This window comes from Notolepis coatsorum, assembly GCF_963971535.1.
Source record: "Notolepis coatsorum genome assembly, chromosome: 8".
Taxonomy (NCBI): Eukaryota; Metazoa; Chordata; class Actinopteri; order Aulopiformes; family Paralepididae; genus Notolepis; species Notolepis coatsorum.
In genome coordinates this window covers 60,095,507-60,236,669 of record NC_140172.1, presented here as the reverse complement: position 1 = coordinate 60,236,669, position 141,163 = coordinate 60,095,507, and the positions used below count along the sequence as shown (strand labels likewise).

At 42.8% G+C, this 141,163-nt stretch overlaps 2 protein-coding genes across 3 annotated transcripts; one reads left to right on the top strand and one right to left on the bottom strand.

The window, feature by feature from the left end:
• Nucleotides 1-24,900: 24,900 nt before the first annotated feature.
• Nucleotides 24,901-124,718, top strand: srrt (serrate RNA effector molecule homolog (Arabidopsis)). Of its 2 annotated transcripts, none has more exons than XM_084320654.1 (20): nucleotides 24,901-25,033; nucleotides 34,066-34,184; nucleotides 34,560-34,688; nucleotides 43,742-43,897; nucleotides 44,916-45,104; nucleotides 47,447-47,616; nucleotides 49,094-49,269; nucleotides 50,275-50,391; nucleotides 53,969-54,125; nucleotides 66,189-66,364; nucleotides 66,661-66,722; nucleotides 73,586-73,664; nucleotides 75,684-75,875; nucleotides 78,460-78,630; nucleotides 104,461-104,614; nucleotides 104,953-105,146; nucleotides 106,857-107,013; nucleotides 107,553-107,636; nucleotides 123,671-123,770; nucleotides 123,913-124,718. In XM_084320654.1, the coding sequence occupies exons 1-20, from the start codon at nucleotides 24,941-24,943 to the stop codon at nucleotides 123,986-123,988; spliced, it is 2,751 nt and encodes a 916-aa protein (XP_084176780.1). In that variant the 5' UTR covers nucleotides 24,901-24,940; the 3' UTR covers nucleotides 123,989-124,718. The 2 variants fall into 2 exon arrangements, with proteins under 2 accessions (XP_084176780.1, XP_084176781.1); XM_084320655.1 differs by having other exon boundaries at nucleotides 123,671-123,781.
• Nucleotides 124,719-124,856: 138 nt separating this feature from the next.
• Nucleotides 124,857-135,519, bottom strand: mogat3b (monoacylglycerol O-acyltransferase 3b; the record flags this gene model as incomplete). Its single annotated transcript, XM_084320656.1, has 7 exons — nucleotides 124,857-125,377; nucleotides 126,865-127,049; nucleotides 129,585-129,759; nucleotides 131,388-131,592; nucleotides 132,168-132,238; nucleotides 132,327-132,434; nucleotides 135,438-135,519. 7 exons carry the CDS (start codon nucleotides 135,517-135,519, stop codon nucleotides 125,223-125,225), a joined length of 981 nt encoding a protein of 326 aa, XP_084176782.1. The 3' UTR covers nucleotides 124,857-125,222.
• Between the last annotated feature and the right edge of the window lie 5,644 nt (nucleotides 135,520-141,163).

Here is a 141,163-nt window from a genome sequence, read left to right as displayed (position 1 = left end):
GAGGAATTTAAAATCATATCCTGATTTTAGATCAGTTGTGAAAATGTAGCTTGAAACTCATATTTATAGCAGAAACGGTGGTCGTTATTGATGCATAACTCATCAACCAAATAAGAAAGAAAATGGATTTATTCATCAAACTCTTTTCTCTTGAATTTGTTTAATCAACATGCCATTTATGCAAATTAGATAGTCCTTAATATGCGTACAGTAGCTTAGGTACAGTAATTTATTGTCAGTCATCAATCGTATTCAGGAAGGTGTCGCAGGTGTCTTGCAGTTGCATGATTCTTCCAATGCCACTTTTCCTGAATAGAATAGAATAGATTATATAATAAAATAAAAAGATTATTTTACCATATCAATATAAGTGAATGTACGTTTGAATACTTGTTACAGTAATCCTTACAGTGACAGCTTATTCGCACTCTTCCTCAGTGTTCTGGCGGATGTTGACTTTCTTACAGTTGCATGCTTCGATACATGCCATGTGACTCTTCCTGAATAGAATAGAGTAGAAGAGAATTGAAAGATTATAGCCAGCTCTCGTACAAGTATATTCGAACACATGATAAAATTTTCCTTACAGTGATTTATTCTGTTCCTTCATTCCTTTTTTTCTCTCTGTTATAGGCACATGTTCACAATTCTGTTAACAACAAACAGTCTAGAGCAGTGGTCACCAACCCGTCGATCTTGATCGACTGGTCGATCTTTGAGACTGTCCCTGTAGATTTTTCCATGATTTTTTTTTTTTTTTTTTTTTTTTTTTTTAGATCTTACCCTGAGAGTCCACATTACAGTTCTACCTTTGTTTTGATGTGAAAAGTGATGCTGCACTTAGCACTGACTGAAAAAGTACACATACAGTTCTACTTTTGTTTTGATGTGAAAATGATGCTGCACTTAGCACTGACTGCACTTAGCACTGACTGAGAAAGTACACATTACAGTTCTACTTTTGTTTTGATGTGAAAAGTAATGCTGCACTTACTGTAGCACTGACTGAGAAAGTACACATTACAGTTCTACTTTATAAAATGCTAATTGTAAATATGTTTGTCAATGTTAATAATATGAGAAAGTCCACATTACAGTTCCACTTTTGTTTTGATGTGAAAAGTGATGCTGCATAAGATGACTGCACTTAGCACTGACTGAGAAAGTACATAATAGTTCTACTTTGACGTTTTAATGTTGGACCAAAGCATTGCATGTAATTAGAACAGGCAAATAAAAGTCATTTAGTTTAAAGTACAATCTTGGCTGTCTTTTTCTCTCAACGCTTCAATAGATAGATCTTGCCTTCACCAAAAAAGAAAAATGATCTTGGGCTTAAAAAGGTTGGTGACCACTGGTCTAGAGTATACAGTCTTGCAGGTGGATATGCTCTACCACATCATAGTTTTACAATCTAATAACATTGATCACTATCAGCTAATCCTTCATACATACCTGCAGCTGCAGTGTTGGCTGGGGCACTCCTTGGTATGGTTTGGTACACCCACATGAAGTGAACTCCCTGCAGGCTTAAGGCATGGGTGGCAGAGAGAGTAGCCGTGGCACTAGCTGTCCTTCCTTGTGTATCCACCCCATTTCATCAACAGGAGGAAGATCAGGGTGTGGCAGGTGAGCTTGGTTCCAGATGCTTGCTTGATAGTGAGAGCGCATGATGTGGAACTTCACTACATCCGAGGTTGGTGGCAGAGTCTCTTGTGGCCTTTGCAGAATAACTTGACTCTTGCTTTGTTGCACGTATCCACCTAAGGCACACCATATGTCACAAGATCTTCTGTGAAAGGGCCAGCAAGATCAGTGTGATGGTGTTTGAACACCTGCCAGGCTGTTTTCTTTCCGTGACCACTGAACTGGGACACACTGTCACATCCAGTGAGGGCATGGAAGGCAAGGATTGTGTCCAGTTGATCATCAGATAGTAGCTTTCTAATGTCATGTACTGGAAAATATTTTGGATCCTTCTATGTCCCAGCTTCCATGTAGAGATGCGTACATCGGATTCTGTCATAGTGAGCCAAGAGTAGAAGCAGCACATCTGTGTCACGCGCTGACACAACGATTGTTTCCATTGGAGCCTGGATGCAGTGTAAAATCAGTCGTGTATCAGCTTCCTCATGGTCAGCACTCAGAGAGGAAACTTCAAGATCTGGATCTGTTAACTTGACAGTTGTCGCTTCAGAAAACCCCCCTGATACTACAACTACAGTTTCATCATCCGGGCTGTGTTCTATCAGGTGGTTTGAGAGTAGTTGAGCGAGATCTGATTTGTTGTCTTCAAGGGCCATGAAGCTCGACCAATCGGCAGGAAGTGGAACAGACTTAGTTAGTTGTTAGCTAATGTAATGTAGCAGGGTGGATTATCCCTGCTTTATGGGAGTGGTTGTACACGGCCACCTGGTAGCGGGATGCAGCAGAGCTGAGTCTAGCTGGACCCCCGACTGTAGGCCAGGAATGTCGAACTGGAGGTCGAGCAGCAGGAGCGGATGGGGCCTAGGATTCACTGACCTAGGGATAGTACTCTGGTCCTTCTTGCCTTCCAGGGCGATCAGCAGTAGATCCCCACTTCCCCCAATATTTCCTGAGCCCTCCCACACCTGATGGCAGTAAGATGAATAATGTTTTTGCTCCCCAAAGCAGTACCCTTCCTTAACACTTTCAGTGCCACCAGGGGGCGCACGACTTAGTGCTTGAATGCACCATCGGCGCCAATGTTAACGTTAATATCGCCTAATCTATGTTTTAAATTATGGCTATGTGTCTAATCTGCCCGTCGCTTATCAAATAATCATTTTCCAGTCAGTGCTGTCAAGGCAGATTGGTTTTTTATCGCTTCATTTCCATTTGAGAGCATTTTGAAAAGCACCCGTTTTGAGGTAAAAAACAGCCCATTCTGTGATAATCGCCTTTTACTGGAATATTCCAGAACGTTGATATTTGTCGGCCTATTTATGAATCGTTTTCAAATAAACGCTAGATGATCAATAGTATTTGCACACATTCGCACATTCGAGGCGCGTGCTGATAATAGCCGTTTTCATTTCCTCATGGATTTTACAGTAAAACCGCTGGAGCACATATCAGAAAAAAGAGTATTCATCAAAACGAGTCTGATTATTGTTGTGGCTGATGGTTGTTTAACACAGCAGGAGACGATATTTCCAATTGTAACAAGTAGGTAATTTATTTAGGAAAAGAAGTTCTTAACAGCAAAAGCTATGGATCGAGCAGAGGATCACCACAGCTTGAACAAAAAACACTCTCCCTCTCAATCCCTCTGCTTGTCCCCTAAATCCCCTCTCAGTCCTGCCCCCACATGACAGATATGATGACGCAACCGTTCCGGGGTGCGCGCCAACATGTCCTGTTCCAGCAAAGCATCCGCCTCTGGAATAACGCAAGGGTCTCCTGGTAATCTGATTACTTGCGGTTTTGCCAAAACTGAAAAGGAAATCATTATTTTTATGAAACTCCCATCTGCGCTGTTCCAAATTAGCGGAGATTCCGTGGAGACCCACCTTTGAGTCTCGGATTCCTGTATCATTGAACCTAGATGTTCGGATTCGTAACCAGGATTTATTCTCAGAGTGATGTGTGGGGCGGCGTCTCTTAGTCTATGTTGTTCCCGTAGATACTTACCCGTGTTAACCCTCAACGCCGCGCCCTGTCTCCCTACAATTATCGTAGATGAGTTAATCTGCACCTGCTCGGGCTGTCCCTGCAACCATGCCTTGTTCCTAACTAGGTCACTATTCGTCAAATATTGTAGTGTGCAATGTGCCTCCATGTTTGTTTGTCTAGACTGAGGCAGTTGGGTTTTCAGAAATGGCTCCCAGGGGTCACAGACCCTTTGCAGCTCTGCATCTATGTTGCCCAGCCAGAACACAGTGGCCTCTTTCACCCCCGTCCCTTGTAGCATCATTTGGTACACGTCTTGTTCAATTTGAATCCCCTCAGGCGTACATAGGATTTGACAGCCTAGTTTACACATTGCATCTCGTCCCGAGAGATTGCGCGGGGTGCTGTCCGAAATTAATACAGGTATTGTTATGGTCTTGTTGTTATACGTCATAGAGATTGGATCTGATGTGGGTATTAATTGTGTTTTTCCCGAGAATCCGACCGTCCGAACATACTGTCCAGACTGGGGTAAGTGAGCGGCGTATTTTTGCTTTATGCAGGAAAAACCTGCTCCAGTGTCTGCCATCATCTCTGTTAATTTGCCCTCCACTAGGACCTGCAGAATAGGTTCTTGCTCAGCTCCCTTGGAAACCACAATCATTTGATTTCCCCCCGTCGCATTCTCTGGGCACCCCTAGTGATTACCCCCCTGGTTTCGGGGCCCTCCTGTCTCCCCCTGGTCGTGGGGCCCTTGTGACTCCCCCTGGCGCACGGGTCTTCCATACTCCGAGCCGGGACGGTATGGTTGCCTACATCTCATTTCCCTGTGTCCCTGCATGCCGCAGTTCCAACAGTGGAAACGGGGAAACTGTTGTTCGTTCCCCGGTCCCTGTGTAAACCGTGGGCCTGATTGCCCATTCCCTGCCTGCCGCCTGGACGCCTGGTTCTGTGAACTATAGCCATAGCTTCTCACTACCTGAGGTGCAGGCGGGGGTCCCTGGTCCTGCATGGGTGGAGAGGTAGCAGATGACACCATTACTGCCTGCAACCTCCTTTGGGGCTGCAGTTGTTGCTGAGTTAACTTCCTTGAGTCATTTCTATCCTGATCCCTGACTTTCTGCTCCTGAGCCCTTTGCTTCTCCACACTATGTGTTACATGTGCACAGAACAAAGGATAAGTCATGTCCATTAACCCCACCACGTCTTCCAGTCTATTCTTAACCACCTCTGGAAGCCCTCTCATCACACTTTCTCTAAACATCGCCCTCTGCAACGGGTCAATTTCTGGGTTGTGTCCTAGCTCACCTCTCCACTCCTTCAGTATTTTGTTCACATAGGTGCCAGGCCCTTCCGTCTCCATTATGGGGTTGCCCGCCAGTTTTGCCGGATTAATACGTGATGGATATTGATTCCTGAGTTTGTACCACAACGCCGCTCTATGCGCGTTGAATATGTCTCCATCATGGGCCTGCGTGTCGCATGCCACTCGCATCGATGTATCACCCATGATGTCCCGGCAGGCACCAATTCCTAGCAAGCGCGTCAACAGGGATTTGACGTCACCCACTGCTAGCAGAAAAGATGACGTATTTTCCTCAAACTGCGTGATCCACCTGGAGGCTCCTTCTGAAAGGTCCGGTAGTCTTGCTATTATACCATCGATGTCTAGAGGTGACCATGGCATGTGAAAGATATCGTTCCCCTTTATTAGCAGGGGAAACTGGCCTGTACTTGTCACACTTCCCAGGAATGTAGGGGCGAAAGTCAGGGTTCCTGTAATGTTTCCTTTCTCCTGTGCTGGTTTCGTGTCGTTCTCATCTTCCTCATCAGTCAACAGTTTGGTGTGGCCACACGCCCCGTGTTTCCCTGATGTCTGCTGTGCCATATTTTGACGGGCCTCTTCCTCTATCTTCCTCCCGACTCCCTCCCTCTGCCTGCCCAGGTTCTCTACCTCCTCTTCCTCTGCATCATACAACTTCCGACGTACTGTCTCGCCATATGCCGCCAGGACTTTCGGATAGAGATCCTGCGGGGTCAGTTTGGGGGGGTATCTCGCCTAAGGGAGGTCTCTGATCTAGCGGAGGTTTCTGACCTAGCGGGGGTTTCTGACCTAGCGGGGGTCCCTAATTCCGTCTCCTCATATTCTCCTCTTATTGTCACAGTGCCCACCGGCAATTGCGTGACATAAGGTGGGGATGTTGCTTTCCCTATATCCGTCTCTCTCTGATTTAGCGCTAAAGCTTCCTGCCTGTATGCTCTCCCCTTCTGGGCGTAGAGCTTCATTACCCCCAACTCTTCTGTCCTCTTTTTCAACCTCTTTTTGCTGCTGTCGCCTGGCTTGTGGTTACGAATCATTACATTCATCTCTTCGCATACGTCGAGATCAAAAGTACCTCCGGAAGGCCATTTTGTGTCCCCAGCCTTTGTACGCCTCTGCCACCGGACACCAACCTTGAGAATTAGGTTCTTTATGAGCGGGTTCCGGTCTAACAGTATGTCCTCTGCTGTATGCATCGTTGTTTAGTGTGTATGTGTGTTTATTGTGTTGTGTGTGTGTGTGTGTGTGGTTGTACTTCAGCTACTACTACTCTACAACTACCACTCCAGGACACAGTTAACCTAGATCTACTACTACTCTACTCCAGGACACAGTTAACCTAGATCTACAACTACTACTACTCTACTCCAGGACACAGTTAACCTAGATCTACTCTACAACTACCACTCCAGGACACAGTTAACCTAGATCTACAACTACTACTACTCTACTCCAGGACACAGTTAACCTAGATCTACTCTACAACTACCACTCCAGGACACAGTTAACCTAGAACTACTACTACTCTACTCCAGGACACAGTTAACCTAGATCTACTCTACAACGCTACTACAACCTGGTGTGTGTGTGTCTGTGTGTGACTGTGTGTGTGTGTGTGTGTGTATGTCGGTGTGTGTGTCTGTGTGTGTGTGTGTGTGTATGTGTGTATGTCGGTGTGTGTGTGTGTTTGTGTGTGTTTGTGTGTGATTGTGTGTGTGTGTGTGTGTGACTGTGTGTGTGTGACTGTGTGTGTGTGCGTCACAACCCGCTGTCTACCGGGACACAGGAATGTGTGTGTGTGTGTGACTGTGTGTGTGTGCGTCACAACCCGCTGTCTACCGGGACACAGGAATGTGTGTGTGTGTGTGTGTGTGTCGGTGTGTGTGTGCGTCACAACCCGCTGTCTACCGGGACACAGGAATGTGTGTGTGTGTGTGTGTGTGTCTGTGTGTGTGTGTGTGTCTGTGTGTAGTGACTGTGTGTGTGTGTGTTTCTGTGTGTGTGTCGGTGTGTGTGTGTGTTTGTGTGTGATTGTGTGTGTGTGTGTGTGTGTGACCGTGTGTGTGTGACTGTGTGTGTGTGCGTCACAACCCGCTGTCTACCGGGACACAGGAATGTGTGTGTGTGTGTGTGTGTGTCTGTGTGTGTGTGTGTGTGTGCTGTGTGTGTGTGTGTGTGTGACTGTGTTGTGTGTGTGTGTGTGTGTGTGTGTGTGTCTGTGTGTGTGTGTGTGTGTGTGTGTGTGTGTGTGTGACTGTGTGTGTGTGTGTGTAGTGACTGTGTGTGTGTGTGTTTCTGTGTGTGTGTCGGTGTGTGTGTGTGTTTGTGTGTGATTGTGTGTGTGTGACCGTGTGTGTGTGACTGTGTGTGTGTGCGTCACAACCCGCTGTCTACCGGGACACAGGAATGTGTGTGTGTGTGTGTGTGTCTGTGTGTGTGTGTGTGTGTGCTGTGTGTGTGACTGTGTTGTGTGTGTCTGTGTGTGTGTGTGTGTGTGTGTGTGTGTGTGTGTGACTGTGTGTGTGGTGTGTGTGACTGTGTGTGTGTGTGTGTGTGTGTGTGTGTGTATGTGTGTATGTCGGTGTGGGTGTGTTTTCTACCACCAGGGGTCAGCAAACCCAAGAGAGAAAGAGATGTGATGAGTCTGTATGCTACACTTGGCCCACCAACAGGAGAGAGAGAGAGAGAGAGAGAGAGAGAGAGAGAGAGAGAGAGAGAGAGAGAGAGAGAGAGAGAGAGAGAGAGAGAGAGAGAGAGAGAGAGAGAGAGAGAGAGAGAGAGAGAGAGAGAGAGAGAGAGAGAGAGAGAGAGAGAGAGAGAGAGAGAGAGAGAGAGAGAGAGAGAGAGAGAGAGAGAGAGAGAGAGAGAGAGAGAAGAGAGAGAGAGAGGAGAGAGAGAGAGAGAGAGAGAGAGAGAGAGAGAGAGAGAGAGAGAGGAGAGAGAGAGAGAGAGAGAGAGAGAGAGAGAGATCTATCTATCTATCTATCTATCTATCTATCTATCTATCTATCTATCTATCTATCTATCTATCTATCTATCTATCTATCTATCTATCTATCTATCTATCTATCTATCTATCTTGGCACAACGCCCAGACCTGCTAGCTGGCTCTACGCCCAGAATGAGTTATCTTCTATACATGTACGAAAGAGAGAGAGAGAGAGATCAGGGGCCTGACCTCTGATCCAAACCCTACTTTTTTCCCAACCTGGTGCGTCCTATTGGGGAGCTAACTTTTTAAGCAATGGGGGGGTGTGTGTGTATTGTGTGTGTATTGTATGTGTGACTGTGTGTGTGTGTGTGTATTGTATGTGTGACTGTGTGTGTGTGTCGGACAGCTAGCCTCTCTGTAGCAACAACCTCACAAGCCAATAAGAAAACGAACAATAGTGTAAACGTAATTAGTTTGACACAGAGAATGCCAGCTGTGTTAGTGTGTTTTGAATAACAGCAGAGCGGCTTTGAAAATTGAGAGTCTTATCTACAGAGGACAGAAGGCACAGTTATGTGTGTATGTGGAGAGTGTCGTAAAGAAATCAGGGAAAGGGGTCAGGGAGAAGTTTTGAGCAGATGGAGAAAAATTTGACCAGAGGTCGAAAACATGCAATTAAAATTGATTAGTGGCGCACTTATAGCTTGTTAAAAGAGGAATCGCCCTAGTGTAAACACCTCACCACTCGTGTTCGTCTTAGCCGTCCATCCAGACCTCGTCACACAGTCAGCTCAACTTATTCCTCCCTCAGAATCTCTTACGGATATTCTAATCAAAAGCAAAAATGCTCACCTGTGTTTGTTTGTCGACACCGCCAGAATTTCTACGGGAGAGGTCCGGAGCTGGCCGTGTGAGGGGGCCCGGCAGGGCGGTCTATCACGTCGGGGTCACCAAATGTTGTGGCTGATGGTTGTTTAACACAGCAGGAGACGATATTTCCAATTGTAACAAGTAGGTAATTTATTTAGGAAAAGAAGTTCTTAACAGCAAAAGCTATGGATCGAGCAGAGGATCACCACAGCTTGAACAAAAAACACTCTCCCTCTCAATCCCTCTGCTTGTCCCCTAAATCCCCTCTCAGTCCTGCCCCCACATGACAGATATGATGACGTATCATATCATGTCAGATCTGACATGACGTACATTAAGATGATACGTAGATTTAACATCGGAGAGAGATAAAAACATTAAGAACATCGAAGAGAGATAAAGACATTTAAGAAGAACATAGATTTAGATAAAAACATTAAGAACATCGAAGAGAGATAAACAAGATATGATGTACACACACGATATGATGTAAAACATTAAGAACATCGAAGAGAGAGTGAGATGTGTGTGTGTGTGTGTGTGTGTTTGTGTGTGTGTGTGTGTGTGTATGTGTGTGTGTGTCTGTGTGTGTGTGCGTCTGTGTACAGACGTGTGTGTATTGTATGTGTGTATTGTGTGTGTGTGTCTGTGTGTGTGTGCGTCTGTGTACAGACGTGTGTGTATTATATGTGTGTATTGTGACACAGGGAATGTGTGTGTGTGTCGGTGTGTATGTCTGTGCGACTGTGTGTGTCTGTGTGTGTGTGCTGTGTCTGTGTGTGTGTGACTGTGTGTGTCTGTGTGTGTATGTGTGTGTGTCTGTGTGTGTGTTCTGTGTGTGTGTGCTGTCTCTGTGTGTGTGTGCTGTGTATGTGTGTGTCTGTGTGTGTGTGCTGTGTATGTATGAAAGAGAGAAAAGACACAAGATTAGAGCACACGATATGATGTACTGAAATGTCCATCTGCCTATCTTGAGATTGCTTTAAGAACATCAGCCAGACTGTCGCCCTAGTGTCTTTGAGCCCTGCTAGTTGACCTATATTAAACTAGTCAAGACTAACCCCTTTCCTACCTCCACCCCCGTAAACACATTTTCCACAACATTATCCTAACACTGATAACATAGATTCCTTACCTGACATCAGATGGTATCCAACTGGTATATTCCAATTCCTGATCACCATTCGAAAAAATCGATAAGTGTATAGATCTAACGTGTATACAGTAGAACTCATGCTTGCCGCGGCTCAGAGTCTCCAGAATGAACTCTGGTAACCCCGGCTGCATCAGTGGACTGGAAAATGTGGACTGGAATATTTTTTCCCCCCCATCCATTTTCATTGAGTCCATTCCAAAATCCCTGATGTCATCTGGGAGACGATAGGGGGCGCTTTTTTCACATCTGATCACCGGCGGCCCTTGGGTAGGCTAGAGTAGGCTTGCGTGATGCAATATGATTTCAGATCGCTAAAAAAAAGAAAAAAAAATCAGAGAAATCTCGTGAGTGGCTTTCAACGTAACTATCGTAACCACGAGATTAGCCGTGAGTGGCAATCAAAGTGTTAATGACCTGTAGAGACCTTTAACAATAAACTGTAGGCAGGGGTGGGGAAAGGGTTAAATAATACTGAGCATTACCCGGGCAGAAAAGGGTTAAGACACAGACTAACTTATAACAGACACACAGTGCTCCCATTCAGTGATTGTTTAGTGAAGTTCTGATGCAAGTTACACTTAATCACAGTCTGATTCAAGTTACAATTACGCCCTGGCCACCTAGTGCTCTCGTTCTGTAACACAGACTAAAGTGCTTCCCACACTGGGCTAGACACAGTAACAACACCTTCCCTTTAAGGGTTTATATATACTGTCCCACTACTCCATAAGGGGGGAAGAGAGGGGAGGACTAAAGAGGTTACTGAATGGGAATTTTATAAAGGAACACACATAATTATTACACTCAAAAGAAATTAACAGTGGGCCCACAGTTAGCAAATAAAGTCCTATCTAAAGCCGGCTTGAAATGTTTGAGGCGCCCCTATACACTGCTCTCCAGTACGGAGATCTCGCGATAACAGCCAGCGGGGCGGAGTAGACGCTGGGACAGGTGATGCGGGGCAACGGCTGGGAGAGGCTGGAGAAGCGTGCAGTGTAGTGGCGTCCTCTGCTGGGCTGCTGAGGTGGGCCGGCGTGCATGCTAAACTGTGGTGCTCCCCTACACACAGCTAAACTGTGGGTCGTGTTGGACCCTCCTACTAAGAATAATAGCCAAACATATTCAGGTGGCTACAGTTAGTAAGGCTTCTTTTTGTGATAAGAAATGATAAGATATACAGACAAAACACATTTAAACAGCATAAAACATTATTACAATTTACACTGGGCATGACTTTACTTGTTAGCTGTTTCATGTTTTGGACCAGCCAGCCTCAGCCTCTTCTGTGAGAAGTGTAAGGCTAGGCTTCTTTCTGAGATCTAAATATGATAAAAAGCTACAATTATTTACACATCAGACACTACAATCACTTAACAACATAAAATGTTAAATTATCACATCAAAACAATAGCCATGACTTTACCTAGGTAACAGCTGTTCTGTCCCATAGCAGAGCAGCCATTCTTTGAGAGGTGAAGGTGAAGTGCACGCTCGTGCAGGTTGGGAGGGACGTGTGGATGGATAAGGGGGCAGGGGTTGATAGTGGGGATGGCAAAGGTTCCATCACAGCAAATCTGAAAAATAATTTGAAAATAATAACAATAGCTGAGAAATTATTCATAGTTACAATTCTTTTTTCACTATCTATATCACTAGTCTATATGAGATATAAATCTGAATATGGCATCGGATCTCCCATGTAAGACAACTTACAAAAGCACATTTAATTCAGGTTTGTACCTTGTGTAGTCACACTTAACTCATTAAGCCCCACCATTTATTTTTAGAAAATTCGCCTAAAACAGCATGCTTACATTAAAATGCTTATATATCCATATTTATAAGAGCTACTTGCATGAACTTGGTACCTGAAGAAAGCTAAGACTTGGGGGATTCCAATGTTGGTGTCCAACACTGTACAGTTATTACCAAATTGCTGTAGTATTCCTGCGAACACTGACGAAATGTCATATTTTGTATCCTCACCTATACAAAGATTACAGTTAGACAGTCAAAAAAAACCTGTAACTCTCATGGTTGCATCCCAGCTATATTCCTACTTTCTTCCTCCATAGGTGCAGATGATAGGTGCAAAGTTTCATGTCAGTAGAATAAAAAATGTGGGTTTAGCACCTGTTTTTGTGGAGAGAGGGCCTGGTTCTGGCGGCCATGTTGAATTTCTCAATTTTGAGGCCTTATTTGAAATGTTTTTGCTTGGTATACAGCAGATTTGGATTCAGCACCCCTTAATACCCCTAGAAATGTTGTGTACCAAAAATAAACACGAAATGCCTTCAGCTAGGGTGACCAAACGTCCTCTTTTGCCCGGACATGTCCTCTTTTCACGCCCTGTCCGGGGCGCGTGTTGCTTTTTAACAGCGGAGGAGTGCAAGAATGTGACAATTTGACCATGTGACCGCGGCAGCGCGAGAGAGCGGCAATGCGGAAATAGGCTGTCTATTGCCATTCTCTAAGACAAACGCTAACCTTAACCAGCTCCTTAACTGCGCCTAAACTTAACCGTTCTAACCTTAACCAACTCCGAAACAATGCCTAACCTTAACCTTAACCTTAACCATGCCTAACCTTAACCTTAACCATAGAAAGAATATTGCCATTCTCTAAGACAAACTCTAACCTTAACCAGCTCCTTAACAGCGCCTAAACTTAACCGCTCTAACCTTAACCAACTCCGAAACAATGCCTAACCTTAACCTTAACCTTAACCATGCCTAACCTTAACCTTAACCATAGAAAGAATATTGCCATTCTCTAAGACAAACTCTAACCTTAACCAGCTCCTTAACAGCGCCTAAACTTAACCGTTCTAACCTTAACCAACTCCGAAACAATGCCTAACCTTAACCTTAACCTTAACCATGCCTAACCTTAACCGGCGAAAGAATACACGTTAAAAAAAAAATTATGGGATTCGAACTTGTCAACAACGGACCGCAGGACCGCAGGACCGCTGCGCTGCCAGGTGAGCTGAGCTTCGAATGAAAATCATGGCGGATTAGGGCGGTTACATAATGCCGCAAGCTCTGCCGCTCCGCTCTGCGGTTGCCGCGCCTGCCGCGGGGAGTGTCGCAGCCAATCAGGGAAAACGCGGAAGCAACGGCAGCACTGCTCCGCTGTTAATAAGCAATAGGCGTCCGGGGCGTCCGGGGGGGGGGGGGGGGGGGTTAGAAATTCATGGCAATGTCCGGGTTTCATTGTTTTTCAGTTTCAGTTTCACGGCCCTTTGCGAGCATCTGAAGGCTCGGGACTGCATTTTTCGCCGAACAATTACTGAATTAAAGCGCTATTTGTTGCCATTCGAATGCCATCTGAATTGCCAAAATCCGTGCCTCGGTTCTCGAGTTACATGCCGATATGTCGTCAGGCGTGCGACTTTTTGCGCCAGATTATCACCCCGGACTCCCGAGGCTCCAGAAGTCAATCATCCGCCGATTGCAAAAATGATTGGTCAGCGTTGTAACTTGTAGCCAACAATGAGTGTATAGCAGTGATATCCCACGTGGGGGTGTGCGCATCAGGGATCTAGCTGAAAATTGACAAGCGAAGACAGGATCAAGTGATAAAAATTCAGAATTAATTTAGTTGGATGAGGAAATAGAGAGATGGAGACCTTTTTTCTTGACACACGGTTTACTCGGATGTCTCTAAGACTCATTTCTGAATGGATTTTTATAACATTTGGATAAGACTTCAGGCTATGGATTTGCTGTGTTTTCCAGTTTATACAAAACATATATATATATATTCTTTTGGAATATTGCAACTACTACACAAAAACGTGAGTACACAAGTTCAAGTTCAACTCATGGTTAGCCCTATGTTACTCATTAGCACTAAAGGTGATTTTTCTTTATTGTGTACGAAACTTCAGAATGTTATCTTTCAAAAGAGACCAGGCTTATGCATGTGCTATAAGCATAAAGTATAAAGATAAACTTTGCAAAAAAAGTATGCAGTGCTCAAGTTCAAGTAAAAAAATTGCCACTTTTCTGGGCGCATGTTATGTGGTTACATTTGGGATATTGCAACCACTGCAGAAAAATGTGAGTACACAAGTTCACGTTCAACTCAAGTTCAGACCTATATGCTACTCTATTTCATTAGCACTAAAAGTGATTTTCCTTTTTTGCATTAGTAACTTCAGAATGTTATCTTTCAAAAGAGACCAGGCGTATGCATGTGCTATAAGCATAACGTATAAAGATAAGCTTTGCAAAAAAAGTATGCAGTCCTCAAGTTCAAGTAAAAAAAATTGCCGCTTTTCTGGGTGCATGTTAAGAGATTAAAACAATAAAGGCATCTTTGAGTAAACTTTGAGTAGATTCAAGATTCAAGAGGTTTGTAGGAGCCAAAGCACTCATGATAGTGCGGTGGCTTAGCACCAGATTTGAGAAGGATGTGGACACGCCGGACAAAAGCACCAAATTTTTCCCACGTGTTCCTCATCATCATAGATTTCATTTTGGGGTAGGGGCCACCAGGGGCGTTTTTAGGGTTAGAAAACATTGGGGGCTTTTTTTTTTTAAACACAGAAATACGCAATTTTAGAGTAATTAGAGATGAATACTGATTAACTAGAATCATTAGAGGTTCTCAAAGTGAGGTCCAGGTCCATGAGAGGGATTTAACCTTTATTTAGCCAGATAAAACATTGATCTGGTCCAAGAAGCCCCAACAGGAGTACAAATATATATATATATATATATATATATATATATATATATATATATACTGTACATACATACACACATATACACCAATAACAAAATAAAAACAGTTAAGAATCATACACATAAGCAAATAAACAAACAAACAAACATATGCACAGCCTATGTACAAAAGAAATAAACAGTTCATCTCTAGTCTTTACAGTTTTCTTCAATTGCATAAACACTTAAATCAAAAGTATTACACAATTATCAAAACCTTACACTCAAGGAGCAAAATATAGGCCCAGATTTGCACCCCTACAATGTCAGCCTCACACTTTTTGCAAAACAATACACACAGTGATTTGCAAAACACTAAACACACTTGCATTACATTATGACACAGAATGTCAAATTACCACACATATGAGCCAATTGGTTAAACACAGCCATCAGATGCACAAACACACCATTGCTTAATTGTAGATATCACAATCAGGTTTAAGCACTATAAAAATGCAGCAGGTGAGTTCACCTGTCTTCAACCAAAATGGAAGGAGAGTGAAGTACTGTACACAGAGAACGTGAAAATATACAATACATCCACCAAACACTACACAAGACAACCAATGATGCAGACTGATGAAAATATACATTTTCTCCCATTTTCCCAAATCAGTCAACATGGAGAATCACAACAAAAAATGATCTTGCCAGATCCAGCTAGGCAAAGAGATAATGTCTAGTATTTTCTGTTTAAATTTTTTCAATTTTTGTTTTGTTTTACTGTAATTTTAACCTGTACTGGATACAGTATTTTATGTTTGTCTGATATTTGCTGAGCTTACAGTGTTATGCACATAGTAGCATGAAAACTGGGACATGTATTGTTGTGATTCTCCATGTTGAAATGTTGACTGATTTGGTTATATGGAGAGACCATTTATATTTTCATCAGTCTGCATCATTGATTTGGGTATATGTAGATAAATAAATTATATTTTCATCACAGCATTGGTCTTGTGTAGTGTTTGGTGAATTTATTGTATATTTGCACATTCTCTGCATACTTCACTTACAGTACTCTAATCACTGAGAAGTAGAATTGCTAAATGTGTTTTAGGTTAGCAGTGTGTGTAACTGGTTCAAACAGAATTAAGTCATATGAAACATGTGTTTCATATGGTAACAAAATGTAGTTTTTATAAATTAGTGTATGGTTTTGACAAGTGTTTAATTTAGCAAAGGATCTGATGTGTTCTGCTAATTGTGTGTTTTGAAACACCGGGCCCCGTTTTCAAAATCATGTTTAGGCAATTGAAAAAAAACTGTATTGTGTGTTTCATTATATACATATGTTTCAGTCTTCTCATAAAAAAAATATTCGATTTTTGGGTCTTTTCCTGCCTTTGGTCCGCTTTGCATTCACATCTCAAATGAACCGCAGCAGGGTTCACTTGCAAGAGTGAATGAGCTTTCACACCACCCCAAACCAACCGGACTATCCGAGGAAATGAACCAGGGTTCGATTAAAGCTTATTATAGGACACTGGACATGGGTATGGATGGCTCCAGGTGCTGCTGCGTTAAAGTGCACATCTTCAATATCTGTACTATTTAAAAGCACAATGCAGGACACACTCAAAGGTTATCGCACCTCAGAGATGGCAGTGGACATGTATGACAGGACAAAGGCCATATGTAATGGCCTTTGGATTGAGGAACATACTACCAGCCAAAGGAGGAAGCAGAAAAGGATGGACGAGTATGTAGTTGAGTCATCTTGTGGCACAAGCTCAGACCTCAGCTCAGAGACTGTTCTATCCAGTCGTTGACAGAATGCTGCAAGAGCTTGAGAGCAGGTTCTCATGAGTTGGATAACAACTTATGAGAGGCATACAGGCATGTTATCCAGCCTCAGACCAGTTTCTCTCAGTGGAATTGCTGCAACCCCTCGCCACACATTACAATATCCAACTATTGCCAGAGGAGATCACAGTTGCAAAGTGTTTCCTGGTCAGGACAGGCAGAGATGCAGTCCCTACTATCCAAAGTGTCTTTTCCCTCCTGGATGATAATAATAATAATAATAATAATAATAATAATAATAATAATAATAATAATAATAATAATAATAATAATAATAATAATAATAATAATAATAATAATAATAATAATAATAATAATAATAATGCATTTGATTTATAAGGCGCCTTTCAGGACACTAAAAAAAAGTCCACAAATCGGTGAATGAAAAAATTATAGGATCAAATGAAAACTACTTACTAAAAATGGATGTTTAAAAGTACTAAAAACCAACAAAAAATACCAAACACTAACAAACATTCAGCACAGACAATGGGAATGCTGACATAAAAAAAAAAAAAAAAAAAAAGTAAAGTAAAGTAAAAATAAAAATAAAAATGTAAACTTTTTTTTTTTTTTTTAGATCCGGGGCTAGGAGAAAAACATCCGGGGCTAAAGCCCCGGAAGCCCAGGGCTAACGACGCCACTGGGGGGCACGTCATCATGATGGATTTCAAGATGGCCGCCATGTAAAATCAAGGTTCTGCCCATTAATAAATATCTTGGTCCATAGCGCGCTCAATATTTGAGCGAACACAAAGGTATTGGTATCCCTGAATGAAAGAATGAATTGGGCTGTTCATATAGAGAAAACCCTGGCAAAGTGTGAAAGAATAGTGAATGTGCTGAGAAGCTTGGCTGGGAGTGGGTGGGGAGCGGATAGAGAGACCATGTGCATGATATATCAGGCGATGATCAGGTCAGCAATTGACTATGGCTGTTTTGTGTACGGCTCTGCGGCCAAGTCTAATTTACGAAAGCTGGATGTGCTTCAGTGCATTGATTGATTGATTTAAAACTTTATTAACAGATTGCAGAATGGGTACAGTACAGTACAGCTCAATACATACAATTGTTAAGGGGATGCAGACCAGAGAAAGACTTTCGTCTTGTTTACATCAGGGTCCCCCATTTTCAATTCATCGTAACATATGTGACATACATGACATACCGATAGACAGTACTGCTACATCTATACATTTATGACATACCAGATTTGCAATTACAGTACTGTTTGTGATACAAAAAGAGTCCAGAAAGAAAAGAGTATATACATTAGACGTAGAAACTGTACATTGGATTGGGTAGGTGGGGGTGGGGGGGGACTGTACATTGGAGGTGGATGGGTGGGTGGGGGGGGGGGGGGGGGTTGGGTGAGAGTGGGGGGGGGGGGTGGGGGTTGGGTAGGAGGGGTGGGTGGGGGACACTGTACAACTGTACAAACAACACTGTACATTGGATTATTGACAAGACCATACTTGGTAATTTCCTGTACATTGGAGGGGGTTGTGTTCGGACATTTACAGGGGCCAGTTTCGAGTTGCAGTCTCCCTTAGGTGTTTTTTGAGAGTGTTTTTGAAAGTGGGTAGTGATTCACATTCCTTTACAGCTTTGGGTAGGGCGTTCCACATTGATGTGGCATAATTGCTAAACATGTTTAGTCCCTTGTTTGAGCCGAATCTGGGTTTAACATGATTTGTGGAGCTCCCTCTGGTGTTGTGATCGTGGTATTCACTGACCTTTGGGAAGTATTTTGTCATGTACATGGGTACCTTGGTCGTGTAGTGTATCTTGTAGACCAGGCCCATTGCAAGTTGCTGTACTCTGTCGTCTACTCTAAGCCATCCTAGGTTGTCAAAGTGGGCAGGGGTGAGGTGGGTTCTAGGAGTAAGGTCAAGCAGTAGTCTGACCAGTTTGTTTTGAGATGTTTGTAATTTTGTTTTTAGCGCCTTTGAGGTGCTTTGGTACCATGAGGTGCAAGCATAGTCGTAGTACCCTTGAATGAGTGCTCCTGCTAGAGTCTTCAGGGTATTCTTGTTTACCAGTGAGGAGATCCGGTACAAGAATCGAGTTCGTTGGTTGACTTTTTTTATTACATTGGATGCCATTTTGTCACAGGAAAGATTTGCCTCTAGGATGGAACCCAGGTAGGTAATATCTTCTTTCCTTGTGACAATATTGTCACCCACTGTAACTGAGAAGCCGTCGGTCTTGCTGAGTTTGTTATTTGAACCGAAGAGAATGGACTCTGTTTTGCCCATGTGTAATGATAGTTTGTTATCAGCGAGCCATATGCAGATTTTGCCTAGTTCTGAGCTGAGGGTTTTTTCAACCTGTAACTTGTTCTTGTCAGAGACCAGCAGGGCTGAGTCGTCCGCAAACAGGAACAAGTTGCAGTCACAAGCTGACGACATGTCATTTGCATAAATTAGGAACAGTAGCGGACCTAGTATGCTTCCTTGTGGAACACCACAGCTTACTGTGAGGGGGGGGATAGGGTACCGTTTACCTCCACCATCTGCTCTCTCCCCTCCAGGTAGGATTGCATCCAGCTCACTGATAGACTATCAAAACCAATTGCTTTTAGCTTGTCAATCAGAATGGTGTGATTGACAGTGTCGAAGGCCTTTTGTAGGTCCAGCATGACCATGCCGCAGTATTTGCCCGCGTCCACCTCTTGTTTGATGTGGTCGTTTAAATAGAGAAGGCATGTGTCAGTGGAGTGGGATGTTCTGAAGCCAGATTGGAATTCGTAGATTAGATTTTTTTCCGCAAGATTTTTCGACCTGTTCGTATACAATTTTTTCCATGACTTTCGAGATGGAGGTAAGGATAGAAACAGGGCGGTAGTTGCCTGGGTCTAATTTACTGCCTTTTTTGTGCAGAGGGGTCACTCTCGCAATTTTGAAGTCCTTGGGGACGTGTCCCTGTTTTATGGAGAGGTTTATTATGTGTGTGATGACTGGGGTGATGGCGGCTGCTGAGTCTCTGAGGAATTTGGAGGGGATGTTGTCATGGCCAGTGGCCTTGTTGGGTTGGAGGGCGCTCAGTTTTTTGAGTACCTCATCTGTTGTTACCATTTCCAGTTTGAAGTCGTCTTTGTGGACCCCTAGGTTCTTGTAGTATGCTACTATGTGTTCTACCCCATAATGCCCTGAGTGGGAGGGTAGTTTGTTTACCAGTGTTGTGGCTATGTTTGTGAAGAAACTATTTAAGTAATTGGCTACATCCAGCTTTTCTGTGATGAGCGTGTTGTCTGTCTTTATGTTTATGTTTGAGAATCTGGTTTTAAGTTTTTTACTGCAGCCTAGTTGGTTATTGAGTAATTTCCAAAGTTCACGTGGTTTGTTTTTGTTTTCCTCGGTTTTGTCATTGATGAATTTTTTTTTTGCTGTTTTGATCATGGAGTTTACATCATTTCTTAGTCTGTTTCTTTCCAGTTTGAGTTCAGTCACGTGGGCTTGGAGTTCACTGCTCGTGCTTATGGTAAGCTTTGACTGACTTTTACGAAACTCTGAGCATTTTTTGTCTCTGGTTTTCATAGCGGTCAGTATTTCAGCGTGCATCCACGGCTCAGCACGATTTTTTACCCTGGTGGTTCTTAGGGGGGCCATGTTGTTTAGTATCGTTGAAAATTTGGTTTTGAAGCCAAGCCATGTTTCTTCAACCAGTGTACCATTGAGCTCATCTGACCAGTCCAGACTCTCCAGTTCAAGGTTAAAGGCCTCGCTAGAGTAGGTTTTGAGGTCTCTAGATGTGACTGTTTTGTGACAGCCAGCCTTTTGTTTTAGCTTTTGCGCGTACAGAATATCATATAATGATCACTTAACCCGCATGCTATAACCCCTTTATTGGCGATCTTGGACTTGTCAGAGGTCAGGATGAGGTCAATGGTAGTCTGAGTTGACTCACACACACGTGTGGGTTGTGTGATTAGTTGGCTGAGGCCGTGCAGATCACAAAACCTATTGTAGGATTTGAAGACGGTGCATCTTTTTGTTGCATATCCGTGTCCCAATCCCCAATAAGAATCATTTCTGTATCCTCAACTCCAGCTAAGCACGCATCCAACACATCATAAAAGCCATTTTGGTCTGGCGGTCTGTAAATTGTGCCGACTAGAACAGATTTAGCCCTTTCAAATAGAATTTCTACAAAAACAGTTTCAATAGCCTCATGATCTAGGGTCTGTACGGTTAATAAATTTAGTGTCTTTATGAATGTACATACAGACACCTCCTCCATGCCTGTTCCTGTCATTGCGGACTAAAGAATAGTTCTCTAATTCAATTTCCGGGTCTGTTACTGATAAGTCCAGTTTAGTTTCTGAGAAACATAGTATGTTTACCTTTCCGCTACTGAAATGTTGTCTTATTTCTGCAGTTTGTGCCTGAGGCTATTTACATTAAGATGAAAGATATGTAGTCCGTTTTTATCTGCTGTGATGTCAATATCCTTGAGATAAAGGTAGGATTCTTCTTCTGTGGGAAGGGGGGGGGCTCTGTGATGTCCGGAGGGGGGGGTGGGGGATCCTTTGATCAAGGTGGGTGTCCCGTGACGGGAGGGGGGTGGGGCTGTGTTGTTATTATTTGGTCCGTGTGTGGGAGGGGGGGGGTGGGTGAGATTCTTTGTCATGTTCATCTGCTGGCGTCGCCTGGTGGTGGAATTCCGTGGGGAGGGGGCATGGGCCAGGGGCTGTGTTTATTCCATCCCGCCGGCTCCCTGCTGTGGAGACGTCTCATCCTCCCGTGTGTTCCTCTGCGGCGGCGCCGGGTGTGTTGATTGCTCCGGCATCAGGTGGAAAGTAGGCACCCGAAGCCATCGTTTCATCCTGTAGAGCCAGACCCAGTCGTCGCGTCTGTGTTTGCGTCCTGACGGGGGTCCTGACGTGGCTGGGTCCGGGGTTGACACTGTTGTTGTTGTTGTTGAGAAGGATGTTGTTGTCATTGTTGATCGCGACGGCAGTCATCACTGCTCCGGTGACGGGTGGAATGTATGCACCCGACGAAGGTGTTAGGATGTTGGTGTCGTTGAAAAGGATGTTGTTGTCATTATTGTTGATCGCGACGGTAGCCGTCACTATTTGTGGGAGCCTCTGATTCATCACTTTCTGTTGTAGTCGTGTAGTCGGGCCCGGGTTTAATTTAATATCTCCCGCAAGGAGTAGATAAAGGATGATTATTGTCCTTCGATCTAGTTTACCTGCTGGGGGCATTTTCTTCCGCTCCGGATTTGCCGTTAGGAACCCGTGGATAGCTGCGGTTCCAATGGCCAGATGTTTCTGCTCCGAGCCGTCGAGGAGGTTCTGCAAGGCTCTGAGAATCTGTTGTGGAGCTTTTAAGACCACCCCAGTTCCAGCACTATTGGTGGAAATGGGGGAGTTGCCCTTAAACCTGAGGAGAGTAAAGTTAGGGCTACAGTACTGGGCAAAATTGAGTGGGACTAGTCTGTCCTTCCCAGCTAGGTGTTTACGTTCAGGAGATGGGGATAAGTATAAGCCTTTTTTGTCCAGTATTGATCAGTGGTCCAGGAAGTTGAGATTGCATCAGGTGGGGGTTGCGGAGCACACTCGTTGGCTGTCAGTGCCATTTTGGCTAGTTCCTGATCGAGTCATTGAATTTAGGTTCTTGATGGAGGATGATAAGGGCGAGATTGTGGGAGAAATAGAGAGGTTCCTTTTGGCCTCAGGGTCTCTGGAGGTTTTCACTGATGGCTCCGTGGATCCTGAAAGTGGGAGGGCAGGCTTTGGGTGGTGTGTGCCTCGGTTAGGGATCGGTAAGGGACAGAGAATATCTGATGGCAGCTCTGTATTTGTGACAGAGTTGCTTGCCATTCTCTGGGCATTGTGGTGGGTGGAGGAAGTGGGACCAAGCCAGGTGATTATATGTTCTGACTCGGCTGCTGCACTGATCAAGTCAAGAGTTTTAATTGTCACGGCATACAGGTATACAATGAAATGCGGGTGGTCTTGCCCGCAACGATGTGCAATACAGTGGTACAACATATAATAGAATCAAAAAATGAAAAAACAACATTGTGCAGTAACAGGTAACAGGTAACATGGAGTGACATCTCGGTATCTGTACATAGTTATTTACAGAGCATATGGGACATGCTAGTTAGCTTTGGTAGTGCAATACACTGTTCCTGTTATTCTAATTTAAAGTGTCCTTTCCTTTGGCCATAAGTGTGCGTGTGTGCGACATGAGTGTGTGCCCGCTCATGTTAAAGTGTTAAGTGGCTGCTCGTGTGTGAGCGTGCACAGCGTGCGTGTCGTGTGTGTGTTCATGTGTGCTTGTGTGTGGATAGTTCAATGTTCTGAGCACTCAATGTTCATTGTTCATGGCTCTGATGGCCTGGGGGAAGAAGCTGAGCCTAAGCCGCTCTGTCCTAGTAGCTGGGGTTCGCAGGCGTCTGCCTGACCTCAGCAGCTGAAACAGGCTGTTATTGGGGTGGTGAGGGTCTTTCATTATTCTGCAGGCTCTGGATTTGCACCTCTTGTTGTATAGAACCTGCAGGGGGGGTAGTGCAATGCCCGTGGTACGCTCGGCTGAGCGCACCACTCTCTGTAGGGCCTTCTTGTCCTGTGCCGTGCTGTTTCCATACCAGGCAGTGATGTTTCCGGTCAGGATGCTCTCTACAGCTCCTGAGTAGAAGGACTGGAGTATCTTCCCCGATACTCTGAACTTCCTTAACTGTCTCAGGTGGTAGAGGCGCTGTTTCGCCTTCTTTACTACTGTGTCTATGTGTGTTGACCATGTCAGGTCCTCTGAGATGTGGACCCCCAGGTACTTAAAGCTGCTCACCCTGTCCACGGTAGCCCCGTTAATCATCAGTGGTGTGTGCGTCTCCTGCTGTCCTCTCCTATAATCCACGATCAGCTCCTTGGTTTTACCAATGTTCAGGAGCAGGCTGTTGTCCTGGCACCAGCGTTCCAGTACCTCAACCTCCTCCCGGTAGGCCTTCTCGTCGTTGTCCGAGATCAGCCCCACCACCACCGTGTCGTCTGCGAACTTCACTATGGAGTTGGAGCTGAACTTGGCCACACAGTCGTGTGTGTAGAGTGAGTACAGCAGGGGGCTTAGAACACAGCCCTGGGGGGACCCGATGCTCAGGGTGATGGTGTTGGAGGTCTGACCCCCCACCCTGACCGCCTGGGGTCTTTCACTCAGAAAGTCCAGTACCCAGGCGCTCAGGGCGGAGCTCAGACCCAGCTCGATCAGCTTGTCCACCAGTCTGGTGGGGACTATGGTGTTGAACGCTGAGCTGTAGTCAATGAACAACAGTCTCACATAGCCCCCCTTCTGACGGTCAAGGTGGGAGAGGGTGCTGTGCAGTACCTGGGAGACCGCGTCGTCAGTGGACCTGTTTGTCCTGTATGCAAATTGCATAGGGTCCATATCACTGGGGAGGGAGGCACAAATGTGGTCCTTGACCAGCCTCTCAAAACATTTCATGACCACAGAGGTGAGTGCCACCGGTCTGTAGTCATTTGGACATGTTGGGGAGGGTTTCTTCGGTACAGGGATGATGGTAGACATCTTGAAGCAGGCAGGGATTGAAATCATATTTCTAAATGACAGGAAGTTGATGAAAACTGGCCGGAATAGCTTTGAGCTAACGATCTTTGCCGATGCATTCCATTCTAAACGTAACGTTAGTTGTTCAAAACATTACCTGTCTATATCATTTGTTCCTCAACATTAGCTTCTAACTGTAGCAGGCTGCAGCTTGCTGGCTAACGTTAGCTTCTAACTGTAGCAGGCTGCAGCTTGCTGGCTAACGTTAGCTTCTAACTGTAGCAGGCTGCAGCTTGCTGGCTAACATTAGCTTCTAACTGTAGCAGGCTGCAGTTAGTTTACAAAACATTACCTGTCTATATAACGTTGAGGAACAAATTATATAGACAGGTAATGTTTTGAACAACTAACGTTACGTTTAGAATGGAATGCATCGGCAAAGATTGTTAGCTCAAAGCTATTCCGGCCAGTTTATCAACTTCCTGTCATTTAGAAATATGATTTTATAGTGAAAATCATTACCAAAATGTCCGGAAAAACCTCACGGGAGCATTATAGACTGTCATACAAATGTACAAATGCTATAAGGTGGCAAGAAATGCACTATAAACAATACTTTGCGGCGTCGTTTCTTGCGCTAGCTTCTGTTAGCCAGCATTAGCCTAATTAGCGTGAGCAAGTAAACTAACAGTAAACGTTTTTACATGAAATACAGCCCAAAAACCCTGCTGACAAACGTTTGCTTATTAAATACATTCTATACTATAATAATACAAACGTTTCATTGCCTCTCTGTGACGACAACGACAAAGTTGTTTAAATAACGGGAGAAAAGTAGCTAAAAACAATGTATTTGGATGGGACAGGAAGTACCATTCGCAACCGGAAGTTAGCCGGAAGTGCCTACTTTCAGGTTGTGCGAGATGGTGCGAGAGGCTGGCGGAAGTTGCCCGTGAGCGGATATCTCCGGGGATGCAGCTGGACCCTGTCCCTATTGGAGTAATACTCTTTCCAATGCAGAGGTCAGAGGGCAACCAAAAGGAGGACGAAATCGTGAGCGAAAAGGTATTTGAGCAGCTACACATAATAACAAATTATGTAGTATTAACGGTGTGTCTACGATATATTAATCTACCAGCTAAGTAAGTGTACAATGTTAGTTTGGACTAACGATTAACGATAGGTAGCTAACGTTAGATAACATCGAATGGCATACAGGCGTCCAAATAGCAGCCCTCGCCTTGCTTGGCTAACTACTGAGCTAACAGTCGGGTATCTGCTTAACGTTAGCTAACAGTTGGCTAACTACTCAGCTAACGTTAGCAGTTGGCTAACTATTCAGCTAGAAGTTGGCTGACTATTCAGCTAGCAGTTGGCTAACTACTTAGCTAACAGTTGGCTAACACTCCAAATTAGAATTAGATTAGATTCAAATGTATTATCATTATACAGCACAAGTACAGTACAACGAAAATAAGTTTGACATGCTCCAACCAAAGTAATGTTCAGTAAAGTGCAATAGTAATATACAATGTGCATGTGATTAAACTGGATATAAAATATACAACTTCGCAATTATGCCACATCAATGTGGAACGCACTACCCACAGCCGTAAAAAAAACGTGAATCGAATCCCTATACCCACCTTCAAACCCGCTCTCAAAGAGCACATACGGGAGGCTGCAATTCGAAACTGGCCACCGTAAATTTCCGAACCCCCCCCCCTAATGTACAGTTTCCTCCCCCTCGTATGTATATATTTGTTATGATCGCTGTTTAACAGTACTGTATATTTGCATATCTAGTTGTATGTCACAAATGTTACAGTGCTGTATATCTGTATGTCAAAAATGTCATGATATATCTGTATATCCGTATGTTGTGAATGTCATTATGAATTGAAAATGGGGGACCCTTGTGTAAACGAGACGAAAGTCTTTCTCTGGTTTGCATCCCCTTAGCAATTGTGTGTATTGAGCTGTAGCCTACTGTATTGTACCCATTCTGCAATCTGTTAATAAAGTTTTCAATCAATCAGTACTACAGAGTTGTAGTATTATGTACAGCGATACAGGTATAAAGACACTATGGTAATAAGTCATACTGGCCAGCTGCGTAACTAGTAAGAGTAGCTACTAGTGATATGTACATATTACATAATAGATTAGCCCCTTTCTCGGTGCATTACAGTCCCAGAAGGGGCTAATAATAGATAATTAGATAGATAGTATATACAGGTATGTAAAAAGTATTATAGGCACGTATGTTCAGACCCATGTGGATACATAATGGTAAATATATATATTGGGGGCGCCGCGACAGTGGCTCAGGAGGTAGAGCAGTCTGGTGGTAATCCAGTGGTTCCCGGTTCGATTCCTGCGCAGCGTGTCGAAGTGTCCTTGAGCAAGACACTTAACCCCTAATTGCTCCAGATGAGCAGGTTGGCACCTTGCATGGTTGCCTCTGCCATCGCTGTGTGAATGTGAGTTAATGGGTAAAATGTGACAAACAAATTGTACAGCGCTTTGGATAAAAGCGCTATATAAATGCAGCCATTTATATACAGCATATTGTACAGGTTATCATAGTTAGAGCGAGGCTGGCCATTGGGTCACTTCTAGACAGTCCTACCCTAGCCCTAGAATCTCCATTAATTACAAATATGGTGAGGGGCAATTTGGCAACGCATCTGGTAAATGCACCCGGCTCCTCTTAGTGCGGTGGCTTGGCACCAGATTTGAGAAGGATGTGGACACGCCGGACAAAAGCACCAAATTTTCCCCACGTGTTCCTCATTATCATAGCTTTCATTTTGGGGTAGGGGCCACGCAGTGGTGCAGTCGTAATATGGGAACTGGTAACACGCCTCGCACGCGCACAACGAATGGATATAGCGCATCTTTGTGCGCGCGTACTTCTGCCTCAGTGATCATCTAGTAACACGGCGTGTAACCGCGTGTGACCACGACTGCACCACTGGGGCCACGTCATCATGATGGATTTCAAGATGGCCGCCATGTAAAATCAAGGTTCTGCCCATTAATAAATATCTTGGTCCATAGCGGGCTCAATATTTGAGCGAACACAAAGGTATTGGTATCCCTGTAAACTAGAGAAGCTAAGCTTTCTATTGGTATCATTTTCATTAAGCCCAACTGTTGGGAAGGGGGTTTTAATAGGCAATGATTAAAAATTGTGTACAATTTTCGCCTAGAAAAAACTGCCATGCTCATCTTCCAAAAGGTCCCTTGGATATTCACATGAATATATCAGAGTGCACATTGGTTTTATAGGTACCCACAAGCCTCTTCTTTCCAGACATACCCACTTTGTCCAACTTGCATGCTATTTGGGGCAATAATCAAGCAGGTTTGTGCATGTGGTACAAATGTGTCGAACATTCTAACAACTGCCAAAAATGTGAATGTTGGGTTAGGGTTTGTTGTTAGAATGTTGAACATAGAAGATCAATTTTGGTGTCAAACTATAAATCTTCTGGGTCAATAAATGTGTTAATGCTATGAAGAATGTCACCAGATGAATATTTGTACCATTCTAACAACATATTTACATAATTTTTTACTTGTTTAACAGTCAGACATGCATGAATCGAATAGACAATAGACATTTTATTAGGATCACTCCTAAATTACATTTATTATTATTATCATAACTCTTTAGCCTGTATATAGGCGTATTTAACTGTTATGGAGATATTTTCGTGGGTCTTGTGCAGTAGTCTCGTGCCCGTGAAAATATCAGAATGTTTCATAAAAGGTCCCGCGGTATACTGGCCAGCTCTCAGTGCGCGTCTCGTGACAGCTGTCGTGGACAGCGTGATAAGGGACTAGGGATGGGTACCTTTCACATTTGAACCGGTACCGGTACCTGTGAATCGATACCGGTACCCAACGGTACCTTTTTTCGGTACTTTAAAAAAATTTAAAAAAAAAAGTTTTATAATTTCTTTTTTTTACTTTTTTTTTTTTTACTTTTTTTTTTCATGTCAACGTTCACACGCACAATATATGCTTACCTAGGATTTGACTTGATTCAACAACAAAGCAGTCGGAGCAATGACAAGCCGAAAACTGTCGAAATTTAATTTACCTACCTCAGTCGTAAAAAAAAATCCAAACTTCAAATAACTACAATTTCGACAGTTTTCGGCTTGTCATTGCTCCGACTGCTTTGTTGTTGAATCAAGTCAAATCCTAGGTAAGCATATATTGTGCGTGTGAACGTTGACATGAAAAGAAAAAAGTAAAAAAAAAAAAATGAATAAAAAATATTTATTTTTATTTTTTTTTTATTTTTTTTTCGGTTTCTCACTTGATTCGATACTCGGTAGTACCGACGTGTTTCGGTTCGGTACCTCAAAAGTACCGAATTCGGTACCCATCCCTATAAGGGACATGTTTAAAAAGGCAAAACATAATATAACAGGTAAGTCAAGTGTCATTACTTTAGTTATCAAAGCTGGAATCTCTGGACATAAGCAATAGGGATGGGTACATTTGAACCGACACGGTACCGGTACCTGTGAATCGATACCGGTACCCTTTTTCTGTACTTTAGTCTCTAAAAATGTAATCTACCTACCTCAGTCGGAAAAAAAACATCCAAACTTCAAATAACTACACTTTCGACCGTTTTCGGCTTGCCATTGCCCCGACTGCTTTGTTGTTGAATCAAGTCAAATCCTAGGTAAGTGTATTGTAGAGGAGCCAAAGCTATATATTTAGGTTATTGTATTATATGAATGTTTATGTTTATTTTTATAACCTTACATTGAAACGGCATTAGGAATATTGATTGGATTTAGATAGTCATTGAACCGTATTATTTGTCATAATAGAACCTTCTAGAACATTCGTGATGTCACAGTACAGGGCTGTACGCTAAGCTTTTTCACTAGGGGCACACTTGCCCCTAAATGAGAAATTTAGGGGCAAAGAATATTTTTTAGGGGCAAATTTTTAAATAACTATTTTACCATTATAGTAGGGCTGGGCGATATGGCCTCTAAATGATATTGCGATATTTTTTGGCCATATCACGATACACAATATATATCGCAATATTTTGACATTTCCTAAAGCACTTAAAAATGCTTGATTTAACCCTTTGATGCATACAGTCACGCCAATATGATGATTATAATAAGTCCCTGCAACATATGTTTGCATTATTAAACCATGAAGATGCTTTAAAAAATTATTTAATGAAAATGTACTAAGAGTAGTCTACTGACACACTAATAAAAAAAATTATTTACATCTAAGACTATTTATATAAAAACTCTTGGGTGCCCTTTTTTGCACAGTACTGTGTTTTCTATCCACTTTAGCCAAACATATATATATATATATACTACTGTGAGAAAATAATAATTACACACAAAGGGATAATGGCTTATAGCAGACTTAATGATTTTAGAATATTTCAGATAATGAAATTAAATGTTTATCATCAACTATCCAGTTAGTATTTATACTGTCTGTAACGTTTGGCTACTTTAAATCATTGAATGTAGAGAGAGAGCGAGAGAGAGAGAGGGGGCGAGAACGCACAAGAGAGCCAGCCCCCCCCCCCCCCCCCCCGGGTTTTGTTCTAGGTTCGCGTTTTGATCGTCTAAGCTGCCGTAGGTGATGACGTCACACTCGAATGTAAACAGGAAGAGTCTAACACGGAGATGGAAAGTCACAGTGGATGATATACAGAAACGAATAACTAATAAATATGAAGTTATGTTTAAACTTCTGTTGTCAAGCGTTGTCACTTGTCAATATAACCCACCCCCTTTCCTCACTTTTCCACCGTCCCTGCTTCACTCGGGACCACCAGCTAACGTTAGCCTATAGCTCCGCCGTCCCTGCTTCACTCGGGACCACCAGCTAACGTTAGCCCATTGCTCGTGTCAATTAAATTGCATGTTATTAAATGTCCGCGCTGGTCTGTCTAATGAAATTACAACCGCAACATTATGTCGCCTGTACAGCCCTGGTTGTAGGCTAATGTTAGTGTAGTGAAATGCGAATGAAGGGGTGAAATCACTATTCGCAAGCTTGCGAGTAGATATAATTTTTCATTCGCACCGGCCAAATTAGGGGGCAATTTGCGACGATCTCGTCGCAGCGTACAGGCCTGCAGTATGATGTCATAGTCAATCATTCTAGAACATTTATGATGTCACAGTATGCTGTCATAATGGAACATTCTAGAGCATTCGTGATGTCACAGTATGATGTCATAATCAAACATTCTAGAACATTTGTGTTATCTATATATATTCAACAATTCTCTCTGAAGAGCTCATTGTGCATCTTGAAACAGTGCTGAGCAGTACTGAACAGATAGACTAAACAACATAGATTGAAGCCTGCATCTCTCAACTAAGGTGCCTTGCCGTCCGTTTTGCTGTGGAAAGAGCCGGCAAGTTGATTTACGGCTTTCAGGTGAGGGGGAATTTTCATGTGTCGAGTCGGCGGTGATTTTGGAGACTGGGAAAATACAGTTTTCTTACCTTGTAGTGACGTGAATATTTAGGAAAATAGCTTTAGGATCACTTCTGTAAAGAAAGACTTCGCTGTGGAAGAGAAATAAACCATTTGGATATCTTTGTTTTACACTGGAGCGGCTGTGGACCTTATTTTTCTTTATCAACGAACGTACTACTCACGAGTACGCAACTTTAACCAATAGAGTGGAACGTCGGCCCTGATACGTATATTGTGCGTGTGAACGTTGACATGAAAAGAAAAAAGGTAAAAAAAAATATAAAGTGCAAAAAAAATAAAAAATCGTTCTTTTACGGTATCACGTGAATCGATACTCGGTAGTACCGATGTGTTTCGGTAAGTACCTTTAAAAGTACCGAATTCGGTACCCATCCCTAATAAGCAATGACGTTATAGTTTAAAGCTAAACTATACATTTTTCTCTCTTGTTAGAAGAGGGATAACTTCTTCAGTTTGATTTGATCTTTATTTATCGTTCACATTTGAACCGATACGGTACCGGTACCTGTGAATCGATACCGGTACCCAACGGTACCCTTTTTCGGTACTTTAGTTTTAGTCTCTAAAAATTTAATCTACCTACCTCAGTCGAAAAAAAAATATCCAAACTTCAAATAACTACACTTTCGACCGTTTTCGGCTTGCCATTGCCCCGACTGCTTTGTTGTTGAATCAAGTCAAATCCTAGGTAAGTGTATTGTAGAGGAGCCAAAGCTATATATTTAGGTTATTGTATTATATGAATGTTTATATGTTTATTTTTATAACCTTACATTGAAACGGCATTAGGAATATTGATTGGATTTAGATAAAGTCATTGAACTGTATTATTTAATAGAAACTTCTAGAACATTCGTGATGTCACAGTATGATGTCATAGTCAACCATTCTAGAACATTTGTGATGTCACAGTATGCTGTCATAATGGAACATTCTAGAGCATTTGTGATGTCACAGTATTCTGTCATAATCAAACATTCTAGAACATTTGTGTATCTATATATATTCAACAAGTCTCAGGGCAAAGGGAAGGAGTCGGGTTGTGACAGAATGGAGTATAGTGGGGAGGAGAGTGAGAAAGAAGGGTGGGGAAGAAGAGGAGGGTAAGTGAGGGAAAGGGGAGGAACGACAGCGATGGGGGCGAGAATAGCCAGGGCAAGGGTAAGGGGTCGGGTGGTGACGATATGGAGAAGGAGGAGAAGAAGAGGGAGGTAAGTGAGGGGAAGGAGAGCAAGAGGAAGAAAGTGAGGGACGATAGCTCAAGTGGGTCAGAAGGCGAGGGTGGAGGAAATGATGTTGCAGAAGTGATTCATATAGTGGTTAGGCTTGAGGGGGAGATGGGAGTGAGGAAAGTAGGTAGGCTCGAGTTGCCCAAACTCATTGTCGAGCAATTAGGTGAGGTAAAGTACGCGAGAGTTTTGTGTGATGGTAATCTGGCCGTAGGGTGTGGTAGTGAGGAGCAGGTGGAGAGGGCTAGGAAGATGAGGAGCATTGGTGGGGTGGGTATAAGTAAGGTAGCGAGAGTAGGGGAGAAGACGGAGGGGGGATGTAAGGGGGTGATAGCTGTGTAGTTTGACATAGGGGTGGATGGTATAAACGGTATGAATTTGCGCTATGGTATGGATTTTGACTATACCTTGTAACCGGTAGAGCAGCTCTAAAATAGCAATTACGTCATGTAACCACAGCCAGGGCGTGACTATTTCACTCGTATTTGCCCCTAAAAATAGATAGAATTAGTCATAATAGATGTGCGAACTGGAAAAAGTTATTTAGGAGCACAGAGGCTTCACGCAGTGGGCGTGTCAACGCGCAATTGTCATTTCATAATACACAGACGCAAACTAGCTCCTCCACCCTGCGTATGAAGGCTGTGTGACAACTTCTCTCGCAAGTCGCGCAATTTCTATGTGTAATGTAAACTCTGCGACGAGTCCAATGGTCTAACATGCTTTGCATCCTCGCCATTCTGGAATGCCCACGTTGCGCTAAAACCTTATGTAATGTTAACTGTCGATGTACTAGCCTCAGCAAGCTAACGTTAGCTGGCTCCACTATAGCAGCCTGTCGATGTACTAGCCTCAGCAAGCTAACGTTAGCTGGCTCCACTATAGCAGCCTGTCGATGTACTAGCCTCAGCAAGCTAACGTTAGCTGGCTCCACTAGCAGCCTGTCGATGTACTAGCCTCAGCAAGCTAACGTTAGCTGGCTCCACTATAGCAGCCTGTCGATGTACTAGCCTCAGCAAGCTAACGTTAGCTGGCTCCACTAGCAGCCTGTTGATGTACTAGCCTCAGCAAGCTAACGTTAGCTGGCTCCACTAGCAGCCTGTCGATGTACTAGCCTCAGCAAGCTAATGTTAGCTCCACTCTAGCAGCCTCCTCCCTCCCTCGCTCTCTCTCTGCTAACAATCCTGATTCGATTCTTGAACCTATTTAATTAAAAAGGAAGATATTGATGGACATTAGCTATAGTATAGAGCTCAGCAGCTGTAACAGAATAAGTGTTTTACCCCTTCAGAAGCATTTATATAGACATTTTAAGATAAGTTAATATACCGTGATATATACCGTTACCGTCTATGCTTCAAATTATACCGTGATATAAATTTTAGACTATACCGTGCAGCCCTAGTTTGACACCAAAATTGATCTTCTATGTTCAACATTCTAACAACAAACCCTAACCCAATGTTCGACACATTTGTACCACATGCACAAACCTGCTTGATTATTGCCCCAAATAGCATGCAAGTTGGACAAAGTGGGTATGAAGAGGCTTGTGGGTACCTATAAAACCAATGTTCACTCTGATATATTCATGTGAACAGCCAAGGGACCTTTTGGAAGATGAGCATGGCCGTTTTTTCTAGGCGCAAATTTTACATCATTTTGAATCATTGCCTATTAAAACCCCCTTCCCAACAGTTGGGCTTAATGAAAATGGTACCAATGGAAAGCTTAGCTTCTCTAGTTTACAGGGATACCAATACCTTTGTGTTCGCTCAAATATTGAGCGCGCTATGGACCAAGATATTTATTAATGGGCAGAACCTTGATTTTACATGGCAGCCATCTTGAAATCCATCATGATGATGTGGCCCCTACCCCAAAATGAAAGCTATGGTGATGGGGAACACGTGGAAAAAATTTGGTGCTTTTGTCCGGCGCGTCCACATTCTTTTGCTAAGCCACCGCACTATCTATGGAAATTTGTGTGATTGGTGCTGCTGTGTTTGCCATCCTGTCGCGTACACAGAATGTGGTCCGTGTGAATCTCGTGGAGATATTTGACTAAATATCAAGTCAAGTGTTCCTTTATTAAATATAATATGTTCATTAAATGTTCTGCCAGAACTTTCAAAAGGGATTTGATACTATATGACAAGACTACTGACCCCAAGTCACAGCAATTAATTACTAGGTTTTTAAACAGTGTGACAAATTAGAATGCCGTGCAGGTGAATCCACCCCAACAAATTGCATGGAATGTTCCGCTGTATATGGAATAGATGCAATGCAGGCTAGTCTTCCCCAGACATTGTTGTAACCCAGCTCTCCTGTCTCTTCATGGAGATGGCGGACAGCGATGATGAATACGATCGCAGGAGGAGAGACAAATTCAGAAGGGAAAGGAGCGACTATGACCGTTCGCGAGAAAGAGAAGACCGGCGCAGAGATGACTGGAATGACAGGTGAGAGAGAGGGATGTGCGATAGGTCACTAGTGGGACTGTTTTTAAGGTCATGGCTAGAAGGTAGAGTTACCTGCATTTTGTTGAGCTGACGTTTCTCTCAAAGAGTTGGTGCATGTCATTGTCTGAATGATGTGTCTGAAGCTAGAATGCTTTGGTCCGAAGTAGCACTAGCTAGGGCTGCTTGATAATCATGATTATTTTGATTGATATTGAAATCACCATTATTAAAGCACAATCACTCATTGATTTGAGAACATCATATGATGAAGAGTGAAGACTGAATTTGTTTGGTGTTGATTTAGGTTTAACTCTTCTTCTTTTTTTTGTCTACTTCTCTTTCTTTTTTTGTCGTTTCCTGGCACCAATCCGGTAGGGAGTGGGACAGGGGCAGGGAGCGGCGTAGCCGCGGAGAGTACCGGGACTACGACAGAGGTCGTCGGGAGAGATTCACCCCGCCCAGACACGACATGAGTCCACAGCAGAAACGCATGAGGGGGGACTGGTGAGATCAGCTGTTCTCTCGGCAGTCTCCGTGTTGGAATGTATTATTTCCTGCAAAACCATAAGCACATCTGTGGCCTAACCATGATATTCATATTGCCCACGATGCAAAATGCTAGCTGTGTTTCCCATACATAGACTTATTTGTGGTGGCCCACCATGATATCACATGGGACCACCACAAATAGTTTTCCCACACTGATGCATCGATAATGTCTCATCTTGTATGTCAGGGCTTTTCAAACAAGATGGTGCTGTGTCTCAACTAGGGGGTGGTCCAGCAAGGGGGGCTGTATCCCCTGGCTGGGAGGCAAACAAATATGCAATAAAGAAAGCCATTTGCTGTTATTTCCTGCAACTTAAAAATATAATTTCAATAAAATACCAAGGGTAAGTTCCAAATAATTTACTTAATTTAAGTACAGTGTATAAGGTTGCACAATAGTTTAATCACAAGATTTGCTTTCCTCAGTCAAGCTGAGAGAGGGCGGAACATGAGAGGTCAATGAATCGACCAAGTTGAATGACTGAGTTGATTACAATGGAGGACAGTCTTTTTTTCTTTTTAACTTAAAATTTGTATTGACAACACTTAAAATTATACAACACACTTGTCTTGTATGTTCCATTCAAGTTAGAGTCCCACAAAGCTTGTCCTGTACCGAAACAAGCCTGTAACAAAAAACTAACAAAAACAAACAAGTCAAGAGTAAAACATGTGAGCTTTCTTTCATTTATAAATGTGACATGTTCTGGTTCCAGTCTGTGGTGTCGTTGACTTTTCTTTTATATTCAACCCATTTCTCCCATGTCATATTTCCTCTACTACACCCAGCCACTGTTTTTTTGTAGGTGGATCCACTTTATACCATGCTCTTGTTATTGTTTTCTTACTGGCAGTGGCTACCAATAGTATCTTTACCAGGTATTTGTCCTGACCTTTGTGTATTTGTGTCAGATTCCCCAGATATTCCCCCTTTCTGTGCTGGTGCGTATCGTGGAGGACAGTCAAGTTTCAAGTTTCTTTATTAGTTGTCATACAGAAGTACAGAATACTTTAAAATGCTTCTTTCTGTTACGCTCCAGAGACTGTGCTAGACAAAAATAGATAAGTATAAAATAAGTATAGCAAGTATAAAATAGAAGTCAAGTACGTAGAGTGTTCAGTATGTACAATGTTCAATGCAGAGTAGAAGTAACTGAGTTACCATACAATATAATAATATACAATATAATATACAGTGCAAAGCAGAAATGGGATGAGGTACAATTTAGATACAATTTACAGTAAAGTGTAATGCGGTATGGGTTGTAGTGCAAATTCTTTACCAATAAATATAAAGTGTGTTTAGGTGTTCTAAAGTGGGTGCTGCAGTGAGTTGTTTGTTTAAAGTGAGTGGAGATCTTGCTAGCGAAAATAATTAGTTAAACTGTTATGCAGAATAAGGATACGGCTCTCTTACCCATTGATTGATGTATGGTGGATCTTTTACTTATCTACACTGTGGTGTAATGGTTTCTGCTTTTGACTTTCACACAGGCGGCCCGGGTTCGAATCCCACTTCTCCTAGTCTTTTCCTTCTTTTTGCAATGTAGGAATAATTCAATTTGGTGCACGTTGAGAGCTATATAAAGAATGACATCCTCAATGCATGTAGATTTATAATATTTTAACTTAAAACTAGGCTACTTTTGCGTATAATCATTAATATTATATTCCAAAAAAATTATATTGGAAACACGGGGTTTCGAACACCGGTCGCCCGGTTGCCAGGATTCAGCACTAGCCGCTGCGCCACTGTGCCAGATGTGATATACTCATTGTTTATGCATTAATGGACGAGAGACCCGTGTTTAGAATATTTTTCTTACCAAAAAATGAAGTTTTATCTCTTTATTCTCAAATGCATTAATGTGACGTCAACGGCTCATTCAATTTCTCAAATCCGTCAAACGGCGCATCTCATCAGACATTTTAATCCCAGTTACAATATCACACAAAAACCACAATCCCCGCATAGACACTTCAATTTCATGCTTGAATGAAACACAATCCGGCACTCCGTTAAGCAAATCTACAGCGGAGATTAATATATGAAACTAATCAGAGCCAAACGGCCGATAGGTTTCATTCATTAAAAATATCCCCGCGGGATTCACATTTGCAATGAGCCGTTATTAAAATAACCACATGCAGCGTGTATCGCGACTCCGAGCGCCGCATATGACGTGCATTATTTTATTTAGGACAAAGTAAATCTATAGGCTCAATATGATTTATTATCAGCATTTAGTTCTATTATTATACATTTCAAAAGCCCCCTCTAGGAAAACGAAGCACAGAAACGTAATTCAGAATGGTATAATGCAGATCCTAGACTGTGAGAATCATTTCAGGAAACGAGCTGTCACTTCTTTGCGGGGGCGTGGCCATGGTTCATCCGGCTAACTGAACTTAAGCCTGCTCTCGACCAGGCTCAAACTTTTTGATCTGTTGTCATGGTGATTTAGACAATCCAGCTTCGGGGAATGGGAAGGTCCGGCTTAAGTCAGACTTGACCGAAAGTTATCCGGCTAACTCAGTTATCCAGGTACGGGGAACGGGGCCCTGATGGCCTGGGGATAGAAGCTTCTTCTGAGTCTCTCTGTGCTTGCCATGAGACTCCGGTATCGCTTGCCTGACCTCAGCAGTTCAAAGAGGCAGTTGTTTGGGTGGCTGGAGTCTTTGATAATTCACTGCTTGTTGTAAATGTCCTGGAGAGTGGGAAGCCCCCCTCCAATTGTGCGTTCGGCTGAACGGTCCACTCTCTGTAGTCTGCTACGGTCTTGTGCGGTGCTATTCCCAAACCAAGAGGTGATATTGCCAGTCAGGATGCAGTTCTTAAGGATCTTCTGACTGACTTGGAACTTCCTTAGGCGCCTGAGGACGTAGAGGTGTTGCCGTGCCTTCTTCACAACACTGTCAATGTGTGTGGTCCATGTCAAGTCCTCGGATATGTGGACTCCGAGGTACTTAAAACTGTTCACTCTCTCAACCGGTGCCCCGTCGATGCTGAGGGGGCTGTAGTCCCTGACCCCCGACCTCCTAAAGTCCACAATCATCTCCTTTGTTTTGCTGACGTTCAGGGAGAGGCTGTTCTCTTGACACCATCCCGCTAGAACCTTGACCTCCTCCAGGTAGGCCCTCTCGTCGTTTGCAGAGATCAGGCCCACCACTACTGTTACAAAGGGTCAGATTAAACCGAATATATATATTTATTGCTTGAGATCCCTTGTATAATATTTTTATATCGTTTGATATCCCTTGTATATTATTTGTATATATACACAGAATATCCCTTTACCTGCGTACAAACCAGAGTAATATGCGCTCTCCTATTGGACACCCCCCCCAGGCTCCAGGCAGTCTCGTACTCAGACAGGTGCAGTGGGCGAGTTTGGGGCATGTTACAACATGCCTTTGGCAGTGCAGTGATTCAGGACCAAAGTGACCAGGTTGGGACTAGATTGTCACTTAAGTATAAATACGGCGCAGGTGTAAACAGCAGTAGTCTTACCTAAACCTAGTAACCCTTCACCACGAGTCAACGTGCAAGTGAAGTGAGCAACCTTGCGTCTAAATAGAGCACTTAGAACATGTGCGAATAGGATAGTAAAAGTGTCAGAGTTTAGTGAAGTAACGTCAAGTTCAACCTAGTTTAATGTGAAGTATAGTGCACAGGAGAATCTACACCGGCGATTGCAGAACCATTTCTGGTTGGATTATATTGCTTTGGGACAGTTACCGCTGGAGGAGAGTACCGTGGATTCCACTATCGTTTGGGATTTACCCCCCGTGAGGATCATCACTCGAGCCCGCCTCTAGGAAGAGGCTGGCTGGCTGTCGTCCATGCTGTCGAGCATACTTGGATTACAACTGCTGCTTTGTCTGCCGATCAAGGGAGTACATGTACCGACTCCCGTAGCTGGAGCCTCTTTATTCCTCGTTGACCCAGACTTTGTACCCGAACATTCCTCTACCCCGGCCGGCCTTGCACCCGGAGGGAACCCCCCAGTGCCTCCAGCTGGTACTAGTGTGCCCTATGTAATTGCTATACCACAGGTGGCGTCAGTTTAGACCAATCTTAGTATTCATACTATTCTCATTGACTTACGCTCTTGACTTACTTTACGTGTGTTCTTCGCCATACAAGCGCGAGCATAATTCTCAATCTGTAACCTAACGTTGCTTGATAATAATAAATACCCTCTAAATAGTACTTTGTGTCATTGCCGTATTCTTGTGTGGGTGTTCACCATATATATTCATGTACTGTATGGCCAGTAATTAAAGTACATAACTAGTAGTGGTTTAATATACCATACTCTTTAATACAGTCAGGGAATTGTACCCCTCAGTTACAACTACTGTGTCGTCAGCAAATTTGATGATTGTATTGTTGTTCCGCTGTGCCACACAGTCATGTGTGTACAGGGAGTAGAGGAGGGGACTCGGAACACAGCCCTGGGGGGCCCCTATGTTGAGAGTGATGGATGAGGAGGTGCAGTTGTCTGCTCTCACCACCTGGGGTCTGCCCGTCAGGAAGTCCAAGACCCACTGGCAGAGGTCATAGTTCAAGCCCAGGTCCCTGAGCTTGGCTATGAGTTTGGAGGGGAGCATTCTCTCACGGTTCCCCTGCCTCTTGTCCAGGTGTGATGCTGCTGTGTGCAGCACATGGGCTATGGCGTCCTCCGTGGACCTGTTGGGGCGGTATGCAAATTGCAGGGGGTCCAGGTTGATGGGGAGGGAGGAGCAGATGTAGCCCCTTTACTAGCTTCTCAAAGCACTTCATGGCTATGGAGGTGAGAGCTACAGGGCGGTAGTCGTTGGGGCAAGCAGGCTTGGATTTTTTGGGTACAGCCTAGGGATAATAGTGGACTTCTTCAGACAGGTGGGGATGACAGCCTGTTCCAAGGACAGGTTAAATATGTCAGTGAATACCGGGGCCAGTTGGTCTGCACAGACTTTTAGGACGCGGCCTGGGATACCGTCCGGTCCTGCTGCCTTCCTGATATTCACTTTCTTAGGGGTCCTCCTCACCTCATGTTCTGTTATCCTGAACACTGAGTCTCCATCAGCAGTGTCCCCCCCCCCCCCCCCTCCATTGCAGTGGTTTGTAGTAGGGATGCCCCGATCACGTTTTTTGCCACCGATACCGATCGTCTTGAGCCATATCGGCCGATACCGATCGTTTTTGGTTTTATATAAATTTTCTTTTTTTAAATATATACTTAATTTTTTTTTAATAAAATATATATTATATAATTATACTTGTAGTTGTATTCTCTGCGAGACATCGCCACCACGCAACAAGTCAAAATGCTCGCTATCTGTGTGTATACTCTCCTTGGGTCAAATCACATTCAGCATACCTTTAGCAGGGTATATCTGCGGCTCTGCAGATATACCCTACTCCCTCAGCTAGCCCCGTTTGTGACTGCGATGCAAGCCGGGGCTCGAATACGCATCGAATCAATGTTATAAGACATTGATATCAGGAGCTATCTGTAGCTACTGCTAGCCGGCTAGATAACGTTAAGACAACGCCTCAGTGAACTATTTAGTTTAATGGGACATTTCGTTTTGAACAGTGAGCTAACGTTAGCTAACGGAGGTATCAACATGCACTACTAGACTATTGCTGTAGCATTTGTTGATATCAGGAGCTATCAGTAGCTAGCCGGCTAGATACCGTTAGACAATGCCTCACTAAAAGTGAATAGTTGACTGGGTAATTTTGTTTAAACAGTAACGATAGCTATGTAGCTAACGTTAGCTCACGGTCCCATGCACTAGACCAGGGGTGGGCAATTATTTTTCCCAGGGGGCCGAATGAGCAACTGAAAATATGTTGGAGGGCCGGGCCAAAATTCCAAACTCAATTATGCATAATATACATTTTATTTCTATATAAAAAGCAGTAAATGGCATTGTTTTGACCCCTGGTAAGAGTGTATGTTATTATTTGGCAATTAAAAGGTGAGGTTAGCTTTCAAAAATATCATTTATTCAAATAGAATTTATTTCCAAAATGATAAACAAAATGTGAAACATTAATAACAAAGGGCATTTTGAGTTTCATATACTATTGAAACAAGGATTTTCTTAGCTTTCTAAAGACATCACATAGGGGTGGACGGTATAAACGGTATACGGTATAAACGGTATTAATTTGCTCTACGGTATGGATTTTGACTATACCGTGTAACCGGTAGAGCAGCTCTAAAATAGCAATGACGTCATGTAACCACAGCGCGACTATTTCAATCGCATTTGCCCCTAAAAATAGATAGAATTACTCATAGATAATAGATATGTGCAAACTGGAAAAAGTTATTTAGGAGGCTTCGCGCAGTGGGCGTGTCAACACGCAATTGTCATTTCATAATAAACACATATCACCGCGGCGCACAGCAAGTTTCAATTTCAGTTCCTGGCATTTTTAACCAGTGGAGAAAGGTAAGATATTTCCCTATCGTTTTTCTTATATGAATTATTCTACATTAATAAAACATACCTGGTGATCAACTACAGTTTGCTGTAAACATTACGATATGTGTGTAGTGTTATGATAACGACGGCTGCAGCGGGAGGACGGCTGCAGCAGTGGATTTGCAAATAGCATGCAGCTGCAGAGCCGCAGAGCCAGAAACACTGATACCGTGATATATACCGTTACCGTCTATGCTTCAAATTATACCGTGATATAAATTTTAGACCATACCGTCCACCCCTAACATCACATCATCTTATAGCAAAAATAAACAAGACATGTCACTTAACTGTGTAAAGAAAAGTGTCCCAGTTTGTAGCCTTTTTTACTTTACATGCCTATATTAAACATTTAATGTTTTCAGAACTGTGCAAAAAAAGAAAAAAAATATCAAGTGTCCCATTTCACTTGTTATATTTCCACATTTTAGTGTTCAGTTTTTTTTTTTTTTTTCATTCAGTGTGAGAAATCCAGTCTCTGTTGAGCTTTCACAAGTCCATCAAAGTCAGGTTGCATGTCTGAGGTGGAGATGCGAAGCACAGCTGCCAGATGTTCATCAGTGAGAGAGGATCTGTACCTGGACTTGGTAAACGTCATGACTGAGAATGTCTGTTCACATATGTAGGTGGATCCAAAGAGAACCAACATCTTCTGAGCATGTCTCCTCATGTTTGGAAAGTTCTCCTCCTTGAGAGCAGAGTAGAACTCTAGCAGTGATGCTGACTTAAAGTGCTCTTTCAGTAGTGAATCAGACTGCAGGGCAATGAGTTCAAGCTGAACAACTATCAACACTGCAGGTAAAGGGAGAGGAAACCAGCTGCATTTCATCCTCAACCTTTTTGAAATCTTGAAAACGCCTTGAAAATTCATCATGCAGTGCTCCCAACATGGATGAGTACCTGTGCCGGTGATCAGCTGATGGTTTGACTTCTTTCAGGGTTTTCATGTGTTTGAGATTGTTGCTGCCTAGTTGCCTTGAAATTAATTGCAACTTTGTCATGAAGGCTTTCACATGGCTATGCATTTCATGAGCAAAAATGCCCTTGCCCTGCAGTTGTGTGTTCAGTAGGGATGGGTACCGTTCACATTTGAACCGATACGGTACCGGCGGTACCTGTGAATTGATACCGGTACCCAACGGTACCTTTTTTCTGTACTTTAGTCTCTAAAAATTGTATCTACCTACCTCAGTTGTGGAAAAAAAATCCAAACTACAAATAACCACACTTTCGACCGTTTCTGCTTGCCTCGACTGCTTTGTTGTTGAATCAAGTGAATCAAGTCAAATCCTAGGTAAGCGTATATTGTGCGTGTGAACGTTGACATGAAAAGAAAAAAGTTAAAAAAAAAAGAATTATTAAAAAACTTATTTTTTTTTATTATCATGTAATCTTTCGCGGGCCGGTCAGAATGATACGGCCCGCGGGCCGTACAATGCCCAGGTCTGCACTAGACTATAGCAGAGGAGCCTCCTCTGTTTACACGGGTGCGGGAGGGGCAGGGGAGGAGGAGGAGGAGGAGCGGCAGTTTGCAGCTCTGTGTGTCTGAGACGGAACTCAGCGAGTGAGATCTCCGCTAAGAATTTGATCATGTTTTTTGATCGGTTTTCACGATCGGCGAAATCATTATCGGAATTCACCGATCTCACTTTTATACTGAATATCGGCCGATACCGATCGATCGGGGCATCCCTAGTTTGTAGGCTGGTGTTGTTATTCCCAGCTTCAAACCTTGCATAGAAGGTATTGAGATCATTTGCTAAGGAGATGTTACTGTTCAGCTTGAGGGGGGTGCCTTTGTAATCTGTCATCGTTCTGAGGCCCTGCCACATAGCTCTAGAGTCGGCCTGTTAATTTTGAAGTTCAATTTGATCCCTGTAGCGCCTCTTTGCTAATATTACTGTCCTCCTGACGTATCTCGCCACCTTGTGGTCATTCATGTTGCCTGCCACAAGCCCGGCGTTGTATGCTGAGGTGCACGCTTTCAGAGCCTCACGGACGGATTTGTCTACCCAGGGCTTTTGGTTTGGGTAAACTCTAATTGTGGTAGTGGGGATTGTTTCTTCCACCAAAGTACAAACAAAGTCCAGCACTGTCTCCGTGTAGTCATTAATGTTATCTGTGTTATCGCGGAACACCCCCCAGTCTGTACATTCAAGTGCAGCCTGTAGTGTTTCCTCTGACTCGGCTGACCATTTCTGCACATCTTGCGAGACTACCGGCGCGCGCTTGAGACTTTGTTTATACTGCGGTGAAAGAAAGATGGCGTCATGATCAGACTTGCCGAATCCACTGGCAGAATGAGACTTGTATCCACACTTAAATTGCGAGTAACAATGGTCTAAAATATTACCGCCTCTGGTGTTACAAGTCACATGCTGGTAGAAGTCTGGCAATACTCTTCTCAGGTTGGCGCTATTGAAATCACCCACACCACAATAGCAGCGTCAACATTAGCTGCTTGTAGCTTAACTGGTCAGTATTTGCTGTTGACTAAGCTGTCCCGTCTTCGCCCTCTGCAGGGACAACCACGGTGGAGAGCCCTACCACGGGGGATATGAGATGGGCTACGGGGTCGGGGGAGGCCCCCCCGGCAACTACGCTCCGCCTCAGCCCTGGCCCCACCCTGACATGCACCTCATGCAGCAGCCTCACCACGGCATCCCCATCCGGGCCAGGTGAGATGGAATGAGCCTCGGTACACACCTCTACATACCCAGTACATATCAGTGCAATGGGGTCACTGTTTGTTATGGGCATAGCTGATTCTATATAAACTTATTTTGTTCTGTAAAGTCTATCGAGTAGAAATTGTATGTGTTGATGTTATAAATGACTAACCACAGTGCCAATTCCAGCTTCGTAAGTTAAATCTTCCCTTTTTAAGGTACATCTCTAAACACGTAATCTGTACTCCTGTGCATTTCACTGTCTAAAACTGCCTTACCCTGTAATCATAACTACCAAACTATAGTCTACCTTTATAACTGTATGATGGCATGTACAATAATGCTGTATAGACCGTATATATATATATTTATACTTGCCCTATCTGTCTGTACATACCTGCATACAATCCTAGTTTACTAGTTATACCGCTGGCCAATATGACTTTCTACCATATTATCTTTATACCTGTATCACTGTACATAATAATACTATAACACTGTACATACATCTGATTAGCACTATTAATCAGTAGTACAAATTTATATATTTTATATCCAGTTTAATGACCTGTACATTGTATATTGCTATTGCACTTTACTGTTACATGTGCACTCTGGTTGGATGCCAACCTATTTTCATTTTTACTGTACTTGTGCTTAGGGCTGCACCGATCCGACTTTCAGTTCCGATACCGATAACTGGGCTTTGGGTATCGGCCGATACCGAGTACCGATCCGATACCCATTGTTCAATTAATAAACTGTATGCCTCACTGTGTGGAAGAGACTGGGATCATTCTTTTGTGCAAGGCAACATCAGGCTTGACTTAAAACATTACTTTCCTAACTTAGTGAAACAAAATGTAACAAATTAACACGGATATAAATGTACTGATTTCTTTTTTTTACCGATACCCGATCCAGCTATTTTAGTCATATCGGGTCCGATATTGGATCGGTGCATCCCTACTTGTGCTGTATAATGACAATAAATTTGATTTATTTTAATCGAATGTAATCTAATTAGGCTTGGTAACATCCATGACATGAACCGGGGGCCCCCTCCGCCAGTAATGAAGAACTTTAAGGAGTTCCTACTATCCCTGGATGATTCTGTGCATGAGACGGAGGCAGTCAGGCTCTACAATGAGTACAAGAGTGATTTCCGCCGGCAGCAGATGCAGGTCTTCTTCTTGACTCACAAAGATGAAGAGTGGTACGACTTTCTTCCTTCAGTACATTAGTGAATACCATTCATAGATGAAGAGTGGTATGACTTTAATCTTCAGTACATTAGTAAATTCCATTAAAAGATGAAGATTAGTATGATGTTTATTTCCTTCAGTACATTAGTATATAGCAGGGGTGGCCAACCAGTCAAGAGATTAAGAGCCACAAAAATTACTGTGGTACCACAAAGAGCCACACCATATACCAGCGTTTCTCAACCTTTTTTTCAGTCATGGCACCCTTCATGTGTTTATAGGTCTCACCCTCTGGCCTCTGAAGTGGTTTATGTCTTTTTTATTTGGGCCTCACATGGTTAAAAGTACCCTGTGAGACCCACGGTTGCAAAATTACAAAATCACGTTTAGCCATTAAAAAAAAGTCTAAATGTTTATTTAAAAAAATTATGTGAACGTCTAGCAAAAAACGGTGTTGCAATATGATGAAAAATGGTGGAGAAATGTACATTATAAAAAAGATGGCAGAATTCAGTACTATCTACAAAATCATCTTCCCTTTATTCATTTGCTTAGATTTTTCAGGTCTGGTAAATTTTAACATGGTGTTATTCACAGTCAAAGATAAAAAATATTTTTTAAATATAATTGATATTCTCCTTTGGTTCATTACAATTTACTCAAGCCTAGTAACAGACACACTATTTCTGTTTTCTGACACTGGGAATACATTCCCTGAGATCCATAGATGTCCCTAGATTCAGATACCAAGAACATGCAAATGGGCCATTTAAAAAAAATCTGTAAATGTTTATTCTACGTCCTTATGGAATGAGTGACATACAAAAAAAATTTATTAAAAAAAATGTAAATAATAATATTTTTTTAATTTCTTTTTTATGGATGGAAGAGCCACACATTGACGGGCAAAGAGCCACATGCGGCTCGCAAGCCGCGGGTTGGCCACCCTTGGTATATAGGCCTACTATTAATGGATGAAGAGTAGTAAGATGTTCATATCCTTCGGTACATTAGTTATGACCATTCATAGGTTTTATTTAGAATTATTTTGTATAAAAAGGCCTTGTTTTGAAAATACAGTTTTATCATGTTCTGTGTGCATAGGGATTGTTGTGCCCTCGGTTCAAATTAATTTAGTTGTTATTTAAAAAGGTCTATTATAGCGAAACGCATGCAATTGTTTTAAGGAAAAATCAGCCCAAATTCAACATAACTATAACTATTTCCTTTGTTTGTCGAATCAGTTATTATAATTGTGCACAGACATATTTTCTACAGAGTTTTCCATGACTAGCACAATAAAAAAATAAATTAAAGGGAATGTTTAGTGCACAGCAAAATAAACGTACCACACCCATAGAGAAGGGAAATATTAGGCGCTAAAGTGCAGCCAAAATCCTGTATCTGAAAGATCGACAATAGAAATGTGCATCACGAGTATCAAATGTGTATTGCACTGTTCACTGGCACAATCAAATGTGCAAACATAAGTTGTTAAATTGTCAGTTAAAATCCTGTTTGGGTTGATTTTTTTTTTCTGTTCACTTTTCAGAGATTGGCAAGTTTGTTTGTTTTCTTGTTTAATGCTTATGACACTTATTCCACAGGCTTATGTAAGGGATCATATTAAAACGGTCTCATGTTTTGTTTTTGACATAACCAAACCTTCTTCCTTTCCCTCCCACTACCACTACTACCAACCCACCTTCACCACAAGAGTTTTGAAGATGAAAAAGTGGAACGTCCTCGCAGGAACCGTTGGTAGACAGCCAGGGCACGCACTGCGCACAATGCAGTTGCTTTTAGACACAAAGTACCAGGGATCTTAGCCAGACAGCCAAGTAAACCTTCCGCGTTTATTATTTTGGGGATCGAATCCCCAAAAAACGAATTAGTGTGTATATACGCGAAGTGGAGACCCGAAGAGACCCCTCTTGCTATTTATTTGTTATTAAACTGGGAGAACCACAGGTAAATTTAGTCCACTCAAATGATTAAAAATGTATCCTCTTGACATGTGAAATTCTGAACATGTGAATGTTTTAACTTTCTATAATCCATATTCCTGTCGTTGTTTCTGTGTTGGGTCTGTGAGTTGACCCCAAGCATCCTGACAAATAACCAGCTGTACTCACAAACACAAAGCATACATACATTATAATAAGGATAAAGGCTCATTGTTTCGGAGAACATGATTGTGGTATGAGAGCAAATTAATAGAATTTTCCTAGCATTATTTTAACACTAGATATGATGGCAATATGTATGTACATGCTCTAACATTTGTTGTCCAATCCATCCCAACCTCTGTTTCCCATCCCCTCATTGTTTTGGATCATCATTCGGGACTTAGGTTCAGATCCAAGTACCACCCAGATGAGGCGAGTCGACTCAAGGCTGAGGCGCACAGTGCTCTGCAGAATCGCCAGAATGTCTTCATGTTCCTGATGGAGAATGGCTGGTTTGATAACATCTCCCTGGACATTGAGTGGGCCCAAGCCATTATTAAAATCCTGGATGCCGGTACGACCTGATAGATACATATGTTAATTTTCCCATGTCAGTTATTTTCTTACACACATTTAGCTAAATGCTTCAGAGTCTGCACAATATACATTAGCCCCCAATGGTAGCATTAATAAAAACCATTGCATTTATATTAAATAATATTTTTGTGTAGGCCTCAGAAGAGCATTTGCTGGGGGGAGGGTCAATGTCTAATTGAAATTCCATTTACTATTCTTTGTGTAGATAGTGATTTCATAAGCTCAGTCAGCTTTAGAAAAACAAAACCAACTCATTGTTAGTGAGATAAAACCAGACTTGTCTGATTTCCGAGTTAAATGAAAGTTTTCTTGTGATATGAATATTTGACCTGGCACATTTTACTATTGGTGTCATAACTAGTCTTTTATCTTTCACCAAACTCTCACCTAATGTATCAGCTGTCAACTTTTGTTTTTTACCATGTTGACCCTTGAACAATGTTATCTTGTTAAGCAATAGTCAAGATTCATTTTGTAACCAAGTTTATCTTCATACCAAACCTCCAAACATCGACAAAAGGAACAGGACAATTCTATTGGTTGATTAGTCTGGGACACATTCGTCATTCAAACAGATTGCTGAAGGTGGCTGGGTGGTGTAGCGGGCATTGCACTCGTCACCAACGCAAGAGACACCGGGTTCGACTCCGGCTGTCTGCGTTGCCTCCGGCTTGGGCCAGTCGTCATACTAACTCAATTGGCAGAGTTAGCGGGTGGAAGTCGATGGGTGGTAATCTGGACGTTGTGGACAGCGACTCCTACAGGTTGGTTGGGTACGCCTGCACAGCAGAGACAGGAAATGGCAGGGGTAGTGTGAGCCTCCCACACGTTACACCTCTCCAATGAGAGTCCGCGCTGGCAGGTGAAAAGATGTGACAGGCTGCCTCCTCATGTATCGGAGGGGACACGTGATGCAAGGCTTCTTTCCTCCCTACAACCGGCCAGTGGGGGGCATATGCGAGCAACGTTCAAGACAGGGGAGGGGAGAATTGGCACAGTGGAATTGGGATGGGAGAGAAATAGAAAAGAGGTGAGAAAGTGGATTAAAAAAAAACACAGATTGCTGGACCCATCACTACCACCGGTCAGGTTCAAGTAGATATCCTCACATGGCTTAAGTGAAGCGTACCATTGGAATACATGTTGACCTTCGTTGATTTTGGGGGGCATTTATTTGCATTGCAAGGGCACTGAAATATTATGATAAATTATATTAAGCGTCCTTATCATTTAAAGAATACATCAATGACCTCAAATACATAAAACATTGTCAACATTTAACCATTTGCCAGTTTGTGGCTTTTTTGATGGCAGTCTTTGTTCCACCAACAAATAACATCCACAGTGACAATTTTGAACCCTGCTCTTGAGTGATCCTGTCAATATACATAATGCTGACATTTAGCGGGGCATACTCTTAAGCCATGCTCTTACATTCCCCCAATCTCATGTAGCTGTCATAAAGATGGAAGGAGGGACTGATCATGACCTTCGTATCTTGGACCTGCCGGACAAGGTTGAGGATGAGAGGGAGAAGTTGATAGGGGGAGCTGAACCCCCCAAGAGAGAGGAGCTCAAGACCACGGAGGGTGAACGCAAACCTCCAGCGGAGCAAGACAAGAACGAGAAGGTAGTTACACTCGGGTCTTCTCTGTTGAGAAGATACGCTCAGGTCTTCTCTGTTGAGAAGGTACGCTCAGGTCTTCTCTGTTGAGAAGGTAGGCTCAGGTCTTCTCTGTTGAGAAGGTAGGCTCATGTCTTCTCTGTTGAGAAGGTACGCTCAGGTCTTCTCTGTTGAGAAGGTACGCTCTCTTCTCTGTTAACACATTGAGTGCCACGCCCCTTCCGGGAAGTGACCACTTCCATGCCGTCCATTAACCCCATGTAAACGTAGTTGTACTTTGTAGACCTAAACCCAGGCATGCGTTCTTCATGGGACGGGGTTCCACTCTGTGCAACCCCAGATAAGTACTCGCTATTTGCATATCAATAGCGCCGGTCGTCAGGTGTGTTAAATACGTTCTCAGATACATTCACCCCTAACTTGTTGTGAAGACATGTGTTACATTCCATTCGTAGAGGCAATTAGGCACCGTCTTTAGTCTGTGCTCAAGCGAGGGGACATTAAATGCGCATTCGCGGGAGCGCCCGTGCACGTGGTGCGTGCAACCACAGATGATTTCAATAACGCACCACTGCCTAAACCTATATTTTATAGTATAGCTATGGGTCTAATAACGCCGTCGAGTCTCATTGAGCTGCTTCTGGTCAACGTGCAAGAAACAGATAATTTTTTCATCCGTACATTTCAGTTTTATACCGTTTTGAAGATGAACATAGTCCGGCCGCTTCTGAGCAATTCCAGGGAAAAGACAAGAAACAGCGTTTTTGTGTAATTCAATAAACATGTTGTCATTTTTTGCCTGATTATCGGATCTTCCTGAAATCAACGCTAGATCATCACTATTATCCTTTGTCGTGCACGCATGCAATGTGATTTAGACGTCTTCTCTGCTAAGAAGGTACACTCAGGTCTTCTCTGTTGAGAAGGTACGCTCACGTCTTCTCTGTGGGTCGCCAGAAGACAGTGAACATGTCGATGTGTTTGTATTGATGGCAGTGAATTGTATTTCAGGAGGAGACTGACGCTGGCAGCACAGAGAAGGGTTCTGCTAAAGCTTCAGACGGGGAAAGTGTCAACGAGGGGAAGGTGGAGAAAGAGGCTGCCAAAGAACACACGCCTGAACCCAAGGTTAGTCAAGTCAAGTGTTCCTTTATTCGGGGTTCGCACAAGGTCCTTGAAGTGCTTAAAGTGCTTGATTTTTTACCAAAAAAAGTTCAGCCCTGGAATTCCTTAAACAGCCCATTTTTTATTAACAAGGAGCTTAAAAAGCCCTTGAAATTCAAATCAACCATTCGCATTGAAAGTTTTGTTCATCCATGATAAAAAAATTCTGAATCAAGAAATAGATTTATTTTTAATTTAAAGTGTAACTAATTGTCAGAAATTGGTTTTAACTTTTAAGTCATAAATATTGGATCAGATAAAAAAATTTAAACGGCATTTAAAAGTGAATTGTATCCCTTTAAATGCCCTTTTTAAAATGAGAAATTGTGCTTGGAAAAGTACTTAAGTCCTTGAATTTTATTTTGCAATGTCTGGGAACCCTGTTTATTAATCCCCTTGGGGGGATTCAGGTGTCATAGCAGCATGGGGGAGGGGAGGTACATAAAATATTGTTTCTTTAGCTCTAAATCAGAGTTGAGCCGAACAAGAGAAACTCAAATGCTCATTTCTTGAACATAAATGTGAAATGAAGAAATACATTTTCATGTTTGTCTCTGTGTAAAACACTGAGCAATTACCCCTCACAGCCACAGGGGCCCGCTATTGTCCAATTCAGACATGGTGCTGCTTCAACCTGGTCACAACCACATGCCTTTGGTTGTTCAGGAGAAAATCTGGTCTAAAAGACATTTGCTATGGCTTAAAACTTTGACATTTCACATCTGTCAAGTGACATCAGCTGCCTCCATGTTTTTCATCTCGGCAAAACGCAGCAGAAATGCAGTTGAAGTAGAATGACGGACCACTTCTTCCAGTAAGCAACCAAATGCACAATGCATAGAGAATTTTCTATACTGAACCCTATATTTTCCTCACCTGAAAGTACACAAGACTGTGCTTTTAACTGTGAATTTACACAATACTCGTGCCTGGATCCTAAACATCGCTAGTTTTAAAATGTAAAAACTTAAGGGATCATAAAGACTCAAGTCGATGACCGTCAGTAACGACCTTTCATATGAAATACAAATGTACGTTGAAATGTTGAGTTTGATTGGTCCACTGAATTGGTCAATAAAATTACGTATAAACATAACAAACATGCGCATAAACAAACACAGAGCACAGAGCTTGGTCACAATTTACATGATGGTTCATACATCAGACGTCAACTCAAGTGTTCCTTTATCAATCCCCTGGGGGAAATTCAGGAACATAAACATAACGTAACATCAAACCTGTAACCCGTGGCTCGACAACTCAACTTGGCTCAGTTGTGCTTTTCTACGTAGGGCTGCCCTCAGCTTTTCTTATATCACTAATAATCAAAGAATTTTGCTGACCAATTAAATAGTCTATTCAACCCATCAAATGTGTAAAATAGTTTATCTGACATTAATGTCTGTATGCAAATCAATGCAACGATGCAGAATGACTCCTTTTAATCCAATGCTTGTGAATGTTATTGTGAGGTCAGCGGTGTGCTTAACATTTTCCAGTAATCACTTAATCACACATGACTAACACATTCTGCGCCATGCAGTATGCCCATCTTATACCACTCTCTGCCAGCGCTGTAAGCCTATGGAGTCGCTCACCTTCTTTGCAGGGCTATAACTTTAAAATATTATAGCTATATCGACGTTACTATGGCCCATTCAACATCGGGTATCTATCGTTCCGGATGTGGGAACGTTATATTCTTCCATTCTTATATTGTCATGTTAGTACCGTCGTGAATATAAGTGTGTTTTTGGACTGTATAGCAGTAATTCCTAGAAGGCGCGTTATAGGCCCTGCCGCGTATTACACATAATCGATTGGCGTTTCGTTCCTATACACGCTATATTAAAAAATTCAAATGCATATGATCGCTATACATTATGGTCCATCATGCATGAAGGAAAGGGGGGGGGGGGGGGGGGGTCGTTTATGATTCCTTGATTGTCACTAGGGATGCCCCGATCACGTTTTTTTGCCACCGATCGTCGTGAGCCATATCGGCCGATACCGATCCGATACCGATCGTTTTTGATTAAAAAGAAATAAAAAATATTTTATATATATATATATTTTTTTTTAATAAAATATATATATTATATAATTAGACTTGTACTTGTATTATCTGCGAGACATCGCCACCACGCAACAAGTCAAAATGCTCGCTATCTGCAAACAGCTCCACTGTCTGTGTGTACTCTAGTAGCCTCCAGCTACCAAAAAGGATTCTCCGGCGCTGCAGCGGGACCCTATTGGTAACGTTATGCTTTGGTCATTTCACATTCAGCAAGCCCTCAGCTCGAATACGCATTCAATCAATGTTATAAGACATTGATATCAGGAGCTATCTGTAGCTACTGCTAGCCGGCTAGATGACGTTAAGACAACTATTTAGTTCAATCGGACATTTCGTTTTGAACAGTGAATTAACGTCAGCTAACGCGAGCTAACGGAGGTATCAACATGCACTACAAGACTTGCTGGAGCATTTGTTGATATCAGGAGCTATCGGTAGCTAGCCGGCTAAATACCGTTAGACAATGCCTACTAAAAGTGAATAGTTGACTGGGTAATTTTGTTTAAACAGTAACGATAGCTAGGTAGCTAACGTTAGCTCAGGTCGAATGCACTATCTAGACTCAGCAGAGGAGGTCCGCCTCCTCTGTGTTTACAAACTCTACACGGGTACGGGCGGGGCTAGGGAGGAGGAGCAGTTTGCAGGTCCTGTGCGTCTGAGACAAGCGAGTGAGATATCCACTTGATCAGTTTCCGCGATCGGCGAATATGACTAATTATCGGAATTCCCCGATCGCATATTTATACTAATTATCGGCCGATAACGATCGGTGGCCGATCGATCGGGGCATCCCTAATTGTCACTAACGTCTTTCTTTAGTACGACGCCATACGTTTATCGGATAGATTGCAATGAAATAAATGGACAATCGAGCTGGAAATAACGTTCGATTCCTCTTACCTGTGCCTTATGAGACTGGAGGAAAAATATTCCAATTATTTGATGTCGATCTGCTAGATCCATTTTCCGTTTGTATGACGCAATAAACGCCGAAAGCATATTGATTCTTGCGTCTCGAAAGCGATCCCATGCACTCGAGTGTGTATCTTGATCCACGTTACAAGATATCTCTGCCGGAGCTTTTTCCCCGATGCACAGAGCGCCACTTCCGGTTTAGAGTGGAGTGCAACTCGCCTGAAATTGAGGCGTTGCAATATCAGACAGGGTCCAGCTGGCTCCCGGAGCCTTCCTGGATGAATTATGAATGCCAATAGCAAATAAAGTGAATAACGATCATAAAAACGAGTTAACTCGTTGTTGGCGCTATTCGATTGGCGGGCAATAACGAGAACTCGTCTTTGGCGCAAGATGTGTTAATGATTCATTCAGCATAAAAAAAGGACTCTACTAAATGAATCGTTGTCAACTGAGACACCAAAGACTAATTGACTAAAGACGAGCAGCCCCGCTAACCAGAGGCTGAAATGAAGTCATAATCTCTAACTCGTCTCCGTGTCCTACCAGCCGAGGAAGAGGAAGAGGAAGCGCAGTGAGGACGAAGCCAGCGCCTCCGACAGTGACTCGGACTCGGACTCGGACTCCAACTCCTCTGACAAACCTGCCAAGAAGGAGGAAGAGGTAGAAGACAAAGATGAGGAGGAAGAAGAAGAAGAGGGTGAAGGTGAGGAGACTGGGCTGTCCATGCCCCTTTCAGGTTTTGTGGCAAATTATGGTTACTCACTCATTATCCCGCTTCCAATTGCTAAATATGAACCGCACAAAAGCTGCCCCCAAGCCAATAGCGCTCTGTCTGATCCCGACAGAGTCTCACAGCCCTGCTAGTGTCCAGACATGAGAGTCTCACAGCCCTGCTAGTGTCCAGACATGAGTCACAGCCCTGCTAGTGTCCAGACATAAGAGTCTCACAGCCCTGCTAGTGTCCAGACATGAGTCTCACAGCCCTGCTAGTGTCCAGACATGAGTCTCACAGCCCTGCTAGTGTCCAGACATGAGTCTCACAGCCCTGCTAGTGTCCAGACATGAGTCTCACAGCCCTGCTAGTGTCCAGACATGAGTCTCACAGCCCTGCTAGTGTCCAGACATGAGTCTCACAGCCCTGCTAGTGTCCAGACATGAGTCTCACAGCCCTGCTAGTGTCCAGACATGAGAGTCTCACAGCCCTGCTAGTGTCCAGACATGAGTCTCACAGCCCTGCTAGTGTCCAGACATGAGAGTCTCACAGCCCTGCTAGTGTCCAGACATGAGAGTCTCACAGCCCTGCTAGTGTCCAGACATGAGAGTCTCACAGCCCTGCTAGTGTCCAGACATGAGAGTCTCACAGCCCTGCTAGTGTCCAGACATGAGAGTCTCACAGCCCTGCTAGCGTCTGTGCTACTCAGAGATTTAAGACCAGCAGCTTCATCGACTACGTAAGATAACCCAGACTAGTTGCCGTGTTACCTGCTGGTGCAACCTGAAATTATCTTCTTGATTTTTGGTATGAGTCAGGGAGTCAGAAGTAGGGCAATGTATCAAGGCCAATAGCCTCATATGACATCGTCGGAGCTCACTGTGGCCAGGGCACACTGCACAGAGTTATCTCAAAGCTAACTCGCAAAAAAAAATTGGTGGAAATTCCAATATAGCGGACTTATAGCAAATGTATTGTCCACAGGGTTCGTACGGGTGCTGGAAATCCTTGAAAATGCTTGTATTTCAATGTGGTGTTTTCAAGGTTTGAATAGTGCTTAAATTGTGTATAAAGTGCTGGAAAGTTATTGAAATTGTAATTGCACTGTATACTTTAATAATAAATCGCTATCTGACTGAATAGTTTGGTTTTTAGATAAAGTAAAAAAAATTCGGAGAGCCTAATTGCTTTCGCCTTTCACGCAAAAGTCCTCTCTCTCTCGAGCCTCGCCACTCGCGTGATTTGGCTTGGATTGACCCGTAGTGTTTTTTTAAGTGTGCCATCTGATGGAACAGCGTGTGGGGCAGCCAACATGCCGGAAGGCTGCCGTTTTAATTACCTCTGACTTGAATATACAAAATATAATGCATGGTTGAAACGAGCACATCCTCGAGTAGCTTGCTTTAATCCCAGTAACGTTAGCAAGCTTCTTATTTATTTAAACGTTAGCAAGCTAGTGAGCTAGCGTTGCCACAGATGGCTATGTTTATTGTTCATGTTGACAACGACAAGCAACACTGTATATTATGTCCTTGGATGCCAGCATCCACTTCAATGATAGCGTTAAAAATGCATAATCTATGTTTTAAATTATGGCTATGTGTATAATCTGCCCGTTGCTTATCCATGACTTGTTTGTAGTCAACATTGTCGAAACAGATTTCTTTTTAATCGGTTCATTTCCGTTTTATAGCATTTCGAAAAGCTATCGTTTTCTCAAAAATTTCAGGAAAATAGAAAGATTCCGTCAAACGGCATTTATTGGAATATTCTCGAATACACTAGACACATTGTCATTTGTCGGCCTATTTATGAATCGTTTTCAAATAAACGCTAGATTATCGATAGTATATGTGTACTTATGCACGCTATAGAAGCGAGCTGAGAAATCTATTATCTTATTTCCTCAACAGCACACACACACACATATACACATACGGGGCACGCTGTTATCTCAGTGAAAACAGCTCCGATTATCCTAAAACTGGTAACATAGACTCCTTACCTTACATCAGATGTTCTCCAAAAAGATTATTCCAATTCCTGATCGCCATTCCAAATATCGATTGCGTTTATTGGCTGCTGTAAATATATATTCCAGGCTGCTTTCCGTCTCGCAATCACTTCCCTCTTCATCAGACGGCTCGCCAGCATAGTGGAGCGAGTAGGCTCCCCCCCACCCATCGACCTGTGTAATAGAATGGGCTGCAGTTACACAGGGATAGACGATAGGGGGCGGTATTTTCCCATCGGAGCTCATAGAGGGGCTGCTGTACCAACGGGAGACTCTGTTGATGAAATATGAATTCAGATCGCTAATAAAAATAAAAAACTACAATTGGCATCGTCGGCTCTCAACGGGGGGCATGAAATAACGATATATAGCGTGGCCGGCACTGAAAGTGTTGAGGCGAGTTAATAAATTAACTCTGAAAATCTGCTCCGCTCTGATAAACTGACTCTTCGGTCAGAGCGTCCAGTGTGCACAACTAGTTTTGTTTAGCTAACTCCATTATGCATCGGAGCTGTGGTTTAGCTGTGATCAACATGGCTAACAAGCAAATTTTCTATTTTAAGGAATGTTCTGTAGGATATGTCCGCAACATAAAAAACCAGCTACTCGGGGTAGCTGTTTGTGTGAAATAACAAGAGAGGAGACTAGAGCTTGTGGCAACCAATACCGTGGGCATCATATAGCTTACATCCTGGTACCTGCTGGGACGTACCAACTGAAGACACCACTGGGGGTTGTATAAAAATCCTAGGTTGATTTGATTTTGTATACATTTTAAGGCTCAAGGAGCTGATTGACTGCCTACCTCAAAGACTGTTGTCTTATTTTGCACATTTTCAGTAAATATTTGATTTTGAAGTTTTATCTGGTGATTATTTGAGTGATTGTTTCACATGGGCTCAGCCAGGTTATATAGGATGCCAAGTCTACATCATTCTGGTTGTTTATAGCACAATAACATCTGATTTAATGTGATGGAAGAAGTGAAATGATCATTTCGAGTAAATATTTTATTTACCACAGCCGCATAAGATGCTGGAAAAGCTTGAAAATGCACCTTGAAAATGCTTTAAAAGTGCTTGAATTTTGCTTTGGAAAAGGTGTAAGAACCCTGTGTCCATGAGTAGACTCATCTCTGGATATCAGTTTCACGACTGTATGACTAACGGATCATGAGATGATAATTGAAAGTTTAGCCTGATGGTGGCACTAGAAGAAAGGTCATGGGGTCACCAATGGAAACAATATTCATTGTTTGATTGCTCAGTAGTAAATTTACAGATCGCTCAACATTCTGTTTTTATTGCCCTGCTGATGATATACATTATATAGCCTGCATCATCCTGGCTTGTCGGTTGCTTGGAAAAGGGAAACGAGCTGCAACTCTTGTCTATTGTTGCACTGTGGCGCTAAACACCAAATTAGGTTTGCTAAACCTAGCAGCTTTGTTGCTTAGCTAGCCGGGAGATTACAATGGATCCAAACGGCAAGCTTTCAAACGGTGCAGTGTCTCCAAAATAAGTAACATCTGATCAAAAGGGGAATTCCACTCCGTCTCTTGTATTTATAGAAAAGTAACTTTACTACAGAATTAAATTAGCTCACAGACTGCTCTATACATATAGTTTGGTCCATACATTTTCACATAATGTTTTTGCTATCTCCCTGATGGGTTTGTTTTGGGTTTTCAGCCTAATGATGACTTGCACTTGCCTCACTGAAAGTAACAGCTCTTTGCACCTCATTGAGAGTTGACAACAACAGATTGCAAATACCACAATGAAATGAACTTGAGACCCTTTGTCTGCTCCTTGTAAATTAATGATAATGAGGGGCACACACCATGGAACAGCTGAGCAGCCAATTGTCCAATTACCTTTGGTCCCTTATAAAGTCACATATAGAAATGGTTGTAATTCCTACACCGTTCACCTGATTTGGATGTAAATACCCTCAAATTAAAGCTGACGTCTGCAATGAAGGGAGGGACACGCCGCCCTCGTCGCTTCCTGATTCTACTGCGCAGGAGCACCAACCGACCTGTAGGAGTCGCTGTCCACAACGTCCGATCCCCACCCACCAGCTTCCCACCCCCTAATACTGCCAATTGTATTAGTATGAACGACCAGCCAAGCTGGTAGCAACGCCGAGAGCTGGGCTCGAACCCAGCATCTCCTGCGTTGGTGGCGAGCGCCTTGCCCACTGCGCCACCTAGCCGCCCGCAGAGATATAGTCCTAAACTACTGAGCATGCTCCAGCTTCCTGCTTTACAGAGATATAGCACTAAACTACTGAGCATGCTCCAGCTTCCTACTTTACAGAGATATAATAATAATAATAATAATAATAATAATAATAATAATAATAATAATAATAATAATAATATCTTAAATTTATATAGCGCCTTTCAGGAGACCCAAGGCAGGAGGGGGCAGCTAAGGGAAAGGGATCAGGGAACAACGTAACAACAAAATCAAAAGGAAAGAAAAGAAAAGGGAGAAATCAGGCAGTCATTTACAAATTTGTTGAAGAGGTGGGTTTTGAGTTGGGATTTGAAGGAGTGCAGGGATGTAGCACTACGGATGTTTGGAGGGAGTGAGTTCCAGAGTGTGGGTGCGGCGGCAACAGAGAAGGCTCTGGGACCAACAGTCCCGCATGTTGGTGGTGGGGATAGAGAGGAGACCGGAGTCAGAGGACCGCATCCTCCGGGGCGGGATGGAGGAGGTCAGCTAGGTACCGGGGGTCAAGGGAGTGAAGGGCTTTGTAGGTGATGAGGAGGATCTTGAAATTGATGCACGACTTGACTGGAAGCCAGTGGAGGTGGATGAGGGTGGGGGTGATGTGGTGCCAGGACTTGGTGCGGGTGAGAACCCTAGCAGCAGAATTTTGGACGTATTGAAGCCTGTTCAGGGCATTGGTGGGTAGCCCTACGAGGACAGAGTTTGCGTAGTCAAGACGGGAGGTGGCGAAGGCGTGAATGAGAGTCTGCTACAGAGTCGGGGAGAGATGGCCGGAGTCTGGAAATGTTCCTGAGATGGAAAAAAGCTGATTTGTGTTATTGATTTTATATGGGAATGAAAGGAGAGAGTAGAGTCCAGTATGATATAATAGATGATGATGATGATGATCAGATGTCATCAATCGGCACACATGCGATGCATGCATGCAATTCGTATCTGCGATTAACCCATCCCGTCGTCCTTCCCCCCCAAGGGCAGCCGGGAGCAAACAGGCATCAACGTGAACCGCGCCAGGGGACCAATGCAAGTGCTCCTGTCCGTCTTCGTCAAGGACGCCACAGCGTTAGCGATCTATTGTTGTGCATGTTTTTCCATTGGGTTTATCTTATCGGGGGGGAAACCCTTGCGAGCACGGGGAGAACATGCAAACTCCACACAGAAAGGCCTGGGAGATACCCCACCTGGGTAACTGGCATCATGGAAACCTGGTCCCCAAGCGGGAATCGCACCCTGGACCTTCTTGCTGTGAGGCGACAGTGTTAACCACTACACCACCGTGCCGTAGTCCTGTACTACTGAGCATGTTCCAGCTTCCTGCTTTACAAAGGACTACACTTGAGGTTAAAGAGGGCCGACGTTGTCAGACAATGCCAGTCAAAGGTTGGATCAAGGTATCGGGTAACCTCATTGTTGTAGTTCTTCTAATTTGAGTCAGGGTTGAGCAACCGCCTTATGATGTGTATATATATCTACCATATTAGCACCTTCCACTGTCCATGTTTCTGAGCTGAGATCACGTTGGCCACATAGAGACAATTAAACAGTTATGCCTCAATCTGGTGAATGAGTTTAATGTTGCTTTGCAGTGGAATTTTCCTTAACTAAATCAGTGATGGTTTGTGTCACAAGCAGTATGGTTTTCATTTAAATCTAAGAACAAATGTAGCATTGATGTCTATTTACAGAACATTCCATGCCTAGAGATTGTGTGTTGGTCACCACATATTCACATGTTGCGTTTCAAACCTTTATTTAAACTCGTAAGACACTGAGGGTACCCTCATTTACAAGACAAGCTTACAAGACAGTTTATCAGCACAACAAATAAGAATAAACTATTCAAATCAGCTAAGACCGTTACAAGTGGACACACAGTGGTCAGAGATCATACTTTAAATGCAGCAAGAGAAGGAAGAACCTTCAGCTTCAGAGTCAGTTGGGAGGGCATTCCAAGTGTTGGATGCATCAAAGGAAAAAGCAGTTTTACCTAGTTGAGAGAAAATATACCCCTGCTGGCTTAGGATCAGCCTCCACCAGGACCTTATCTCTTGTGTGTACTCTACTGTGTGCCTCTCTTAGTATATCATGTACCCCTGCTGGCCTAGGATCAGCCTCCACCAGAACATTATCTTGTGTCTACTCCACGTTGTACCTCTCTTAGTATTTAATGTCCCCCTGCTGGCCTAGGATCAGCCTCCAACAGAACCTCTACTCATCTACTTTGTGCCTCTCTTTAGTATTTCTTCTGCCTCAATAAAAATTCATTGCGACGAGTAGGGATGGGAATCGAGAACCGGAACTAATGCCCCTTTTCCACTGCATGGTACCTACTCGACTCTACTCTACTCTGCATTTTCGGTTTTCCATTACCAAAGTACCTGGTACCAGGTACTATTTGGGTACTTTTTTAGTCCCTGCTCTGTCGAGGTTCCAAACGAGTAGAACTGGTACCAGAAAAGTCATGTGAAACACTGCAGACCACTGATTGGTCAGAAGAGAGACGCGTCACTCGTTGGAGCATCTGAACAAAAACAGAAAGCCGCCATCTTTAATGGCTTGCGTAGAATTTCATTATGTTTGCAGCAGGAAACAAGTGCAATAAACAAAAGGATAGTCACTGTGTATTCTGCCTCATTTATTGATGAAACAAAACCGACATCAACACAATTTGCCACAGAGCGGAGAGTTTAGTCTCACAAAAAGATCGCAGATTAGTTAAGCTTGTTGTTAGGGTTAGGGACGTGAGTGGTAACGTTAACTTTGTTGTTAGCCTAATGCTAACGTTAGCAGATAGACCCGAGAGCCTAGGTAACGTTAAAGCTTGTAGAATAGACACAATGAGAGGTAACGTTAGCGTTAGCAGAATAGACACAACGAGAGTCTGGTTAATGTTGTTATTGATTGATTGAAAACTTAACTCTGGCTTGCCAAGCTCATAGCCCCTTTCGTGACTGTGATGCACCGAGTGAATCCACAGTCACTTGCTCCTCAATAGGAAACCAACCTAGATTTACCATGAAGGACTGGTTCTGGCCGAACCGTTCGTTATACAAGTCAGGGTTTCCGTTAGAAAAAATTGTTGCCGGTCTCCGTGACCGGCAAGATTTCAATCTACCGGACAAATGAGATTAATTCCGGTCATTGTTTATTGAGCTTTAAAACAATTGATAGGCAGGCTATATAAAGAATGTCATCCTCAAGGCATGTAGATTTATAATAGTATTATTAAAACTAGGCTACTTTTGCGTATACAGTCATTAATATATTCCAAATAAAATAAGTCCCTCGATACTCCGTGCTGCTGCTGACTTGAAATAAAATAGACCGCGTATGTGGGCAGTCGGTCCGACACTAAACAGCAGTCTGTTATAATCAAATTTTTATGAGCTAACGAATTCCGTTATATTGGACATTTGTATTAATTATATCAAGCGAAGAACTGAGAAAGCAGAGAGACGGCAACATTATCGTGGTTTGCGTGACGACTCTCTCCACCTCGCAACGACTTATTTGCAAAGAGTATGGCGCTGCAGAGCAGCTGATCCAGCTGTTATTGGCTCTTTTCTGGGGACCGCACAGCAGCGCCCCCCACCCAACATTGGCTGAAAATGGCTGAATTGGAGTACTGCTGGAATACTGCATTGTGCTGCTGGTGCTATGGCTCTGCAGCTTCACAAAAGTTCGCACACCCAGCACCTCTCGCTGACAACGTCGTTGTCATTATTAGAAGCAACGAGGAAACAAATGTAATGATCGTTTCGTTCATCGCATAGGCTATTTAATTTTAGCCTATTTTAATACAATTCAAATAATCAAATTGTGCTTAGACTCAGGGAATTATTTTCACCGGACATTAAGACCGGAGAGATGAAATATGTCGGACTTCAACAGATTTTGCCGGTCAAATACCGGTAATTACCGGCTAACGGAAACGCTGATACAAGTATCACAGAGACATTTCAAAGGTACTCACAGTTGCACGAGGGTTTCGGGACAGAGATACGGGATGGTTTGAAAGCTTGGCGTTGCTAATAAACATTAAAAATATCTTTTATAAACTGCTCAACACTGCATTATTTCCGGCATTGGCTGCCTGGTGTGATCACAGCGCATGCGCATCATGCACCCAACGCCGGAAATAATGCCGTTTTGAGCAGTTTATAAAAAATATTTAAAATGTTTATTAGCAACGCCGAGCTTTCAAACCATCCCGTATTTCTGTCCGAAACCCTCGTTCAACTGTGAGTACCTTTGAGATGTCTCTGTGATACTTGTATAACGAACGGTTCGGCCAGAACCAGTCCTTCAGGGTAAATCTAGGTCAAGTCAAGTCAAGAGTTTTATTTGTCACGGCATACAAGTATACAATGAAATGCGGGTGGTCTTGCCCGCAAGGATGTGCAATACAGTAATAACAACATATAATGGAATCCAATAAAACAACATTGTGCAATAAACAGTAACATAGTAGGGCATATCGGTATTTGTACATAAGTTATTTACAGAGCATGGAGCACATGCTAGGTCCTGTGGTAGTGCATACACTGTTAGCTACGGATGAGGCACTGGGTCTTTCTGTACATTGCTATTTTATACAATCTCAGGTTATACTATAATATTTTTAAAGTGACCTTTCCTTAGTGGCCATAACTGTGGGCGTGTGCAGCATGAGTGTGTGCTTGCTCATGTTAAAGTGGCTGCTAGTGTGTGAGCGTGTACAGTGTGTGTATCATGTGTGTGCTCATGTGTGCTTGAGTGTGGAGAGTTCAGTGTTCAAGGCTCTGATGGCCTGGGGGAAGAAGCTGAGCCGAAGCGCCTCTGTCCTAGTAGCTGGGGTTCGCAGGCGTCTGCCTGACCTTAGCAGCATGAACAGGCTGTTGTTGGGGTGGTGTGGGTCTTTCATTATTCTGCAGGCTCTGGATTTGCACCTCTTGTTGTATAGAACCTGCAGGGGTGGTAGTGCAATACCCGTGGTACGCTCGGCTGTGCGCACCACTCTCTGTAGGGCCTTCTTGTCCTGTGCCGTGCTGTTTCCATACCAGGCAGTGATGTTTCCAGTCAAGATGCTCTCTACAGCTCCTGAGTGGAAGGACTGGAGTATCTTCCCAGATACTCTGAACTTCCTGAACTGTCTCAGGTGGTAGAGGCGCTGCTTCGCCTTTTTTACGACTGAGTCTATGTGTGTTGACCATGTCAGATCCTCTGAGATGTGGACCCCCAGGTACATAAAGCTGCTCACCCTGTCCACGGTAGCCCCGTTTATCCTCAGTGGTGTGTGTGTGTCTTCTGCTGTCCTCTCCTATAATCCACGATCAGCTCCTTGGTTTTACCAATGTTCAGGAGCAGGCTGTTGTCCTGGCACCAGCGTTCCAGTACCTCAACCTCCTCCCGGTAGGCCTTCTCGTTGTTGTTCGAGATCAGCCCCACCACCACTGTGTCGTCTGCAAACTTCACTATGGAGTTGGAGCTGAACTTGGCCACACAGTCGTGTGTGTATAGTGAGTACAGCAGGGGGCTCAGAACACAGCCCTGGGGGGACCCGATGCTCAGGGTGATGGTGTTGGAGGTCTGACCCCCCACCCTGACCGCCTGGGGCCTTTCGCTCAGAAAGTCCAGTATCCAGGCGCTCAGGGCGGAGCTCAGACCCAGCTCGATCAGCTTGTCCACCAGTCTGGTGGGGACTATGGTGTTGAACGCTGAGCTATAGTCAATGAACAACAGTCTCACATAGCCCCCCTTCTGTCGGTCAAGGTGAGAGAGGGTGCTGTGCAGTACCTGGGAGACCGCATCGTCAGTGGACCTGTTTGGCCTGTATGCAAATTGCATGGGGTCCATATCACTGGGGAGGGAGGCACAAATGTGATCCTTGACCAGCCTCTCGAAACATTTCATGGCCACAGAGGTGAGTGCCACCGGTCTGTAGTCGTTGAGACATGTTGGGGAGGGTTTCTTTGGTACAGGGATGATGGTAGACATCTTGAAGCAGGCAGGAACCACTGACTCCGCCAGGGATTGATTAAATATGGCGGTGAACACAGGGGCTAGCTGGTTGGCACAGGACTTAAGTATGCGTCCTGTTATACCATCTGGGCCAGCAGCTTTTCTGGTGTTCACCTGCATAAATGCTCTTCTCACACTGTGTTCCGACAACGAGAGAGCGTCCCCGCCCCCCCGCGGTTGCCCCCCCCCCCCCCCCCCCCCCCTCCACCACAGCCGGCGCGCCAGTGACGTCACTAGCCGTTGAGCTAGCGGCACCACTGTCTACACCAAACCGAGCGTAGAAGGAGTTGAGTTTGTCCGCGAGCGAGGCGCCGTCGCTCCCCATTGAGGGGGCGCTGACTTTGTATTCAGTTATTGTCCTCAGTCCCCGCCATAAGCCTCTTGTGTCGTTTTGTGCCATTTGTGTCTCCAGTTTATCAGCATATGTCCGTTTTGCAAGTTTTACAGCCTTGCGCAGAGTATAGACTGTAGCCTTGTACTCCTCCATGTTTCCTGACTCTCTGTCCACGTTGTAGGCGGTGGTGCGAGGGTTCAGAGCTGCTCTGATAGTACTGTCCACCCACGGTTTCTGATTTGGGAAGACCCGCACCTTTTTCATGGGGACAATACTGTCAGCGAGTGTTGTTATGAAGCATACAACGCTGTCCGCGAACTCGCTGACGTCACTGGCGCTTCCTTGAAACATATTCCAGTCTGTATCCTCGAGCACGTCCTGAAGCGTGGCCTCTGATTGGTCGGTCCATTTTTTTTGTCTCACGTGACACGACGGCGTCACGTGATCTTTGTTTATATGCGGGATAGAGTATAATGGAGTCATGGTTGGATGAGCTTGTGGCCCCCGTCAATGGTGGAGCCGCTACAGCCTTGTAGCCGGCTCTGAACGGGGTATAGCAGTGGTCAAGTGTGTCCTATAGGTTGGTTTCCTATTGAGGAGCAAGTGACTGTGGATTCACTCGGTGCATCACAGTCACGAAAGGGGCTACCAAGCTCACGGACATAGCTATGCTGGAGCTCTCATGCTGATCACCAGCGGCCCCGCCTCCCCACACGGAGACAAACTGAGTACTTAGTACCTGCAGTGGAAAAGGAACGAAGTACCAGGTACCTAAAGCGAGTAGGGTAGAGTCGAGTAGGTACCATGCAGTGGAAAAGGGGCATAATTGTCAGATTCCTGGAATCGCATGCCTCCGTGACTATCGATTCCTCTTATCGATGCCATGTTTTTCCGACAGTTGCGCATTTTAAAACAAAGTTAGCGCCACGCATGCAGCCATAGCAGACTATTTGATTCCTTGACTAGGAAAACCTAAATGAAAATGAATGCTTTCACTGTATAAATATTCTCCCATTTCATCCATTTTAGATGATCACAATAGACTGAGGCTGCAGCTAGTGGTTCTCGCGCACCTCAGGAAAATCCTTTCACGCTAGCACAGCGGGGTAAACTGACTCAGGAAAAGGTGAACGAGTGTCACCGAGCAGTCACAAAATTTGTAAGGGCTCGAAATTGCGACCATTTTGGTGGGGGCTCAACGATAAAAGACAATCAGAAATGTCAAGTTGCATGTTGTTATTCTAACCAGCTTAGTTCTGTTGCATTTCCAATTTATTTATTGAAAATAAAAATTTATCAGGAATCGATAAAGAATCTGATCGATAAGCAGAATCGATAATGGAATCGGATCGATAAAATCTTATCAATTCCCATCCCTAGTGACGAGGGTGGACTGCTCAATCATCTTAAAGTGTTTTACAGAAGTTACACATTGACTTGTCCTTAACCAATACGCTGTCCCCCAGCTGACGATGGCCCGGCCGATGAAGAGGAGAAATCAAAGGAGGAAGTCGAGGAGGAAAATAAGAAGGAGGAACCGAAGCCCAAGGATAACGCGCCCAGACCACGCCCTCTGCACAGGACCTGCTCTCTGTTCATGAGCTGCATCGCACCCACCATCTCCAAGGCTGAGATCGTCGCTGTGAGTCAATGAATACCAGACTTTTGTCAAAGAGCATTTGGACATTATTCTTGGCACTTGTTTTAGCCTTGCTAGGAGGTTGGGTTGGGCTTGCCACATACCAATTTGATGAGTCAATTGACAATATTAACCTGATACTGAGAAATGTCCTGATGTGGTAAAACACTCGACGCAGGTGTAAACACGTGCTTAGAATTTTCTGATTAACACAGGAAGAGACTAGGGTGGTGTCATCACTAAGAATTTGGAATTAAACCATTTAATTTGTTGTGGTTTGTGCGTCTTTTGCTCTGCAGTTGTGTAGACGATATCCTGGTTTCATGCGTGTATGCTTGTCTGACCCCCATCCAGAACGCAGGTTAGTAAAAATCCTTCTCTATAAATGATTCTGCACACTTAAGTATGAGAATGGTTTGTTATATTGCAGGGTTGATGACAAGTGATACATGACTGATGAGGCTATAGATTTTTAGGGATGCACCGAATGGGAAATTCTTGGCCGAAACCGATACCGAAAATAAGAAACGGTTGGCCGAAAACCGAATGCCGAAAGGCCGAAAATGATTAATATAAATATATATATACTGTATTTTTATTGTTTTTTTTTAGCTACCTGATTATGGCAAAAGACATGATTATGGCAAAACTTAACTTAAATAATAATAATAATCACTTATGGGCCCATAACACATTTATTCAGCACTTTTGAATGCATACATTAATTCCAGACTGACTGCTGAAAGATTGTACAATTTAAACATTTTCTCTTTGCATACAACAAAATGTGCATTAACACATTCCCCGCCATAGGTTATATCCATCAATATAGCCAGTCTGCCAGAACTATAACCCTATGGAGATGTTTACCTTCTTTGCAGGGCTATAACTTTTTAAATTGTATTGCTATATTGACATTACTATGGCCCATTCAACATCGATTATCTATAGTTCAGGATGTGGGAACGTTATATTTTTTCATTCATACATTGTTGTGTTACTAGCATCGAGAATATAAGTATGTTTTTAATCTTTTCTGCTGTAATTCCAAAAACAGTAGTTATAGGCCCTGAAGCATATATAGATTATTGATTGGCGTTTCTTTCCCATACACGCTATATTAAAAAATTCAAATGTATATGATCGGTATACATTATGCTTCATCATGCGTGGAGGGGGGGGGGGGGTCGTCTATAATTCCTTGATCGTCAGTAACGGCTTTATTTACTATGGGTTGATATGTTGAGCAGATGGTTTGCAGTGAAATGAATAAACAATCGGGTTGAAAATAACGTTAGTTGCCTCTTACCGTGCGCCGATGAGACTGGATGCGAAAGATCCCAATTATTTGACGCCGATCTCCTACATCCATTTCCGGTTTGTATGGCGCAATAAACGCCGAAATCATATCGATTATTGTGTTATGGCAGCGATCCATATGCACGCCAGTGTTTGTCTGTAGTCCCGTAACGATATGTGACTGCCGGACGGATTTCCCAGATGCACCGATTGCCACTTCCGGTTTGACTTTAATGTAACTCGCCCGATCATCCACCAGGCGGCGGTATTGAGGCGTTGCAATATTGTGCAGGGTCCCACTGGATCAACTGGATATATATAAATCATTTTTTATTTTATTTTTAATAAAGTTTCATAGAAATCTTAGTCAAACCTGGGGCGGCTACGTGGCGTAGTGGGCAAGGCGCTCGCCACGGAATCTGGAGACGCTGGGCTTGCCTGTTCGAGCCCAGCGCTCCACATTTGCTTTCAGTTTAGCTGGTCGTCCGTACTAATACACATTGGCCGTATTAGGGGGTGGGAAACTGATGGGTGGGGATCGGGCGTTGTGGACAGCGACTCCTACAGGTCGGTTGGTGCGCCTCCCACGCGTTACTCCTCGCCACTGAGAGATCGAGCTGCGCAGGTGAAAAGATGCGACTGCTGTTACCTCAAGTACCGGAGGGGACTTGTGCTATGTATGACTTAGTCCACATTGCAGCCGGCTTGTGGGAGGCAAGAAACGGCGTTCGTGACAGGGGAGGGTTGAATTGGATGATACGAAATTGGGATGGGAGAAAATATAGAAAATGGGAGAAAAAGTGGATAAAAAAAAAAGAAATCTTAGTCAAACCTTTAGTATTATGGATATTAAACATGCTGGCAGAGTACATGCATCCATGTTGTTGTGAACATTTTAATTAAATAAAGAAATTCCCTATCCATAGTCGCCGTGGGAAAGAATAAAATAAAATAAATTCCCTACCTACCCATGGCCTTAACTGACAACCAACAGGAAACAAACAATATTTTTTGTTATGCCCCAGCTAGACAGAGCGACACATTATTATACCTGAACGGTCGGCTCTGGTGTGGGGGGCCAGGCGATTGTCGCTCGCTGTGTGCAGACCACTTTATGGCCCCCAAGATGCCTCATGCTCTTGATTTGATTTGATTTATTAATTATTTAAGGCTGTTACCTCTCTGTTGTTCAGGCTGTTACATCTGTTTTATTTAATTTAACCAAATCTTTAAATTTCTGATTTTGACTTTTAACAAAAACAATTGGTATGATCTCTATAATCAGCAAGCATGATGTACAACCCTTATAGCTATTTCTTTTGCAGTATGCTTATCTTTTGTAGGTTGGTTTTATATGTATATATATCCATCGAGTCTTTTAAATCAAAACTCAAAACCCACCTATATTGCCTGGCCTTCCCTGACTCACTTTGACTCTTGCCGTACTTGTTGACGTGTTGTTCTGTTTTCCCTTTGTCTATCCGTTGATTTTATTTAATTTTTCTGTTTATTTTATACTTTTCTTTGTACTTAGCTTAGCTATGTGAAGCACTTTGGTTGACGAGCGTCATGTTTAAACGTGCTATACAAATAAATTTGATTGATTGATTGATTGTATTCACAATATGAGCTGTGTTGTGAATGTGAATAAAATAATAAAATGAAGTTAACTGTGAGGTCATTAAGTGAGTTGTATTAAATCGAATAAGGATGTTTAATAACCGTTTATCATAAAAATTCAGTGCCCCCGAAATACAAAAAAAAGCCCCCGAAAATAAATTAACACATTGACCGCCAATCACGTTGTACGACGGGTTTCAAGGTCATGCGAATTCCGCCAATCCACGGCGTACGACGTTATTGAGATCATATTTCATTTTTTCGCCATGGTATTCATAATTCCCTCACTCAGCCTCGGCTGATACAGTGGGAGCCTGCACAACTCTGCAACGCTTCAATACTGCCGCCTGGTGGATGATCGGGCGAGTTACAACCGGAAATGGATCTCTGGTGATCTCCGTGCATCTGTGAAATGCGTCCGGCACTCGCATATTGTTGCGGGACTCTAGACACACATCCGTGTATATGGATCGCTGCCATAACTCTATAATCGATATGATTTGGGCGTTTATTATTATTATACAAACCGGAAATGGATCTAGTCGATCCACGTCAAATAAGTGGGATCTTTTTCCTCCAGTCTCATCGGCGAACGGTAAGAGGACGCTGACGTCAGTTTCAGTTTATTATTAATGCAAACTGCTCTGATCAATATATCACCCATACTACATAAAGCATTTACTGACGATCACAGAATTATAAACGATTTTATTTCTAACCCTGCTGCAGACTAATGTTATGTTTTGACAACCGATGTTTTGACAAATTGCTTGTATTGTTTTATTGCACTTGTGGCAACGTGCGTTTTTGGCATCGACTTTCGCAAAGTATACCCAGACTTTCGTTTTGTTCTCTCTGCCATGATGAGCGCAGAACTCGGTCTGTGTCTTATGCGCTTCAGCAGCACTGAGCCACGGAAAGGCCTAGGCCTGTCACGATAACACATTTTGCTGGGCGATTAATTGTCCCAGAAATTATTGCGATAAGTGATATTATTGCGGTTTTGAGAGAAATAATTTTTTTGAGAAATGTATTTCCCAAAAGTTTTCAATCAACTTTTTTTTTTTTTACTAATATAATGATAATAGCATAATAATGCAAGGAAACCGTTTCAAAGTGCAATAAACCTTTATTTAACATTGGAAGACATTTTAAATATCCTAAATTACTACCTAACCAATCAGATATGAGGTAGCGTCAGAATCAGAGTAACCTCGTTCCCAGTTTTATCTCCGTGAGAGCAATGATAAAACGAGCAGAGCAATGTGTGTGGACAAGAGGCAGGTTGCTACGTTTACTGTAGGAAGGGGCTTTTAGACCCATGTTTTAATTTTTTGCTTCGAAAAGAGGGACGTGGGACATTAGGTAAAATGGCTGTGCAGTATACAACCAAAAGCGGGACACCTGGTCACCCTAATTGTGGCTCGCGTTTGTTTACTGTGGCTCGCGGATTATGTGATGGGCAAGCTACTTGGAAAATGTAGTAAGCTACACTACCAGTTACTCTCGATTAAAATATAGCTCAACAATAATCAAATAAACACAAATATATACTATCTCTATTGGAATGGAGACTTTGCAGCACAGGATAAACTAGGGATGGGCAAAAAAAAAAAAACAGATCTATTGATCACATGATGTACTTGAGTACTCGTGGAGGAAAACGCTGTACAAAATAAACGTCTTTTCCGGTGTTTTAGACTTTGCTCTTTTATTTTGAAACCCACCGACCGGAAGTATTGTTGTTATTATCCTAGCAGAACCTATGAGCGGACAACTTGTGTCGTCCGGTTCTGTGTTTTTGAGCTAATGATAAAACAAATGTTGAGATTGTTGGTGAACAACTAACTTTAGTTTTAACGTTAGCTACTAACGTTAGATGCAGCTACTACAGGCAATCAACGATGAGGAGGAAGCGTCATAGCATCAATGCTAGATCTTTAATCTTTATTTAGCAGTCCAGTTTCTCCGGGCAGTAGCGTATAGCGTTTGTTCACGCTACATCACTACTTGGGTCTAAAAATAGCTACACTACAAAGAACGCTACTTGGTTCAAAAGGAGCGACGCTACCATCACGCTACTGAGAAATGTAGTTAAGCTATGTAGCGTTGCTACTGCCCAACATACGCATGGTGCTCACAGGAGCTCCCGTGCTGTACTCTGTAGTAACGTCAGCGGCCCGCCTCCCCACACGGAGAGGTACTGGCTCATTAAAACAAACACGCAAATAGCAATTAATTGCGCCCGTCAAAATCATTCATTTTCATTATTGCGCGATAAATTGATTTATTGCTTATTGCAACAGGCCTAGGCCCCTCCCTTAAGTACCCGTATGTGTGTGTGGGTCGCTGAGTCGCTGCGGCTCGCTTCTCATGCAGACAGAGAGGAGAGGAGAGGAGAGGAGACCCCACTTGGAGAATAGATTAACGGCGTCAATTTATTTATCGCGCGATAACAGTCCAGCGTTAACGCAGCCAACACTTTGAGTGCCGACGACGTGTTATGTTGGTATTTCATGCCCCCCGTTGAGTGCCGATGACGCGAATTGTCGTTTTATTTTTTTATTAGCGATCTGAATTCATATTTCATCAACGAGTCTCCCGTTGGTACAGCAGCCCCTCTAGGAGCCCCGATGGGAAAATACCGTCCCCTATCGTCTATCCCTGTGTAACTGCAGGCCATTCGATTACACTGGTGGATGTGTGTGGGGGGAGCCTACTGGCTCCAGTATGCTGGCGAGACGTCTGATCAAGAGGGAAGTGATCGTGAGATGGAAATATATATGGAATATATATTTACAGCAGCCAATAATCAATCGATAAACGTGATCGATATTTGGAATGGCGATCAGGAATTGGAATAATCTTTTTGGAGAACATCTGATCTAAGGTAAGGAATCTATGTTACCAGTCTTGGGGTAATCTGAGCTGTTTTGACCTATATCTCAGCGTGTCCCGTATGTGTGTGTATGATGTTGAGGAAATGAGGTAATGGATTTCTCAGCTCGCTTCTATAGCGTGCATAAGTACACATACTATCAATAATGTAGCGTTAATTTGAAAACGATTCATAAATAGGCCGACAAATGACAACGTTTTTGTGTATTCCAGAATATTCCAGTAAATGCCTTTTATCACGGAATCTTTATTTTCCTTAAACGAGGGCTTTTCAAAATGCTATAAAACGGAAATGAAGCGATTAAAAAAAAATAATAATAATAATCCGTTTCGACAATGTTGACTGCAAACAAGTCATTGATAAACGACGGGCAGATTAGACACATAGCCATAATTCAAGAAAGAGATTATGCGTTCACAACGCTATCATTGAAGTGGCTGGTGGCATTCAGACATGTTTTACCATGTTAACACTTTAATCGCCAAGGACGCCTTACCTCGTCATTCCCCGCCATGCTAATTCTGCCAATGACGCTGTAACACGTCATTGAGATCAATATTTCAAAAATCTGTGATCGCAATCATATTTCTCCCGCGGAGACTTGAGATCTACTGTTGATCCCCTCTCAACTCTCCAACGGTTCAAGAGCGCCATCTGGTGGCCGATCGGCGGATCGCCCAAACCGGAAACCGAACCGGAAACTGGTGCTCATCCAAATTCGGTCCGATCACTCGCTATAGTTTTTTTTTACAGTGTTCGATACAAACTGCTCTAATGATCATATCACCCACACTAGATGAATCATCTAACGTTGGCCACGGAATTATAAACGACCCCCCCCCCCCCCCCCCCCATCCGGTCAACATCAGATGATAAGTAGTAACTTCTAGAAGCACGTCCATTTGAAATGTTTTATCTCGTGCCGATCGCTATCAAACTGTATTTGATCATCAATATAATGCATTTAGTGCTATAAATCACGTTCTGCAGAATGCTGCAGAAAACGATAAAAACATATTTATACTTTAGACCGTATTTTAGTATGAATATGTGAATGAAAAAGTATAACGTTCCTACATCCTGAACGATAGATAATTGACGTTGAATGGGCCATAGTAATGTCAATTTAGCAATGCAATTTAAAAAGTTATAGCCCTGCAAAGAAGGGGAACTTCTCCATAGACAAATAGAGCTGGCAGAGGATGGTATAAGGATGTACATAAGCCTGGCAAAGAAAGTGTTAACCAGTGTCACTGGAAGTGTTAATGAAGTGATAGTTTTTAACCAGAGAGTGTTGCCTTCCTATCTAATTATTACAAGTAATAATACATTATTATATTCAATTATATATATATATATATAAATTATTTAAAATATAACATTTAAATTACTCTGTGCTGTTTTAGGTTTTTCAGACAATGCTGGGTGACATTTGATCGCAGTGTCAACATCAAGGAGATCTGCTGGGACCTTCAGAACATTCGAGTGAGTCTCAAATCAGTCACTGATCGTCTCTTTCTACAACAGAAGTTGCCTCCTGCTAATATCATATCCCCCCAGGTGCCTGTTTGGAGAGGCTGTATGTGCACAGGGTTTACTGAATCTGGTTCATCTTGTGGCTGTTGATATTTAGTTTGGCTAGTGTAGTCTTATGAAAGCCAAATAATAAGTTAGTAATTTTGTCCACAATAAAAAGTCAATCAGACACAAGAAGCCTTGCATTACAACCTTAAAGGGGAAGTTTGCAGAACATTTTAAAATAAAATATATATTTCCCCCCCTTACACGGAGTGCTATCTATCCATCCAGATTGTTTCAGTGTGACTGATTCATAATAATGAACTCTGATTCAGATTACTTTATTCACCATATAGTACAGGTACAAATGGAACGTGATTCGACATTACAATGCATGATTTTTCACAAATAGGAATAAACATAATAATAAATAATAAATAAATAAGTGCAAAACAGGACAGAACAGTGAGACAACAATAAGACGGTAAAGTGCAGTGGTTGGGGACATGGATACAGTGCAGCACAGTTCAAGTCCAGAGGTCCAGCCCTAGCAGCTCGCCATAGAGGGGGCGGGAGCAGGGGGACACCTGACTCATTTACCAGGCGAGCTGCTGAGGGGAAGAAGCCGAGTCTATGGCGGGATTTTAATGTCTTGGGCAGCCGTAGCCGCCTGCCTTGGGGGAGCATGATGAATAGGCTGTGACCCGGGTGGGCGGGGTCTGCCATGATCTTCCTCGCCCTCCTCAAGGCCCTGGTGGAATGTAGGGACTCTAGGGAGGGAAGGGGGCAGCCGATCACCCTCTCCGCTGATCGTATCACCCGCTGCAGCTTGGCCTTGTCCCTGACCGTGGTGGCTGCAGGGACCCGGGTGATGATGGAGAGGGTGAGGATGGACTGGATGATGGCGGTGTAAAACTGGACCATCATAGTCCTCGGCAGCCTGAACTTCCTCAACTGCGGTATAGTTCAGTAGAAAACAAGGTATTGTATTATCCTGAGTAACCAGGTCATGATTTCTGGAAAGAGACATTGCTTTTGAGTTTTTCAAAAAGTATTTTTGGTGCTTTTAAGAGCCATAAGCTAAGAGTGTCATTCAATCCAAAATGAAGCAAATCACACCGAAACTATCTGGATGCATTCTGGGTACGAGGGAAAATATGTTTTTTTGGTGCGTGAACTGCGACTTTTTCAGTTATGAAACCATAACTGCCATAACCATGGCTGCTGTCGGACCCATCCCTCCACTAGTACAGTGTTAAACAGTGTGAAGACCTGTCTTGTCCACTAGTACAGTGTTAAACAGTGTGAAGACCTGTCTCCTAGTACAGTGTTAAACAGTGTGAATACCTGTCTTCTAGTACAGTGTTAAACAGTGTGAATACCTGTCTTCTAGTACAGTGTTAAACAGTGTGAAGACCTGTCTCTTAGTACAGTGTTAAACAGTGTGAAGACCTGTCTTCTAGTACAGTGTTAAACAGTGTGAAGACCTGTCTCCTAGTACAGTGTTAAACATAGTGTGAGGACCTGTCTTCTAGTAGTGTTAAACAGTGTGAAGACCTGTCTTCTAGTACAGTGTTAAACAGTAAAGACCTGTCTCCTAGTACAGTGTTAAACAGTGTGAAGACCTGTCTCCTAGTACAGTGTTAAACAGTGTGAAGACCTGTCTTCTAGTACAGTGTTAAACATAGTGTGAGGACCAAACATAGTGTGAGGACCTGTCTTCTAGTACAGTGTTAAACAATGTGAAGACCTGTCTCCTAGTACAGTGTTATCAGTGTGAGGACCTGTCTTCTAGTACAGTGTTAAACATAGTGTGAGGACCTGTCTTCTAGTACAGTGTTAAACATAGTGTGAGGACCTGTCTTCTAGTACAGTGTTAAACATAGTGTGAGGAGAGGTCAATGCCAGATTGCGAACACGGTAGCACCATTAAAAGCCTGTAATCCTGATGCTCTAGTAAATGACATTGTCCTCTGCCCGCTGCAGCTGCGAGACTGTAAGCTGGCGCCAGAGGTGAACCTCGACCTGATCAAAAGGGTGCGCAACACCAAAGGTATCACTCAGCACAAGCAGGTGCTCCAAAACGACATCAAGCTGTCTGCCAAGCTCATCCACGCCCTGGATGAAAGGGGGAGGCTGTGGCGCCACAAGCCCCGGGAAGAGGAGCATAGCCTGGAGGTACAAGGCTTTTTCTATACAGACATACTAACAACAAGGGAACAAGATGCAGAAGAGTTTGAAAATGGGCAAATTGATCCCCCCTCACTACTTTAACTCGATTCCCTGCCAACAATGAGTTTACTCGTTATTGGGAGCCGACGCTTGAATGCCAACAACGAATGGAGCTGTTATAACGATCGTATTGAGAAGCGTCAGATGCTCCCGATGCATGATGTGTGGTGGATTATGTTGGCGACACGATCGACACCAATACTGGGACTCGCGATCAGATAATTGGAATATTCTTTTTGGGGTACATCCTAGTGAAGGTAAGGGCTATATGATATCAATCCTGCGTTGATCCAACCATGTCTTCACCCCGATCGCAACATGTCAAAAACGTAATACCTATGATATAGATTTGATTTGGGAATAATATCGTGTACAGGCAAGAAACGGCAACGTTTATAGTAGAATTGACGTATAAGGCTATTACTCAGCCTTTCGGGAATTACCCCAGACCATGCTATAACCTAATAACCATACTTATATTCACCACGGTATAACACGGAAACGTATGGATGAAAAAATTAATTCTTTTTCACATATTGAACGATAGATGGGTGATGTCAAAGCTATAATATACTGCCCTGTCAAGGCTAACCGCAGTAACTTGAAAAAAGTCAAAATTTAGTTATGAGTGAAATTGACCTTGTCAATAAATGTTTTATCTTGTGACCAAGTTTCAGATGTTAATGTCGCTCAGTTTGAGATATGGGGTTTTAAAAACTGCAGTAACTACAAAATCACACTCAAAACCCAGGCAGAGCGCAGTAACTTCCAAACAGTGAAAAATGGCTTTAAAGTGTTTTGACTTGCCATCCAAAATGTGTTATAGGTAGATAGATGATAGTACCCAGATTTAACATGTATTAATGAAATAATTTTTAGGCATACAAAAATATGACATAATAATTTTAATTAACCCCAAAAAAGCAGATACTGCACTCTGCTGCACGATTTCCTTAAATAATTATACAGGTAATGTACAGGCAAAGTGCAGTAACTTCAAATACAATGTTGTTTTCCCTCCAGCTTTCATAACTTAACCTAGCCATTTTGAAAATTAAATTTAATACCTGAATATATTGGAATGATGATGATCCAAATAAAATGGCTAGGTTAAGTTATGAAAGCTGGAGGGAAAACAACATTGTATTTGAAGTTACTGCACTTTGCCTGTACATTACCTGTATAATTATTTAAGGAAAGCGTGCAGCAGAGTGCAGTATCTGCTTTTTTGGGGTTAATTAAAATAACTACGTCATATTTTTGTATGCCTAAAGATTACTTCATTAATACATGTTAAATCTGGGTACTATCATCTATCTACCTATAACACATTTTGGATGGCAAGTCAAAAAACTTTAAAGCCATTTTTCTCAGTTTCACTGTTTGGAAGTTACTGTGGTCTGCCTTGACAGGGCAGTATAGTTATAGCTCTACAAACAAGGTGACTCACTCCTATCTTTTAAAGCGTGGCAGTGCTAGGACGTCTAATCCCCGGCGGTCAATGAGTTAAAGGACTTTATCGCAGTGTTTACACACACCTGCAACTGTCACCCAGCCTTGACATGTAAATTGTCTGTTCTGCTTCTTGTCTTACATACCTTGTAATTTTATTTGTTTGTTTTGTGTTTTTAATTATTTCCCTTACCTCTGATGTATGCATCGTCTGTCCTATTTCATTTTATTATTATTATTAAAAAAATATATATATATTTTGTCCTCTCGCCCGGCCGTCATTGTAAATACAAATTAGTTCTTAACACTGCCGCCACCCACTTCAATGATAGAGCTCTCATATTTGCGAACGCATAAACTACATCTTAAATTATGCCTGTGTCTAATGTGGCTGTCGCTTATCAATGACTTGTTTGCAGTCAACATTGTCGAAGCGGATTGATTTTTAATCTGTTCATTTCCGTTTTATATCCAGAAGATTTCAGATGATTCTGTGATAAACGCCCTTTACTGTAATACACAAAACACGTTGTCATTTTTCGGCCTATTTATGAATCGTTTTCAAATAAACGCTAGATTATCGATAGTATATGTGATTGCCATTCCAAATATCGATCGCGTTTATTGATCCAACGCTGGGTGCTCAAACACATTATTCCACGCTGTTCTGCGGGACCACAGACTGCAATCGGCTCCGGTTACTTGCCTGCCTGAGAAGTCAAATGTGGATTCCGGACTCTTTTTTTCCCCATGTGTTTTCATTCAATCCATTCCAAAGGGGTGCAGTACCATCCGGGAGACGATAGGGGGTGGTATTTTCCCAATGGAGCTCAGATAGAGTTTGCAGTGGTAACGTGAGGCTAGATTGATGAAATATGAATGGAAATCGTTAATAAAAAAAATAACGATATAAAAAAAACTGCATATCTCGTTCCTGGCACTCAACGGGTGGCATGAGATATCTCGTCCGTGGCACTCAAAGTGTTGACCTGCCTGGTTAAATAAAGGTTAAATAAAACAAACACACATTTCATCAGATGAGTCGCATGTATCCTGATGGCGTGTTGTTATTCACCAGCTGCCGGCTCAGAACCCCGTCCTGAAGAACATTACTGACTACCTGATCGAGGAGGTGAGCGCAGAGGAGGAGGAGCTCCTGGGGGGCGCGGGCGGAGCAGAGGAGGAGGACTCAGCCAAGGAGGGCAACCCTGCAGACACCACCGTGGAGAGGGATGAGAAGCTAGTGAAGGTCAGTCCGTCCATCAGTAACACGTCTGCAGCCCGCCCACGCCCAGTATTGTTACATTTTATCTTTTTTTTTTTTTCTTTTTTTTTGTGGGGTGTTTTTATATTTTCGGTAATGTGTTGTATCATGGATGTTATACTTACCTGTCACTTAGCTGCCTGAGATGCAATCGCCCCTTAACTCATTCCCTGCCAACAATGATTTAATACGTGTTTGTCCGCCAATCGTTGAACGCCAACCACGTATATATATATGTTATTTGATCATTATTTCTTTTTGCTATTTCCAATCGTTATCCATCCAGGGAGCCTGTTTAACCATAGGGAATGAGTCTGAGATCGCAAAAGTCCAATACCGCCGGCACTCCCTTTGAGACTCTGCGTATGGGGCTGTGTGTCGATGAAATTCCTCCGGGCGGACTTTTCTAGTAACCTGGACCGAGCGCTTTACCCGATCGCATTTCGGGACCCCCGATTCATTATGCTGTGGTGGGTTATGTCGTGGCCCAAATGGACATACGATCTACCAGATGGCAATCAAATAATTGGAATATTCTTTTTGGAATCTCACCGGCCATAGGTAAGAGCAATTTAACGTCAATTTCAGCTTGATTGTGCCATGTTTTCATAGCCATCGCCCTGATCAGCGTATGCCGTTATTGACTATCAATTAATCAGAAACGACCCCCCCCCCTTTCATGCATTCATGATGGGACATAATATACCGATCATATGCATTAGAATTTTATATTGTAGCGTGTATGTATAGGGACGAAATGCCAATGGATTAAGTATAATATGTGTCGCGGCCTATTACTAGCCTCCCAGGAATTACCGTACTTTTCGGACTATAAGCCGCGGCTTTTCCCCCCATTTTTCGATCCTGCGGCTTATATAACGGTGCGGCTTATATGTGACTCGACGTGACCAAACCCGAAAATGTAAAAATCTAAATATTGCTTTTTTGACTGCATTGAAATGTTATTTATCTGTTCCCTTATTTGCTAAACTTAATACAACTTGTAAATGAGTTAATTCTTGTTATTTGTCCGACAGTATTGTGTCCCAATGCTAATTACATATGGTAATTAAACATTAAAACACCTGCGGTTTATAGTCCAGTGCGGCTTATATATGTACACATCATTCAATTTAGCTGCTGCGGCTTATAGTCAGGTGCGGCTTATAGTGCGAAAAGTACGGTACCCTAAACCGCTCTAAAACCATACTTATGTATGGATGGAATAATTATTCCTCTTTCACATCTTGAACGATAGCTACTCCATAGCTATAATATAGAGTTATAGCCCTGCAAACAAGGTGAGCGACTCCATTGGTTTTAATGCGTGGCAGCACATAGTCACAGGGCTCTACAGTGCGACCATATTGCGACCATATGCCCCTAGAAATATGTGTGCGAACCGGAAAAATCTATTACTCGCACACAGCCTCAATCGTGCTTTTTTTCTCCGCTGATAATCGTTCAAAAACTACAAGTCCCACATTGCACTCAAGCCAACGGTCCAATCACAGTAGAGTGACGTGACTGGTTTCAAGAAGAAAAAAAAAAGGAAATTACCAATCGGAAGCTCTCATTTTCTCTTTTACTTCCTGAAAGTCCGCCATTGCGATATGCGAGCGTTTTCCAAGACACAAGTAACATTAAGTTAATGTAACTTATTCTAGTCTTACCAATAGCAATAGATTTGAGAACACCTAGATTTATCGATAGCAATAGTAATATAACGTTAATGCAAGAAAACGAATGCCTTGCTTTGTTAACATTTTAATCGCCGAAGACGCTGGGCAGCGTCTTTCCCCGCCATGCTTATTCTGCCGAAGACGCTGGGCAGCGTCTTTGATATCAATATTTCAAAAAATCTGTGATCAAAATCATATTTCTCCCCCGGAGACATGATATGTACTGTTGAGCCCCTCTCAACTCTCCAACGGTTCAAGAGCGCCATCTGGTGGCCGATCGGCGGATCGCCCAAACAGGAAGTGATGCGGATGAAGTGGTGCTCACCCATATTTCATCCGGGCACTCGCTATCGTTAGCGGGACTCCATCTTGACACACTGGATATCGATCGGATGCAAATAACTCGATAAACAACATGATTTGGACGTATATACTATTATACAACCTGGAAATGGATTGGATATTTCTACATCCCATAATAGGAATATTTCAGTTCCACGCTCATCGTCCAACGGCGCGAGGAAGATACGGTAAGATTCAGCGTTATTTTTTAACGTGTTCCATATAAACTGCTCTGATGATCATATCACCCACACTAGATGAATGATATAACGTTGGCCACGGAATTATAAACGACCCCCCGCCCATCCGGTCAACATCAGATCATACTTAGTAACTCCTAGAAGTACGTCCAGTTGACATTTTTTATCTCGCACAGATTCCTATCAAACTATTTCATCATCAATATAATGCATTTGGGGCTATAAATCAAGTTCTGGGGAAAGCTGCAGAAAACGATAAAAACATACTTATACTTTAGACCGTATTTTAGTATGAATATGTGAATGAAAAAGTATAACGTTGCTACACCCTGAACAATAGATATAGGACGTTGAATGGGCCATAGTAATGTCAATTTAGCAATACAATTTAAAAAGTTATAGCCCTGCAAAGAAGGGGAACTTCTCCATGTTAAATAGGGCTGGCGAGGGATGGTAAATTATGAATTTAACCCCGGCGATCAAAGTGTTAATCAATTGATGCAGTAGCGTATGTCGTTGTGTTGGCTGTAACTGACATGAGAATAGCAACACTGTACACATTAAAATTGCGATAATCTATTCTAACATTTTCAAATCGATGCAGTTGAATTTTCCCCTTAGGATCGATGCATTGCGATGCATTGTTACACCCCTACACCAAAGTCACTGGCCCACTGTGTATGTGTGTACAGCTAACTTGGCTAGCGTTATCAACAGCAGAGGTGGGCAATAGGGTCCAGCTGCAGCGCCGGACGGCCGGAGTGCAAGCGGTGTGACGTAATTGGCAGAATCGACTGTCAATCAATGGTCTACCTGACACGCAAACTCATAAACAATGTTTCTGTACTGGAGGTGTACAGTATTTCAATAGGCAACCCTGAAAGGATTCTTTTTCTAGAAGAGCAACACTAGCCAAAACATAGGCATTGTATGCATAAAAGGGGCAAAAGCTAAAGTTAAGTGACTGTTACTTTTGTAGCAGTAGTTTGATTTGATATTTATTTGATAGGGACAGCACATGTTAATTGTTAGATCCAGATCAAACTGGCCAGTATCACGTCTTCGTCCGTTTGGCTCTCCATCCAATTCCTCTGCGTTGTGTCATTTTAATGGTCCTGACGTCTCCGACACTGGCTGATATAATCCTTATCTTTCCCCGTTAGTACTATCCGCAAACCATAATAATTCTCCACCTCCGTAAGAATTCGACACTCCGACACAGCGTAATACCTTATGAGGAAAAGCGTTGTTTATTTGATAAACAGAAACCTCAGCTCAGATGTTAACAGATTGTATTGTCCTTGAAGAGTCTATTCTAATGATCTTTCGGTGTGTTCAGTCTATAATGATCTTTCAGTCCAGTCTATTGTCTCTCAGTCCAACAGTGGTCAGGCCTGTTCGTTAGCCAAGACCATCCTCGTGGTAGCCAAAGCTAATGATGATGTGGCATTCTCTGTGATAAGAGGAGAGAGTCTCTTGGTCCCTTCCCTCCTGTGGGATTCGTTTCTTTGGTCTGCCTCACACCCGGAAACACTGTTCGACTTATAGATCTTCGTCGTAGCAATGACGGCCCACCCCTTTCTGGTTGTCATGTGCCGCGCTGTCATGACAACTGCTAAATAACCTTTACACACATCAAAACGCAGTTACTGTCAAAACCTCCATCGTGCTCTGCCTCTGTGGCCCCTTATCTTTGTTTTGTCTTCAATCGGAATTCAAAACAAACACCCTCGCTGGCAGTGTGCTTGTGAAACCTCTTCTTCTCCACCGTCAATATCATCCCGTGATGATAATGATATTACCCTCTTAAAGCGTCTCTTTATATCAGTTTTATAAACCAAATATACATTGAAAAAACCACCATTTTCTCTCAATCCCCCCTTGATTCTTATCACCCCATCACGACTCATAACAATTAGAGCCCCCCTGTCTGCTTCCAATAATTATATCCTGTTTTACTGTTCTCCCTCTTATCTACCTTCTATATATATATATCCTTCTATACATATATCTTATATATGAATCCTCCATTTATATCTCATACTCCTAATCAATGAACACAGGACTTCTCGCTGTTGTCTCGTCTCTCGATCTCCTGATTGACTCTGAAAGGAAGTCCCTGTTTGTCCATGATTCACCGCTCGTGCTCTGTTGTTTCAAAACGCTCTCTAAACAGCGTCTCCGCAGGAAAGCCCCCTCCGATGTCCACCTCGTTCTCCCCTGGGCAACACCGCCTGCGACCGCTGGACTCCGCCCCGTCGGCCGTCTCCGCCCCGTTGGCCGTCTCCGCCCCGTCGGTCATCTTGGTTGAGGCTCATCTCCACCGCCGTCGGCCCTCTCCAGACTCTGAAAGCAGAAACACCACGCCAGCAGTTTTCTGTACACTCGACCCTGTGTTTTCTATTAGTCTACCGTGGCTTTGGGCCTGCAGCTCGTTCCATGGAGTTATCTCCAGTTCTCTATATATTTTTCCTCTGCAAGCCCCTGCCATGGCCACGCCCTTTCAGACTGTTGGACGGTGTGAGTGTCCTACAGCCCATGGCGCTATTTGTTCTCTATTAGTCCCCCACCTTCTCAACACCCATATCTAATCCTACAGTGCTGTTCCCCGTTTGTTGTCTTCCGGCGTGACACCAGCAGCTAAACGATACCCACTCCGCGCTCTATCTGTTCGTCCCACGGGTGACCCCCAGCGCGCGCCAGTTCTTTCTGGTGACGTGTCTTCAAGACTCTGCCTATTTATTAGGTGTGAGAAGGCCCCACTGGAGATCGAACTCCCTCTTATTTCATAATTAAACTTATTTAATTAACCGCATCTCATCTCTCTGTGCAATTCTTATTTAACCCATTCAATAATTAAACTATTTAATTAACCCGTATATCGATATTATTATTATGATAATAACATCCAACAGAGCATCGCTCTAACATACAACAGAGCAGGTTGGTTCCCTGCCCCTAACTCACATACACGTACTCGTACTATTATCTAACACAGGGGTTCCCAAACTTTTCAGGCCGGGGCCCAGAAAATAAGGCGTCAGAGAGCCGCGGCCCAATGCACATCGTCTGGCTTTTTTTTTTTTTTTTTTTGTCATGTGACCGATTTTTTAAGCCAAATATCACTTCAATCCTATTAAGTTAGTTCAAGTTAGTTATTCATTTATATGTGCTATTTATGAGAGGGCTAACTTGTTGCAAAATAATAATGATAATAATAATAATAGCCTCATTAAAATACTATTGTTGCTTCGGTTGTTTTCAGCGTTTTATGTGCATAATCTGTTATTTAGTTTGAAATGTTCGTTGAAATAAGTAGATTTTTCGTTTTTGTTTATTTATTAAGTTAATATAAAACCATATAGTCACATTTTAGAATACTATAGAATAGAATTTTAGAATACAACTAGAAACACTGTCCTGGCCTGCTTCTAAGTTCAGTGGCCTGACAAAAAAAATTTAAATAAAAAAAAAATAAATAAAAAAAAATGTTTTTTTTTTTTTTTTTTTTTTTTTTTTTTTTAATCATCTCGCGGCCCATCCGTGGCTGCTCGCGGCCCACCTTTGGGTCGCGACCCCGACTTTGGGAACCACTGATCTAACATACAACAGAGCTGTCCGTTGCTCTACCCTAAACGGGGCTGTCTCCGTCGCCCTGGAGCTGTACGTTGCTCTATACCCTACGGGGCTGTTTCCGTCGCCCTGGAGCTATCACGTCGCTCTATACCCTACGGGGCTGTTGCCGTCGCCCTGGAGCTGTCCCGTCGCTCTATACTACACACGGGGCTGTCTACGTCGCCCTGGAGCTGTCCCGTCGCTCTATACCACACGGGGCTGTCTACCGTCGCCCTGGAGCTGTCCCGTCGCTCTATACCACACGGGGCTGTCTACCGTCGCCCTGGAGCTGTCCCGTCGCTCTATACCACACAGTGCTGTCTACCGTCGCCCTGGAGCGGTCCGTTGCTCTATTCTACACTTTGAGTTCCTTTACAAAGTTCTCACATACACCACCGTGTATACACACAAGCAGTTGGTAATTTGAAAAAATTAAACTCCTTGATTAAATTAAACTCTAAATATTCCCCTATGGGTAATGGAAACTCCCCAGCACTACCCCCCCCTCCGCCACTAGGTGGCGACCTACTCCTCCTCCATTTGCCTGTATTATCCCACTGCCCCCCTAGATGGCGGCCAAACTCAGTCTAGAGGATTGTAGCTGACGTGTCACTTCCTGGTTTTTAACTCCTCGTGGCTCTGTGGCCATTTTGTCTGCTCATCCTCGTGGCCTTTTGCGGCCATCTTGTCTCGGTGCAAATGGCTACTCTCTCAAACAAACGGCCGCTGCCCTTCCTTCCAAGGCCTAAAAACACTGCTGTTTTCCTCGCTTTCCTATCCATATCAGGGAACGCTTTCTCAGACTAATACTCTTGCCTGATCGGACATAATACACACTGGTACAATCTCCTTTCGACTTTCCTTCTGTCTTGACGACAGTCCCGCCATAACAATTCCTCTATCTGGTTCAAGCGTTCCCCCCCACTCCTCATCTCGCATTTACACTCCCAAAACCAAAACCGTGCAGCCTGCCCCGTTTGTTTTTCATTCTATCCTGTTGATAACACCCTCGATTTTCAAAACACCATGGCTCTCTGTTCATATTATTTACGGATGCACTATCTGTTCGTTTTTATTTGGCTTAAAAGATCAAAACAACCGTGTGTGCACAATGAACTCACATCTTTCTCAGGAGCGCTGTTTCTCCTACAGCGCTTGTTCGCCTCCTGACCGCTCGAATCGACTCTCTCCCATGGTTGGCTGGCCTCGCTTGCCGGCTTGGCTCGAGTCCATGATGGCTGTTGTTCACTCGTCCCCGCATTGAAAAGTCTTTTTCTGTTGTTCTTATCTCTTGCAAATCCGGCTGTCATCTGCAACCAACTGTTAGATCCAGATCAAACTGGCCAGTATCACGTCTTCGTCTGTTTGGCTCTCCATCCAATTCCTCTGCGTTGTGTCATTTTAATGGTCCTGACGTCTCCGACACTGGCTGATATAATCCTTATCTTTCCCCGTTAGTACTATCCGCAAACCATAATAATTCTCCACCTCCGTAAGAATTCGACACTCCGACAAAGCGTAATACCTTATGAGGAAAAGCGTTGTTTATTTGATAAACAGAAACCTCAGCTCAGATGTTAACAGATTGTATTGTCCTTGAAGAGTCTATTCTAATGATCTTTCGGTGTGTTCAGTCTATCTAATGATCTTTCAGTCCAGTCTATTGTCCCTCTGTCTCTCAGTCCAACAGTGGTCAGGCCTGTTCGTTAGCCAAGACCATCCTCGTGGTAGCCGAAGCTAATGATGATGTGGCATTCTCCCCCCCCCCCCCCCTCTGTGATAAGAGGAGAGAGTCTCTTGGTCCCTTTCCTCCTGTGGGATTCGTTTCTTTGGTCTGCCTCACACCCGGAAACACTGTTCGACTTATAGATCTTCGTCGTAGCAACGACGCCCCACCCCTTTCTGGTTGTCATGTGCCGCGCTGTCATGACAACTGCTAAATAACCTTTACACACATCAAAACGCAGTTACTGTCAACCTCCATCGCGCTCTGCCTCTGTGGCCCCTTATCTTTGTTTTGTCTTCAATCGGAATTCAAAACAAACACCCTCGCTGGCAGTGTGCTTGTGAAACCTCTTCTTCTCCACCGTCAATATCATCCCGTGATGATAATGATATTACCCTCTTAAAGCGTCTCTTTATATCAGTTTTATAAACCAAATATACATTGAAAAAACCACCATTTTCTCTCATAATGAACATCAAGTACAAAATACAAAATGTAAACATGCAGGGTTGTAGCAAGAGCAAATTTACACCAGGAGACAGCAAAACTCTTTCAATAAATAAATAGCCTGCTTAGGGTAAAAGCATGGTGACAATCATGATAAAAACAAGAAACAAGTTACATAAACTAAATCAGATTAAAAATGATCACAGTTCTGGTTTGCCTTAACACTTTGAGCGCGAGAGGTTAATTCCGTATTAGTCCCTTGAATGCCACCATCGCCGCCAATGTTAACGTTAATATCGCCTAATCTATGTTTTAAATTATGGCTGTGTCTAATCTGCCCGTCGCTTATCAAAGAATCACTTTCCAGTCAACATTGGCAAGGCAGATTGGTTTTTTATCGCTTCATTTCCGTTTGATAGCATTTTGAAAATCACCCGTTTTCCGGGGAAAAACAACCCATTCTATGATAATCTCCTTTTACTGGAATATTCCAGAACGTTGTTATTTGTCGGCCTATTTATGAATCATTTTCTAATAAACGCTAGATGATCGATACTGTATTGTACCCATTCTGCAATCTGTTAAATATTGATTGATTGATTGAAAATTTTATTAACAGATTGCAGAATGGGTACAATACAGTACAGCTCAATACACACAATTGTTAACACTTTCAGCGCCCACCAGGGGGTGCCGCAAAACACCCTTGAGTGCCCAGCCCTTAAGGGCTGATTTAGCGATATTTCATGATTTCCGCGGATCGATTTCTATATTCTATATTTTAGCTATGTGGAAATGGTTGGGCTCATTTGACAAAAGACGAGTTGCTGTACAATACGCCAAAAGCCGTTTGTTTATACATGCCTTTGTTCGTTCACAATTCCACGCCAAAAAAGGTAAACAAACGCCGAAATCGAGGCGGATTTCCTGGAAGCGGAGATATGGAGGGTTTTCTGCAGGGAGCTCAAATCATATTTTCTCGTCTGAAAAACATTATTCCAATTGCATAATTTCACACACTGTACACACACCACCTAGTGTTGTTTATCATTCATGAAATGCAATACAGATATTATAATAGGGATATTTTTATCGATTACGTTGTATGCCTATATTTATTTTTATAATTACTGTATATATATCGCTTCAATATCACACAATTACTGCATTCATATCTCAGCATAGCACTACTACATATAGGCATATTCAACGTAAATCAAAATATCTATATAAAAAGCAGCCATTTACCAAAATGTGCACATAAGCTTTACGCATTTCATAAATCATAAACAATAGGTGGTTGTCGTTATTTGCTCATTTCTATATTGTATAATATATATACAATATAGAAATATATATATGCAATATAGAAATTTGCAGAAACTACCTAAATTACGATTTACCCTAACGACTACAACAAAATTTTTGACAAGCTTTTTGCAAACTTTTTTGACCGTATACAATATATAACCCATACTCAGCTGTTTGTGATGAATTTACCTGCGTATCATGGTGTAGTCGTCCGACAGGTATTCTGACACCTGTAACCCCCCCCCCCCTTTCCCATGCTGCTATGATGTCTGAATTTCCCCAAGGGGATCAATAAAGGAATATCTTATCTTATTACTGTATATATATCGCTTCAATATCACACAATTACTGCATACATATCTCAGTATAGCACTACTACATATAGGCATATTCAACGTAAATCAAAATATCTATATAAAAAGCAGCCATTTACCAAAATGTGCATATAAGCTTTACGCATTTCATAAATCATAAACAATAGGTGGTTGTCGTTATTTGCTCATTTCTATATTGTATAATTGCATATATATATATGCAATGTATACAATATAGAAATATATATATGCAATATAGAAATTAGCAGAAACTACCTAAATTACGATTTTACCCTAACAACTACAACAACAACATTTTTGACAACCTTTTTGCAAACTTTTTTGACAGTATACAATATATAACCCATACTCAGCTATTTGTGATGAATTTACCTGCGTATCATGGTGTAGTCGTCCGACAGGTATTCTGACACCTGTAACCCCCCCCCCCTTTCCCATGCTGCTATGATGCCTGAATTTCCCCAAGGGGATCAATAAAGGAATATCTTATCTTATTTTTGCATTGCATTATAATGTATTCTGTATATTCTAATCTAAGACACACAAGTTATAAAAAGCATTTCATTATAATAAACACTTGACACTTGATGAAGTGGAAGAATTGTCTTTACTTCAGATAAAACATCATTGAGTTTGTGCCTCATAACACACATGTAAAGAACATTCGTTTTGACCTGAAAAAAAATAAAAAAAAAAAATATATATATATATATACACAATATATAAATTAGCAAAAACGACATACAATATATAACCATTCATGTACCATTAGCTTGTGTGCATTACATTTAGCAAGTGCACCATGTGTTCAACCCATACTCGGCACACATGCTATAAAAAAGCATTGCATAATAATGTATTCTGTATGAAGTGGAAAAGATATCTTCACTTCAGATAAAGCACCATTGGGTGTGTGCATCAGCACACGTAAAGTGCATTCGTTTTGACCTAGCGCAATGGCAGATAACCATTGAATGTGTGCATTTAGAACATTCACAGTAAATGTATTCATATATTCAAGTGCATTCATTTCGACCTGGCAAAATGGCCGATGCACATATTTACATGTAAAGTATGTTAGTTTTGACCTGACAAAATGGTAGATAACCTTCAGTTTGTGCATTTAGAACATTCACCCTAAATTTATTCATATATTCAAGTGCATTAGTTTTGACCTGGCAAAATGGCCGATGCACATATTTACATGTAAAGTATGTTAGTTTTGACCTAACAAAATGGCAGATAATGTGCATTTATAACATTCACAGTAAATGTATTCATTTCAAGTGCATTAGTTTTGACCTGGCAAAATGGCCGATGCACATATTTACATGTAAAGTATGTTAGTTTCGACCTGGCAAAATGGCCGATAACCATTGTGTTTGTGCATCAGAACACATATGTACATGTAAAGTGTGTTAGTTAGTAAAGTGAGCCATATGTACTCTGTGAAAATGATCAGCAGCTAACACCAGGACACTGATGAACGGCATTGACAAGCGAGACCAACATTGCTACTCTGAAAGTGGACCAAGAATAAATAGTGTTTCAAATAATATCCATGCCAACACCTTTGTTCTGTACAACCAGTAATACCTATATTGTGAAATACTTACACTATTTACAAGACACTATACAATAGGGCTGCAACTAACGATTATTTTGGTAATCGACTAATCTGTCTTATTTTTTCGATTAGTCGACTAATCTAACGATTATTTTTGTCATTCGATTAGTCAACTAATCTAACGATTCTTTTTGTCACACCCTCAATCTCTGCTTCCTGTGGGCATGGCTCCTTCTCCAATGCATGTTTTACCTCACATGCTCAAGTCTGCACACCTGTGAATGTCACCCTGTTGTCCAATCCCTCTGCCTTAACACTTTAACTGCCACACACGAGATATCTCTGGTTTATTAATATGTGGTTGAAAGCCACTCACGAGATTTCTCGGATTTTTTTTTTATTTTTAATTTTTTTTAGCGATCTGAAATCATATTGCATCACACGAGCCTACCCGAGTATACCTGAGCACCGCCGGGGTCATATGTGGAAAAAGGCGCCCCCTATCGTCTCCCAGATGACATAAGGGATTTTGGAATGGACTCAATGAAAATGGATGGGGAAAGAAATCCGGTACTCCACATTTTCCAGTCCACTGATCCAGCCGGGGTTATCACAGTTCATTCTGGAGCCTCTGAGACCCGCGGAATCATGTACTGCACTGTACACACGGTGGATCTATACACTTATCGATTTTTTCGAATGGTGATCAGGAATTGGAATATACCAGTTGGATACCATCTGATGTCAGGTAAGGAATCTATGTTATCAGTGTTAGGATAATCAGACTAATTTTGATGAAGTTATAAGCTGTTTTGTGAAATGGGCTCTTTCGGTTTCACTGTAAAAGTCGAGAGGAAATCAACGCGGCGATTATCCGTGCGCGGCCCGAATGTGCTTGCGTGCACGTATAATATTGATCATCTAGCGTTTATTTGAAAACGATTCATAAATAGGCCGAATAATATCAACGTTGTGGAATATTCCAGTAAAAGACGATTTTCATAGAATGGTCCAGAATTAACTGTTTTTTTTATCTCAAAACGGGTGCTTTTCTAAATGCTCTAGAACGGAAATGAAGCCATAAAAAACCAATCTGCCTTGACAGCACTGACTGGAAAATAGTCTTTGATAAGCGACGGGCAGATTAGACACATAGCCATAATTTAAAACATAGATTAGGTGATATTAACGTTAACACTTTGGCTGCCAGGAAACGTGTTTACATGTCATTGCCGGCCATGCTCAAGTTGCCGGAGGACGCTTTACAGCGTCCTTATATCAATATTTCAAAAATCTGCGATCGGATTCATATGTCCCCTCCGCTGGCCTGAGATCCACCAGGAGGACCCACTGAGCTCTCTGGCGGTTCAGGAGCGCCATCTGGTGGCCGATCGGCGCAATCGCTTAACAGGAAGCGCCATAGAGGTTGTGCTGGACGTCCGTATTACTTCCGGGCACTCGCTATAGGTCCCGGCATTCTAGCTCGTCACAATACACAGTGATCGATTGCCAATAACTCGATAAACAACATGATTTGGACATATATACCATTATACAAGCTGGAGATGGACCGGGTAAATCTACATCCCATAATGATAAGATTTCTACTCTACGATGATCGCCCAACGGCGCGCGGAGACTGGGGTGAGTTTTAGCGTGTAACGTTACCGTCTTCGATACTAACTGCTATTATCAACATTTGACCCACATTAGATGATTGGTATAACGCTGCCCACGGAATTATAAACGCCCATCCGGTCAACATCAGATGACGTGTAGTAACTTCTAGAAGTACGTCTAGTTGGAATTTTTTATATCGCGCTGATTGCCATCAAACTGTATTTCATCATCAATATAATGCATTTGGGGCTATATATCACGTTCTGGAGAAAGCTGCAGAAAGAGATGAAAACATACTTATACATTAGACCATACTTTACTATGCATATGTGAATGAAAAAGTTTAATGTTGCTACACAATGAACAATACATATAGGACTTTGAATGGGCCCTAATAATGGCAATGTAGCAATAGAATTTAAAAAGTTATAGCCCTGCAAAGAAGGGGAATTTCTCCATAGACAAATAGAGCTGGCAACCTATGGTATATCATGAATTTAGCCTTAGGCAATCAAAGTGTTAACATTGAAGTGGATGGTGGCATCAAGGGGGTAAAAAGGAAAACCCGGCGTGGCACTCAAAGTGTTAACAGTAACTTAACATAACATGAAATTGTACATAGCAAATTAAAATAATGACTCATGAAACATTTTAATTTGGATCTTAAGCTACTTTCAATCAAAATGTATTTGAACAATACAACAATCACTCATAACAAGATAAATAAATTAAATAATACAAATTAAAGTGGAAGTGTTTAAATAACAAAAAAAAATATATAGCAGACTTCTTAGCTTAACATCCCAGGGAACTAATGGGATAACTGGGGATGTTGTTTGCTCCTGACAAGAGTCTCAAAGTCTGGGGTGATGGTAGACAAAGCAACTCTGAGGTCGTGCTCAATGTCCAATCTGTTCCTCTGCTTTGTTTTCAGCTGGACCAGAGCTGAGAAGCCACTTTCACAAAGATAGATAGTGCAAAAAAAAAAAAAAAATTGATGTCGTCGATTATGTTGACTAATCGTTGCAGCCCTATACTACTACAATATACTGCACACCCTCAAGACTCCTATTCTCTGCATTGTCTGGCCGCCTCAGACAAACATTGTTACTCAGCTGATAGAGTTGTGCCCTTCCTGATGACTTGTCGTACAGAACTTGTAAGTCACTTTGGATAAAAGCGTCAGCTAAATGACTAAATGTATACACTCATATCATAACACATACTACGGGGAAGTACGCATCCATCCATATATATATATATATATTAGAGGTGGGCATAGATTAATTTTTTTAATCTAGATTAATCTATCTGCAATCCTGGATTTAATCTAGATTAATCTAGATTACAATGGCTCAAAAAAAGAAAAAAAAAAAAATGCCGAAGGCATTCAAAATATGTGTGTTCTACCCAAATAATGACCAGAAGTAAGTCCTTACTTTTTCTTTCCTCCTTATGTTTCTCAGGCCAGGTGGCCCATTACACCATGAGCCCATCTCCCGTTTCCAAAATGCATTACAGACTGTTTGAAAAAGCTGTTTTGCTATGATAATTGGTAATGAAATTTCAAAATAATGTTCAATAAGATGTACTTGTGTTTAATAAGTTGTTTTATTCAGAAGTTAACACAAATAAATAATATTACCAGTACAGTACAGTATCTAGCACACTCTCAGGAGCAAAACAGAAAGAATCATTTCAAACTTGAACTATGTGACATGGCTTGAATCAACTGCTCCAGTGGAGTTGCTCAGTGGCCAATGGTGTCAACTGTGGTTGTACTGGGCAGCTCCCAGGTGTGAATGGAACTGTGTGAATGTGAAGCAGGGCATTCCTGAAAGAGGAGCATCTGTGCTCAGCGAACCTACCCTGGGTAAATAAAGGTAATTTTTTTCTTTTTTTTCTTTTTTAAGATTAATGCGTTAATTATATTATCGCGCGATACTAGTATAGCGTTAACGCAGCACGTTAACGCCGTTACCGGCCCAGCTCTAATATATATATATATATATATATATATATATATATATATATATATATAATATATATATATATTTCATGGAGAGTGTTTCAACTCTTAGCACACAAAGAGAGATTATGCTAGAGATAATGCTCAGCTAGCATACTCTTTATTTGTGTGGTAGAGTGTGAAACACTCTTGATGTAGGGGGACTCCACACTTTGAGCAGTATGATCTGGTTTCCCGCCTAGTGCCTTTTTGCTTACATAACCGGCACTCTCTCGTGGGATGCTTCTTCTTTGGGGTGGGTGCGTACTTCAGCATAGTATGTGATTTTATGTTGCCATCCAACCTGCACTGCGGATCTCGCCTTGGGGCCCTGGGATCACACTCCCTCCCACCCCCCACCTGCATCTGCCTCATCTTCCTCACATGCGGCACCTGCCTCACCTGAGTCACCGGCCACTTTCTGACCTGCATCTGCCTCATCACACAAGTCAGCGATTACACCGATTTGGAACTTCATGAGTGTCTTGCAGGGTCCTGTTGGCTGTCTGGCTCTGTACAGAACATAGGCATTGGCCATGGCTATTTGAATCAAATAGACTACGAACTTCTTGGTCCACTTTGCAGTAGGGATGGGAATTGATAGGATTTTATCGATACGATTCCATTATCGATTCTGCTTATCGATTCGATTCTTTATCGATTCTCTTATCGATACCTGATCAATTTATAATTTAAATAAATAAATTGGAAATGCAACAGAACTAAGCTGGTTAGAATAACAACATGCAACTTGACATTTCTGATTGTCATTTATTGTTGAGCCCCCATGTCAGGGGCGACAGTGGCTCGGGAGGTAGAGCAGTCGTCTGGCAATCCGGAGGTTCCCGGTTCGATTCCCGCTCCTCCCGGGCAGCGTGTCGATGTGTCCTTGAGCAAGACACTTAACCCCTAACTGCTCCCGATGAGCAGGTTGGCACCTTGCATGGTTGCCTGCGCCGTCGTTGTGTGAATGTGTGAGTGATTGGGTAAAATGTAAGGAACAAATTGTAAAGCGCTTTGGATAAAAGCGCTATATAAAAAAGCAGCCATTTACCATGTCAGAAAAATACAAAAACTGTAAAAAAATAAAACATTAACTATAGCCTACACTTAAATAAAATAATGTATTTGAGATTCTCTTAAAATGTATTTATTTTTTTATTCTTAAACTAATTTAATCTATTGAATAACAGTCGTTATTCCTCTGACTTCTGTCTCACACACACACACACACACACACACAGACACACAGAGCTCCCTCCCCGGGCCCCTGTCCTGTAGGTATTGGCTTGTGTTGCTACACGGACACATTTGTATGTTGCACCATGGTACTTCCTGTCTGACGGACTCAGAGTAGAGACTTAGTAAATAAACAATCCGGCTCTTATTATATGTGAACTAAAGAGTACAAGGTTTACACAACAGTCCCCACCTGCTGTTTTATTGTATTTGTACCTGTACTATCCGCTGTCAGCTGTTTATCTCTTTGTGAGCTTGATTAAATAGCGTTAGCTCACGTTAGCTAGCGATAGCTCCGCGGCTAATTTTAGCTCACCCTAAACTAAATCAATGACTATGTTCTAAAGCATTCAAGTAGTTTTCACTGCACATAGAAGTAGCCAAACAGCGGGAGCATATTACCAAAACCCAGGCAATTTCGAGCCCTTAATGAATCAAATAGAGTCTGCCATGGCTACATGCTAACGCTAACATTATTACGCAACTAGGAAAAACCTGGCAGCGATAAGGGAATCGAAAGTCACGGGAGCCACAAGGTTCCAGGCATCGGCCAATTAGGAACCGGTTCCCAACCGGAACCGGTTTTCGATTCCCATCCCTACTTTGCAGTCTTCCTAATGAAAGGATAGTACGTGATATGTTGATCTAATTTGTCCACGCCGTTCATCGACAAATTATATGCAAGCACGCAGTCCGGCTTCATTACCGTTACCTTCTCACTTGCACCTTTCTGCCAGACGCGTGTTTCCATTAGAGTGCCCTGGTGAAAGCTGCTGATCATTTTGACAATCCTCTTGTCTCTCCAGGCGAGAACCATGACCCGTTTGTTGTGCAGGGCCATGGTCTCGCCCACCGACAGGTCAGCATTGGTTACCAGCTTTACCTGCTCCGGTTCTCCACGGTGCTTCCTCAAGGTACCGCAGACGTGGGTCCTCAACTGTAGGAGTATGTCAGACAGGGCCACCGAATTATATAAATTATCCATATATAAATGGTAGCCGAAATATGCCAAACGTCCTAGGAGCCCAATGACCGTGTCCTTGAGGCAGGGTTAGAAATTAACATTTTTTTTCAAGGGCTTTTTTTGCCCCCCTTAATTGATTTTCGGGGGCTTTTTTTTGTATTTCGGGGGCACAACATTTTTATAATGAAAATTAACATAAAGATTATAAAACATTGTTGACACTTTTTTTTACAGTCTTCGTCCCTATGTTTGATAACGTAATGTTAATGTCTCCATATATAGGGCTCTACGCTAACCTTTTTCCCAAGGAGCACATGTGCTCCTAAATAAAATGTTAATAAATAAAATCTAAATACAAATTTAGGAGCACACAGAAATTTAGGAGCACAGTGACAATTGTTCAAGTAACACACACACACACACACACGATGTGTGACATCATGGCTTGGTTTCATGTTTTGAGGTACCTTCAATTATCTGTAAATAATACATACATACTCTTATCTAAATAGATTAAATATTATTGTCCCTGAGGGCAAGTTGTGTTGTTGTCTTGATATATCTACAAATAGCAGACGAATAACCGGTTGCCTCTGGATCAATGAATGTCTAATATTGAATAATATTATTAGATTTTTAACATCCCTAATTCCAACAGTCAAGAGGCTTGTTTCAAATTGATGAAAAACCCCACACACGCAACGTTTGTGAGTATAGGCTCTGGCCAGATCGATCAATGAAATACGTTGCGCGCTCAGCGCTGTGGAATGAAGGAAATGCGCATCGGGATCGGATTTGGATGTTACAAATTGGAGTTGTGTTACAAATGGAACGGTCTTTCCCCGCCGAACACAAGTTACTTAACGTTACACAGGTCGCGCTATGCAGATGCTTAGCTTGCTAACGTTAAGATAGCAGTGTAATGCTTGATGAGAGCAGAGCGCTCTGTCTGTGTTCGCAGCACCTCTCAAGTGCCTGGAAGCATCTCCCTGTAACACGCAGCGGGCCCCGCCTCCCTCCTCCTTGGAACAAACATTCCACCCAAAAACTGAATTTCAGTCCAGTTTCAATCTGAACTATTAACAGCGGAGCTGTTTTGTAATCTTCACAATCACTCGTCTGTCTCGCACACTGCAAGTAATTGATTTTTCCGGTTCGCACACACACATATTATTAGGGGCAAATACGAAGAAATGCTCGCACTGTAGAGCATATATATAATTATATATATAATTAGTAAACTGTCGGGGGCTTTTTTTGCCCCCCTTAACTGATTATCGAGGGCATTTGGTCAATTTTCGAGGGCATTTTGCCCCAAGCCCCCGTTAATTTCGAACCCTGCCTTGAGGTGTGCCGAGTCCCCACAATATGGCTGCAGTGCAAAGCAGTAACCAGTGCGAGAATCACAGAGCACATATGACTTGATACCATATTTGGTGGGCTTCAGGGGGCTGTAAACTCTGAACTGTAGGCGTCCACGCCAGGCCAGCATCCCCTCATCTATGCTAATATTCTGGCTGGGCTGATATAGCTCCTGGAATCGGTTCACGAGGTAGTCTAGGACTGGGCGCACTTTGTAAAGTTTGTCAGCAATGTCTATAGTCTGGTTGTCACTAAAAAGTAGGAACCTCCAAATTAGCTGATATCTGTTGCGTGACATGGTGTTTGAAAAAAATGGCGGCAATAGAAATATTTGACAGTTGACCAGTACATATACAGTTGTGGCTTGTGATCGATCCCCATCAGGAAGAGTATTCCCAAGAACTTCCATAGCTCTGCAACGGTGACAGGCTTCCACCTTCGTAGCCTGTTACTCACCCGGTCGGGATCAATGAGAGTCATTGTTTGTTGGGTGTACAAGTTAGTTTGCTGTACAATGTTACCCATGAGTTCGTCGGTGAGGTACAGACGCAGAAAGGCAAGGGGGCTGTCTGATGTGATGGTGGCCGCATCTTGGAGTGGTCCTGGCTCTGCATCGAAGGTAATTTCTGTTGGCACGAAATTGCCAGAGATCCACTCATCATGGCTCCCACGAGGAGCTCTGCTTTTAGAAACGTGTGTGAGTGAATGAGTCGGTGTGAGATAGTGATGCATAACTTTACCCCTCTGCTTAGAAGGGACATCTTCATCATCCTCATCCTCCTCTGCCTCAGAAGCTGGGCCTCTCTCTGAAATAACAAGGAACGGTCAGCTTTGTCACAATGCATTTACAGTTATATCCTACATACAATGTAGGATGGTTACACACTATATATAGAAACATTACACATACCTAACGTTTGCGGAGTACAAGGCCTTGTCGCCGTCCTCGCAGCCACATCAATATCGGAGTCGTTGTCGGATTCCATATCAGCCTTAGCACCTTCATCAACAGTCTGTGTCGGAATCTGCAATAAAAAAAGTCAAGTCAGATTTTTGAGAGAGAGAGAGAGACCCATCCCCCATGCTACTTACAAAATAGAACACAATGTACTTGTGGCTTACCTGAAAATCTCCTATTATGTGGCCAAATTCCATCTTGGGCCCTGCCTGATCTGCCTTAAATAAAAAATTACCGTTAGTTGCGTTTGAGCCAGCATCCATGGCATCAAGATGGCCATGCCATCTACAAACATTCGCTCATACATTCGCGTTACATTACATTGACATACAATGAATGTGCGGGCCACTATACAATAGCAATGTGCGGGCCAAAAGCATACTCTACACATGCCCAATATACATGATCCAAAAGCATACATGCCTATATTAGCTTAAACGGATCTACAAACATTCTCTCATACATTCGCGTTACATTACATCGACATACAATGAATGTGCGGGCCACTATACAATAGCATTGTGCGGGCCAAAAGCATACACGCTACACATGCCCAATATACATGATCCAAAAGCATACATGCCTATATTAGCTTGAAAACGGATCTACAAACATTCGCTCATACGTTCGCGTTACATTACATTGACATACAATGAATGTGCGAGCCACTATACAATAGCAATGTGCGGGCCAAAAGCATACACGCTACACATGCCTATATTCACGTTGCAGTATATACCCCGAGTTACAGGCCCAATATACAATAGCCACATAATATGCATACGCTACACATGCCTAGATTAGCTTGAAATGGATCTACAAACATTTGCTCATACGAGTTCTAACGGCATACCTCACGTATAAAGTATAATAATTACACTAGCAAACACTAATGCGTTCAGACTAAACACACGTGGAAACATTTATTGAATAGAAATTATGATATTACCTGGAGTCCACTCGTCATGATCATCCACATCAACGTCGGACTCATCCGAGCTGTGCGACGATAGGTGCTGGGTCTTAGCGATCCGCTTCCTCGTGGCCCTGACCGGAGGCGGAGAACTGCTAGGCCCGGCGGCCACCGGCGCCGGAGGCTCACGGCTGGGGCCAGCGGCAGCTACCGGAGCCTGGACGAACGGCAGTGTGGTCTGCAGATATCTGTCCGGCAGTTTGCCTTTCTTGGTCTCATCGTCGTGAATACCTACTCTCAAACTAGTACTATAAAAAAAGACTATAAAAAACCTAACTAGTGCTACTATCTAACACAACTAAGCACTTGTCTAAAAGTGCTGTACTGCTAACAGTACTGCAACTAATATTACCTGGACTACAAATAAAACAATTATTACAAATAAAAAAAAATATATTATCACTACTACTAATGAAATACTATCAATACTATCAATGGTCAAAATCAAATCAAAACGCTAATCTCTATCTATCTCTCTCTCTCTATCTATCTCTTTCTCTCTCTCTCAATAATAATAAACCAACTGTATTCACAAATATCCGAAGACGCTCTGAGGACTCGCTGCGTGTGATCAGGTTAAATACCAGGTGGGCAGGCCGTGATCTTTACTATCGACCAATCATAGCAGAGATCTATTAGCCTTAGAATAATGCAGGTAGGCTGCTAACATTATACATGTGTTACAAACATAGCGATAGACTGCCACCTAGCGGATTCGAGCGAAATTGCATGTCTAGACGTTCAAAAACGTGGTAGCAAGATGGCCATGGGTCTCTAGTTCCTGAAAAGCGAATAAAAAAAAGAGAAAAAACGAATATTCTCGTGATGGGCATTCAACCCGCGGCGGGCTGATAACCCGAGAATATTCGTGATGGGCATTCAAAGTGTTAACACTTTGGTTGCCTTGGGTTAAATTAATGATATACCATAGATTGCCAGCGCTATTTGTCTATGGAGAAAGTCCCCTTCTTTGCAGGGCTATAACTTTTTAAATTCTATTGCTACATTGCCATTATTAGGGCCCATTCAAAGTCCTATATGTATTGTTCATTGTGTAGCAACGTTAAACTTTTTCATTCACATATTCATAGTAAAGTATGGTCTAATGTATAAGTATGTTTTCATCTCTTTCTGCAACTTTCTCCAGAACGTGATATATAGCCCCAAATGCATTATATTGATGATGAAATACAGTTTGATGGCAATCAGCGCGATATAAAAAATTCCAACTAGACGTACTTCTAGAAGTTACTACACGTCATCTGATGTTGACCGGATGGGCGAGGGGGCGTTTATAATTCCGTGGGCAGCGTTATACCAATCATCTAATGTGGGTCAAATGTTGATAAAAGCAGTTAGTATCGAAGATGGTAACGTTACACGCTGAAACTCACCCCAGTCTCCGCGCGCCGTTGGGCGATCATCGTCGAGTAGAAATTTTATCATTATGGGATATATTATTACCCGGTCCATCTCCAGCTTGTATAATGGTATATACGTCCAAATCATGTTGTTTATCGAGTTATTGGCAATCGATCGCTATGTAGAGTGACGAGCTAGAATGCCGGAACCTATCCCGAGTGGCCGGAAGCAATACGGACATCTAGCACAACCTCCACTGTGCTTCCTGTTAAGCGGTTGCGCGATCGGCCACCAGATGGCGCTCCTGAACCGCCAGAGAGCTCAGTGGGTCCTGCTGGTGGTTCTCAGGCCAGCGGAGGGACATTATGGATCAGATCGCAGATTTTTGAAATATTGATACAAAGACGACGTACAGCGTCCCCCGGCAACTTTAGCATCGCCAGCAAAGACGTTGTAAATCGTTTTTAGGCAGTCAAAGTGTTAAGGGGATGCAGACAAGAGAAATACTTTCGTCTTGTTTACATCAGGGTCCCCCATTTTCAATTCATAACATATATGACACACATGACATACAGATAGACAATACTGCTACATCTATACATTTATGACATACCAGATTTACAAATACAGTATTGTTTGTGATACAAAAATAGTCTAAAAAAGAGTATATACATTTGACGAAGAAACTGTACATTGGAGGAGGTTGGGTAGGTGGGGTGGGGGGACTGTACATTGGAGGTGGTTGGGGGGGGGGGGGGGTAACTGTACTATGGATTATCAACGAAACCTTACTTGGTCCCAAGAAGAGGCTCTCGTGTATTAAATAAAGGGGTGCTAGCTCGCCAATCAGAAGCTAGCCACAAGACTTGCATTCATGCTCTCCAGCACACAGCCTCCTTGCCTGGCACAACAACCACAACAGTAGGGTCTATAGTCACAGTCAGGACAGTAGGCTCTACAATAGGCTCCCTTAAAACGCTAACGCTATTAAAAAAAGAATACAGTGGAGGTTAAAATAAGAATATGATTTGGCCTGAAAAAAGTTCAGTCAGGAGATTTTTTTTTGCTTTAATCCCTGCACATACAAACAAATATATGTAGTACAAATATACATTTATTTTTGAAAAAAATAATAAACTCTTGTTACTGGAAATATTGTCACTATGCTCCTAAATATTTTTGGGTGCTCCTAAATTTCTTTGTGTGCTCTTAATTTTTTTCATTTAGGAGCATGTGTGCTCCTTGGGAAAAAGGTTAGCGTAGAGCCCTGAGTCATATCCCGTTCCCAGCGTGGCGGTCAATGAGTTAAGAGATGGTGAAAGTTAATTCAATTGATCAGTGAAACATTTTATGTTCAGAGGATGACCTACAGCAGCGTTTAGAAATGGCAAGGAAAGAAATGGACAAATAAAAAGGTTGGTTCAACACAAAAAAATTATCACTCAATTTGAGAAAAAATGTATACTTCATGATATTTGGAAATTGTCAAATAAACACATACACATATCCTCAACTGGAAATTTATGAGGTAAAAAATTTAGAGTATATACAAACAAGTTTCTAGGGTTTTTAATAGACTACAAACTGCTGGAAACACCACATACAATATTTGTGTTCAAACTTAGTGAGAAGTATTTGTATACTGGATCAGAAAACTATATACATTGTATTGCACACTCTTGTACCATATCTATCATATTGTGTTGAAACTTGGGGAGATACTTATAAAAGCAACTTACAAAAGATATGCTCACTGCAAAAAAGTAGTCTGTAAAGCAGTGGTCACCAACCCGTCGATCTTGATCGACTGGTCGATCTTTGAGACCTTCCCTGTAGATCTTTCCCTGAAAAAAAAATTTAAATTTTTTTTTATTTTTTTTTATCTTTCCCTGAGAGTCCACATTACAGTTCTACTTTTGTTTTGATGTGAAAAGTGATGCTGCATAAGATTACTGCACTTAGCACTGGCTGAGAAAGTACATATTACAGTTCTACTTTGACAAACATATTACAATTAGCATTTTCTAATGTTAATAATATGAGAGTCCACATTACAGTTCTAATTTTGTTTTGATGTGAGAAGTGATGCTGCATAAGAGGACTGCACTTAGCACTGACTGAGAAAGTACACATTACAGTTCTACTTTATAAAATGCTAATTGTAAATATGTTTGGCAATGTTAATTAATAGGAGAAGGTCCACATTACAGTTCTACGTTTGTTTTGATGTGAAAAGTGATGCTGCATAAGAGGACTGCACTTAGCACTGACTGAGAAAGTACATATTACAGTTCTACTTTATAAAATGCTAATTGTAAATATGTTTGGCAATGTTAATTAATAGGAGAAGGTCCACATTACAGTTCTACTTTTGTTTTGATGTGAAAAGTGATGCTGCATAAGATGACTGCACTTAGCACTGACTGAGAAAGTACACATTACAGTTCTACTTTATAAAATGCTAATTGTAAATATGTTTGGCAATGTTAATTAATAGGAGAAGGTCCACATTACAGTTCTACGTTTGTTTTGATGTGAAAAGTGATGCTGCATAAGAGGACTGCACTTAGCACTGACTGAGAAAGTACATATTACAGTTCTACTTTATAAAATGCTAATTGTAAATATGTTTGGCAATGTTAATTAATAGGAGAAGGTCCACATTACAGTTCTACTTTTGTTTTGATGTGAAAAGTGATGCTGCATAAGATGACTGCACTTAGCACTGACTGAGAAAGTACACATTACAGTTCTACTTTATAAAATGCTAATTGTAAATATGTTTGTCAATGTTAATATGAGAAAGTCCACATTACAGTTCTACTTTTGTTTTGATGTGAAAAGTGATGCTGCATAAGATGACTGCACTTAGCACTGACTGAGAAAGTACACATTACAGTTCTACTTTATAAAATGCTAATTGTAAATATGTTTGTCAATGTTAATAATATGAGAAAGTCGGTAGATAGGTAGATTTTGCCTTCAAGTGATCTTGGGCTTAAAAAGGTTGGTGACCACTGCTGTAAAGAGTCAAACATTGAAATGCATGAACTTAACTCATTGACTGCCAGCTATTAGCCTTGGCCCTGTGGTAGCACTGCCACGCTTTAAAAGATAGGAGTGAGTCACCTTGTTTGTAGAACTATAACTATATTCTATATTATAGCTATGGATACAATACTATGGCCCATTTGACATCAAGTATCTATCGTTCAATATGTGAAAAAGAAATAATTTTTTCATCCATACATTCCCGTTTTATACCGAGGGAAGCCGGTGGGTGGTAATCTGGTCGTTGTAAACAGCGACTCCTACATGCACATGGCTTTTGTGTTGACATGCATCTATGCACTTGGCTATTTAACGGAATCAACAATCAGTTGAATATATGGCTGTTATAATGTCTTAGCTTCTGTGTGTAAGGAACATCCCATAGCGGCATAGGGCGCATCACCAACCCGCGCACATGAACGTATAATAATGGGCTACGCATTTTACGTCTAATTAATAAGACGGAGAGATGCACTTTCAATTTTGACGGAGAGGGGAGAATCTCCTGATTCGGATACAAAAGCGAGTCTTTATCCAAACTGTTCCAAAGATATTTAATGTTTTGCAAAACATGTGTTGGCTGCCCTGGACTCTCAATTTGGAGGTTCCTCTCCTATCGGCTGCCCTGTTACCAACAAGGTCTGCCCTACATTTTCAAAAGCCTAGAGAAAGCTTGTCTTACCGTGAGCTATGATCCATAATACAGAAGTCTGTGTGAAAAGGGCTACTGGCGGATGGCGGCTAATCCAGTGGGGGAGTGGTTAGGGGTGTACTTAAGAGCTATTGTTCACACCTAGTACCTGACTGCCAAGGTGTTAAAAATGCAGGTACTGTACAAGGTGTCTTGTCTCTGCTCTGAGACTAGAGGTTTAACAAGATTATTAAAGCATATCTTCAAATATTTTCAAAAAGTCAAAAAAATTACTGAGGGTGACATGGGCCACAAACTGCTGGACACAGTCACATATATGTATATCTATTTTTTAAATAACACTGTCTCAATTAAAGAATAAAAGGGACATGTTAAAAGTTGTTGTCTTTCTTTTCCTTCAGGTGTTGGACCGTCTCCTTCTGTATCTGCGTGTTGTCCATTCCATCGACTACTACAACACCTGTGAATACTCCAGTGAGGATGAGATGCCCAATCGCTGTGAGATGATGCACGTCCGTGGCCCCATCCCTCCCAATCGCATCACGCACAGAGAAGGTCCCATTTTACTTTCATTATATTTATTTATTGTATACCAAGCAGGGTTGGGATAAATTCACTTTCATATTCAGTCCATTTAAAATGGAAGTAGCCATTTACTTGTTGATGGTAGAATATTAATTCCAATTACTTGTTGATGGTAGAATATTCATTCCTGTTTACTTGTTGATGGTAGAATATTCATTCATGTTTACTTGTTGATGGTAGAATATTCATTCACATATACTAGTTGATGATGGTAGAATATTCATTCCTGTTTACCTGTTGACAGTAGAATATTCATTCTTGTTTATTTAGTTGGTAGATTGGATGGTGATGATGTCTTGTGTCCACAGTGACCCAGTGGCTAAAGTCGATGGAGGAGAAACTGAGTCCCTTGTTCAGCTTGAAGGAAGTCCTGGCCGAGGACGACGCTACAAAGATGGGACGTAAGGACCCCGAGCTAGAGGTGGAGAAGTTTGTGGCTGCCAACACTCGCGAGCTGGCGAAGGACAAGTGGCTTTGCCCGCTCAGTGGCAAGAAGTTCAAGGTGGGGCTGGGTGATTATGATAAGACAATAATAATGTCTTAAGATTTATATAGCGCCTTCAGGGAACCCAAGGCACGTAACAGAATAAGGGGACATGCTAGGGGAAGAAATCAGAGGGACAATTGGGTAAAGGAGGGAAGTCCAGCAAAGCCATTAATAAATTTGGTGCAGAGGTGAGATTTGAGTAGTGATTTGAAGGAGTCGAAGATAATCGAGATGAAACTATTTAGGTAATCCACTGTTGTTATTATTGTTTTTCTTTAAGGCGAGACACTGCAGGTGAATAGGCAAATATACTTTTTTGGTTGATTTTGAGATTTTGTTATATTTTGCTTCCTAAACATGTCTTCTATGAAACTAGTGACAATAAAACGTCAATAACACACATTTAGTTGTTTATTTTACTTCATTTTGCCTTATTGCATCCATAAATGTGCACATTTAATGGGGAAGTGCCTCATTTGCATATATAAACATAAATTTCAGAAAACTTGCAATATATTTTTTTCTTAGTTTATATGTACATAACAAACTGGGAAAGTTTCATAGTGATATCTATTCAAATATTTTTTGCCTATTAGGGGGTACTACACTGTACTACACTGTTTGTAGCCTGTGTGTAGTTCTGTTCAGTTCAATAACATCATTATTATTATTATTGTTATTATTCAGTTATCAGGCATGTGTTTAGGTTGTCTATTACTAATGGTTTGATTAGGTTTTGTGTTTGTAAATATCTGTTTAAAAAAAAGTATGGCATTTTACAATACAGAACTTTGAAGGCGTTTTCCCAAAAATGAGTTTTAAGAGTTTTTCCTCATACTCTGAGCCAGAAATCTCCACTGCAGTAGCACTCACATACACCAAACCTTCCAGTTCTATTCATATCTATGTTCTGAAGGTATTTACAGTTGATATCGCATTCATACCCTCATTTATATCACATTTCATTCCTAAAAACATGGCGAAATATGGAATTTTACCATAAAAGTTGACTGAATGGAGTATTTTCTGATTTATGGAGTGATAAAAAGAGATATCCAAAATCCCCTCTGTAATAACCTTTGGCTCTGTCAACAAAATGAAACTATAATTTTGAAAATGGCTTTATCCAATGTTCAGATTTCTGTCCTGGAATTATATGCAAATTAGTGCATATTTAAGTAGATAATGCCTCATTTGCATATTTAAACATACAATTTCAGAAAACTTGTAATACAAAACAGTCTTGTCTTAATATAAGTAATCAACTGGGGAAGTTTCATTGTGATATCTATTAGTTAATTATTTTACCCTATTCACCTGTAGTGTCTCCCCTTAAGTTCAATAACTGCATGATGTTTCCAAAGTCAATGAGTAATCATGTTAAATAATCATGATATCAAAATAATCGTGATTAGGATTTTTTCCGTAATCAAGCAGTCCTAATTCAAGGTGTGAGCTCACAAAAACAGGTGTTTTGGGTACGGTTGGGTTCTTTTAGCTGGTTCTGTTTTGTAGCCAATTTCATTAACTACGATTTGATAAGCCGATTCAATACTGATTTTAGATTCAATAAAATGCTCTCAAACCCCAACCCTAATCAGGGATCATAAGTATAATAGTACCAGAAATAAATAACGTATGAAGGACATTGAGGAACATTGAAGTTAGTTAGAGAAGGTATTCACTATTGTGCTGCTAAGATGTCCATTTGAAATTACGTTCCAGGGCCGAGAGTTTGTGCGCAAGCACATCCTGAACAAACATGGGGACAAGATTGAAGAGGTGAAAAAGGAGGTGATGTTCTTTAACAACTTCCTCATGGATGCCAAGAGACCATCCCTTCCGGAGATTAAACTACCACCCATGCCAGGCCCAGGACAAGGTGGGCGGGACTTGTCTTATCTAATCGGGTTCAGGGCCTGGCCGTATGATGATCATCTAATATAATTCATATTAGAGTTTATTTATTTATACATTTTTATGTTGACTTAAAGGTATCCAGTTTTCTTTTGTTTCTTTTGTTTTCTTTTATTGTCCACCCAAATTAATTCTCTGTTGTTCTATAGTCTACAACCTGAATACATTTCCTACCTCATATAACCTCATACAAAGTAAATTTTCTACGTTTTCTTTGCTCTCATTCCATCTGTGTTCAGTTTCACTTTTGTTTTTGATTGACAGGCAGTTAGCTTGTTAGATTGCGAGGAAGATCTTCATAGACCAATCAAATTGCAGCACACGGGCATGTTTACACGCCTCCAGTGCACCCCATCCTTGCAGAATGCACTATTGTGCCAATTTCAGAAACTAGTGGTCCACAACTCCATTGGATACATTTAAATCCATGATGCAAAGGGTGCTTGGATGTTTAATTAGTCTGTCCTGATCCGAGCACGTGGTCTTGTATTCCTTCTTCTCCAGGCCTGCTCTCCCCTGGTATGCCGTTCCCCCCTCAGGGACCGATGGGCTTTGGCCAGCCTCGGCCACCTGTGATGGGCTATGGAGGTACGGGCCAGTGTTGCAGTCTTCATACCATTCTTCCATGTGTCACTCTTATAGTTTCTTTCCAACTATGCACTGAAATGACAAATTACCCGCGACTGCATTGGGTTGCATAGTTAGCTTTCGCTATAAATAACAACTATAAGGCTTTGATTATGGATATTTGATTTGATTTTATTACGGATCCCCATTAGCTGGTGCCATGGCAACCAGCTAGTCTTCCTGGGGTCCACACAAAAAAACATACAAAAACAATTATTGTGTAACTGAGGGGTACAATTCCCTGACTGTATTAATCAAGTACTGATATCATTAAATCACTACCGTCTATGTACTCCTGGCCAATACTGTACATAAGTATATTAGATTAGAACACTCCCACAATAACACGGTTTTCCACACAAAATACTCGTTTACAATATTTATTACATAAAAGGGATTATATTACATGACTTAGTTGCGCTTATAAGGCAAATAGAATGTGCATATGCGAGTCAATAATGAATATTAAGGATTAGATCCAGGGATATTCTGGGATAGGGGTGTACTACCGGTTGTAAGCCAGTAGAGGGGGGCAAAGCTCTATGCAAGTCCAGGGTTCAAGGAGGCGATGTCACCCCTGTCACCCCAGCGGGGATAGGCAGCCTGGTCCCAGGTTGCGCGCCTTGCAGGTGAAAGCCGTGGGGTCTCTGGTGCGACAGAGACGGGCTTGAGTGATGTCCCCACGGGCACGTGGATCCCACAGCAGTGGGTGTAGACGGTTCTCTGCTTCCAGCGGCTTAGTGAAGAATAATAATCCTTGCCGGAGAGTGGCACTGATGGCGGGGTGTAAATCCTCCGTGGTGCTGCTGCTCCGGTGTAGATATCCTCCGGTGCGGTAGTGCACGGTTGACCTTGACGTTACTATACTATTAGCACGGGCAATAAGTGCTCTATGTCGACGCACAATTACTCACTCCACGTGGTCTTTGACTCGTAATGAAGGTTTACTAATAAATAGCGAACGATACGACAAACAGACGTATTAGGATAACACGAGACTATCTTGGGGCAATGCGGGCCCTGCTCTGCCCACGTTGCGTAGTGGGTGAGACGTTGCTTGGATAACTGAACCAGACTGAACTGAAGGCGAACTGAAAGGGGAACTGCAAGGGAAGTTCTACATTTCTTGCGCCCTATTTATATGTACCGTGGACAAATAGTGCCATTCTGCTTTCGGTAGCCGTATTAGTGGGCAGAAGCTGGGCATGTACAGACATATCTCGTCGGTACCTTTGAAGTCAGCTCGAGGGGGTAAGGCAGTGGCGCCGGGGGATCGCTTCCAATAGGAGAACGAATATTATGGTCTGTCCTGCTACCAGGTAAAGGGATATTCCGTATATATTGTACAAGGAATATACAGGGGATATCAAACGATATGCAAATATTATACATGGGATCTCAGGCAATAAATATATATATTCGGTTTAATCTGACCCTTTGTAACAGCCGCCCCCTAATTAGTCCCACCTAATTAGCTAAGCAGGGACAGATTAACCGCACTGTCCACTACTCAATGTCTGTGAGGGGTCGGGCAGTTCACAAAGTCAGGGGTCATGGTCGTCATTAGGCGAGTCGGGGAGCCTTGGCGACTCTATCAGCCTCGCCACGGGTCGGTTGTAGATCCGCCCTTGGCCGAGCACTTCTGCCACTCTGACCTTTCCGTCGGCACCAGTGGTCACTTTGCTTACGCGGCCGGCCGGCCACGCAGCTCGGGGTAGTGACTGGGCTATGGTCATGACAACTGGACGGGATGAAGGGGGGCTTAGGAGGAAGCGGGCCTGAGACTGCTTTGATCTGTGCTTGGCTGTGCTTTCTCCTCCTCCTCCGTCTGTTTCGTTTGTTCGCTCTGTACCCCGTGTGAGGAGGGGCCAGTCCCGGCCGCCCCGTCAAGGAGTCGCTTGGGGTGCTGGGTTCGAGGTCAGCTACGTCTGAAGCGCAGCTGAGGGGGGTGGAGTTCCGAACTCCCTCTGGTACCCACGGTTCTCTCACGGGCCTCTCGCTTAATGTCAATAGCCTCTGCTGTACGGGGGAGAGGCCGGTGTCTTCTTCTGTCGCTCTGGAGTGGAGGCAGCTAGTGGCTGCTGTTCGGTTGAGAGATTTAGCGAGGGGGCCTTGTAGTGTCCACCCTAGGCGGGTCTCGACTGCTGCAGGACAGCCTCGGGTTCCGGTATGGACCCGGTCTATCGGGACGATGAGGTCTGCATGGTCGGAGCCTATCAGCAGGGTCGGGGTGGCGTCGGGGTGGGGAACTGCAAGGGAAGTTCTACATTTCTTGCGCCCTATTTATATGTACCGTGGACAAATAGTGCCATTCTGCTTTCGGTAGCCGTATTAGTGGGCAGAAGCTGGGCATGTACAGACATATCTCGTCGGTACCTTTGAAGTCAGCTCGAGGGGGTAAGGCAGTGGCGCCGGGGGATCGCTTCCAATAGGAGAACGAATATTATGGTCTGTCCTGCTACCAGGTAAAGGGATATTCCGTATATATTGTACAAGGAATATACAGGGGATATCAAACGATATGCAAATATTATACATGGGATCTCAGGCAATAAATATATATATTCGGTTTAATCTGACCCTTTGTAACAGCCGCCCCCTAATTAGTCCCACCTAATTAGCTAAGCAGGGACAGATTAACCGCACTGTCCACTACTCAATGTCTGTGAGGGGTCGGGCAGTTCACAAAGTCAGGGGTCATGGTCGTCATTAGGCGAGTCGGGGAGCCTTGGCGACTCTATCAGCCTCGCCACGGGTCGGTTGTAGATCCGCCCTTGGCCGAGCACTTCTGCCACTCTGACCTTTCCGTCGGCACCAGTGGTCACTTTGCTTACGCGGCCGGCCGGCCACGCAGCTCGGGATAGTGACTGGGCTATGGTCATGACAACTGGACGGGATGAAGGGGGGCTTAGGAGGAAGCGGGCCTGAGACTGCTTTGATCTGTGCTTGGCTGTGCTTTCTCCTCCTCCTCCGTCTGTTTCGTTTGTTCGCTCTGTACCCCGTGTGAGGAGGGGCCGGTCCCGGCCGCCCCGTCAAGGAGTCGCTTGGGGTGCTGGGTTCGAGGTCAGCTACGTCTGAAGCGCAGCTGAGGGGGGTGGAGTTCCGAACTCCCTCTGGTACCCACGGTTCTCTCACGGGCCTCTCGCTTAATGTCAATAGCCTCTGCTGTACGGGGGAGAGGCCGGTGTCTTCTTCTGTCGCTCTGGAGTGGAGGCAGCTAGTGGCTGCTGTTCGGTTGAGAGATTTAGCGAGGGGGCCTTGTAGTGTCCACCCTAGGCGGGTCTCGACTGCTGCAGGACAGCCTCGGGTTCCGGTATGGACCCGGTCTATCGGGACGATGAGGTCTGCATGGTCGGAGCCTATCAGCAGGGTCGGGGTGGCGCCGTCTATGAGCGGGATAGGTAGTTGACGCAGGTGCACGTATTTATCCATCAGCTGTGGGATGGGGTAGGTGTACTGTGATAGTCCTATTTCTTGGCTGGTGAAAGCATTTGTAATCCTATACCGTCGCTCTGGCTGCCCGCTTGCTGCGATAGTGAAGGAGACATTCTCGCCCTTTATCGTCTTTAAATCTCTTCTTATTGTCCGAATCGTCATTTGGTTCTCGCTCCCCCGCAGTCCCAGCTGGGCCGCAGCGGACGCGAGCAGAAGGGTCTTCTCTGACCCGTCATCAAGGACGGCGTAAGTGTCCATGACTTTGTCCCCGTGGCTCAGGAGCACTCTGACCACTTTGAGGAGCACACGGGGGGTCCCGCTGTGCTGGGGGTCTATGTGGAGCACTCCTGTCTCGGGTGGTGACGTAGACTCTATGTGGCACGAGTCGCACCTTGACTCCCAGTGTCTGCTGTAGCAGTCGGGACACCAGGGAGCGGTCTGGTGGAACTTTGGTTCTGGTGCCACCGCCTCGGCATGGTACAGTACCGCGACGGGCCCACTCGGTTGTCCTGGGTGATGCCTGTTGATGTCATGCAGGACCTCCAGGTGGGTGCCACCGCACCTGCTGCACTTTTTCTTCAGGCGGCACTCAGCTGCTAGGTGGCTGCGCGCGCAGCGGAAGCAGCGGCGGTGGTCCTTGACCCACTGGCTCACATCATCCGTGGTCAGCTTCTTGAAATCTTCGCACTGATGGAGCCGATGTTCTCCCTCACAGTACTGGCACTCAATCTTCCACTGGTCCTCTTTCGTCGAGGGGGTGTTGTGGTTGGAGTGCTGCGGTACTGATTCGGCTTGGTGCATGACAGTCACCGATCTTCTTCCATCATTTATTCTCCTGGGTCCCTCTCTGGAGCTTGGCGTGCTCCGCCCGAATGTATCCAGTCGTAAGCTGCTGACTTCTCTCGCCAGGAAGTCGGCTAGATCAAGGAGGGATGGTTCGGGGCCGTCGGGATCTCGGTAGTCTCTCTGCCGCCTAAAACGCTCTTGTCTTGCGGGTGGCAGCTTCTCCAAAATCCTCTCAACGTTAGAGTTGGCGTATAGCTCATGCCTGCCCTTCTCCCGTTGCGCTCCCAGCATCCCCACCAGGGACTGCACTTTGATTGACAGGTCGTCTAGTGAGCGATTGTCTGTGGCTGGGGGTAGGCGGTCAATATGCCTTATCTCTTCTATTACGTAATCCCATATACGTCCATATCTCTGGTCCAGCGCTGCAAGGGCCGCTGTGTATGGGGTCGTAGAGGTAGCATAGGCCAGCGCTATATTGTGCGCTCGCGGTACTTTCAGGTGCTTCAGTAATATTGCATACTTGTGGCGTTCATCAGCGACATCCACCATCATTGTCTCTAGGCACATCCGGAGCTCCGTATACTGTGCTCGACTCTCATAGGCGAAGTCGGGAAATGACGGCGTGGCAATGTATGATGTCATGGATGACTGGCACATCGGTGAGCGTTGGGGGAGAGGCCTCCTAGGCGAGTCTCCTCTGGCGTGTCGTCTTGGGCTGGTACTTGGTGGGTACCGAAGGTCGGGTACCCAGGTGCTGTTCCTCGGGGCTGACGGTGCGTCAAACTCACCCGTGGGTTGAGTCGGGGGTTTGTAGCGCAGGGCCTCGGGGCTGACTTCTGGGCTGTACTGGACCTCCTGGTCCTGAGTACGTCGCTGCGGGTCGGGGCTGTACTGGGCCTCCTGGGCCAGAGCACGTTGCTGCTGGTCGGCTTGACACTCCTCTTCCTCCTCCTCCTCTTCCTCTGCTAGGACCTGGAGTCTTTTGTTCAGTCTCTCGGCGTGGTCCGGTTCTGTACCCCGGTTGCTAGGTCTCGTATGGACCGGCTGGGGAGGGGGTTCAGAGACGTGGACAGGCTCCTCCTGTTGGCGGGGTCCCGGGTCGCTTCGTCGGTTAGGGGAATGTGTCCTAGACCCGTGTCTGGACGATCTCTGGGAGCTCCGTGCGGAGTGAGGGGGTGTCGCCATGGCCACCAGTTTGTCCATCAGCTCCGCCTGCAGCCGGTCGCGCTCTGCCTCGCGCCGGGCATGGGCTGCGTCGCGCGCTGCTTCGCGCTGGGCATTGGCGGCGTCGCGCTGCGCATTGGCGCTGGCCTGGGCAGCGTCGCGCTGTGCGTTGGCGACGTCGCGCTGGGCGTTGGCGCTGGTCTGGGCAGCGTCGCGCTGTGCGTTGGCGACGTCGCGCTGGGCATTGGCGCTGGCATGGGCGGCGTGGAGCTGTGCATTTGCGACGTCGGCGCGGCTTCGCTCGATGTTCTCTTCTGTCTGGAGGCGTCTGGTCTCCAGTCTTATTCGGTCGTCCTCGCTCCTTTGTTGCGCCTGGAAGCGCTCTCGCTCACCTGCGTAATGTTCGCGCTCGCACGTCTGTTGCGCTTGAAGTCGATCGCGTTCGGTGGAGGCTGCCAGGGTGGCGATGAGTGCTTGCGCCAGCATCTTGTCCGCCTCGCTGGGGGAAGACGCCGTTCGGGGCGATCGGCTCCCGGCAGTACTTGTTGGAGATCCGTTCTCCTGTTGCGTACCGAGGAGATCCGTCTCCTGGGTGCGCGTCTCTCTGGGGTTGTCTTCCTCCCGGAGCTGATCGGGGGCTATGTCTGGGGGTAAAGTCGTGTCAGTTCCCTCCTGGTCCCCACCGTGAGCTTGGTCAGTTACATTAGCACCCACTAGGGCCTCTGTGGTCGGGGTAACCTGGTTGTTAAGGTCAGACATAATTTTACTTTCTACTTTTTCCGCGTTTAACTTCCCTTTAAAGCTAGGTATTGGACTGACAGAGTATGCCTCTAGGTAGGGAGGTGGCTGTCGTCTGCGCTGCGGGCGATCTAGCTTAGGAGAACCGTTTGTGGAGTGTTCGTCATCGGCCATGTCAATATTAATATTATATTAATATTACGCTAATTATTCTCCGGCTATCGAAGGACCAATTGTAACTGAGGGGTACAATTCCCTGACTGTATTAATCAAGTACTGATATCATTAAATCACTACCGTCTATGTACTCCTGGCCAATACTGTACATAAGTATATTAGATTAGAACACTCCCACAATAACACGGTTTTCCACACAAAATACTCGTTTACAATATTACATAAAAGGGATTATATTACATGACTTAGTTGCGCTTATAAGGCAAATAGAATGTGCATATGCGAGTCAATAATGAATATTAAGGATTAGATCCAGGGATATTCTGGGATAGGGGTGTACTACCGGTTGTAAGCCAGTAGAGGGGGGCAAAGCTCTATGCAAGTCCAGGGTTCAAGGAGGCGATGTCACCCCTGTGTCAGCGGGGATAGGCAGCCTGGTCCCAGGTTGCGCGCCTTGCAGGTGAAAGCCGTGGGGTCTCTGGTGCGACAGAGACGGGCTTGAGTGATGTCCCCACGGGCACGTGGATCCCACAGCAGTGGGTGTAGACGGTTCTCTGCTTCCAGCGGCTTAGTGAAGAATGAAGAATAATAATCCTTGCCGGAGAGTGGCACTGATGGCGGGGTGTAAATCCTCCGTGGTGCTGCTGCTCCGGTGTAGATATCCTCCGGTGCGGTAGTGCACGGTTGACCTTGACGTTACTATACTATTAGCACGGGCAATAAGTGCTCTATGTCGACGCACAATTACTCACTCCACGTGGTCTTTGACTCGTAATGAAGGTTTACTAATAAATAGCGAACGATACGACAAACAGACGTATTAGGATAACACGAGACTATCTTGGGGCAATGCGGGCCCTGCTCTGCCCACGTTGCGTAGTGGGTGAGACGTTGCTTGGATAACTGAACCAGACTGAACTGAAGGCGAACTGAAAGGGGAACTGCAAGGGAAGTTCTACATTTCTTGCGCCCTATTTATATGTACCGTGGACAAATAGTGCCATTCTGCTTTCGGTAGCCGTATTAGTGGGCAGAAGCTGGGCATGTACAGACATATCTCGTCGGTACCTTTGAAGTCAGCTCGAGGGGGTAAGGCAGTGGCGCCGGGGGATCGCTTCCAATAGGAGAACGAATATTATGGTCTGTCCTGCTACCAGGTAAAGGGATATTCCGTATATATTGTACAAGGAATATACAGGGGATATCAAACGATATGCAAATATTATACATGGGATCTCAGGCAATAAATATATATATTCGGTTTAATCTGACCCTTTGTAACAATTGCAAAACAGAATTATTATAAGTCAGTACTCGATACACAATGAAACTAACAATTAAGATGGCTAAAATTACATGCAAGCAAAGAAACGGAAAACAAAAAAACAAAACAAAATACTTTACAGTGTTACATACAATTTAAGATTGTTTTTAAAAGTGAATCTTTTTAAGAATTTCTTTCAGAATGCTCATCAATGTTACTAAAACATGAATTTCACCATACCTTTAAAAAGAAAAAGAAAACACAAAGTAAACAGATTATGGCTCCTTTAAGTTTCTTTTTGAAACTGTCCTTGTTTTCCGTCCGTATAATATGTAATGGGATCCTATTAGGGATGCACCGAATGGGAAATTCTTGGCCGAAACCGATACCGAAAATAGGAAACAGTTGGCCGAAAGGCCGAAAATGATTCATAGAATAGATTTTTTTTTACCAATGTTGTTCAGCTACCTGATTATGGAAAAATATATGATTATGGCAAAACTTAATAAATAATCACTATTATGGGTCCATAAAACATTTATTCAGCACTTCTGAATGCATACAGTACATTAATTCCAAGTCAAGTGCATTTTCTTTTAGCTGTAGGATAACTACAACAAAGTGCATTCAGAACAAAGCCAATGTGCTTTAAAACTGCATAAAGATCTGCACACATGAGAGGGAGAATAGCTTATAGCAGACTTAATGATGTTACTGTAGTGGCTACAGTAAGCATTTTATATAAAAGTGTTTTTGTATGACAACTAATAAAGAAACTTGAACTACTGTCATAATTCACGGCGTTCTAGCCTACATGGAAGGACTGTTGTATTTACTACATCTCCTGTGACTATTAGCGGGGGATGACGTAGTGAAAGAGGACTGGAAGCCTTGTTAGCTAGCTTAACGCTAACGTTAATCAAAAAGGTTTTTAACCGCGACGGGCATATAGTAATGGTAAGGATATAAAGCATGTTAAAGACTCATTTATTGGACGTGTTGCGTGCGGAGTTTACATAGAAACAGCGCCGAGTCCCAAGAGGAGTTATCACAGGCTGCAGAACGCATGACTGAAGAGCTCATGTTGCGCATGTAATGACTGAAGCCGCGTTTTGATGACATCACAACAACACGCTAACGGTTACAGGTTGTTTCTGTTCTTTGACATTCAGTGATATATTTTCGGTGAAAAAAACTCTTTCGGCCAAAAGCCGAAAGGCCATTTTCGGCCGAAAATTTGTATTCGGTGCATCCCTAGATCCTATTCCAGTATGTTATGGCTCTATACATTGCCGTTTTCTTTAGAGCGTTGGTTCTAGGCAGAGGTAGGGTGAAGCGACTACTTGAAGCATGTCTGGTATTATGGTCATGTCTATCATTGGTGGATAAAAGCATAGAATACAATTGAGTGTGTTTACCCAAGGTACAAATGTTCTTTAAAAACTAGTGATGCACCGATGTGAAAATTCTGGCCGATACCGATATTTACCGATGTCGATATCTCTGTATAGAAAACACTTTTTTATGATAATCAAATAAAGAGCTATTTTCCAAAACGCATAATTTTTTTTACTTTTGTAACTTATTTTCAGAAATGACTGATATTTTTAAACTATTTAAGGCCAAAACATGTAAAAAGAAGAAAAAAAAGATAATAAAAAAAAAATATCGGCCCTATCTTGATATCGGACCGATACCGATGTGTAAAAAAACGGCCATATCGGCCGATATTATATCGGCGGCCGATATATCGTGCATCACTATTAAAAACCTAATCAAACTGCATGTTAGTCTCTCCTCCACCCTCATCCACGACAGTCTAGCATGCATTCCCTCCACACTATTCCTTATAGAGCAGTGAAGAGTGAGTCGGGCAGCTCTATTTTGAGTGAGCTGGAGTTTACTAAGCTCTTGCTTTGACGCGCTAGACCAAATTGCTGGGCAGTAGTCAAGAATAGAATAGAGGGGGGCAGGTGGCGCACGGAGATCACGTTCGTCACCAACACCGGGAGACACTGGATTCGCCTGTTCGAATCCAGCTCCCGGCGTTGCTATCAGCTTGGCTGGCCTCTCACACTGTATCAGAGGGTGGGAAAGCTGAAGGGTGGGTCCTGGGCGTTGTGGACAGCGACCCCTACAGTTCGGTCGGGGCGCCTGCTCAGCAAGGGTTGGAACTAAGGAGAGATAGTGTGGCCTCCCACACGCTACACTCTCCCCGGTGAGAACCTGCGCGGCCAGGTTGGCCTGCCGGCAGGCTGCACATGCGTCGGAGGAAAGCATGAGACAGTCTCCGGTCTCCCGGACCAACAGTAGGGGAAAGTACGCAACAACCAGGAAGGGTTGGATGGGAGAAAAATCGGGAAAAAGAGGGGAAGAAAGATAAAAAAAAAAAGAAAAAAAGGATAGAATAGAATAGAATAGAAATACTTTTATTATCCCGTGGGAAATTAGACACTGCAAATCGCTCAACATTTAAACATTTAGACAGGACAGGTCACAATTTAGAATGATAACACAAATCAAATCAAGTTGCCTAGGATAAGAGTAAAATAAAATAGGATAAAATGAAATGAAATAAAATATACAGTAAGAATATACTGAGCATACTGAGCATGGGGTAAACAATTTGGTCAATATAATTATAATTTACATCTAACTAATGAAATATGAAATATATATTCACAGTGTCAAGGTGCAGTATGCTTTAGGTAGTGTATTGTCCTCCTTGGGTTCCAATAAGACCTAGATCTATGTCTGGCAGCCGTTGCTGCCCCCTGTTGTGGAGCCTGGAGGCCGCGTCCTCCTGCCACTAATGAGCTGCCGCTCTGTGCTCATTGATGCAGTGAGGCACAGTGATGCATTATATAGTCTGATGGCTGTTGGAATGAAGGACTTCCTGTGCCGTTCAGTGCTGCATTTGGGTAGTGTGAGCCTAGCACTGAACATGCTCCTCCTGTCAGCCAAGTCTGTGTATAGTGGGTGGGTGGGGTTTTCCCTGATGGCCTGGAGCTTAGCGAGGCTCCTCCTCTCCGCCACCCTCGCTAGAGAGTCCAGCTCCACCCCAACCACGCTGCTGGCCTTCCTGACCAGCTTATCCAGCCTGGTTGTGTCCACTGCTCTCAGTCCGCTGCCCCAGCAGGTCACAGCGTACAAGAAGGCGCCCGCCACCACCGACTCATAGAACATCCTCAACATCCTTGTACAGACATTGAAGGATCTCAGCCTTCTGAGGAAGTAGAGTCGGCTCTGGCCCTTCTTGTACAGTGCTTCTGCATGTTTTGACCCGTTCAGTTTGTTGTCGATGTGCACACCGAGGTATTTGTACACCTCAACCATGTCCACATCAGCTCCCCTGATGGAAACGGGGGTCACAGGTGCACTCCTCCTCCTCCCCAGCTCCACAACCAGTTCCTTGGTCTTCGCCACATTTAGCTGCAGGTGGTTTTTATCGCACCATGTGACAAAGTCCACTACCAGTTCCCAGTATTCCCTCTCGTCACCGTCCTTTATACATCCCACTATCGCAGAGTCATCAGAAAACTTCTGAAGGTGGCAGGACTCTGACCGATAGTGGAAGTCGTTGGTGTAGACAGTGAAGAGGAAGGGAGAGAGGACTGTACCCTGCGGGGCCCCGGTGTTGCTGGCCGGGGCCGCTGTGTCAAACCTGTTGTAAAACAGGTTTATCTCATTAGCCCGGTCCACGTCTCCATCCACTCCCCTTCCCCCCGCTGGTTTGATGCCGGTTATTGTCTGCATTCCAGACCACACTTGTTTGACGTTATTGTTCTCCAGCTGCCCTTCCAACTTCCTCCTGTATTTATCCTTGCCCTCCCTGAGTTTAATTCTCAGACGCCCCTGAACTCGTTTGACCTCCTCCCTGTTGCCTGCGTTGAAAGCCCTAAAGATTGTACTACCATTTTAATTGATATTGCCCTGTCGATATCTTAAAACCTCTTCCACCCGACGGTACCGGTCCCGAAATTACATCTGGTCATAAATCAATATTTTTCAGAGTGTTGTATAAAAGTAGCGATTTTTATTTCAAACGTATTCAAGTATTAACATCATAAACATGTCACAACAGCATGTAGAATGTATATTATCATCAATATGTTAGTTTAGCAATAGGTTAAAAGTGTCATTAGATAGATTTAACTTTTCGATTTGGTCAATTCTATCTGCGAGGGCGACCATTTTGGATATTTTGAACCATGGGAATTGTAGTCTTTTTGTGGCCATTTTGTAACAGACTTCCACAGATATGGTTCTGTGTTGAAAGTTTTTTTATTTTTTTATCTACTTTTTCTCCCCATTTTTTCTATTTTTCTCCTGTCCCCAATTTCACATTGTCCAATTCTACCCTCCCCTGTCTCGAACGCTGTTGGCCATGCCTCCCACAAGCTGGCTGCAATGTGGATGAAGCCTTGCATCACGTGTCACCTCCGGTACTCGAGGAAGCAGCCGTCGCATCTTTTCACCTGCACAGCGCGATCTCGGCGGCGAGGGTCTGCGTGGGAGGGACACGTCGCTTCCTGATTCTACTGCGCAGGCGCACCAACCGACCTGTAGGAGTCGCTGTCCACAACGTCCGATCCCCACCCACCAGCTTCCCACCCCCTAATACTGCCAATTGTATTAGTATGAACGACCAGCCAAGCTGGTAGCAACGCCGAGAGCTGGGTTCGAACCCAGCATCTCCTGCGTTGGTGGCGAGCGCCTTGTCCACTGCGCTACCTAGCCGCCTGTGTTGAACGTTTTTAAAACGACACTTCCTGGAAGATTTTATGCGGTTCAGAGTTCTGTATGAATTATTTCAATAACTGTTATTATTCGGGATAATAAGCCACAAAAGGTAACATTTTTGACAAATATTGAAAGGCTTCCAAGTTTCTCTTCCCTATTGTTAACATGTAGGAACAATTCGATCTGAAGTTAGTTTCAAAACGGTTGCACTGTGGGGAAAATAAAGTACAGTAGATTTCATTATCTGTTCTTATGCACACCTGGTGATACTAAATCCAAATTGAACTCTGGCATTTGAAAGATAATATATGTATATATATAAAACTGCGAATTGGATATAATAAGGTAATTTATAAGCCTCTTATATATTCTATAATAATATTTCAATTTGCATTGGTCCGGACGGGCGGAATTCAGTACTGCATCTACAGAACCTTCTGTTTAATCATCTTCCCTTTATTAATTTCCTTAGATTTTTTGTACACATGATCTCAAGAAGGTACTGAATGCGGTGCGGCTGGGTGGCGCAGCGGACATTGCACTCATCACCAACGCAAGAGACACCAAGTTCGAATCCGGCTGTCGGCGTTGCCTCCGGCTTGGGCCAGTCGTCATACTAACTCAATTGGCAGAGTTAGCAGGGTGGAAGTCGATGGGTGGTAATCTGGACGTTGTGGACAGCGACTCCTACAGGTCGGTTGGGGACACCTGCACAGCAGAGACAGGAAATGGCGGGGGTAGTGTGAGCCTCCCACATGTTACACCTCGCCAATGAGAGTCCGCGCTGGCAGGTGAAAAGATGTGACAGGCTGCCTCCTCGTGTATCGGAGGGGACATGTGATGCAAGGCTTCTTTCCTCCCTACAACCGGCCAGTGGGGGGCATATGCGAGCAACGTTCAAGACAGGGGAGGGGATAATTGGCACTGTGGAATTGGGATGGGAGAAAATAGAAAGAGGAGAAAAAGTGGATAAAAAAAAGAAGGTACTGAACGAGATCAGTGGCAGTTTTTAATGTTCGGTCATCAATTCATATTCTCCTTTGTTTCATCACAATTTAAGCAAGCCTAGTAATAGACACAATATTTCGGATACTGTGAATACATTCCCTGAGGTCCGTAGATGTCCCTAGACACCAAGAATATGCAAATGGACCTTGTAGAAGTGGAGCAATATTCCATTTACTTAGGTGTATATTTTAGGCGGATTTTCAGAAAATATTCCACGGGTGGAAGAGGTTAAGCGTAAATGCGTGTTTTGTGTAACGCTAAATACTTTGCTAAAACTAAACCTGTAATGCGCCCAAACAGCAGACTTAAATGATGCTGGAGAATATCATGCGATTATCATTTTACATTTTGCAATTAGTCCGCGGCTCACATTTCACATGCGTGCCGAACCGTGGGGGGTGACTCATATGGATCACAGATAAACGACCATCCGTTACACCCCTAATATATATATATATATATATATACTAGAGTTGTACCGATACCAGTATCGGAAATGCCGCCGATACTGCCTAAAATGCTGGTATCGGTATCGGCGAGTACCCTCTAATTCTGCGCTCCGATACCATACAAGGTAATTTATCAACAACACTGCGGTCTGCTGAGTTAGCATTATAAAACAAACGTGTTTTTAACCGACCGTGAATTAAAGTGTCTGCTGTTTGTCATTTTAACAGCAGATACTTTCTTAAATGCCATCCTCCCGACAGAGCGGTGTTGACGGGGAGCTCTGATGGGTTCGCTTGGTGGTGTTATTAGCATTGAACAGCTAACCGAAAGCTAGCGTTAACTAACGTTAAAGTTTTAGCTTTAACGTTACCTTGGCTAAAGTTGGGGCTATTCATAATCCAGCAATAATGGCTGCAGACCTGCAAGCAAAGTACAGCAAGTTGGCAAAGGAGTATTCATTTCACATTTTCACCAGTAACGTTACAGTCTTTCCATCTACCGGTAGCTCATGCTAGCTAACCTAGCTCACGTTAACGTCGTCACTGATCGACCACCTCGTGTACACAATTAATGACATGTTGCGGACAGCCATATCGGTGACAATGTTTAGCTTTTAGTGCCAAATGATAAGAGTCTGAGGTGGAGTCTCAAAAGAGAATGTTGAATATTTATTGTGCAGAAATCACAACAGCTACTTAAACGGAGCCTTGTGGAAGCAAGTGCAGCAACGAATAATGTCCGTGTGGAACTAATGTGCCAACAACCTTTCCGTGGGTGAACTCATTGAGATAGTTTTCAATTACTGATACTAATACTAATCTATACAATCGCCTGTTGTTGAATAAATACCATTACTTTATAGTTATTACTAAAAAACAGTATATATAAAACAGTAGCTGTATATAATTTTTTTTTTTTTATAATTTATATACATTTTATTTTATTTTTAATGTATGCACTGGTATCGGATCAGTATTGGTATCGGCCGATACCCAAAGCTTAGGTATCAGAATCGGATCGGGAAGGAAAAAATGATATCGGAACATCTCTAATATATACCCAGGGATTAACTCATTCCCCCCCCATCGGCGAGTATACTCGTTATTGGCCGCCAATCGTTGAACGCCAACAACGAGTATACTCGCTATTTGATCGTTATTTCTTTTATTCGATATTTCTATTCATTACAGGCGCACAGACTCTGGGTTAACGTGGGGAATCCTCATGAGAATGTAAAAGTGCAATACCTGCCGCATCACGCTAGACAGCGGTATCGAGCACCCTTTCTACCCTTGTATCTTTCTCTGTGGGACGGCCCCAGGTCTCCGGTTTCACTTTTCCTTGTCGGGCGAGGGGAGCGGTTCTCCCGGTTCCATCGAAGCGCGTCAAATATCTCCAATCCATATGTTGTGGTGAATTATGCCGTAGACTAAATGGACATTGGATGTACCAGATGGTAGGGATGGGAATTGATAAGATTTTATCGATACAATTCCATTATTCATTCTGCTTATCGATCCGATTCTTTATCGATTCCCGATACATTTATCATTTAAATAAATAAATTGGAAATGCAACAGAACTAAGCTGGTTAGAATAACAACATGCAACTTGACATTGCTGATTGTCATTTATCATTTATTGTTGAGCCCCCATGTCAGAAAAATACAAAAACTGTAACAAATTAATTAACTATACACTTAAATCATTTATTTGAGAACTAATGTGTTCAATGCGAATGCCGTTACTGACAATCAAATAATCAGAAACGACCCCCCCTTTCATGCATTCATTATGGACATAATAGCTATGATCTAGATTTGATTTCGGGATAATAGCGCATACAGGCAAGAAATGGCAACGTGTATAGTGGAATCAACGTATAGGGCTTTAACTCAGGATTTCATGAATTACCCTAGACCGCTCTAAAACCATACTTATATTCACCACAGTATAACACGGGAACGTATGGATGGAAAATGTTTTATTTTTTGCATCTTGAACGGAAGATAGTTACTGTCAAATGACCATGGTATTGTATCCATAGCTATAATATAAAATATAGATTTAGCTCTACAAACAAGGTGACTCAGTCCTATATTTTAACGTGGCAATGCTACCACAGGGCGATGACTAATCCCCGGCGGTCAATGAGTTAATAAAGTATGCACATCTGTCGAGACGCATCACTACCTCCTTAATTGTGACGTTAAACTATTCTCTCCGCAAGGGGGACCTCCTTACCCACCCAACCAATATGGAGGGGGCCGTGGCAACTATGACAACTTCCGGGGACCAGGTGGCTACCCAGGAAAGCCACGCAACAACAGGTGAGACCCTGGTATGGATCGTCTTAGCAGCACTATCATACTTTCCATTCTGCAATGACGGATATTTCTGAGCGCTGAAGAGGTTAATTTCCATACTTGTTTCTCTGGTCTGTCTTTTGTCTTTGTTGTGTTTCTTTCTCAGAATGTCACGCGGAGATCCACGCAACATCATCGAATACCGTGACCTGGATGCACCCGATGACGTTGACTTCTTTTAGAAGACGTCATCTTTTATGTATAGTTTTTATGATTGACATGTTGTTCTCCAAGTCTCATACCCTCCGTGTGTTTGTCTTCAGTAAGTAGTTGGACGACTAGATAATTATGTTTAGTTGAAAGGGAACATTCAGGATTTTGTGAAGCCATCTAAGAAGTTTTTCACAACAAATGGAAAATTGGTCTCACTTTCAATTGAATTCAAACATTTGAGGATCTGGCTGCCTCTATCTTGGCTTAGAGTCAAATCTCCATTTGGCCCAGTACCTTTTCTTTTTTATTGACTTATTTGATTTAATTACGGTAATCAAATGCAGTATTTATTTTGTTGGTAAGCTACTCGTGTATTAACTAGAAGTGTCTTTGAGATGGGGGGGGGGGGGGGGGAACCTGTTACTTCTCAAAGCCCATTATGTTCTTATTATTTTTTTCCCACATGGAAAAATACAGTTCAAAATCCCACCCTACAACTGAAATAAAAAAAAACTGGCTTCAATCATATAACTAAAGGACGTTCATAAAACAAAAACACCCTGGCTTCAATCATATAACGGATGTTCATAAAACAAAAACACCCTGGCTTCAGTCATGTAACCAAAGGAACAGAATCAACAGTTTGTTGACAGTTTGTCCTTTTTTGTCGTACTTTTTTCAATCTTTCTAAATGTACAGTTTTTTTTTTGTCTGTACTAGAATAGAACCATTTAATAAAATGTATTACACTGACTCTTATCATTTCACAACTGACTCTTATATATATATATATACTTACATCTGAGGGTAGTAATTACCTGTTACTTTTACGATATTTTAATCTCATGCATTTGGTGCTCATTTGCTTTTACTCCGGTTTGTGTCGACACTTCAAACACAAATAATCTGTACACATCGTAAACATCATAGCACAACACTGCTACGCTGTTTACACAGCTTTGCTAACCTGGCACTCAAATCATGGACTGCACAGATTAAGGCACATATAATTCCCTTTAATCATTTTCAAATACAGTTGAGGGTATTATCCACAAGGAGAAACGGGTGGGTTTGTTGTTACAGTGCCAGTTCATCCCTCACTGCATCAGATCCTGAGCCGTAAGCGGTCTCAATTCAAGTAGTTCCGTTAAAGACAGCGTGACACATTCAAATCATTTATAGTTTGTCAATGAACCAGAGTCCTACGATGAGTAAAAATAGAAAAATAAAAAAAGATTAAGATTTAGATTTAGAAACCATGTTCTAAATTATCCGAAGCTCATGCTTTTCAGACAGTCCACAGCTCGTCTTGTGTTCATGGAATAACTTGGCCAGAGCCTCCATGTAAAGACCATGGTAGTGGTCCACCTCTTCTTCAGAAGGAAACACACGCGTTGGCACTGGGATGGGACTTCCCACTAGGAGAGAATAATATGGTCGGTATACAGAATAATGTGTGTACAGTATACGGTGCACATACAGAATTATAAGGTGGGTATACAGAATGTGTGTACAGTATAAGGTGGGTATACTGAATTATAAAACTGGTATACAGAATGTGTGTACAGTATAAAGGCCTCTACATGCTACAGCAACTGCAACACAACATCGACAACGCAACAGTGTTGCAGACACTCTGCCTTTATGCTTCTGCAACATCGACGTGCATCCTATGCAACATTGTACCCCGGATGTAGCTAGGTTCCCTAGATGAAACTTCCCTTCTCAACCAACCCATTAATAACAAGCGGAAAACGAAGCATAATTTTAACTTCCGGTCAGGGGGTTTCAAAATTTAGGTTCGTGTTAAATAATGTACAAAATAAACGTATTTCCGGTGCTTTAGACGTCGCTCTTTTATTTTGAACCCCCCCCCCCCCCCCCCCCCCCCCCCCCACCCGGAAGTGAAAATGATGCTTCGCCTTCTGCTTGTGTGTCCAGTTCTGTGTTTGTTGGTTTTAACGTTAGCTGGGTATGATAGCATTGAATAGCATCAACGCTAGCTGGCTGGCTACAACGAATTCTCACAACCTGGCATCGTAAAATATCAACACCAGCCATGGGAATAACTTTAATCGTCAAGTTAAGAGGATTTTAAGGCGTATGCTATGGAAGTCCCCTCCGGCTCCACTTTGTTGAAATGTACATACTAGGGCTATATAGGATAACCACCGGTTAATTTGTGATTTTTTTTTATTGGTTTCTCATGACGAACCAATTACATAATCCAACATATGTGTAAGAAACTAACATTCCAGTTAACAGTATTTTTTTTAATGATTCGTTACGGCAAAATCAATACTTCAATTTGTATAAATTACATTAACTCGACGATAGTATTCCTGCCTGCAGGACCAATATTATTCTATGACAGCCCCGCCTCCATTCGCTAACCAACCAATCACTGCTACGCAACATCAATGCAACGGTTCAGATTAGATTTTGGGGAGAGGTACGCAACATGCAACACCCTCTGCAACATGTTGCGGTGGAAATCGCGCTGATGTTGTGTTGCTGTAGCATGTAGAGCCCTTTAAGGTGGGTATACAGAATGTGTGTACAGTATAATAAAGTGGGTATACAGTATGCACAAGTAAGGCCTATTCATGGGGTAAATACTAAGTTCTTATGATCATGAAATACCTGCAAAAGTGTTACATGTAAACATACATTATAATTATAAACATTAGCTAAAACTATACATTACTTGGGACTTGAGATAAAGCACAACCAAGGACAATTAAATAAGTTAACTCAACCAAAATAAGGAGGGATTTTAACCTCCATGCTGGCAAATATTAGTTGCTGTAATTGTGCTGGTAAATGTGTCATGGAATAGCTATGAAAGGACATGGGATTTTCATCTTCAAAATGTGTTGGGGAAACGGTGTGTTTAGATACTGACCGACGGTGGTGAGTGGAGTTCTGTAGGGGAGCCACAACCAGCGCTCGCCAAGAAACAGACAGGGAGCAAAGCCTGCAATCTTCTTAAAAAGGTCCTGTAGCTTCTGGCCTACGCTGCCTTCTGAGAAGATCACTTGGCGGAAGAGTTCATTCTCCCCAAAGGAGTAGACTGGCACCAGCTCGGCCCTGTGGAGGGTCAAATGGTACATCTCAATAATGTTCATTTTGGGATTGTGTCTTGACTAAAATTGTTTGTCTTAGGCACATTTTAGTCCTTCCATCCAGTCTATAATTCCAATATTGATGGACTGAGTCCGAAACACTGATGTGCTGTGTAATGCTCAACGACTACAGTAGCTTTACACTGAATATCCATTTGTCTCTTAACCCTCCTATTTGCTTTGGGTCAATAATATGATCGTCATTGTTTGAGCCTTTATTGCCACCTATTAAAAAATATTCTACCAACTAACTACAGGTAACTGACTAACTTTACCCACCGCCTAAAATACACATGTGTGCACATACTGAGTTATTGGCACATTACTAGCAATAGTCTGTTACTATATGATAGGACATTTATGAAAACAGACAGCCACTACTGGCCTCTAGGTGTCAACAAGTGGTCCCAAAATGGTCTGATAAAATAGCACTATCAGATGATGTTCAGTTCATACAAATGAACAAGTTCTTTTTTTTTTTAAAGAATTTATTTGCATTCTAAAAAAGAAGATTCTTTAGTCACTTGCCTTCAGATGCCGCTACGGGACAAATGTTTGCAGGTCTGATTTTGCAAAAACATTATTTTAAATGAAATGAGAGAATGGAGAGGTGTTCTACGTTGACCTCTGGGTGAATACATTCTACACAACCTATGGATGTACAGGTATATTCTACCTCATACCTGTCACTTTGGATTCCAAACCTGAAAATTATTCAGTGTCCTTGTAGCCGATCATTTTGAAAACACATTTTTATCTCCAATGGAAGAGAGAATCTGTCTTACATAATCTCCACCTTTGGTAGACGCTGTTGGCTACACAAATAAACTGCTACAAGAGTAATATGACTTTGTTCCGCATGTATATAATTCGATTAGATTATAATCTTGTCATACAGCACAAGTACAATACAACAAAAAAGTTTGGCATCCAACCAGAGCAATAGCAATGTACAAGTGAGTAAGTCATACTGTCCATTTTAGAATTCTATTATATTCTATTGTGCTTATATTTTAATAGTTTATTTTCCATTTTATTTTATTCTACTGTAATTCTTTGTCCGTTAATGTTGCACCAAAAATGACCAAATCAAATTCCTTGTATGTCTAAACTACTTGGCAATAAAGACCTTTCCCATTCTGATTATGGTGTATACTCATTATTATGCATGCTAAGAAATTATGCTTCGGTGGTGGCGGGCGCCTTCTTGTACGCTGGGGCAGCGGACTGAGAGCAGGGGACACAAACAGGCTGGATAAGCTGGTCAGGAAGGCCGAGTGACGGTTACCATCTTCCTGGACTCTTACTTTGAAACATGCACTGCAATATTACACGTACTGCAGACCTCAGTATATTTTTTACTGTATTTATTTACTGTATTTTATTCCATTTTCATTCTATTTTATTCTTATCTTAGGCAATTTGATTTGTTTTGTTATTCTTATTCGTGACCTGTTCTGTCTAAATGTTTAATGTTGAGCGATTTGCATTCCCTCAGGATAATAAAAGTATATCTATTCTATTCCAGGGCTCTTCTACTTATTACTGTACATTTTCTGTAATGCTGTGTACATTTGCTCTATTGTTGTGTACATTTGCTGTATTGCTGTGTAGATTTGCTGTATTGTGTACATTTCCTGTATTGCTGTGTACATTTGCTGTATTGCCGTGTACATTATATTGTGTACATTTGCTCTATTGTGTAAATTTCCCGTATTCCTGTGTACATTTCCTGTATTGCTGTGTACATTTGCATCTACATGTCAGGACTTGTTAAGCTGAAAGTAATAGGGTTCTGCCACAGTGACCTAGAATTCTGAAAAGTAGTTCTAAAAGACTCCTGAAATATTTAAAATTATATTGGTCTTTACATCTGTTAGTGTCGTGTTTTGTGACCTAAATTTGTCTATCTCTGGTTTACAGTACATTGAGATCTTGGCCTGTACATGAGCTCCCTGCACACTGCAATGTATAATTTGCAAACGAATAGTGAAATATACCATGGTTTATTATGATGTTTCCATCTCCAGAAAGCAAGATTGTTGGAGCAGCTGCTGGAGTTTTTTTTCTCACAAAATTTTACTAATTAGGAGCTGCACTATGTTGTGGTATGTGGTGGTTTCTAAAGGTAATTTCTGGTAATTTTGTTTTGAGGTAAGAAACTGGTTTCAGAGCATTTGTGACTAATATTTCTAAGTCATGTTTTCTTCCCAAAATAAATTTGCTTACAGTCTTTTACTATTATGTACCTAGCCACTATGTTTCTATCCTAGTGATTTATACCACTACTATTATGCTCAATACCACTTACCCTTAGCTGCCAGAGATGTACCTGACTTGTTCACAATTTGTAAGTCGCTTTGGATAGAAGCGTTCAGCTAAATGTAAATGTACATAGTGGATCTTTAAAAGATGATAATGATGCAATATTACTTTAATAACATATAGTGTTGCAAGATGCTATGTTCTGTCCGTCTGTCTGTAGTGACAGCATGCTCACCCGAACTCCAGCGCCACCCTGACGAAGCCCTTCCTCTGCTTCAGCACCACAGTGTTGACTCCAGGGGAGGAGGACAGAGACTCAGCAGCACCCCCTATCACTATCACCACCGCGTTGCCTTTGCCACTCTTTGACAGGAGATGTGAAAGACTGGGTTTGCTTACTGGATAACAGCCTGAAAAGAGATAGAAGGGAGAGGGTAAGAATCAGCAGAGTAGAATGGAGATTGTGTTGTGATCATGGGTGGTGATGAATGTGCATTAATTTACCTTACTAATAAATTCCAACAGTTCAATTCCACATAAAGGATTAATTAATTCTTACATCTATCTCTCTTAACCAATACACTGTATTTGTATAGCACCTTTCATACAATAATTGTATTTTATATGCAATCTCCATATATCCAACACATAATTCATATACAGTATGTGGCATATGTATGTGTGCAATATGTATAGTAACATATTATAAATTGGCTCAATTAATGTGACATGTATGTCAGACAGTCATATAAATATTAAGGCTGCCAATCGATTAAAATATTGAATCTGATTAATTGCATGATTGTCCATAGTTAATCGTGATTAATCGTGTACTTTTTATCTGTTCTAAATCTACCTTAAACTGATCTTTTTCAAGTTTTAATACTCTTATCAACATCAGTCAACAAATGCTTGCTTTATGCAGCCATTTAACACAAAAGGATGACCCTCATGCATTGCAAATGTGCATCAAATTCAAAACAGTGATTCACAAAATAACTTAAAAGAAAATAATAATTTAAAACAATGAATAAAGTGTGCATGAAATAATAGTGGAAAGAAAACGTTAGGAACTTGTTACATTCACCCACACAAGGGCTGACGACTCACCCCCCAGCCCCCCCCCCTCTCTCTCTCACACACTCCAGTCTCTCCCAGCTCTCTTTCTCTCTTGCCCCTTCCTCATCTCTCGCTCTCTCTCTCTCACACTTCCAGTCAGAAACAAACATAGTATCAATGTGAGTATCAATTATACACCTGAGTGAAGTCTAGTTAACGTGTTAACTTTTACAGCCTTTTAATACGTATTTATGGACGTCTGCAATAACTATAGACAAAGTGATCACAATAATGTTTCCACTCTAATTCTGTTGCTATGGGAACAGTTTAGACCCAAATGATGTATTTCCTATCAACAATTGCATTAGCAAACATTGCAACAGGAGATTAACTTGGGTCTTTTTAGAATGTTATTGTTCTCACTTTGAAACCATCTATATGGACATTTTACAAATATATATTACAATATATACAGTATATTTATATGGCATATATATCACATAGAGGTGCATCTCAATAAATTAGAATATTGAGAAAATATATTGGCTGCCTCCACGCCACGCCGCATTGATTCATGCAAAAGGATCCCCGGCCAAGTATTGAGTGCATACAGTATACTTTTCAGTAGGCTGACATTTTTGTAATATACGTTATTTATTTTTATTTTTTTGTCTATGTAATATTCACATTTTCTCATATACTGAATTTTCATTAGCTGTACGCCATAATCATAAACATTTTAAGAAATAAAGGCTTGAAATATTTCACTCTGTGTGTAATGAATCTATATACATTAATATATGATTTTCACTTTTTTAATTGAATTTCTGAAATATATGTACTTTTCCTCGATATTCTAATTTGTTGAGATGCACCTGTATACATATTATGTCAACTCCTATCATATCAGTTTATATAAGGCCATATACTGTATTAGCTGTCTATATGAGTTTCTATTTAGGACCGTGTCGTTTAATACCTGCCCTCATGATGTACTCCCTGAAGATAGGTACCCTGAAGAGGCCGCCCAGCACGGCCAGGCAAGAGCGCATCCCAGGGTAGGTCTGTGCAAAGCCACAGCTCTCTGTGCTGAAACAGGCGAAGGCTCCCATGCTCATGATCCCGTGGGGGTGACAGCCTAAGAGGTAATTCTTGTTTGGCTTTAACTCGCCTGTCTTCACCAGCTGAACAGGGAAATGGAGACAATGACACAGTAAGGCAAATGACGCAGTCTTTTATTTTTTTTGGAGTCGGTCCATCAACATTGAATGAGTGACTTTGTGGGCTCATAGAATTTTTGTTTGAGATATTACATCCAAATGAGTTATATTTAAATGTAGGTCTTACTGCTCTGAATCAGAAAATGTCAAGTCAAGTCAAGAGTTTTATTTGTCACGGCATACAAGTATACAGTGAAATGCGGGGGGTCTGTACCCATATCCCAGTAAAATCACTACTGGGACACGAGACAGGGTAGAGTCTTGTCTCTAGTATTCTGACTCTATAGACTTCTTCATATTCACAAATCAAAACTGAGCTGCATAATATAAATAGTATATGTGTTCTATTTTAGAGTGGATTATTCCCCTTTAACTGTTCTTTTTTTACTGGTACAAATAATTTATGTGGGACATTTTATAGCTTCCCAGACATAACATACTTGTGTGGCTTTTGATTTGTCCAGTTCAACCTGCTGCGCAACACATAGTACTTCAATAGGCATACTTTTGTAGTTTTTTCACTAGTATTATCACCTTACCTTGATGGGAAAAAAGTCTCTGAAGTGCGACCATACCGTCCAGCTCCTCACAGTCAAAGATCTCCTGCCCCCTGATAGTGACAGGACTGAGGTTTAAATGGGCAGAATTCTTATCTCACAATTAGTTTAATTTCATATAAAAAGGGGGAAATGATTGACCTCTTTCAGGGGTGTGCCAGTCCGTCACCTGCCATAGGAAGTAGAGAGCGCTGATGGGCCACAGTGAGGTAAACATAAGATACACCAGCAGAAGGACACAAGACACTCCTGTGAGATGGGGATTACAATGTGATGATAGTCAGTCCACATTTAAGACGTGTGATAAATGAGTGTACTGTAGACGCAAAGTCAACGTTAACTTAAAGCCGCTGGACAACCTACGTGGTGATTGATTGAATGGACATTTTATTAACAGATTGCAGAATGGGTACAATACAGTACGGTTCAATACACACAATTGTTAAGGGGATGCAGACCAGAGAAAGACTTTTGTCTTGTTTACATCAGGGTCCCCCATTTTCAATTCATAATGAATTGTAAGTAAGGGTGCAATTAGCACCGTGCAATCCATTATTTGTGGATCTAGCCCCTAGTCCCTTAGTAACTGTGGGGGGGGGGGGGGGGGGGGGGGATTGTAAGATAGCCCATAGACTTACAGAGTACTTGCAATAAATTGTTCACTAGCTGCATGTCTTGTGGGTAAAGTTATATAACATACTGGCTGGATGTCTTCCTTCACATTATTGGACTGCTCCTTGCATAGGGGCACTCACTGGAAGAATTGTACTCAATGCACCCATCACTGACCAGGGCCTCGCCCGGGTCACCCCTCCTGCTAGTATATTAGCAGGTGTGGTTGCCGGCGATCTCCCTTCTGCTTCTTTCATGCCGACAAGATGGCTTGTACGCATCATTCGCGCTGACAAGAGACACGAGATAAGACACTCCGCTCCATGGACACCGCTCCAGAACATCCCCGATTGACCTTTTCAGGATAAACCCCGGGAGAGAGCTGCCGCTTTGGAAAGAGCCTGCCACGCTGTTCCCAGACGCCGTGGCGTGGTGCATCGCCTGCCTGCCACGCTGCTCCTGCTTTTCAACAGCCCCATCCCATGGTCTCAGGAAGCCCCTGCAGCATGTGCCACCCCCCCCCCCCCCCCATCATCAGCTGGAGCAGCTGGAAAACTAACGACTGCAGAAGTCAAGAACTATTAGAAATGTCTGACTCTTAACCACTAAGTGTGTCTGAATTTTTTTTTTTTTTTTTATCCCCACCCTTCAGTTTCCCTCCCCGTAATACGGCCAATGTGTATTACTGCGGACGACCAGCTAAACTGAAAACAATGTGGAGAGCTGGATTCGAACACGCGAACCCAGCGTCTCCACATTGGTGGTGAGTGCCTTGCCCACTACACCACCTAGCCGCCCTTTTAAGTGTGTCTGAATCTTAACCACCAAAACCTGCATGGACTATAATGTATGACGTATATTGTGCCAGTTAGGGTACAGACCCTCATCTGCACCTTGTGTATACTGTTTATTGTTCTCATATTTTCATAATCAGAGTTAATTATATAATTTACACAGTTTATTCTTCTCATATTTCTATATTCATATTTAATTGTATTGCCTATATTTATGTCTTTCATCTATTAGCCTGCCCATACCCATACCTCCACTCCCCCATGCTACTATGATGCCCAAATTTCTCCAAGGGGATCAATAAAGGAATATCTTATATTATCTTATCTTATCGAACAGCGTCAAATGGCCTGGTTTCTGAAAGGCTGAACCTTGAGAATAGAGGTATCAATCCTGCTGTCATTAGAACCATCCAAAGTGCACACGTTTCTTCCACTACCTCTGTTTACACAGACAAGTGGATTTCATTAGAATCTTGGTGTGAGGCCATGTCCCTGGACCTGATTTCCTGTGCTCTGGAATCTGTTCTCTCTTTTTGTGAGTCTCTGTTTTCGACAATTATTTGTCTTTCTCAACTGTGAAGGTCGTTGCGTTGGCTATTTCTGCCTGTCACCAGAGTTTTGATGATAAGCTGCTTTTCAGCCATCCTCTGGTCAAGTGCTTTTTGAAAGGAGCTAGATACCTTAAACCAGTGAAATGCAATCTGATTCCTCAACGGGACCTCTCATTAGTACTGCATAGTCTGCATAGCCCTTTTGAGCCCTTGGAATAGGCCTCTTTGAGTCAGTTGTCCTTCAAGACAGCATTCCTTTTGGCTATCACGTCTGCAAAGATGCGGTTTGTCAGTTCTTCTGGAATGCTTGACTGTCAATGGAGATGGCAGCAGTGCTTTTGAATATTAGGAGCTCTTTGCGTTCCAGGGACATTGTCCTGAAGGCCTTCTACCCTCCTCCCCATTATAACGATGAGGATCAGATCCATGTTGCTAGTGTGCTATGGCGGAGTTGCCAAAGGCCAGGCCGTGCGGGTCCCCTTTTTCATAACCGGTCCTATTGGCCACCTTGCTCTGTATCCCCTACCAGCCTACCCCTTACACTCTAGCCTCACTCTACTGTCCAATAGGCGGAGCAAGACACGCAACCAGTATGTTATATAACCAACATTATGAATTACAACAATAGTTATATTTATTCTGACATAGCATCTTGCTTTCACCTCCTGTTGTCCTTAGTTTTCTTTTTTTGTGAAAGAAGCTACTGAAGGGAGATTTCCAGCAACCACACCTGCTTATATACTAGCGGGGGGGGGGGGGGGGGGGGCCTGGTCAGTGATAGGGGCATGGCCCTGGTCCAATAGGTGAAGCAAGACGCTATGCCAGTATTAATATCGTTATTGTTTGTCTGTCTGTCTGTCTTGTGGAATATATGTATGAACTACGCCCCCTTCCTCCCCTCCCCTTCCCCCACTCCCCCCATTGTTCACCTGTTACTTAACTGCTCCCCCAACTGGGGAACGAGATCTTTTTACCTGACTGACGGAGCTGGTCTGTTTAGGTAAGATCTCCAGCCATACTCTCTATTGTTGTATTGATTTGATTTGATCTGGTTAATAAACCTTATTATCTGGACCCTCTGAGTGAGCAAGTCATTTGACTCTATTCCTATTTGAATACTATTATTATCCTACAGTCTCAAGCAACTATGTATTTGGCAGAGGTGGAGAGATTACTTAAATATATTATTCAAATAGAAGTACTTATTAAGTAGGAGTGAGTGTACTTTAGTAAGTTTAAAAAATCTACTCTGTTACAGTAACTAGAGTGAATCTAATTAGTTACTTTCCTCTCACCTAAGAGGAGGAAGGTCAGCACCAACTGCATACAGCTGATGCTTTCTACGAACTCCTTCCACTGTGTCTTTTCCTGCTTCATTTCAGCAACCTGTGGGGTCATGAAATCAGTTGTGAGTCATTGTGAGCTCATGAAATGAGTTTAACATCATGTGTGGACAAATAACACGTAGAGAGTTACAACACAATGATGAAAGTCTATGGCAGAGGTCCTATTGTGTCACTAATCTGCTCAGACTTTGGTTTATGGTGTGATTTCAATAATTCCGTAGTTTTAGAGGCATGCATGGCATTCAGCTGCCCAATTAGCCCACTAACCTGTGAATAAGCCTACAAAATCCTTTACCAGTATTTTTTTTTTACACACTCAGCCACCCAATTAGCCCACTAACTTGTAAATAAGCCTACAAAATCCCATACCCACTCATTTGCAAAACCTGTCCTTTACTTGTTAAGCTCACCGGTGCATATAACCTCAAATAGAAGGACATTCAAAAACATACTGGATGAAAAACATATAGCATTGGCTTTTGCAAGCGAGCAGTGGCAGAACAGATCTACAAAAGCGTTAGAATAATATTGGTCTCTTTACCTTCTTGTGGTTCTTCCAGAGGCCCTCTGTAGACACCAGTTCACTGATGCTGCTTAAGCACAACTGCACACTCTGCGCACTTTGATCAGTGCAAGTGGTGCTGCTGATAACAAATCCACTCCCACAACACTTTGACACACAGGTCGACGATATCAGAGACACTGTAAACATGTCAAAGTGTAATAATTTCACGATTACATGTAGTGAAAGCTACGCCGGATCATATTTGTGTCGGGCCTAGTCTAACCCAATGTTTGGTACATTTTGTTTTATATTTTATGTGTTATTCTTATTTATTTCATCTAGGCAATTTTTTTATTATCTTATTATCACTGATCTTATCTTTTTTATGCGTATGCAGTTAATTGTGTTCCAACTATTTGTGTCTTGATTTGAATAGTCCATTTCGGATATCTCCAGTCCACATTAAACCTACCTAGGTTCATTTAAATAGTCCATTTCAGATATCTCCAGTCCACATTAAACCTACCTAGGTTAATTTGAATAGTCCATTTCAGATATCTCCAGTCCACATTAAACCTATAGGTTAATTCATTTTTAAAGTAGACCACCTGTATACAAGTATACCTACTGTATTATTCAATACAAAGTGTTCTCAAATACCAATGTTTCAAACGACAGCAAATTTGTAAACATAGAAGCCATATGGATCCTGTTGCAAATGCAAAAATGCAGACTAATGTTTGTGTCTTAAATGTGCTAAGTAGTATAATGCAGTGTTTTGGGTCATGTGTTATTCAGATGAAGTCAGGGCCGTTTCTAGCTTTTTGGGGGCCCTATGCGAAATGTTGTTTGGGGGCCCCTATTTTGTGAAACTATGGTGGGGGGATTCCAAACCCTTTAAGGTGGGCATGCATTTAACATTTAAATGCATCAATCAGGTGCACTTTAAGAGGAAAAGAGGCTAGATCCGTGAAAATAAACTTCACAAATTCAAATCAAACATACATGAGACAGATTTTTCTTAAATTTCTGACTTACAATATTGAAATTTAAATGGAACTATTTAAGATAAAGTTAACGTTAAATAAAGTTTTAAAATGCAACTACATTTTTGTCAGTAAACTACTTATGTATTTTATTTTATTTTTTTATAAAGAAACGCCCACTTGCGGTCATAAGCTAGCCTATCGGTTACATTTTTTAAGCTTTGTTACATCCCTACAGAATATATATATATATTTTTTTTTGTATCCACTTTTTCTCCCCATTTTCTATTTTTTTCCCATCCCAATTTCGTATATATCCAATTCTTCCCTCCCCTGTCTTGAACGTTGCTAGACTATGCCTCCCACAGATCGGCTGTAGTGAGGACAGAAGCCTTGCATCACGTGTCCCCTCCGGTACATGAGGAGGCAGCCTGTCGCATCTTTTCACCGCAGCAGCTCGAACTCTGTGGCGAGGAGTAACGCGTGGGAGGCTCACGCTGCCCCCGTCACTTCCTGCTTCCGTCGCACCGGCGTCACCAAACCGACCTGTAGGAGTCGCTGTCCACAACGTCAAATCCCCACCCACCGGCTTTCCCACCCTCTAACACTTGCCAATTGTGTTAGTATGAATGACCGGCCAGCCGGTAGCAACGCCGAGAGCTGGGCTCAAACCCACCTTGCCCACTGCGCCAATCAGCCGCCCATATATATAGTATACAGTGTATTGAGTGAATACAAAAATAATAATAATTTGTTTTTAATTAAAAAAATATATTATTTTTTATGGCATTTTAGGGGGCCCCCTGAGGGCTTCGGGCGCCCTATGCAACCGCATAGTCTGCATATGGCAAGAAACGGGCCAGGATGGAATCATCTAAGAATCAGTTCAAACTTTTGAAAATTATTATTGGTGGAATGTAGATGTTGCCTCTTTGTTTCACCTGAGTGTGCCGGTTGCACAAAGCACCTTAAGTAATACTTAAAACGTAAGGGAACATTTTAAGGAAACTTTAAGGAGAAGACTTAAAGGTGTTTGTGCAACCAATTTTATTTTTATACCTTAACTTGGATTTGAAAGAAAATCTTAACTTAAAGTGTTTTGTGAAACTGGCCCCTGTTCCCCTTGGCCACATGGTGGTATTTGACGTGTGGATGATGCATGACACATGTCTTCCACAACATGTGTAGTGTAGGGGAATCTGACTGTTCTTGTGTGTATACCGCCACTTAGAGGCTTTGATTTATTCTGTAATAAGATTAGTGATCCCCATCACTCTTTCTGAGCAATACAGAATATTCAGTTGCCTCTAATGGTGCAGTGGGAAGGCATTGGCAAGGCATGTACTGTGTTGATATAAATGCTCACTGACTCCAGCTTTAATCTCTCTGTGGTAGCTACAGTATATCAGTGCACAAAAAATAAAGACTTTCAGTGAAGCCCCAATGATTTATTTGTCCATATCAATATGGGATCTGTAAATGGAACTTGACTATTTAAAGGGTGAATTCAGAATTTTGAAGCTCTATTCCTACTTGATCGCTAGTTAGCCATGCAGAGTCAAAGGGGCCACACTCATTATAAGCCCATTATTTCAGGACTTTTAAAGATTGGAGCATGGCCCCGCTGACTTTGCATTAGCTGAGGGTATCCAATATTAAAGGTCCCATCATTTACTGCTTTTCAACAATTCAATATAGGTCTCTGAGGTCCCCATTTTCTTCCCTGAAAATACCACTCAGATTATGCATGCTAGCAGTCTGTGTCTGTAGCTTTAAATGCAAATGAGGCTGCTGCTTCCCATGCTCCAGCACTCCCACACGGCACGAAATTCTGATAAAACTGTTATGGTTTGTAATGCGACCCCAATTGCACGACACAGACAGGTAATCAGATTTAGCCAAAACAAGGGCATGATTTATTATATACAAAAAAGCGGCACTCAGCCTTTAAAGGGGGAAAAAACACCAAAGTCCATGAACACAAAAAACGCGGCACCAGGCAAAGAGGTACACGGGAAATCTTCCAGAAACACGGGCAAAAATACACAGGACTCTTCATTGAACACGGGCATCCTCCCGACCAGAATGCTGCCGACGGGCAGCGCAGCAACCAGGGGGTCCAAGGGGAATGGGGTGAGAACACGGGCATCCTCCCGTGGAGTAATAGAGAGCGATGGCGTGCCTCACCCCAGGAACGGGTCCATGTAGAGGGAGTTGGGAAGTAGCCGGCAGGACATCTGGAGTGGGAACACTGGGATCCTCCCGTGGAGTAATAGAGAGCGAAGACGGTGTCCCACTCCAGGAACCGGCGACAGGTGGTGATGTACAGGGGTGGCACGACGTCTCACGCCGGACACGCGGCAGTAGATGGTAGTAACAAGAACGACCCGACAAGGAGTGGAGGGGAGTCTGCAATACTAGTACTCTCCCGAGCTGATCGCAAACTCCTCTCAGGTGCGTGAAGCAGAAAAACGGCACGCCCCCTCGTTGGGCTGCATGCAGAATTCCTCCAGCCCTCACAAAAACTGTCAAACTAGATTCAAGATTGTCATGTACAGAGGTCTATTGACCATACAAGATAGTAATCTGGGCAGGTGTTACATGAGCAAAAAACAACCCCCTCAGTAGAAAAATGCTTCTCAAACAGTCCCGGGTAGGCAGATAGTAAACAGAGACGTTTTCAAATGGTAAATCAGGGTTTTATTATATAGTGGGGGTTTCAACCACTAGGGGATGTCATCGGTGGGGATTTCAACCCACACACACAAAGGGGAAAAAGGGAATGGAGGACAAACAAGACATAAATAAAGTGGCAATGGCATACCGCCTACCAACACATATATATATACAGTTCCACTTGAAGGGAACAATAGCAAAAGGGCAGTAAAGTATCACTCCACACTCAGTGGAAAATAGGCACAAAGGCCAACAAGAGGATACTCACTCAGGTAGAGAAGTGGCACCTAGGCCAACAATATATATATATATGCACACAACAGTGGTCTAACAATGGCAACCTCACTCCTCTCTAGTCACCAGCAATTGACTGAGACGCCGAGACGTGTGTGTGCTGTCAGGTATTTGGCTACCCATCCCTCTTGAGCTAATTGCCAATCAGCTGTCATTCATTAGCAATCAGCACTCTTCAGTAGGGATGGGCAGCACCTGACAGGGAGAGAAGAGACAGCATTAGCTCTCATGTTTACACACACACACATCATCTACAAAACATAACACATTAAATATACTAACCTGATGTTCAGAAGGTGTCATAAATACAGTAATAATGGTAATGACCAACCCACGTACCCAAGGTACGTCACAAAGATTCAAGAGTTTTATTCATCACATACATACCAGAGCATACAGTGAAATGCGGTTGGCCATGCCCGCTTCGATTGTGCAATAAAAACAATAGTAATAATAATAAAAAAGATAACTAGAATGGTAAATAGACATGTTAACAAATCGCTTAAAGGCACTGGATCCTATGTACATACATACCTATACAATGTGCAGTTTTTCTTCTATGTCCCTATGCTATACTTGCTGTTACTATACTATACAACAATCACAACAAGTTATTTTCTTAAAGTGTCCTTTTCCTTCCTTTAAAGTGTCCTTTTCTTGTGTGTTTAAAGTAACCTGTGGTGCGTTTGTGTGTGTGCGAGTGCAGAATGTTGTGTTTTGTGTGTGTATGTGTGTATTCATGTGTGCTTGTGTGTGGAGAGATCAGTGTTCATTGTTCTGATGGCCTGAGGGAAGAAGCTGAGCCTTAATTGGCCTCTCTGTTCTTGTTGCGTGTATACGGAGGCGCTTGCCTGACCGCAGCAGCTTGAACAGGCTGTTATTGGGGTGTTGTAGATCGAATATGAATCCAGTCCAGTAATTGCACATCTTATTTCTGTTGTTGTCAGAAACATATTTCAGTAAACCGTTTAATAATAATAATACATCTATTTTATATAGCGCTTTTCCAGGTGCCAAAGACGCTTTACATGGGTAGAAGAGACAAAACTATGGCAAAACAAAAAACAGAACAAAAATAATACACAACAAAATAAAATAAAACTGACAGAATTAGAGGTCAAAAGCAAGATTGAAAAGGTGGGTTTTGAGGGCTGATTTAAAAGATGTCAGGGTGTTTGCATCACGGATATGGCTGGGGAGGGCATTCCAGAGGG

Bases quoted from the DNA above. Each gene is read 5' to 3' on its own strand.
- srrt (XM_084320654.1), top strand. From the start codon at position 24,941: ATGCAGCTGGACCCTGTCCCTATTGGAGTAATACTCTTTCCAATGCAG. The intron at 34,185-34,559 runs GTGAGAGAGAGG...CCAATCCGGTAG, and splicing joins AGAGATGACTGGAATGACAG to GGAGTGGGACAGGGGCAGGG. The intron at 75,876-78,459 runs GTACAAGGCTTT...GTTATTCACCAG, and splicing joins AAGAGGAGCATAGCCTGGAG to CTGCCGGCTCAGAACCCCGT.